Source organism: Balaenoptera musculus, chromosome 1 (genome assembly GCF_009873245.2).
Source record: "Balaenoptera musculus isolate JJ_BM4_2016_0621 chromosome 1, mBalMus1.pri.v3, whole genome shotgun sequence".
Lineage (NCBI taxonomy): Eukaryota > Metazoa > Chordata > Mammalia > Artiodactyla > Balaenopteridae > Balaenoptera > Balaenoptera musculus.
This window is the reverse complement of record NC_045785.1, coordinates 20,632,814-20,774,257: the sequence shown is the minus strand read 5'-3', so window position 1 is coordinate 20,774,257 and position 141,444 is coordinate 20,632,814. Positions and strand designations below refer to the sequence as shown.

The window sequence follows — 141,444 nt, the reverse complement described above, 5'->3', positions numbered from 1 at the left end:
CTGGGGGAGGAGGTGGGAGTCAGTTCCCGAGGGTGGGAGGGGCATGTGCTCCAGGGCCAGGCCAGCCCCTCCCAGTGTCCCACAGGCCCCTGTTAATCCCGCCTTGGTGGTTCTTCATGGTCATCAGTCCTGCCTCATCCATCAGACTGGAGGCTTCAGAGCTCAGGGGCTGGGCCCCCTAGAGGACCGGGGGGGCCATGAGTGCACTGTAGACACCCCTGCATGTCAGACTGGGGCTCCCTGGGAAGAGACACACATGGCATCTCCTGGCTCTGCCGCCCCAAGTCCCTGCCCATGGAACCTTGGCCTGGCAGCCTGGGTGGCTGTACCTTCACAGTCTGCAGGTCCTGGTGGGATAGCTGGCTCTGGGGGAGCTTGTCTTTCTGGGTGATCCACGGGTGCTGCAGCACCTGCTTAGCTGTGAGGCGCTGGTGCGGGTCCACATGCAGCATCTTGGATACCAGGTCCTGGGGGGACAGCAGGAAGGGGTTGGTGGGAAGGGCTAGCAGGGGCGCACACAGCTGTGTCTGTAAGGCAGCCATCTCCTGCCATCTCCCGCCTGGACCCTTACAGTGGCCCCTTCGATCCACTCTCCACACCACTCCACGGCCTCCCCGAGCACATGCCCTTCTTCAGGACTTCTTCCTGGAAGGCCGTTTCCTTTCTCTTTCACCTTCTAGAAGCCATGCAGGAAGGTGGGAAGAACCTAAGGCTGGGGTTGGGCAGGTTCAAAACCTGACTCCCCTGCTCACAACTGCATCTCCTGGGCAAGTTACTTTAACTCTCTGAGCCTCAGTTTCACCTCTGAGAAACGGGATAACAAAAATACCTGACTCATAAGGTTAATGCAAGGTGGTACTGTTCATTAAGGGCTCAACCTCTGTCTGACACAGAGGTTCCCATGACTGGAACCCATTGCTAACAGCGAAAGCTCAAACGTCCCCTCTGCTGAGAAGGCCTCTCTGCCCGGTGGCCCGGGGCTCTGCTCGTGTCTCCACTGCCTGTACCCCTGACCAGGAGGACCGGCCTCTCCGCACCTGGCATCTCTGTTCCTTGTGTGCGAGCCTGTCTCTCCCCTCACACTAAGTTTCCCCGAGGCAGGGGCTGTGGTGATGCAGCCCCGCTGTCCCCCTACAGGGCCCAGAACACGGGAAGGGCCAGTAAATGATCACCAAGTTGTTTCCAAACAAGGTGTGGGGGGCAGTCTGCCTGGGAATCTTCCACTTGGAGAAATATGGCAACAGAGATTTGTGGGACATTCCACTTGGAGAAATGAGGCTGCAGGTCACCTGTTCGGGAAATGCTAAAAAGCCCTGGGATGGGACCCTGCCTCCCCACCCCTAAATGAGCAGGGTCCAGGCCTTACAGACTCACCTTGGCTGTGTCTGAAACCGTGTTCCAATTTCCCCCACTGAGGGTGAACTTCCCACTGCCGATCCGGGTCAGGATTTCCTCTGGTGTGTCACTGGGTCCATTGGCAAATGGAGTGTATCTGGGGAAAAGTCCACCCAGTCTGGGTATAGCCTCTGGCCTCCATCCTGGGGCCAGGGGTGGGGAGGGGTGGGGGACTGTGTCTCCCCCTTCAGACGGGGTGCTCCCAAGGGTGGCACTTCCTCCTCAAGGTGGAGCTCCCGAAGGCAGGGCCATGTCCCTGTCTTCAGGCCTTCCTGAGGCAGGGCTGAGTCTCTCCCATCAGACAAGCACCACCCCAGCTACACTAGGGCTGGAGGAAGGGGCGGGGGGCCGAGGGGGGCAGGCCAGCGGGGTACTCACCCCGCCAGCATGGTGTACAGCAGAATGCCCAGGCTCCAGATGTCGCAGCCCTCATCATAGCCCTGGCGCTTCAGTACCTGGCAGGAAGGCAGGCAGGGGAGGGTGGTCAGTCCGAGGGGCAGTGGCGAGCGGCCCCATATGCTTGCCTGCTCCTCCCCAAAGGGTAGGACAAGGGTCCCAGGCCTGGGCTGATTCTCCCTTGGTACCTGGGCCAAGGCCACAGAGACGGGTTCTGGACAGCGTGGGGCCTCTGGAAGGGACACAAGGCTCCCCGTGCCAGGTCCCCTCACTCTTGCAGCTGAGGAGGCCAGGCCACTCACCTCAGGCGCCACAAAGTTGGCAGTGTAGCAAGGTGTCATGAGGAGCCCATTCTCAGCCCGCAGCTGCTTGGCAAAGCCGAAGTCGCAGATGCGCAGGCACTCAGGGTTCCCAGACTCGTCCACATACAGGATGTTGCTGGGCTTGAGGTCCCTGTGCACAACCTGGGGGCAGAGGGCCTGGGTCAGTTCTCCATATGGGCAGGCTGCCGGTGGCCCAGGTCAACTGCCAGGGATGGGAGAGTTAGAAGATGGGCCCAGAGAGGGGGCAGAAGGACCCAGAATCTGAGAGGGGAAGGGGCTACAAAGGGGCCTTAGTGCTGCTGGTATTGCCGACTTGAAACTTCTAGGTCAATGTCTGTGAGGCAGCTCTAACTTCACTGTCCACACGGAATTCCTCAAATCTGCCATCACACAATCTTACCTAATGGCAACTCCATCCTTCCCATTGCTTGGGTTGAAATCTTAAGAGTCATTCTCAATTCCTCTTTTTTTCTCGTATTCCTCAATCAATCCATTAGCAAACTCTGCTGGCTCTACCATTAAAATACATCCAGAGCCCAAGCACTTCTCAGCCCCTCTCCTGGCAGCACGCTGATCCCAGCCACTACCATCCCTCCCCTGGGTTACGGCAACAACCTCCTAACTGGTCTTCCTGCTTCTGACCTCACCCCCTACGGCCTGTTCTAAACAGAGCAGCCAAAGTGATCCTATTAAATGTAAGCCAGATCATGTCCTCTCCAAGGGTTCCACTCTCAAGAGGAAAAGTCTTTACGATGGCCTGATGGCCCCACCTCATCTCTCCCCTGCCCCCTACCCACATTGCTTGTGCTCTCTGGTCCTCTAGCACTCTCCTTGCTCAGTTGGCTTTGGCCACACCAGCCTCTTTGCTCTTCCTTCAACATGCCAAGCACACTCCTGCCTCAGGGCCTTTGCACTTGCTGTTCCCTCTTTCTGGAATACTCTTCCCTTAAGCATCTGCCTGGCTCATTCTCATTTCTTTCAGGTTTCAGCTCAAATGTCACCTTATCAGTGAGGCCTTCCCTAGACCATTCCATATAAAATAGCAATCATGGACCAGTACTCCTGTCTCCTCACCCTGCTTTATCTTTATCCACAGCATTTACCACCATTGGATATTTACTTAATTGTCTTCTGAACCCACCCACTGGAATGTAAGCTCCACAGGTGTTTTGCTCACTGCTGCATCCCAGCATTTAGAATAGCTCCCAGCACAGAGTAGGTATTCAATAAATAACTGCTGAATGAATGGATGAATGACACTTAACTACTGAGGCCTTAAGCAAACGACTTTCCTCTGGCCCCATTTGCTCATCTGTAACCTGAGGGGGCTGAACCACTCCACGTACTTTTCATCCACCCCCTCTCCCTTGGCATGGTTCTATTCATAGTCATTCCTCTAACCATCACCTAATTATCGACAACTCTCAGATCTCTGACACTAACCCATAGCTTTCCAGAGTCCAGGCTCATATAGCTGCTTACCAGATGGCAACCACTGAAGGTCCCATAGACCCTCAAACCCAACACATCCCAGACTAAACTCATTCTCACCCTCCTTCTCCTCCTCCCATGAGCTCATGGTACCTCCTTGAGCACTGTCAAAGACCTTCAATGGCTCCCTACTACTTGCAAGATAAAGCCTGAAGTCCCCATCCTGGTGTGGAAGGCTCAGCTGTCCGTTCCAGCCTTTGTCCACCACATCCCTCAAGCGCCCTGAGCTCAGGCCAGTGGGGGTTCCTTCAGCCATAAATAGCCGTATCTCTCTGTGGAACGCTGGCTCACCCCCAGCACCCAGCACAGGGACTCGCACAGAGCAAGTGCTACGTGAACTCTGTGCAATGAATGAATGAATCACACCTCTGAAACACACAGAGACCTTGCAGGTTAGATCAGCTGAGTCTCGCAGGTTAGTTGGCTTTATGAGATGGTCCTTGCATATTCCCCGTAGAGCCAGGCCAACAGGCTCAAGGGGCAGCTGCTGCTCACTCCAGCTGACAGTCATCATACAGCAACTTGGGCCCAGGTTTCAAAAGCAGCCAAATTACCAAACCAAACCAAATCCCAAACAAGAAAACACCCGCACTGTGGAGGCCAAATGCAGCCACCGAGTCAACAGGCTGTGGCTCTGGTAGAGTTGTGATTTCAGTCAGGAGGCGGATGGGCCAGAGTGGCTTTACCAGCAGTAGCTGTGTGATCTTGATGTGTCACTTAACCGCTTTAGTCCTTGGTTTTCTCACCTGTAAAATGGGGCTGATAAGAGTGCTCGGCCCCCAGGGTTACAGGAAGGAGCATATGAGTTATGTACCAGAAATATTTAGCACAGGGCTTGGAAAACGGCAGCTGCTGTCATAGTAACGCCAGCACTCCCTGGGGCTGAACCCCACCATCATGCTGGACATTAAGATACAGTGAGTGCTTGTTAAGAAGCCCTTAAAAATTAGAAGACAAGAAGGGTAGGAAAATGAAGGGACAGATGCTGTCCAAAGCAGCATCTGATCACACACAAGTTAGGGGCACAGACTCTGGGGCCAGTTTAGCGATGAAACTTTTACTTAAGCTCCCAGAGCCTCAGCTCCCTCACTTATAAAATGGGCAGAATAATACTAATACCTTCTTCATAGGTTCGTTGGAACAGTTCAGTGAGTTGATGTGCAAAGTGCTTAGACTCTGTCTGGCCTGTGGAAAGCGCTACGTGGTACAGCAGCAGCATGTCTGTCATCACCAGCACCATCGGAGGATGTGCATTAGGGCGCCTGTGACCAGCCACACACACACAAAAGGGTGAAGTTCTTCTACATAAATCATCGGGCTAAACAGAGAAGTCAAAGTGTGAAGCCCTGCTGAGTTCTCAGACAAGCTGTCCCCGGCACGCTGGGGCCCTTACAGAAACAATATGAGGGAAGCAAGAGACCTGAAAGGGCCCACTATTAAACAAAGAACTCTTGCAAAATAGATGAAAAAGGCAGACAACCCAATTTCTTTAAATGGACAAAAGACTTGAACAGACATTCCATAAAAGAGGCTGTCCAAATGGCAATAAACCCACGAAGAAGTGCTCAACTTCATCAGTCATCAGGAAAATGCAAATTAAAACCACTATGAGATACCATTCCTCATCTCCTAGAATGGCTGTGATTAAAAAGATGGAAAATACCAAGTGTTGGAGAGTACCAGAACTCTCACACGCTTCTGGGAGGAGTGTAAGTAGGTAAAACAACTTTGAAAAACTGGCAACATCTACTAAAGATGAATATACACTGCACTATGACCCAGCAATTCCACCGTTAGGTTTACACCCAGCGTTCAAATGGGCAAGTGTTCACGAAAGACAAGTGTAAGAATGTCACGGCAGCATTATTTGTCACAGTCAAAAAACTGGTAACAACTCCATGTCCATTAATGGTAGAAACGACAGTTAAATTGTGGTCTATTCATACAGTAGAAACCACACAGCAACGAGGAGTGAACTGCAGTCACACAACATCGCAGGTGAATCTCAGAGAGTGCTGAGTGGCAGAAGTGAGATATGAAAGAGTACGTTTATATAAAATTAGAAGTTCACTTAGAATGGTTATCCTTGGGGAGGGTGCAGGGACTGGAAAGGCTCGTGGCGGTTGGGGGGAACTGGAAATCCTTCAGTTCTTGATCTGGGTGCTCGGTTACGTGGGTGTATTCACTTTTTGAAGATTTATTGAATTATACATGATGATTTGTTTATGTGATATTTCAATAGGAAGATAACATTAAAACAAACAGGAGGTCCCAGTGGACCCTGCTCCTGGTCAGCCCCTGCCCATTCCTCGGCTGTTATGAGGTTCCCAGCTTCTAGACCACAGATGCCGCCAAAGTATAATCAGCCCCGAGAATCTCCCTCCAAATACCTCCAAGAGAGCTTCCCATTTCCTCATCATCTACCCCTGGTATTTGGAAAGGGCCAGAAACTTTAGAGCCCATAGATTCCAAAATCCCAAAGATTTTCTTTGGGCAAGAAACAATATTCTCCCATGACACCCCGCCGAGCAGACGTCTGTACTGGAGCTCACTACCCCTCACGGAGGGGCTCACGACCCCTCACGGAGGGGCTCACTACCCCTCACGGAGGGGCTCACTACTTTTGGAGGCAGCTCCCACTCTATAAAGCCCTTCCCTGCTCTGAGTTTAGGGGGCCCACTGGAAACTCACTGCTTCAGCTCTGTCTTCTAAACCTTCTTTGGGTAACATCAGCTAGTACTCACGTGAGAATAAAACAGGAAAAGGAAGCACATTTACTGTCTGACCTGACATGTTTCCGTATCAGTCTGTTTGCACTGGCCATTTCAAAAACAAAACCACTTCAAACACGACCATTAACAGTACATGTGGTAAACAAACTGAAGCTCTGGTTATGAGGTAAAGATCTTTTTCACAAAACTTTTACTTTATTTTTACAAACCCTAATGAAAGGATTGATTCAGGCCAAGGCCCTGAAAGGCTGAAACCATTGCATGAAGGGCTGGTGAGGACCTTTATGATACACCTCAGGCCCACCCACTGCCCGCCACCCATTCACGCATCCCCAGACTGTGACCACTGACACGACTGATGACTAACGGGGTCAACGAGATGCTGGCTCACGGACGTGATGCTTTGTGAAGTACACTGTGCCTCCCATGGAGTGTTTATTGACTCCTTGCTCCCAAAAAGAAGTTGAAGCTAAACCTAATTAAGACTTTGGAGCACCTTGCAGTTTACAGGAAATATAGGCAATAGAGAAACAATTAAAATGATGCCACGAGGAAGCAAACAGACACATTCAGAATGTGGGACAGGGACTTCCCTGGCGGTCCAGTGGTTAGGACTCCACGCTCTCACTGTCAAGGGCCCAGTTTCGATCCCTTGTCGGGGAACTAAGATCCCGCATGCCATGCAGCACAGCCAAAAAAAAAAACCAAAAAAGATTTGGTGAATCTTGGGACTTCCCTTGCAGTCCAGTGGTTAAGACTCCGTGCTTCCACTGCAGGGGGTGCAGGTTCAATCCCTGGTCAGGGAACTAAAATCCCCCATGCCATGTGGCTCGGCCAAAAAAAAAAACAAAAAGGATTTGATGAATCTTAAAGGGAAATGTTTTTCCTTGTACTATTCTCTTTTTTTTTTTTAAACTTTTTATTTCATATTGGCGTATAGTTGATTAACAATGTGTTAGTTTCAGGTGTTCAGCAAAGTGATTCAGTTATACATATACATGTATCTATTCTTTTTCAAATTCTTTTCCCATTTAGGTTTTTACATTATATTGAGCAGAGTTCCCTGTGCTATACAGTAGGTCCTTGTTGGTTATCCATTTTCAATATCGTGGTGTGTACATCCCTTGTACTATTCTTTTAACTTTTATATAGGTTTGAACTTTTTCCTCAATAAAAAGTGGGGAAAAATACTCCAGCAACAACAAAAAAGAAAGTAAGAAATTGAAAGAGGGAGAAGGAGGGAGAAGGAGAGGGAAGGAAGAAAAGAGGGAGGGAGTGGGGTAAAAATCTTGACAATTCTTGAATCTGGTTACCAGGGTGTTCATTATTCTATTCTTGTACTTGTTGTATATGTTTGAAATTTTTCAAACTAAAAAGTTAATGTTAAAAAAAAAGGCATAGCAATGATCTGTTCTTATTTCCCCGTAATGCTTATGTGGCCTTTTCCAGGGCCATGGTGCTTCCCCAGCACAGCACCTCACTTCATGCCTCATCCAACCAGTGAAGGGGCAGCTCTTACTGTCATGAGTTTGCAGATGAGGAAATGGCTCAGAGAGGTGGGAGGCTTTCCCAACCTAACACGCAGAACTGGACACAGCCAGTCTCATTCCAGAGCCTGCGTCCTTAACCCCCATACTGACTGACCAGAAGCACCCTAAAACATCATCTCGTCCAGAGAGAAACTCACGCTGACTCTGTTTTCAGCTTCGATACCCTATAAGGACCTTCTCTAGCTCCGCCTTGTGCAATGATAAGGACAAGTCCTACGGCTCGGACACACACTCTTCTGTAGCACCTGCTGTGTTTCCAGAAGCATTTCCTCTTGCATCCACTTCCTCTGTCCTAATAGCCGAACCCATGGCCGGATTCACCTCCCTGAAGCCTTGCAGCTCCCACAGTGATCCTGCTCCTTCCTAACTTAAAGCCCCACTCCCCATCTGTAGCCCTGCACCCAAATTCCTCAGTCAGACATTCTGGGTCCATTCTTCCTGGACTGTGTGACCTTGGGCAAGTGAGCTCACATCTCTGAGCCTCGGCCTTCTTACCTGTAAAGTGAGGCCAATAACAGCACCTACCTAACAGGGTTGTTGTGAAAATCAACTGAGATAATGTAAGAAAAGAACTCAACATGACGCCTGCTTAGGTCCTGAATAAATGTTCCTTTTCACAGTTCGGCCTCATCTCTCCCTCCCTCCCTTCCTTATGTCCATCCACTCGCTCCCTCACCCATCCCAAGTCTCCCCTCTGTCTGGCTGGTTGAAGACTGCCTGGGCCAGTCATGGTTCATACACTCTGTTTACGGTATGACCCTTGGCCGCCCCCCACGCCCACTTGGTGCCCCCTACCCAAGACTTACCCCCTGGGAGTGCAGATACTCCACGGTCTTGCCGATGGTGTGCAGGACGAAGCTGGCCTCACGCTCCGAGAAGAATTTCTGCCGTAGGATCTTATCCAGCAGCTCCCCTCCCCGCATCAGCTCTGTCACCAGGTACACGTGTTTGCCATCATCGTACACCTGCCAGAGACCTCACCATCAGCCCCCTCCCCTTGATGCCAGGCCTGGGCCCCTTGGCCACCAGCTCACCAGGACAGGAAGGAACGAATGACATGAGGCTTGGGTGTGTGTTCTGCTCTATGCTTCAGTCACCCTGGCAGGGCCTTCACCTATCTGGGCCCCTGGACAGGATGCTGGCTCTGTCCTGATGGGCAGGAAAGCTCTCAGAGACTACCTGGGTCTGAAGTGGAGGGCACTTGGGTGCAGCCGGATCAGAGGCACTAAGGGGTCCCCCCATCCATAAGCAGAGGAGGAGGATCAGAAGTCAAAAGAATGGCAGCCCCGAGACCGGTCCTAGAGTCGAGGGCCCCCGTCCCCAGCCCACTCTCAAGGACCCCCACTTACATCTTTCAGAGTGATGATGTTGGGGTGCTGCCCGTACCGCAGAAGAATCTCAATCTCTTCCGAGGGATCTCGCTTGCTCTTGTCGATGACCTGAGGAGAGGGGTGCGTGTGGTGGTGTCCGAGGGACCGACTCCAGACTCCCTTCCCGCCACAGAGCCCACGCTGCAGGGCGTGGAGTCTCAGCCGCACACCTTTCACCCATCCACAGAGCCTCAGGCACCAATCCTCCCCCACCAACGGGCCAGGGCTACATAGCCCCCCACCTCCACCCCGCCGAGCGGCCTCGGCCAAGGTTGAGAGGCCTACCTTGACAGCATACTCCATGGTGGTGGCCTTGTGGACACAGCGCTTGCACTCGGAGTAGGAGCCCACACCGATCGTCTCTTTTACCACATAGCCGTCGCTAAAAACCAGGTTCTTTCCGTGTAGTTGCTGCAGGAGACCAACAGGTGGGACTGACCCCGAGCTCTAGGATGCAGAGGTCATCCCCCCAGAACCCAAGGCCTTGGCACTGTGGAGATGGCACCGGGCAAGAGGCTGGAGGCCCGGGGTAGAAGGTTGGCTGTGTGACCTCGGGCAAGAATCTGCCCCTCTCTGGGCCTGTTTTCTACACTATATGATGGGCACACTCACTCTCTCCAGGGTGCCTGGCTGCAGTCTGTGGTGAGTGGGTGCTGGAGGGGGCAGGCAATAGGCCACAACACACATGGAGTGGTTTGAAGCTCTGGGAAGCCCAGGCAGGACTGAGAGGGGTGCAGGAGGCCTGAGCCAGGTTCCAGCCCTGCCACTTACGTGGCCTTCAGTGAGTTGCCTCCCCTTTCTGGGTGACACAGCCCACCTCAAGGGGTGTCTCGAGGCTCTGAGACATTAACAGTATCAGATGCTGCTATGGTGCTGAGAGTGTGGCAGGCACTATTCCGAGCACTTTTCACCAGGTGATCCACAGCCCGTGGACGGCCCTGGTTCATGTCTGTTGTCCTCACATCCAGTCTGGTTTAACGTTTGTCCACGACCAAGATATCCCAGGTGGATAATAAATTACATAGTCACCTTAACTTTACACACATTAACTCATATAATCCTCGAAACAATCCTTGGAGAAAGGTTTTATCATCGCCCCCATTTACAGATGAGGAAACTGAGGCACTGGGAAGGTGAATGTCCCCTCCACAGTCCCTGACCTTGGAAGCTCTGACCCAGGCAGGGAGCTCCAAAGTCTACATTCTTTTTTATTTTGTTTGTTTGTTGTTGTTGTCGTTTTTTTTTTTGTTTTGTTTTTGTTTGTTTTGTTGCTGTCATTTTGTGGCCGCATGGTGCAGCATGCAGGATTCTAGTTCCCCGACCAGGGATTAAACCCACAAACCCCTGCAGTGGAAGCATGGAGTCTCAACCCCTGAACCACCAGGGAAGTTCCTGAAGTTCACCTTCTTGCCTCTTGACTCTAAATTTCCTACAGAGCCGGGAAAGTGTGCAAATGGGGGACAAGTGGAAGGAGACGCGAGTGGCACGCCACCCACCCCCGTCAGGACCAGCCACTCCCCAGCAGCACCACCCTGGGCACTCCCTGGCATTTACCCAGGCCCTACAATGTCCTGGCCCTGTGTCAGGAACCTCATAACCGTGTTGTTATCCCTGTTTTACAAATGGGGAAACTGAGGCTCAAGGAGGCTGGAGGCCCAATGGGCTCCACCGTGGCATCAGGGTTTGAACCCAAACCTATCCAAGTCCAGAGCCTGTGTTCTCAGCCGTTCTGCCCGGTGGCTTCTAGGTGGAAAAGGACAACTGAGCCGCAGCCTCCTGCCCCTTACCTGTACCACCGAGTGCAGGGGCGCCTGCGTGGCCCGAGGCTTGCCGTCGTCCTCCATCAGGCCAGTGGCCACGAAGCTGAAGCCACGGAACAGCTGATGGGCACCAGCGCTGGGGGGGATGCCTGGGGAGTCTGCAGGGGCAGGAGAGGGATGTGAGCCAGAGGAGGTACCCTTGACCCGAGGCACCCCAGCAAAGTGGACCCCAGGGGCTTCCAGGCCTGCCTCAGCAGCTGGCCGTGGTGGCAGCCTGGGCAGGGCCCCTCATCCCCGGCCTTAGTTAGCCCATCTGCCCATGTGTGTTTAGAAGAGCCCAGCCCTGACACACAAGGAACAGAAAGACCCTCACCTCCACCACCCGCCCAGGCCAAGGCACTTTATCCCTTCCTGGAGGCCTCCCTGCCTCTGGTCTGCCCCTTCAGGTCCATCTTCTGTGCAGCAGCCAGAGGGATAGTTCCAACCACAAGTCTACCCCCTGCCTGTACCCTTCAAATGCCCCCCTCTGCCCTCAGGAGAGCCCAGCTCCTCAGCCTGGCACTGAGGTGCTTGTGAGCTTAGACTCCTCTCTCCCCACTCCACAGCTCAGCCACGCCAAGCTTCTCAGATCCTTAAGGAAGACTCTGAGCCCCTGCACATGCTGTTCCTGCTAACTACAATCCACTCCTTGTCCATCCTTTGAGGCTCAGCTTACACACTGTCCTCTGAGAAACCCGGCCTCATGCTGCTCCTGCAGCCCCTCGCCCCATTAAGCTGCACTTGTCGTGCTGCCCAGAGCTGTCCTCATGTCTCTTCCCCCGCTACAGCCTGAGCCATGTGAAGGCAGGGCCTGGGTCTGTCTTGTTCACCATCAATGCTCCCATGGCTGGCACACAGTAGGGACTTGGTACGTATTTGTCAGATCAACAAATAAAGATGGGACAGACTGCTTGGAGAAGTGCTAAGCTCGCTGACATCAGAGATGTGCAATCCTCAGTGAGAAAAGCACCCCCTCTGCTAAACCCGCCCCTCCAGGAGACCTTCCAGAACGAACACTCTTCCCCAATATCTGGCCAAAATGTTAGGATTTACCAAGTTCCCTCCCAGAAGCCCCCTACTTGGCTTCTAGCAGTAACCCCAGAGACTGAGTGGGTCTATGGCTGAGCCCATGTTTCAGATGAGTCACTGAAGCCCAGTGGTCAGAGTAGCCAAAGCCGATTCCCACACTCGCCCCTGACCTGTGGGCACTATCACTCCTGCTGCCAGACCGTCTCCACCTCATGTGTTTGCCGGGTCAGACACTTTAGCCCTGACGTGAGTGTGAGCCTGATGTGTCTCGTCTTTCCAGGGGGCTGAAGATGCCCGGGGTAGGGGTCCCGACTTCTCTGCTGTGGCCTTCACCCCCACCCCCCTCACCCAGGCACAAAGAGGCCCATAGAGTCCCGGAGTGGGACGACCAGGCAGAATGAGATGGAGACAAGGAGTCAGAGACCCATCCACCTGTCTGCCCACACACCTGGGCCTGCCGCAGCCCTGACCACCCCTGTGCCCCGAGGCCCCTGACTCCCTGCTTCCCTCCTGTACCAGTCCAAGACAAACCGGTCAAAGGGCGCACCCTTGGGCGTGCGGGATGTGAACTCAGTGTCAAAGTAGAAGGTGTCATCGGGTTGTGCCACAGCCGGCTTGAAGGGTGGCTTGATCTCGCGCCGGTACAGCTTCTGCAAGGCGGGGCGGGCACACTGGTCACCTCGGCACCTCCACAGCCTGCCAGTGGCCCCGTGCAGGAGTCAATGGCCTGGACGGAGCACAGGCTATGCAGACAGGGCATAACCACTTGCCCTTGGGAGGCCAGCCCATGCCTCCAAGGCCATGGTGTCACCTCTGCTTCTTATGGGATGCCCTAGGCAGTAGAAGCCCCCTCCGACCACAGGTGAATCCCTGACTGGGGCTCTGGGGTGGACAGACACACTCACATTCCAGTCAATGGTGGAGTAGAAGACATGCCGCTTGATTTCCTCTGCCCCATCAGGGCCGGAGCCTGAAAAAGCCCAGATAAGAGGTCTGCCCTGGGATGCTCCAACCCGCAGGCACCCGCCCTGTCCTCCGAGCAGCCTCGCCTCACTGTGGTCTGGGACCAGTGGCTGGCCTCACGCTGCCCCAAATCCATCCAGCCATCACCCTGAGGCCTACTGCCCACTCAGCATTTTCCACTGTCTGGAGCCCCTCTATGAACAAGCTCCAATGTACTGACAGGAGAAGGAAAGCCCAGAGAAGAGAGGCCAGGCAACTTGCCCAAGGCCAAAGTCAGGACAGGCCGAACCTGTTCCAAGATCTGCAGGGGGCCCCCACCTCCCTCCCAACTCAGGCCTCATCTCTGCTGCTTTTATCCCATTGCCCTTGTCAGCCACCAGACAGGCTCTCACTCCATTCAAGCCCAGGGACCTGGACGGGACCTTACAAAGCTGGTCATGATCCAGGTGAACCCAGGAGCCAAGGAGCCAACACACACTGAGCAGCTGCTCCAGGCACATTCGCGTGACTTCATTTAATCAACAGAGCTTGAGATCACTGTCCTCCATGGAGACGAGGACCTAGGGCTCTGGGGGGAGAAGTCAACTGCCTTGGGTCACTTCGCTCACAAATGGTACTCACTCGATCAACAAATATTTGTGGGGGGACCACTGTGTACCAAGCAGTGGGGTCCCGTCATGGGGCTGGGACTGGGACCTGAGCCTCTGGCGCCTGAGCTTGTGCTCCTCCCGTGCGGGGCCTCTGTCCTCATCCCCAGGGGGAGCAGAGATGACTCAGTTCCTGCCTTCTCCCTACACACAGGTCACCCCACTGCCCCAAACGCCACACATGGAGCCAGAAAGCAGGGTGGCCGGGGGCATTGTCTCCCCACACAAAGGACAACGGCCTCTTTCAGCCCCAGATGTGGCCCCGTGGCCTAGGCCGCAGCTGTACCCCGCTCCCCTCCCCTGAGCTGGGGCTGCTTACCGAGTCGGTTGGCAGGATTCCGCTTGAACAGGGACCGCAGGAGGCTCTGGGCTTCTGTGCTCAGAAACTGCGGCATGCCTAGCTTTGCCCTGAAATGGCCCCCGGGTCTCATCAGGGCAGAGCCCCACCCCAGAGGTCCCGTATCACCTCCCACCTCTGTCCACGTCTAGTTTCCAGCTCAGTCCAGACAAGCCATCCTCAAACTCCCCTCCCAAAGATTCAGGGATTCCCCTCCCACAGGCCCCTATGGGTGAAAAGGGAGCCCTAGGAAGCACAATGCTCAGCCCAGAGGAGTGTCTCACTAATGGGGAATCTGAGGCAGGTGCAGGGTGTTACTCTGGCCCCCAAACTGGGGCCAGGCGTGGAGGAGACCCTGAGGTGTCAGAGAGGGGCTGGAGCTTACTTCAGAATCAGTGTCATGGTCTCCTTCCGGTCCTTTCCCTGGAAGGGCAGGGAGCCCGTCAGCATCTCAAACTGCAGAGAACAAGGGTCTGTTCAGGCTCTGGTCCCATCTCCCATGCCCCCCCCCACCTCCTCCCACCCCGGCCACTCAGCTCCATGCCTAGGAGGTCCACCTGGATTAAGAACTGTGTCTGTCCCTCCCCGCTCTGTCAATCAGACCACGAGGAACAGTACTAGGGGTCCAAAGCTGGGGAGAGGCCCAGCACAGGGCTGGGGGCACCCCAGGTGGGGCTGAGCCTGGAATCCTTCCAAGGAAGGAAACTGCAGCTGGGTGGAGGGTGAGGCCAGCTTAGCTGTGAGAGGACAAGAGGAGAGCCTTAGAGACCATCATCCACCCCCTTACACAGATGGGGAAACTGAGGCCCAGGGCCTGGGCTGGATGCTTTATCCCTGCCTGGGCACTCACCATCAACACCCCATAGGACCACCAGTCTGCACTGTGGGTGTGGCCCTGGCGGTTGACGACCTCGGGGGCCATGTACTCCACCGTCCCACAGAAGGAATAGGCCTTCTTCTCGTGGTCAATGGCCTCCTTGCTCAAGCCGAAGTCTGTGGCAAGGAGGGCAAGAAGACACATCTTCAGGACCCCCTGCCTTCCTCGCTGCCACTCCCTGCACACCCATCCCTCTCGCCCAGAGGCCTGAGGGCATCACCCCCCATCACACTCGGGAGGAAGCTGAGGCTCAGGGAGGTTAGGTGACCTGCCCAAGGTTACACAGTGGGGAGCTGGGATTCAAACCCAGGGCCTTCCAGGTCTGGGGCCTGGGCTTTTGACCGCTTCCAAGTGCCTGGCATAGCCTCTCAGAGAAAGCGGATCCCCTGGCACTCAGCCCAGGCCCATCAAGAGCCCATCCTGCCCTCCCCTGAAACCGGAGGGGTCAGGTGCCCTCCACTCACCAGTGAGTTTGATGTGGCCTTCCTCATCCAGAAGGATGCTGCAATGGAGAGATGGGAGTCAGGGCCCCTCAGCTGTGGGCCCTCAGTGGGTTCAGGGGACACCACGGGGCCTGTGGGGGTCGGGTCCAGCCCAGAGAAGGGATCCACCCAGGGCCGCTCATCTGATGAATGGGCAGGTGGAGCGGGTGTTGGTGGTGCCCTGTAGGTGGGTTGCTTACCTTCTTGCTAATTCTTGAAACAACTGTGTGAGGTAGGTACTTTCATGGCCCCATTTTAACAATGGGGAAGCTAAGGCTCAGGGAGGTTAAATAACTCCCCCGGTTACAGAGCTAGTAGGTGGTAGAGACAAGATTTGAATTCGGGTCTGCCTGACTCTAAAGCCACATCTCATTCTACCTCAGCACCTGCCCCTGGCTCCCAAGTTACCACTTGAGGATATTCAGATGTTAAGGAAAATTCTAGAGAGGGCCATATCAAGGAATGACCTTCAATGGTGGCATCTCAGATGTCACACTGGATTAGCAAAAAAAGTAGGCAACACCCAGGCACAGAGGTACCTGGCCCTTGGTAATGGCAGTACTAGAGATCAGGCAGCCCCTCGGGTGAGCCTGCTGCCTCCACCACTCTGCTCCACCCACCCGTCCATGGGGCAGCCCGTCAGGCTGGCTCTGTCCCCCAGCGGGCTGGCTCTGTCCTAGAAGAGGCCCCAGGGCCTGCCTCTGAACACCCTAGGGAGGCCGGGCGCGGCTGGGCCTTCACTCACTTCTCAGGCTTCAGGTCTCTGTAAATGATGCCCAGGCTGTGCAGGTGGTCCAGGCCCAAAGCCAGCTCGGCCAGGTAAAATTTCACATCCTCCTCCGTGAACATAACCTGCAAGAGGCGGGAGAGGGCTGCAGCTGGGATCGCTTCTCGCTCAGGAGCTGGGGCACTGGGCAGTCAGCAGCTTCCCAGTCCTCCTTAGAGATTCCAGTGCCATACACCCTGCTCTGTATGAAGGGGTCTGAAGAATAAAATGACTAGCATCCAAGTCACTCATGGTAGCATTGAAATGCAAACAGCGAAAGGCTGGAAACAACCCAAGGGTCAAGCAGTAGACTAGGATAAACTCTCTCCCCCACATAACGGAGTGCTATGCAGCCATAAACTAGAACAAGGATTCCTCCACGTTCTGATATGGATCCAGCTCCAAGATACACTGCTGTGAAAAAAGCAAGATACAGAACAGCATATACAGAACAGTACTTTGTATGTAAGAAAGTAGGGGTCAGGATTCAGAACACACGATGAATTGGTTTGTATTTCCAAAGAAACGTGGGAAGCTTAGATAAAAACCAATAAAATGTTTATCTGTTGGGAGGGGTGGTAGAGGGGGCTGGAGTGGGAGGAAGACTTCTCAATGAATATTTTTCTTTTCAATCATGTATTATCTATTTAAACGTTAAAATAACATTTTAAAAATTTAAAAAGTTTGGTTCTCTTCTAAAGTTTAAGTTGTATTAATGGTCTCATTTTTATATTTGGCTCAAATTCTTTTTTTTTTAAATAAATAAATTTATTTATTTATTTATTTTTGGCTGCGTTGGGTTTTTGTTGCTGCATGCGGGCTTTCTCTAGCTGTGGCGAGCGGGGGCTACTCTTCGTTGCATTGCATGGGCTTATTGCAGTGGCTTCTCTTGTTGCAGAGCACAGGCTCTAGGCACACGGGCTTCAATAGTTGTGGCATGTGGGCTCAGTAGTTGTAGCTCGCGGGCTCTACAGCACAGGTTCAGTAGTTGTGGCGCCCGGGCTTAGATGCTCCACGGCATGTGGGATCTTCCCGGACCGGGGCTCGAACCCGTGTCCCCTGCATTGGCAGGCGGATTCTTAACCACTGCGCCACCAGGGAAGTCCTCAATTTCTTTTATGTGAGTTCAAAATCCTTTTGGTTAACTGGACATAATGTTAAAGCATCTAGCTTTCTAGGTGGATTTGGGCTTCTCTGCATCCCTCATAGCCCTGCCCAGAGAAGCCCTGAAAGAATGGAGGTGAAGAGGGGAGAGCCACCCTTAGCTTCCTGGAATCAGGGCAGCATCAGATCCAGAGCCTGATTCTCCTCAGACCATCTTGGGGGAAACTCTCAGAGGCTTTGCCAGGGAATGGCCTCTGTCCCAGGGTGGGTCAGGGACGGCTGGGTAGGTCTGAGGAGTCCCAGGTTGAGGTCTCACTGTCATGCCAGCTCCATCCTGGTGCCCTGGCAGTGGGGTGTCAGCTCACCTCTTTAGAGAGCCGTGTGAAGAGGTCCCCGCCACGCAGGAAGTCCAGAATAAGGTAGAGCTTGCCCTCGGTCTGGAAGGCTGGGGAGAGGGGAAAAGGCCATGGTGGAACCAGCTGGGCCCTGGGCCCTGCCCCTCTGATCCCAGCTCCCTTAGCCTGCTGGGTGGCAGACAGGGCAACATACAGGGAAGGCAACAGCCCACCAGCAAGGGCAAAGGCTGGCAGGTAGGGTAGAAGCTCAGGTAGGGTCTGTGGTCTCACCGTAGTGCAGCTTCACCACAAACGGGTGGTTTACATCAGCCAGGATGTCTCTCTCCATCTTGGTCCGAACGCGGTCACGCACTGGTCAGAGGAAGAAGGCGGTTACCAAGGGTCTGGCCACCCAACACAGCTACCTCCAGCCCTGGCTAAGAAGGACCCTCTTTTCTACTTGTTCCTCACGTCTCTCGACAGGGCCCAGAGCTGGCCCTTGGTGCCCTGCCCATCTCTCTAGCCCTGTCTCTTGCCATGCTCCAAGGAGGCCATTCAATCCAGCCAGTTTAAGCAACCTGTTCCTTGTGTGCCCTTAGCCTCTGCCCCCGTGGCTCCCCCTGGGATGCCTTCATCAGCCCCCTCTCCATCTGGCATAAAAATCCCCAATTCTAGTCCAGGGCAGATTCTCTGGGCCTGAAATTCAGACTCATGGGTCTCAGCAGGCATCCCACAAACACTTTTCTTTTTTTTTTAAAGAGTAAAAGTCCTGGGACTTCCCTTCCCTGGCGTTCCAGTGGTTAAGAATCCGCCTGCCAATGCAGGGGACACGGGTTCAAGCCCTGGTCCAGGAAGATCCCACATGCCACGGAGCAACTAAGCCCGTGCGCCACAACTACTGAGCCTGTGCTCTAGAGCCCTCAAGCCACAACTACTGAGTCCACGTGCCACAACTACTGAAGCCCACGTGCCTAGAGCCCGTGCTCTGCAACAAGAGAAGCCATTGCAATGAGAAGCCCACGCACCACAACGAAGAGCAGCCCCTGTTCGCCGCAACTAGAGGAAGCCCGCACGAGCAACAAAGACCCAACACAGCGAAAAATAAATAAATTAAATAAATAAATTAAAAAAAAAAAGGCCACTCCCATGTGAGCCCACACCCTGTGAGGCTACAACCCACGCTCTCCTGGGCTCCCTGGTCACAGCACCAACTGCACCGCGCTGCAGAGTCTGCTCAGCCTCTCCTGCCCCAGCCTGGGAGCCCTTCGCAGCATTTTTCTCCTCCCACCATCCCTCCTGGGGAAGGACTCCCATCCCTACCAGGCTGGCCTTGGGGTACCACAGCTGCATCACCCCACAGACAGCCCTTTGTGGCTCCATGACCCCAAGGCCAATACCTCCTGTTCTCCGCCGCCCCCCACCCCAGCCGGGGCCCGCTTCCCCTGGTCAGTGGCCACACTGGTTTCCAGGCTGGTCAAAGAGACACTACCCAGCCCAAAGCCCACTCCCAACCACACTCACGCCCTCTGCAAGTCCAGGGGTTCTAGACCTGGGCTCAGCTCCCTTCTCTGAGCCCATCCATCTCTGCGGCCTTGCCTTGACCCACCCTCTCCTACCCACCCAGCTGCCTCCTTTCTCGGGTTCCCTCCTCTCCTCTCACGCCCTTCTCCACCCCGAGACGTCTCCCTCTGACTCTCCTAGCATTGTGAAGCAACTCTGCTGACAGAACAAGGCCCCCCGCAAACACAGTGCACTCACCCCCTGCCTCCTTCCACTCACCTTCAGCTACAGTCAGCACCTGGCTTAAGGGGAGCGGGAAGGGGTGGGGTTAATCCCCAGAAGTCTGTTCTTCTGAATGGACCCTGTCTTTGCCATCAGGTGAGGTGGGGGATAAGGAGCGGCTGAGAATAGGCCTGTTTCTCTACCTTCAGACCAGGTACTCCTGGTGACAGAGCTATCTCCTCCATCAGACCCAAGGCCCTTGAGAGCTGGGCTGTCTCCTTCAATGTGTGCCCAGCCTGGGCTCCGCATGGGGGAAGTACCCCCCACTCACCTTTCAGTGTCGCCTTCTTTAGTACCTTCATGGCATACAGGTGCCCACTGTCAGGCCGGGTGACCTTCCGCACCAGGAAGACCTGAGAAGGCAGCGGGGGGGAAAGCAGGGGAGGAGCTGGGCGGGGGGCCGAACACATCAGCTCCCATGCTCCAGGTCCCAGGCTGACCTCCAACTTCCCTAAGCACCAAGTTGACCTTGTGTCCCCACTGGGTAGCACGGTGACCTCTCTCCTCCTCCCCTTAGACCCATCAACCCTTGCCCTCTGATCTTTTGAGCTCCAAGGTGACCCTCCCACTTGCCCTCTAACATGACCAGTGTTGCCCTTCCAGCTGTGGGCTCAGGACTCACTTTGCCAAAGGATCCCTGGCCCAGAACCTTGAGGAGCTCAAAATGGGATGGGTCGGCCTTCTCAGAACCAGCCTTGACATGGTGCGTGATGGAGATCTCCTTGAGGACGTCCTCATCCTGATGGAGGAACAGAGCTGGTGAGCACAGTGGGCCCCATTCAGGTCAGCATAGGGCATGTCCCCCCATCCAAGTCTACTCCCACCGGATCTCAGCAGACAGCGTCCTGCAGGCCCAACCAGCCAGCTACCCTGACAGGGCCTCCCAGTTCATCAATAGCAAAAGCCGGGGAGGGTCAAACTACCAAGGTGCCAGGTCAGGTGAGCTCCTATTCCTCCTGCTGCTCCAGGCTGCTCAGGCCCAGAGGGATGCCCAGGCTCGGCCAGGTGGAGGCAAGCCCAGGCTCGGCCAGGTGGAGGCAAGCCCAGGCTCTGGCTGAGGCCCACGAATCTGCCCCAGGTCCTCCCTGTGAGGCTCCCCTCCCCCTGCTGCAAAGGTTTTGGTTTTGCCACAATAGGAAGTAGGGTTTGTTCTCATACTGGGAAGGCACAACTGGGCTTTCGTTCCTGGTCAAGATGGAAGATGGGCTCTCTCTGGCTAGAAGGACAGGGCTGAGATACACAAGAACCCAAGAGTCACCTAAGACTCCCCCACCAACCGGGTAAGTGCCAGTCTGGGGTGGGTAGGAGCTAAGGCCAGAGACTCTATGCTCCACCCTCTGAAACTTCCTTCATACAAGTCTACTAGAAACCCCTTGCCATGTCCCAGTTGTTCTAGGACCCCTCTGCTCTCCCTCCAATCTGTCGATATGGCCCTGGAGCCCTGAAGTGCCTCCTCACTTCCCCAGGAAGCAAGTCTGGGCAGGGTCCAGTCACCCAGTAGGGACAGGCGTGGGCAAGGAGAGCCCAGAGCCAGCTGAGGCTAAACTGGCTTCCAAGGCACCTGCTCCAAGGGCCACAGTCAGGCCAGGCCCAGGCATCTGGGCACACTCACCGAGGCCTGCCTGGGGCCAGGGCCAGGGCCAGGGGCAGGAAGAGAAGTCTGGCTGATCCTGGGCCGCTGCTTCCTGGGCAGCCAGGGGAGCAGGGCCCAGAGCCGCAGACGGGGCAGCTTGGGATCCTGCTCCATCCGCCCGGGCCGGGCCGAGGCACCATGGCAGGAGCAGGCAGCGTCCGGGGCTGCTGCGGAGGTGGCCAGGCCCAAGGCGGATGTGCAGGGTGAAGGCGGGGGCTGGGCCCAGCCCAGGACTGCCAATCACTCAGGGCCTGTGGTTTCCCAGCTCCCTTACCACGCTCCCTTCCTCTCTCTTCCCCCTCCCCATTGCCTGAGGGCTGCCCTCTGGCCCTCCTCCCCATCCTCCCTGTGGGCCTTCAAAGGGAAAGCCCCACGCCAACCCAGCTACTGAGGAGTAGATAGGTACCCAACAGGGAGAGACAGGCAACTAACATGTAGAGGCAGATAAAGAGGGACACCCAACAGGCAGAGGCAGGCATCCTACAGGTGAAGACAGATGGGTACCTAGGAGTACCTAGGAGTAGACAGGTACCCAACAGGCAGAGGCAGGCATCCTACAGGTGAAGACAGATGAAGGCGGGCATCCAACAGATGGGTAGGAGAGTCCACATGCCCAACAGGCAGGGATGGATAGGGGCATGTGCCCAACAGGCAGAGGTAGGAAGAACATGCATCCAACAGGCAGAGACAGATGGGGACATGTACCCAACAAGCGGAGGCAGGAAGGGGCTCATACCTAATAGGCAGAAGTGGACAGAGACTCACACCTAACACGCAGAGGCAGATGGGGACACATATCCAACAGGCAAAGGTAGATGGGGACATGTACCCAACAGGCAGAGACAGATGGGGATCCAACAGGCAGAGGCAGATGGGGACATGTACTCAACAGGCAGAGACAGAAGGGGACACGACCCAACAGGCGCCCAGCACGTGACATGTACCCAACAGGTGAAGACAGACACTCATGAGGTGGAGACAGAGACAGGAGCTCAACAACAGAGGCAGGTGGGCAGCAGCCAGCATCGGTGAGGCCCAAAGAGACTGACAGATACCCCGGGCAGACACACAGGCAGGAGAGACACACAGACATCCCGAGAGTCAGACCCTGGGCTTAAGGGAAGACCTCCAGGTTCTTGCTGGTGTGCCTGGGGGCAGGAAAGCGGTGAGGGGACATCACCTGCAAACTCGCAGCGCTTGGGAGAGCAGTCTGGTATTTGTGGCAGACTCATCTCTGAGGAATTCCATTTCTTTGGAGTTTCCTTCCCATGCTATGGCCTGAGAGGCCCAGGATCAAGACACTGGAGACCGAGATGGATGTCTCCTGAGTGCAAACTGATGGCTTTGATCCAAATATCCCAAAGCTGTCATCCTCCACTTCAGGAACAAGAAACTGAGGCCCACAGGACAGTGACTCACCCAGGCTCAAAGTGAACAGGTGGCAGAGCCAGCTCAAACCCAAGTCCTTCCCCTGGTTACTGCCTGGCCTGGGGTCAGCAGACCTCAAGTACCAGGAAAGCGTGGGCAGGTAAGTCAGTCAGAGCCACGTCCTGCCTTTCCAATCCTGCCCGCTCCCTTAGTACCAGGACAGTCTGGGGACTTCCCATTCTAGATGTTGACCCTCAGAGACACAGCCCCATCTTCAGGGGACCCTGAACAGCCACAGAAGCTGCAGTCACAAAAAGCTGCAGGCTAATCAGGCCCCTGAGTGTAACCCAGTGGGTGGGACAGGCAGAAAGCCCAGCTCAGAGAGGGGCTGGGGAGGGCCAAGACCACAGAGCAACCTCTACCCACCCCGTCCTGAGGTCTGAATCTCCACCTGTCTGTCTGCCTCTGACTGAGAACACTCCCTGGGGACACAGGCAGTCACCCGGAAACCCCAGGGGACACAGCCACCCCCAAACCCATTCCTTGCCCAGAGTCATGACAGACCCCGCTGGAGGCAGGCCAACCCTCTGCTCACCTTTCTGGGACAGGGGAGTGAGTCTCTCTCAACTCTGGGGAAATCTGCTGGGGTCTGCATGGTGGGGCCCAAGCCGGCGGCCACAGGGCCCAGTTACTCCCCTTACTTCTGCTTTTTCAGCTTTCCTGGCCCAGAAGGCAGGGTCCCTGACCCCCTCCTTCTCACTTCCCCCTCTGCAGGGAGGAGGGACAGAAGATGGCTTAGGCTCCCCTGCTAAGGAGGGGACAGTGCAGACCCCAAACCCAGGGCTCCAGGGTGGGCCCAGAGAGACACCCCTCATCTCCTCTGATCCTAAGGAAAGGAGACTAGAACACAGACAGAAGTTACAAGGAGATGAGGCAGTGACACAGTGGGTACCCCACACCTGCCAACATCCCCTGGAGAGAATGGGGGGCAGAAGTCACCAAGGCCACCATCTCTGACCGTCCCGGTCCAGAGCATGGGCACTCCTTCCCCCGTAGTGACCTTCCCATGGCTGGGCCCACCCAAAATGGCAGCCCACAGAGCAGGCACCACCCTGCCCTAAGAAGCCTGCCAGCCCAGGGCCCTGGGACGGGCAAGGGGGCAGAAGGCCCTAGCATGGACCTCACAGAGGCCTGAGAGGAGGAGCAGGTAGCCATGGGGCAGGGGTTGACCAGGCCCAGCCCTTTGCCACATGGCCTCACCACATCACTCACACCATTACACCCACAGAAACTGACACACACAAATGCACACAGTCCGATGATCGGAAACCATTTCCACAGACATCCCCTATGTGGAAACGCTCCCACGTACACCGAACTTCCCCTTCCAGTCCCTACAGGGCCTCCAATAACTGTCTGATGACGGCCTGCTGGGTGTTGTGAAAGATGCTTCCTTAGACTGAGGCCTCTCACTGTACTCCAGCTTCTTCTGGAGCGTCTGGGGTCTGGAGGCTGGGGCAGTCCTGAGAGCCCCAAAGCTCTCTGGGCCAGTGCTGGCTGGGCCCCCCCAACCCTTGCATCCCTCAGAAGCAAAGGAAGACTCTCCATGGCTAGCAGGGTACAGGAAGGGACAACAGGAAGGAAACTATCTCGGAACTGCCTTCACTGAAGGGAATGTGCAGGGCCTGTGAGGCCGCTGGTGGCAGGAGTAGGGAGGACAGCACCAGACCCCACCCCCTGGTCCCTGCCCCATTCCCCCTATAGATACTTCCTCTTATTTACTTCCTCCCACAAGGCAGCTGGAGAGAAGCCCAGATCCCCCCCACCTGATCCCTGGCCCGTAGGGTCCCCACACTGGGCCTCCCTCCAGCAGCTGCACCCCAAGCCCACCTGCTGATCTCTGGCCCTAACGGACACCAACAGCCCCTCCCCCAGCTGGCATCATCTGCAGGGCCTCCCAGGACTGCCCCCTCTGGTGGGACAGATGTCCCCAGACGCCTCTCCCAGCATGCCTCTGGGCAGGTGAGGAGGGATCTACATTTCCCAGGCATCCTTGATAGGGGAGCTGGCTTTGGGCCCGAGGCCAGGACTGGCATGGAATGACAATGAGAATTGTGCCTATTAATTGAACATTTATTGCATGAAGTCATTCTTTCCCTCAACTTTTGCTGGTGTGGATTCTGCCAGGCCCTGTGTCCTAGCTCCAAGGGAAGTACTGTCATCCCATTTCAGAGAGGAGAAAACTAGACTCAGATAGAAAGTGACTTGCCCAAGGCCACATGGCCAGAAAGGGGGAGAGCTCAGGGCAAAATCAACCTGTTTACTTCCAAAGCCCACACTCTAAGCATTTCATTATCACCTTCCTTGCAAGGCCTGCCAGCCTGCCTCCCCTCTGGAAACCACTCACAGCTACTGGCCCGCTGCTCTGTCCTCAGACCAGGAACAGACACTAGGAGGCGCACATGTTAAGGCAGACTCTGGCCTTGTCCTCAGGCAGCTCCCCAAAATAAATACACAATAACAAAACACAACTATCCTGGGACAGAGTGCAGTCAAGGTGCTGTAGGTGCCCAGAGGCTCTAACTATCTGCCTGGGGTGAGGTCCAGGAAGACAGGGCAGTCCAGCTGGACCCTGAAGATGAACAGGAGTTGGCCAGGCAGAAAGGAGGAAAAATTTAGACACTCCGTGTAGGAAGAGACCAGCGTGGAAAAGAGGCTTGAGGCCAGGAGTACAGCGTGGGAAGTTAAGAACCATCTACTCACTAGCTGAGTATTCCCAGGCAAACCTCTTTCCCTGTCTGAGCCTCAGTTTCTTCTTCTATAAAATAGAGGTCAAAACTAGATTGTTCCACCCTCAAAAGGTTGTTTCTAGAAGCAAAATGGGCCACAGAAACAAAGGGACGTGGTAAACAGAACTCCCTGGATTACACGGGCACTCTTACTGCCGCAGGGTCTCCTCTGGGAAGGCTGAAGGGACAGAACCCAGCAGGTCTCAGGTGCTGGGAGGGTGGGCTAGGCTGCCCTGGCCAGTCCCAGGGAAGTTCCCCCCAACACCTGAAGCTCCCAAGGCTCCCCGAAGTCCACAGTCACATCCTGCCTGAGCTCCAGCCAGGGGGAGCGTGAGGGATCCGGGAGGGATCAGGGTTTCATAAACAGGAAGAGAGGAGGGGAGGGGGGAGACGCTCAGCTCTCAAAATAGACCTGCAGGAGCTTCAAAGGGGTCCAGCTCCGGAGATAGCCGGGGAGGGGGCCTGGGGCACCCAGTCCACCCCCAGGAAGGGAGGGAGGGTGAATGGAGCCCCAGCATGCCTGAGGGCACCAGGTGCACTCCAGGAGCTCTCACCCTAGACTGCAGTCCTCACTATGGCTGCTAAAACCCCAATCTCCCCTTCTGCCTGAAATGGATAAAATAAACAAGCATTAAACACCAATATTATGCCTCACACCCTGTTGGATTCTTCACTTTATACACATCACATTCCCTCCTCTGGGTGGCCCTGAGGGGTGGACTCTATTCTTTTACAGAAAAGACATCTGAGCCTCAGAGGGGCAAATCACTTGCCCAAGGTAACACAGCAAACAAGAAAGAGGGGCAGGATTCTGAACTCAGAGCGCCTGCCTCCGAAGTCCCTCTCCAAGTCAGGCCTCTCCTCCACCTGGAAGGCCCACTTCTCTCTCCAGCTGCCCAAATCCTGCCTTTTGAGGCCCAGCCAAATGCCAGCTCTGCAGGGAAGGTGACCTGGTGCCCCACGGCCCACCCCAACTCTTCCTCTTCTGCCACACAGAGCAGTGACTGTCCTTCTGGTCCACGCTCAGCCCTGAGTTCAGATGCCACTGGCTGGGTTCCCCGGGATGCGCTCATCTCATCATGCCCCCAAGAGACATGTAGGAAGGTGGTATATTTCACTGCCCACTATGAGGCCTGGCGCAGAATGGAGGTCTTAGGTGCCCACAGCCTGTTCTTCCCCATCACAGCGGCCTCCACACAGCTTTCCTGTTACTACCATTCCCCCAACACTGGGAACTCCCTGAGGGTGGGTGTTGAATTCATTTTGGGGTCCCCAGTGCTACAGCAGGGTGCACTGAAAGTCTGATGTTGCAAAAAATAAACCAGCCTGCTGCCAGCTTGTTCCACTGAACAAAGGGATGAGGTCCTGACCACAGGCTGAGCGCTCCCTGGTGTGTTGAGCCCAGAAGTGGGCACTGGGGATGCTAGGAGGTTCTGGAGCAATGGAGAAGGTGAATGAGCAGGTGCTGAGGAATGATGGAACTTGGGGTCACGGGGACCCAATGCTCCTCCTCTTCAGCACTCAGTGTGTTTCCTGGGCTGGGAGGAGTGTGGGTTCTCTGGTCAAGCAAGACCTGACCCTATCGCCCACCAGCTATTTGACCTTGGGCCTCAATTTTCTCATCTGTAAAATGGGGAGAGTTAACCTCCAGGGGTGTTATGAGAACCAAATGCAAAGCTCCTGTTATGGTGCTTTCTCTCCCTTAACATGGCATTCGAGGTTCTCCCTGACCCATCATGTCCAGCCACGTCTCCCTTCCCACCCCAGGATCTGCTCTAGAGCAAGAAGGAGTCACAGGCTTGGGATCAAATGTAGGTTGCCCGCCTGGGTAAGTTCCTGCCCTTTCCCAACCAGCCTCTCTAGCACTGAGGTGAGAAGCTGCACTCACCACCAGCTCCCTCAAAGCTGCAAGCACCTCTGCAACTCCCAGAACCATAGCCCCAAGATCTGAACATCCTGGGTCTTCACTGGAGACCTACAGCCCCTTCATTCTGTTACTAGGCAACCAGGGGCAGCTCCTTTGTGGGAAGAGATTCTCCAGACATGGGGCTGAGATAAGCCAAGGGGCCCAGTCCACACCACTTGGCCTCCTTTTGGTGGTCCAAGGTTGCCATAGTACCAAAAAAAGGAGGGGGTGGGAGCCTACTTCCGTCAGCCTGCCCTACCCCGGGTAGCTCAGCTCCCTTATCTTAGGAGGCTGAGTCAAGGCAAACATCAGGACCAGCTCTGGGTCTATCTCAAAGGTCGAGCTCATGGTCTGGTGCCCAGGCAGACCCAGGCCAGGAGGGTGTGGCCACTAACAGGCAGTGGAGCTGAGCAATACAGCAGGGCGTTCACGCTGCTGGTGCTGAGGTCACTGTGTGGCAGGCAGTTGCTACCTCATTTGTCCTTCATGTCACTCCTGAGAAGTAGGTTACTATTATTCCCAACTTACAGCTGAGGAAACTTTTGAGAAGCTTCTGGTCAAATGGTGATGGTGGAGCCAGGGCTCGAACTCAGGTTGGCTCTACTGCCAGAATCCACACTTTGTCCTGCCTGGCGGCTTCCAAAGCCCCTCCACAACCAGCAGCTCTGTGACCTCACAGCTCCTCGAGAATTGGAGGAGCTCAACATGGAGATGAGAAAGCCCAGGCCCAGAGGAAACAAACAACCCACCTAAGGTCACACAACTGTCACCCAGACCTGGCACTTGTGTCAACACACAAAACCAGTAACAGGAGCTGAGGGGCTGAAGGGAGGAACCCAGGGGAAGCAGAGAGAGCAGAGAAGAGGGAGCCAGCCTGGGGCTGGGAGGTGGGATCCCTGAGAAATGGCCTGTGTGCCACATGCCAGGCACTGGGCCCTGGTTAGATTTGAGGCCACCAGGTTCCCTCCAGCACCAGGTGCCCAGATGATTCCAGGCCCACATCAGGCCCAGCAGACCTGAGCCTCTCTCAGCACCCCTTCACCCTCTCAATACAGTCGGCCAAGCTGCCATGAGTAAATAAACTGAGGAAGTGTCCTGGTCTGGGTGATGGGTAACCAGAGTTCTAGCCTGGATTCTGACCCTGCCTGGGCCACAGTCCCCTCACCTGAGAAATAGGAAGGTTGGAGCAAGTAATCCTGACACACAGCGTTGCCTCGAGGATTAGGTGGGACCAGAGAAGGAAGGAAGGCTGAGCTGGGCCAAAGGGCCTCACACCCGGGGGGGAAGAGGGCAGGCCTCCCTCCTCTTCCACTCCATGCAAATGGTCCCCCCACCCCTGACAGTCCCTAGCTCTGGTGCTAGCCCTGGTCCTTACCATGGACGGCTGAAGTCCAGCTTCTTCCCCTGAGGCTTGTCCATTCTGGAAAAGAGAAGGGAGATGAGGGAACACTGTCAAACTTACTAGAGTGGCACAAAGCAAAGATAGACCCCATGGGGCACCCCCGCCCTTGGCTGCTCCCAGTAGCTAGGGGGCCATGGAGGTGAGGGCGGGAGTTCTGGCTGTGTCCTCTCTACCTCCACTCTCACAGGGAGGGCACAGGCATCAAGGCTCCTGCAACAGTCTCTCACAACTCAGACAGACCATTTCCCGGCATCTCTCCCTCAGGCTCTCTGCCTGGCAAATACCTCATCTTTGAAGGCTCAGCTCAAATGTCACCTTCTCCCAGTGAGAAGGAAAGGACTCCCAGCTCTGCCACAGACAAATTGTGCATGCCAATTAACCAACTCAAGAGGCCTCAGTTTCCTGATCTGTAGCAGGAGGGTATTTACATCACCTCCCAGGGTTGATGCAAGGGCTGAAGGAAACAAAGTCTGGAAGAGTGTCCAGCCCAGTGATGGTGGCTACCCTGGCCCTGCCTGCTCTGGGACCCCTCCCTGTCCTTGCAGAATCACTGCTGCTCCACTACGGTCCTGCGATCCTTCATTTTACCACTTATCACAACGCAGGGACTATTTACACACGGGCCTGCCCCTCCTAAAAGACGGGGAGCCCTGGGAGGGCAGAGATTAGGGCTTGGTGCTAACAGCTTTTCTCTTCCGAGCCCCTGCCACATGCCCGGCACTGGGCTCAGTGCCTCACACCTGTGGCACCATTAAACCCTCCTGACCTGGGAGGCAGGCCCTGGTCCCACTTGGCAAAGGAAGAAACTGAGGCGCAGATGGGCCTAGTGATGGCGCATAAGGTTACACCGCTGGTAAGTGGGGATTCAAAACTCGGTCTCTGACACCAGGAGGTGCTCAAAAGAGGACTGAGGAAAAGCAGCCCACTGCCCAGCTAGGGGAACTACCTGCAGAGAGGCAGGCACTGGAGCCCGCCCCTGGGCAGTCCTCCAGCCCCCAGACCTCACCCTCAGGTGGGTGCTACTCACCCTGGGGTACACCATCCCTTTCATGTGTGATATGAGGTGAGTAACCTACCCCATCTGGGCCTTGGGAAGCGGAAAGAAGCTGTCCCCACCCCTCCTGCACAGCGAGAGTGTGGAGAGGCCAGGAAGATCCAGGACTTTGGAGCCAGGGGCCGGGTCCACAGGGCAGCTGCGGCTTTGCTCGGCAGCAGCAGGCACAGCTGTGCTCTGCCCGTTACATAATCTCCCTGCCCCTGGAGCAGCCCTCCCCTTGTCGCTCCCAGGACATCCTGCCCCCTGAGCCCCTTTAATGCCCCTAATCCTCCCCAGGGGCCAGTGTTCTACAGGCCCCACCACGCACGCATGCACATACCTGTCATCTCTCAGAAGCCTGGGGAGAAGGACCAGGTCGACCAGGGCTGGGGGGAGGGGGAGGCACGATGCATTTTGTAGATGGAGTTCCACTTCACCCAGCATTCTAGACTCTTGACATAATTCCCCCAGATGGTAACAAAGGCCTATACACCAGCCTCCCCCATTCCAAATTCTCACCCTTCCTAAAACTCAACTGTAATCGTTACACTTGAGTGATCGACTCCCCTGGTCACTCACTCACTCCTTATTGAGAACCTTCTATGTGCCAGGCCCCAAACCCTTCCATGGCTTCCCACTGCCTGCAGGATAAAGTCCCAGCTCCTTGGCATGGCATTCAAAGCCGTCATCACCAACTGCCCAACATAGGTGATTAATGTGGGTTCTGGAACCTGACCTTGTGGGTTCAAATTCTGGCTTCTACCACCTGCATGACCCTGAGGTTACTTCATTTCTCAAGGCTTCAGTTTCCTCATCTGTGAAATGGGGATAAAAGTAATGTACCTCATTGGGTAGCTGTAAGAAGCAAGCAAAATAGTGTCTGTAAAATACATATACCTGGCATGTAACTGGCCCACAAACAATCCCCATTATTACTATCAGGCCCTATTATGGAGCTAAATTGAACAACCTGAGACCCTGAACAGACCAGCTTGTTTCACATCCCCACGCATTTGCACGGTGGCTCCTCCTACCAAGAAAACCTTTCCTGCCTGGTCACTTTGGCAAACCCCTGGTCTTCTTTCAGGACTCAGTTCTAATGTCATCTCCTCTGTCTACACAGTCTCAAGTCCTTTCCTCCCTCCTCTGGGCCTCACAGCACCGAGCAAACTGCAGATGAACTCAGGGAGGAGCCATGACTTGTCCAGCATCATCTCCTTGGCACCCAGATCAGGGTCCAGCATGTAGCCTGTCAAATGAAAGCTCAACCCAGCAAAGAGAGCAAGGAGGCCAGAGCAAGTTTTTTTTGTTTTTTGTTTTGCCACGCCATGCGGCATGCAGTATCTTAGTTCCCCGACCAGGGATCAAACCCATGCCCCCGGCAGTGGAAGTGTAGAGTCCTAACCACAAGACCGCCAGGGAATTCCCCAGAGAAAGTTCTATTACTCCCATATTTCAGACGAGGTTCAGAGAGTTGAGGGACTTACCTGTGGTCCCTAAGACATGGGGCCATGACCCAGAGTCATGTGGCTGCAAGCCTGAATCCCTGATGAGGGAGGGGAGGGGGTGGTGGGTGCACCCAGAGGTGTGCGCTTACAGAGCAGTATCTTGGAGGATTCAGGGGGCTCCACAGGCCCTATGTGGCTGCCTCCAGTCCAGGGGTCTCTGGCTTGGATGCCATCCTCATGGAACCCCATGTCTGTAAGAGCTGTTGCACAAGGTCTCTAGAGGGGAATGGGGAGCCCTGGAGAAAGGACTGGAAGTGCAAAGAGGACCACAGGTGAGCTTCCCCCCCTTAGAGCCAGGGTCCTGGGAAGCCAGGGCTCATTTGCCCCTCTGGCCTGACTGCTGCACAGATGGTGGAAAGAACACAGGTCTGCAGCCACAAAGACACAGCCACTAATGCTAGCTCTGCCAGCCTCTCACTCTGACCTCGTGTCTGTCACATTACTTCTCTGAGCCTCGGTTTCCTCATCTGTACTGTGAGGGCAGGCCCATCTTGTTCACAGCTGTACCCTGCTGCTTGGATTAGTACTTGTCACATGATAAGTGCTCAATAAATATTTGCTGAATGAATGAATGAATGAACGAAAGAGGACAATGATAGTGACCTTGCAGAATAGTGAATGAAAGACCTTGTCTAAAAAGTCTGGTACAGGAAAGGCCTTTTGGCCTCTTGGAGGATGGAGACCCACTCTCCTCCCTCTTCCTCAGAGAGCACTACTCATGGGGACAGCTGCGGAGGGCCTCCAGACCACTGTGCCCCTTCCCCAGAGGTCAGAGTTGGGTTTCACCAAGCATCCTTCCTTCCCACCCAACCAGATCTGTCTCGGGAAGAGGGGCCAGGGCAGCGTCTGGAGAGGCCGGGCAGCAGATGGACAAAGACAGCACGTGCCCCACAGGCAGGAAGCAGCCCCAGGAGTTGGGTTCAGAGCTCAGCACTGGCAGCCCTGCACGCTGCTGGAAGCTGGGGGCCAGGTGCCAGGGCCGGCTGGTACCACCAGCCCTCAGCAAAGGCTGGACAGGAGAGTCTGCCAACATCCGGAGCCTCTCTTGGAGTACCTTCCACCTGGGCCAGTTTGATCCCAGCTCTTCCCTGTCCTTAAGCCTCCCCCAACTAGGCTGGAGACAACAAGAGATCTGGGTTCCAATTCCGACTCTGACATTAACTCACAGGCCAGTTCTCCTCTCTGAGTTCAGCTGTTCCATATTAAAATGGGGGTAATAATCCCTACCTTGAGAAGTTGTTTTGAGAGTTGTTTTATTTTAATAAGGTAACAGCGGTGAAGTGGGGTGGGTGGCACATAATGAAGCTCTGTACACAGCGAGGCTGGGCCTGGGGTCAAGGTTACTGCTTTCAGCAAGGCCAGGGAAGGCCCAGGCAGAATCGTCAACCACACTTCTAATGGGTTTACTCCACCTGGGCCACACCCCAGCCTAGGCCCTGCCTCCCAGCAGCCCATTTTCGGCAGCGTCATGGGGAGGGCAGGGCAGTCCAGATCCCAGGCCTCTGCCAAATGCCCCCGCCAGCCCCTCTGCCTGCCTCCTTCCTGGCCAGGAGCCAGCGGCAGCGCCTGTACCTGCAGGTCAGGCTGCTGTATCACTTACATGTCACCTGGGCTAAGAACAGCGAGGCCCTGTTCTCCAGTGAAAACAACCCAACCCGTGCCCTGGCTGCCCCATGGCTCCTGTTACCCAAACAATAACACCCAGTCGCCTGGCACCTCCACGGAGTGGGGAGGAGGAAAATGGGCAGTGGTACTCGGGACTCTGTACCCTCTCAGGCCCAGAAAGCAGGGGCCAGAACCCAGCCCTGGCCATTGGAGAAACAGAGGCCCAGAGAGGCTAAAGACTGACTGAGGGTCACACAGTGTTTCCAAGGTGAAGCTCCTAAAGAAATCACAGCCCCCCTAATCCTAGGAAATAAGCCAGTCTCTTCCTCTCAGAGTTCAGCTGCAGCAGTACTAAAACTGAGTTGAGTTTCCTGTTTAAACCTGGCCCCTGCCCCAGGATTCCCCAAAGAGAAACAGGAAGTAGTGCCCTGGACTGGGAATTGAGCTCCTGGGTGTCTTTCTTCGCTACTAGTATAACCCATGGTAAGTCCTCAGATTAAATCTCTCCCTGGCCCCTCCCAGTCCGCCTTCCTCTAGGGAGGCCTAGGTCTCAAGGGTATGCCAAGGCAAAGGAATCCACCTCTGAGCACCTCCCCGACCCTCTGTGCCCCAGTCCTTGGGGGGTGGGCTGCGCTGGATAGGGGCTGCAGAGGGCAGTGTTCCTCACCTCAGAGGGTGAGTCAGCGAGAGAACTTCTGAACTGAGCAGGGCCCGTAAAAACCCCATGGCAGGGATCCCAGAGCAATTTACTCCAAATTGCGCCTTCAGGTTGGCTACCTAATCCTGCCATGCGCCCACCCTCCAATAGCCAGTGTCAGCCATGACCATCCCTTTAAAGGGGCAGCACACCCTGGGTTCTGGGGACCAGGGATCCTCACTCTGATCTCAACCTGTGGCCCTGAGAGGCAGGGCACTTGGTGGTTGCCCCAGTTAAGAGAGGGCAGAGGAGGGGATCTAAGCAGGGGCTCCGAGCCCAAGCCAGAAGAAAATCACCTTGGCTCCCAGGCTCACTGAGGTTTCCATACCCTCCCTGCATATCCCCACATCCCCTCTGGAAAGGCAATATCACCTACCTCCTTCCCAGAATGAAGCTGAGGGAAAAGTTTTTTTTCTCCATCTGCTGGCAGATGGGCTTGACCTTGACCCTGGGAGTCAAAGGGCACAGGAAGAGCTGGCCTTCTGCAAGCTTAGGGCCTAGCACCATAGAATCCTCAGAGGGCAGGAGGTGCTTCTGGGAGAGGCTAGGCAGGCAGAGGCCAAACTCTCCAGGGGTCCAGTCCTTCCTATGGGAGGGTGCAGGAACCAACGTCCTCCTCATCTCCAGGCATAATTTTCACAACGTCTAAGGGCTTTTCCCCATTCCCTTCTCCCCAGCCTGGAGCAGGTGACACAGGTGTCCTCTGACCCTAGGCTAGGGCAAAAAAAACCAAGAGTTTCAGCCCCAGACGGGCGGTGTCACCCCAAATTCCACAACTGCTAGGGTCAAGAGGGACAATCCTTCTAGGGTCAGAAGCCGAGAAGCGGGAGCTCTTGGGGTAGGGCGCTGGGAGACATCAAGGAGAAGTGGGGGGGTCCCATGATCCTTGTCTCTTGTAGAATCCGAGACATCTGACACCCCAGCCCTGGCCGTCTGCCCTAACGAAGGAAACTCCGACAGCTCCCGGTACAGGTCCTAGGTGTGTGGGGTGAGGCGGGGGTCAGATCTCAGCGCACCACGGGATCCCCTCTCCGGGCTAAGGGGTTTCTCGGCGCTGTGGCGGAATTGTCCCTCGCGCACACACACCCGGGGCAGAAGGGGGTGGAGCCGGAGAGGGGGCAAGAGATCGGAGGGCACTCGCGTCCTCGCGGGCGCCCGCAAGGCTACAGAGGCGCCGCGGGCCGCCCCGCCCCTGTGGGGACTCGGGCTCGCCGGCCGCCAGCGCCCGTCCCCCGCCCAGCTCACTCACCTCCGGGTCCAGCGGCACCAGCTCCATGAGCGGCCAGGGCTCCTTGAGCTGGGCGAGCGGCATCGCGCTGCCGCTGGGCGGCCCGCGCTCCACCGGCGGCCCGGGCCGCCTCGCCTCCCGGGTCCCGAGGTCCCCGGCTCCGCGCCCCCGCGCTCCCTCGTCCCCGCGCCCCCTAGCCCCCACGCCCCCGCCGAGACCCTCTCGCTCTGGCTGGGCCGTCCGCGCCGCCGCCGCCGCCGCCGCCGCCGCCGCGGCACTCGCACTTCGGCTCCCTCCGTCACCCGGCGCCGCCGCGCCCATTGGCTACCTGCGCGAAGGGCGGGGCCAACGAAGCCCCGCCCCGGCCCCCGCGGCGCGGCATTCCCAGCGCGGACCCCCCGCCCCCGCCGCGAAGAGAGTGCGGGCCCCGCCTTCACCGCGAGCTCTGGGCCCGCGCTCTGCTCAGCCCAGAAGAGGCCCTCCTGGCTCCTCCCTCCCAAACCTGGTCCCCGGAGAGGACCACGCCAGGGCCACCCATCTCCCCCACTCACCTCGTTTGGAATAGCTCCCCAGATGTTCCTTCTCCCCCCAGCGGGGGCTGTTTCCCCCTGCCACACACACACACACACACACACACACACACACACACTGAATGTCCTGGGCCTGACACACACACACACACACACACACACTGAATGTCCTGGGCCTGACACACACACACACACACACACACACACACACACACACACACACACACACACTGAATGTCCTGGGCCTGACCCAGGCAAAGGCTAGAAAGGAGCCTGGGCCCTACTCCCCCCATTACAAGGCCCTAGGACTCCCCAACCCCGCCCCGGAAGGCGACACTGGGATCTTCTGCGCCCCGGCTCCAGGTAGGGTACAAGTCTTTCGCCACCATCAGGACCCACAGTGCCTCCAAAGTGATGTCTTAATACGCATGTTTTGCTCTTTTCAAGCCGTCTCCCCCGAATCTCTCCCAACTGCAGGCCCAGCTCTGGGCTCATTTGGGCTTGTGCCCCCTCTGAGGAGACCAGGGACCAGGTTCCCAGGATTGACCGACACTTGGGCTGCACTTGGAGTGCAGGGAGGCCAGGGAGAGAGATTTCCCCCGGAGAGATTCAGCCTCCGTCTAAAGAGGTGTTAAGTGTTCAGGTGTGATGAGATTTATTCACGCGTAGGGGAGTGGAGAGATGGGCTTTCGGGTTCCATGGGTGGGGAAGGATGTCCATTTGCAAAGCTGCTCTAAAGCAGGATTGTGTATCAGAAGCCTTCTTCCGGTCAGGCTTCACCAATATGTGATCTCCTTGGATCCTGACCACCACCTAGTTTACGCATCATAAAACAGCCTCAGAAAGATAAGGCGACTTACCCAAGGTTACACAGCAGATGGGGAACAGACTAGGACTTAAAAAAATCAAAGTCAATGAGGATTTCTCCTAAATCCAGATGCTCCTGTTGTTCCATCACTTTCCAAGGGTAGCACCTCAGATGTTAAAGTGAATTTTTGAGTGGAAAAGACTTTGGAACCGAACAAATCTGGATTTGAATCCTAGCTCTGCCACCTCCTTAACATTGGAAAACTCATTTCATGTCTCTAAACCTGTTTCCTTATCTGTAAAAGGGGAATTATTAATACAATTCCAATCTTTCAGGTGTATCCTGAGGACTAGATTTAATTCAATAAATATTTATGGCTATATATTACAAGCCAGGCCCTCTTCTTGAGCATGCATTATAAACCAGCCCTGCTCCTTGTTCCTGTGGATATAGCAATGAACAAAAGAAAGTCCCTGTTCTCATGGAGTTTACATTCAGTCTGGTGTGATTAGATAAATTATTAGAGCTAACATTAACATAGCACTTACTATGGACCAGGCACTATTCTAAGCACTTTACCTGTAAACTCATTTAATCCTCACAACAACCTTATGAGGTAGGTGCTGTTATTATCTCCAGTGTATAGATGAGGAAACCAAGGACAGAGAAGTTAAGCATTTTATTTTCTGGGTCCCTCCAAGGTCACACAGCTGGAAAATGGCAGAGCTGAAAGACAACCCTGGTAGTCTAGGCCCAGTGTTCATTCCTTTTTTTTTTTTTTTTTTTTTTGGCTGCATTGGGTCTTCATTGCTGCGCACGGGCTTTCTCTAGTTGTGGCGAGTGGGAGCTACTCTTCATTGTGATGCGCCGGATTCTCATTGCGGTGGCTTCTCTTGTGGAGCACGGGCTCTAGGTGTGCAGGCTTCAGTACTTGCAGCACACGGGCTCAGTAGTTGCGGTGCGTGGGCTTCAGTAGTTGTGGTGCACGGGCTCTAGAGCGCAGGTTCAGTAGTTGTGGCGCATGGGCTTAGTTGCTCCGCGGCATGTGGTTGCTCCATGGCATGTGAGATCTCCCCGGGCCAGGGATCGAACCTGTGTCCCCTGCACTGGCAGGTGGATTCTTAACCAGTGCGCCACCAGGGAAGTCCCTAGAGTTCATTCTTTTGTTCACTCACTCTATTACCTCCTTAATGAGGGCTAAACTGGAGGCAACCTGGGCCAAAGTTGGCAGCTGTTATTGACATCAGTGTTAGTGTCAGTTGCCTGGAGCCAGTTTCCGATGCCCCAACCCCTGCTGATCACGGCTAGCGTTGTAATATTTAGACTAAAAATTAGACGAAAAAATGGTTGTTGTTTATCTGAATTCAAATTTAACTGGGTGTCCTGTTGATTTGCTAAATCTAGTCATCCTACTCAGGGCTCAGAACAGATTGCACACAGGTGCCAAATATCTGGCTGCAAGCTGGTTTAAGTTAAACTTGGGAAGAGACATTGAGACCTAGAGAATGAGGGCAAAGGACTGCTGGGTGAGGAAAATGAGGTGGATGGGTGGGAGGGGCATGGGTGAGGGGAAAACTGGAGTGATTCTACCTTCAGTCTGCCCCCTTCCTGGGGCTCCTGGTCTCTTCCTTCCCCTTCTTACAGGAAAGGATTCCATATCAAGTGCATCATCTCAATTTAAGGACCCAGTAGTGACTGTGCTTTCCTATGAATGTTTCACTTCCTGTGTCCTCTCTCCCAAGAGTATTGGGTTATGAGTGGGTTATGCTGGAAAAGGGGGTTGCCCAGAGGACACCTGGGCCCTGCCTGGGAGCTTGGGCAGGTCAGCTTGCCCATCACTGTTGAAGGGTTGTTGCAGTCACTCAGCAGAGAGCTATAGAGACCAATCATAGCCTACAATGTGCTGATCCTGCTGCAGCCTCAGCTCACAGTTTTCTCTGTTTCTCTCTAGGCTGCAGCCACACTGACTTTCCTTCAGTTCTACTGCCCCAGGGCCTTGCTCCTTGTTCTTTTTTTTTTTTTTTTAAACAGAAGTGACTCACTTCTGTGGTTTTTCTTTTTCTTTTTTTTAAAATTAATTAATTAATTTATTTATTTTTGGCTGTGTTGGGTCTTCATTTCTGTGCGAGGGCTTTCTCTAGTTGTGGCAAGCGGGGGCCACTCTTCATCGCGGTGTGCGGGCCTCTCACTATCGCGGCCTCTCTTGTTGCGGAGCACAGGCTCCAAACGTGCAGGCTCAGTAGTTGTGGCTCACGGGCCCAGTCGCTCTGCAGCATGTGGGACCTTCCCAGACCAGGGCTCGAACCCGTGTCCCCTGCATTAGCAGGCAGATTCTCAACCACTGCGCCACCAGGGAAGCCCTTGCTCCTTGTTCTTGAAACTGTCTTCCGTCTTCCTCAAGCCAGTTTATCTCCACAATCACTTCCTCCAGGACATCTTCCCTTACCTGTCTGTTATATACACTCATGGCAATGGATACTTCTTAGTGCTCCTCAAGGTGTACTTTTACATTTGTTTTTGTGATTACCTGATTAACATCTAGCTCTCCAATTAGACAGGAAGCTGTGAGAGGGCAGTAATCGGGTCTTCTTGGCTCTTCATTGTCTTCCTGGCACCTGACACACTGCCTGGCACATAGTAGATGCTCAAAGAGGCTAAGTGATATGTACAACATCATCTAGCTACAATACAGTAAATCTAGGACTCAGACCCAGGCAATCTATCCTCATGCTCTGAAATGCTACACTCTTGAGTCGTGGATAAATGCTAGCTATTATTATTATTCATAATGGGGTGAAAACAGGCTGTTCTGGGCAGTCACTTGAGGTGTTTGTTAAGGGAATGACTCATAAGTGTGAAAGGGCTCTGCTGGACACAGTGAGGTTCTTATTCTGTACCTTGTGGAAGAAGTTATTCTGGCATGAAGCAGGGGGCTGAGCTGACAGGGTGAGCGCTGGGTTTTAGGTCCTTCTACCGCAACCTGGGCATGTGCTTGCTATAATGTTCAAGAGCACAGGTCCTGGATGGGCCCTGCCCCACAGGAAGAGAGTCTGTCATTATTCTTTCTTGGCCATTCAGTAGAGGAGGGTCTTGGCACACGTGTCTCCTGGCAGCAGGTGGAACAGCATGAGGGGAACAATCATGATGGCAGTTTCCTTTAACAAGTGATTACAAAATGCCAGAACTTGGGTCAGCATGTAAATAGTAATCATCATCAACTATGACAGCTGATTGAGAGAGAACTATGTGACCTGCCTGGCACTGTGAGTGTTTTAGAGGCAAGAGCTCATCCAGTCACCCCAACAACACCATGAGACAGAAATTATTGTCCCCATTTTCCAGATGAGAAAACTGAGGCTCAGGAGTGATGAGATTGCCCATGGTCCAACAGCTAGTAAGTATTACAGCTAGGTTGGGAACCCAATTCTCTCAGACTCAAAATCCAGTGCTCTTATTCACTTCACTACACTGTCAGCCCAGAAGGGGCTTCACGGGTACTCAGTATGCAGAGGTGGGTAGTGGTGAACAAGTAAGGGGGTGGATTCTCTTGTCTGCCCCATCCAGGTCTGAGGGATGGAGGTGCTTGAAACCCTGCTGTAGCTCCCCCATCAAACAAACTTCAAACAAACTCCAAGGACTTTGCTGAGCCTGCAAAGTCCCACAGGATGTGGCCCCCTACTCCCCCTGCCCCCTCCTCTCCTACCACTCACTCACTCACTGCCCCCCTGCCACCAGGCTTGCTGCCTGCTCACTGACATGCCACATACACTCCCACCTCAGGCTTTGCTCCTGCTGTGCCCTCCACCTGGAACGTTTCTTTCTTCAGCTCTCAAGAGTTTGCTCCCTCACTTCATTCGCACCTCTGCTCAAATGTCACCTCTTCAGAGAGGACTGACCCTATCTAAGATAGCTCCCCATTGATAGTATCATCTTATGTTATCTTTTTTTCATGGCATGCCTCTCTACCAGGGATCATATTGTATATTTACCTGTTTGTCTATTGTTTGTTTCTCCCACTAGAACAAAGCTTCATGAGGTAGGACTTGTCTATTTTGTTTATTGCTATCTCGCTGGCTACAGCTGACATATGGCAAGCCTTCAAAATATGCTTGTGTGGGGACTTCCCTGGTGGTACAGTGGTAAAAAAATCCGCTTTCCAATGCAGGGAATGCGGGTTCGATCCCTGATCGGGGAATTAAGATCCCACATGCCACGGGGCAACTAGGCCCACGTGCTGCAACTACTGAGCCCACAGCGCAACAACTGGAGAGCCCACATGCCACAACTGCGAAGCCTGCGCGCTCTGGAGCCTGCACGCCACAACTAGAGAGACCACCCACTGTAACTACTGAGCCTGCGTGCTCTGAAGCCTGCTCGCTCACCAAAACTAGAGAGAATCCTGCACGCCGCAACGAAAGATCCCACATGCTGCAACTAAGACCCGACTCAGCCAAAAACAAATAAATGATAAATAAATAAATACTAGAAAAAAAAAGTTTCCTACTCAAAAAAAAAAAAAAGAATGAGGCCAAGGGAATTCCTTGGTGGTCCAGTGGTTAGGACTCCATGCTTCCACTGCAGGGGGTATGGGTTCAATCCCTGGTCAGGGACTAAGATCCTGCAAGCTGCGTGGCAAGGCCCAAAAAAAAATAAAAAAAGAATGAGGCCAAGAGCTAGGACAGCTACCTAAGGCTGTTGGTCAAGCTGTACAGGTTTCTGGCCAGACCAACCAACTCCTTCAGTCAAGTTGTGCTGAAGAGGTTGTTCGTGAGCTGCACCAACTGGTGGCCTCTATCCCTTTCCCAGATGATCCGGAAGATGAAGCTTCCTGGAGGGGAAGGCAAAACAGCTGTGGTTATAGGGACTAAAACTGATGATGTGCATGCCCAGTAGGTGCCCGAACTGAAGGTGTGTGCACTGCCCCCGGAGCCACATCCCCAAGGCCTGGGGCAAGATCCTCACCTTCGACCAACTGGCCCTGGACTCTCCCAAGGGCTGTGCCGCTGGCCTACTCTCTGGTAAAGGCCAAGAGGTGTACAGGCATCTCGGCAAGACCTCAGGAACACCAAACCCTACGTTCCAAGGGCTGGAAGTTCAAGAGCACCAGAGGCCGACAGGCCAGTTGCCACTACAAAAACCAACCCCAGATCCTGCCTTGTTATTAAAAAGATTTTGGATGCTGAAAAAAAAAAGAAGAAGAAGAAGAATGAGGCCAAAGATAGGGTAGTCAGAGAAGAAGAGGAAAAATGGGAGCATCCAGATGGGACAGTCCCAGGGCTACTGGAGAACTAGCTAGTGGGTTCCTCCACTGACCTGGAGACAGGGACAGGGGTGGGGGGAACAGAAGCTTGTTGCTGCTGGTTACAGAGAATGGGAGCTGGAAGTAGAGGTGGATATAGTAGCAGCAAGAGATGGGAATGGAATTGGAGGCAGAAGAGGAAGCAGCTGGTCATCAACAGATACTTATGGGCAGCTATGTGCCAGGCAGTGTTCTGGGCACTGTGGACACAGCAAAGGAATACACAGAGAGGGTCTCTGCCCTCTAGAATAAGGGTGGGTAAACTATGAACGGCCTGTGGTCCAAATCTGGCCTCTTTTTATGTGCCTATGAGCTAAGAATGGCTTTTACATCTTTAAATGATTGAAGAAATCAAAAGAATATTTCATAATGTGCAAAAATTATATGAAATTCAGATTTCAGTATCCATAAATAAAGTTTTATTGGAGCACAGCCACGCTCCGTTTACGTATGGTCTAGGGCTGCTTTCACACTACAACAGCAGAGTCGAGTAGTTGCAACAGAGACCATATGGCTGAGAAAGCCTAAAATGTTTACTAGCTGGCTCTTCAGAAAAAAATTTGTCAACCCGTGCTCTAGGAACTTACATTCTCTTTGGTTAAACAAGCAGGTAAGCTAATTTCAGAGTGCTTCTGAGGACAAGAGCCAGCTGGCATCAGTAGTTTCTCAAACCCTGCTTCTGCCTCAGCCACCTTCCCCTGGAAGCGAAGTGCTCCATCCAGCTGGGATGTAATACAGCAGCAGAGGAACTGGGGTCATTGTGATCAGCCCCCTGCTTCTGGGCCAAGAGGATCAAGACTTGTTCTGGAAGAAAAAAGTCATTGTCAGTGATTTGCAAAGTCCAGCACCCACTGGTTCCCCTTCCCCTAACCCAGATCCTCAATCTAGGAACAACTTGTTTATGACTTCAGAGGAACATCATCACCTTTGTCATCAAGGCCTGCCACCTGTGTTCCTGCCACTTGTGTGCAGTGCCTTCTTCTTTACAAAAAGTCTTCTTCCACACTACCTCATGGAGCCCTTATGGGGTAAGGCATGGCTTGGGGTTATTGTTCCCATTTCACAGATGAGGAAACTGAGACTTGGAGAAATGACCTGACTTACCCAGGGTCACATAGCTTGAAATAGCTTGCAAAGCCAGAATTAGAAAGTAATGCAATGTCAGCTTTGGAAGGGCCTTTGGGACTGTCTCATCCAGAGATAGGAAACTGATGGCCTGAGGTGGAGGTGAATCAGTTAAGGGTGGTGGCCAGTCCTCCATGTGCAAGAAATAAGGCATGCATTATCTGTAGAGAAGTTTAAAACATTAATGAAACTGGGTGGGTCTGCTTTTTTTATCACTGTGCCCTGGCAATTCTAAACAATGTCGTTGGTGATAAAATCCTCCCTCCTGAAGAGATCTTTCTTGGTCTAAGTTCTAAATAATTGCCGCGATTATTATGGGATATATATATATACTTCAAATTAGTACATTTTATCACCTAACCTTTAATAACATATTCTACATGGAAGCTAATTTGAAGAACTCTCAGTTACACAACTGGCGCCAACATATACCTTCAATTTGAGAGCTCATAGCAGGTCAGCATCATTGGCGCTCACACCAGGAGCGTTCATGTCCCCATGTCCCTGCATTTAAACAGCAGATTTGAAATCAATGGTGATAGCACAGTGATTGTAAAACTGTTACTGTAGTTCTGTCATTCTCTGTGCAAGTCATTCTCTGAACCTGCCAAGTTGCCTCTTTTAGAGGCATTTCTTCATGTGTGTGTGTATGTACCTTTTTGTTAAAAAAATACATTAATATAACCATAAACTATTAGTCCTTTACTTTTTTCCCATTTGTACTATAATTTTTATTTTATTTAAAAAATTTTATTGGTCTGAGTATATATATGAAGTTCAATAAAAGCAAGTTTTTACTGTCTCTGTTGCTTTTCTGCCATTATTGTTATTTGTTTTATTTCATGATTATTATTGAAGATAACTCTTGTCATGTTGGGATTAAAAAAATGATCTTTTCTACACAAACTACTATATATAAGATAGGTAACTAACAAGAACCTACTGTGTAGCAGTAGGGAACTCTACTCAATATTCTGTGATAACCTATATGAAAAAAGAATCTAAAAAAGAATTAATATATGTATAACTGAATCACGTTGCTGTACACCTGAAACTAACACAACATTGTAAATCAACTATACTCCAATACAAATAAAAATTTAAAAACATTTTTTTTACATTACCAGAAAATCTAAGAAGAAATTCAAGAAAAATAAAATTTGATAACTTGGAAAAAAAACCCACATTCTGGGTGTCAAACACACTAGGTTCACCATTGGCTTAAAGACAGAATAGGACCCACAATGACATCATTATCTTCTTAATTATAATCATCATTATTTTTTTATTGAGCACCTACTTGGTGCCAGGCACTGTTCTAAGGTTGGACATGTATCATCCCAATATTTTCCCCATTCAACAAATATTTATTAAGATCCAACCATGTGTGAGGCACCATTGTAGGTGCTGGTGATATGGCAGTGAACAAAGTCAAATGCCTTCTCTCTCTTACCCGTGAACCACTGGGCCTGGAGGTGGGATGGGTGTTCTCCTTGTGCACCATCCTATTTTAAGAATAAAGCCAGGACCCCACAGACCCAGGGTTAGGGTGAGGTGAGTTAAGGCCAAGTCACACAAGTGCAAGGTCATATCCTGTCTTTACTTAAAATGTTGCTATTTTGGTCATTATGGATTTTTTTTTTTTTGCATTACTTTTTTTTCTTTTTTTAAAATTTATTTATTTTTGGCTGTGTTGGGTCTTCGTTTCTGTGCGAGGGCTTTCTCTAGTTGCGGCAAGTGGGGGCCACTCTTCATTGCGGTGCACGGGCCTCTCACTATCGCGGCCTCTCTTGTTGCGGAGCACAGGCTAGAGACGCGCAGGCTCAGTAGTTGTGGCTCACGGGCCCAGTTGCTCCGTGGCATGTGGGATCTTCCCAGACCAGGGCTCGAACCTGTGTCCCCTGCATTGGCAGGCAGATTCTCAACCACTGCACCACCAGGGAAGCCCTTTGCATTACTTTTAACTTTTGAAAATATATCTTGATTGTTGAGTTTTTTTGGCACCCCCTTAAATTTTGCACCCAAGATGATTCCTCATTAACCTCATTCTGTTAACCTCTCCCTAGTCCTGTCCTTGCTCATGTGATCCTCACAACAATCACGTGAAGTAGGTGCAATAATTACCCCCATTTTACAGATAAGAAAAGTGAGGCACAGAGAAGATAAATGACTTGCTCAAGGACATACAGTTAATTAAGTGGTAAAGCTGGTGCATGAACTTCTCTTACTTTAGAATCCATGCTCTTAACCCTACTTTACATTTTGTTTAGTCCATACAGGCTGCTAAATATCTCAAATAACTTGCCATCACTTTAATTTAAAATTAAAAATACAGCACAGTGCAGTCCGCAGCCCCTCAGGACCGGGGTCGGGTTGGGAGACCCCTTGGTCCTGGGACACGGGGCGCAGCCAGAAAGGCAGCAGCCCCCTCACCTATCACACAGCACACATTGGTGGGGAACCTGGTGCTAAACCACTCATAGATGACCTGCTTCTGGGTCAGGGTTTCCTACATAACAGAGCAGCTCCCTCGCTGGGATCTATTGAAAGTCAGCCCTGGACAGAGGGTTTGTAAAAAGAAGGTATTAAAAAAAAAAAAAAGGAAGAAGAAAATTTAAAATACAGCTTTCCAGCCTCTTTAAAAGTCAGGCCAGGGACTTCCCTGGTGGCGCAGTGGTTAAGAATCCGCCTGCCAATGGAGGGGACACAGGTTTGATCTCTGGTCCGGCAAGATCCCACATACCGCGGAGCAACCAAGCCCATGCGCCACAACTACTGAGCCCACACGCCTAGAGCCCATGTTCCACAACAAGAGAAGCCACCACAATGAGAAGCCCACGCACCTCAATGAAGAGTAGCCCCCGCTCCCCGCAACTAGAGAAAGCCCGCGTGCAGCAAGGAAGACCCAATGCAGCCAAAAATAAATAAATAAATTTATTAAAAAAAAAAAAAAGGCCACCTGGGCTCACATTCCAGTTTTGTGACCAGCAGCAGAATGGAGTGGCAGCCTCTCTCAGATAAAGCAAGCTCATCAGATCACCACAGTCTCCACCACTATTATCTCACTGCCTCCCCCATTTCATTCACTTGCTACCTGTCTGCTCCTGGGGGCGTTTAGATTTGGACCCCTAATCTGGCCATCTCACAGATGGAAGAATCCAAGCCCCAGAGAGGAAGAGGTTTACCCAATTCACACAGCACTTGGAGCCTGGGCTCCAAGCCAGGCCTCACACATCCCTTCAGTGACAAGAGACACTTGTAACTTTACACCTGATGGGAGCTCAGAAAGGGAGTTCCCAGACAGATCAAGCTAACTCCTATTTGCTGAGCACCGCCCAATTTTTGCCTCCAAGGTGGGCATTTCCACATCAACATCTCAGGTGGCCCTCCCAACAACTCTGGCAGGTCAGCCTTGACAACCTCTATCTTACACGTGAGAAACTGTTGCTTGGGAGGTTAAGTGACTCTCCCAGGATCTCACTGCAAGCTTGTGGTAGGTCTAACTTCAGTTAACTAGCTCTTTTTTTTTTTTTTTTTTTTAAACATCTTTATTGAAAACTAGCTCTTGACATAAGACCAGAGGAATACACCTCCTGCTCTCTCCCCAAGACACCCTCTCTGACTCTTACTAGGATTTTCTTGGACTGAGGCTGGAGTCTCCGCTGGCCAAACTTACTCTCTTCCAGAAGGATTCTAACACAGGGCAGCCGGAGAGCCAAGCTGGAGTTGTCAGAAATACCGACTATAGGCCAAGCATATGCTAGATGCTTTTCACAAAGCTTATACATTCTTTGTGTTTATCTGCATCCTCTAAATTTTCCACAGTGACTATATTTTACTTCCTATACAAGGAATTGCTTGATCTAGGCCTGGAAATGATTCTACTGAAAGTTTGGGGAAGTTGAGGATATTGGTCCCCAGCTTGCAGTTAAGGAAACTGAGGCTCAGATGGATGGCCCAAGGTTACACAGGTAAGAAGTGATGGAATCAGGATTCTGTCTGAGTCCAAAGCCTGTGCTCTTTCTATTCCACAACTCTGCTTGCCCTTTTTTTTTTTTTTAACAACTTGTTCCACAAAGGAGTTCAGGCAATTTATAAAAATACATGAAAGAAATCAAGCATTTATCCTGTCTTTCTTATACAAACTATTTCAGGAAAATCAAATAATGAATGAGGAAAAGTTATTCTTTTATTTTTTCATTTAAGTTTTATTTTTAAATTATTTTTGTAATTTAATTTTATTTTTAAAAATAATTTTTATTGAAAAGTTGTTCTTTATGGAAGAATTCCAGCTAATGAATGCAAAAAGAATGATAGAGGGACTTCCCTGGTGGTCCAATGGTTACGACTCCGTGCTTCCACTGCAGGGGGCTCGGGTTCTATCCCTGGTCAGGGAACTAAGATCCCACATGCTGCTGGGCGCGGCCAAAAAAAAAAAAAGAATGACAGAATTAGAAAGTCATGGGGAATTCCCTGGCAGTCCAGGACTTGGCGCTTTCACTGCCAGGGCCCGGTCCCCATTTTGCAACACCTAATGAAATAATGGACCATCAGCAGATGCTAAAACCAACAGATAAAAGGTTGATGGGGAATTCTATAATGAAAAGAGCAGGCCAAGAGCCCTGAAACCATGGATCAATCAATAAAAATATTTCAACTAAATATGTGCCACTAGATGAGACATAATAATAAGTAGACAGCACCATCACCAATAAGGTATTCTTGCTAAAGACATTAAACCTGAATCTAATCAAGCTCTAGATCTAACTTTCAGTTTACTGGAAATACAAGAGACAGAAGAACAAGTTAAACTACACCATCAGGAAGCAATCAGCCAAATCTTCTGGGATATGGGAGCCTTTACAGGACAAATGCTCTGGTTTCCTTTACAAATAAATAGCATGAAAAAAGAAAGAAAAGTGAAACTGTTATAGATGAAAAGTTACTTATGACACATATCAACCAAATGAAATGTGTGAGCCTTATTTGAGTTCTTATTGGAACAAACCAACTATTAAAGAAATTTGAACATGAACTAGGTATTAAATGATTTTAGGGAATTTGTATTAATTTTGTTAGGTATGATAGTGGCATTGTAGTTATATTTGAAAAAGCCCTATCTTTTAAAGATATATGCTGAAATAATTCCAGTGAAATGATATGGTATCTGGGATTTGCTTTATAATACTTCAGAGGGAGGGAAAAGTGGGGAGGTAAGTGAAACAAGATTGGCAAAATGTTGATAATTATTGAGGATGGGTTACAGGTATATAACAGTTTATTACATTCTCTCTACTTTCATGTGTTTGAAATATTCCATAATAAAAAGTTTTTTTAAGGCTTAAAGTAAATAATTAAGAAAATTGGGACAAAGAGGAAATACAGATCCAGAAATAGAATAGTTCTGAGCTTCTTAGCAGCCAAAACAAAGAGGGAAACAAGAGTCATGATGGCCAAATGTTGAGAAAGACAGTCTCATGCCTGCAGTTTTTTGAACCTTACTCAATCATGTAAGAATGGGCCCTGGGCCTGGAACACTTCCTAACCAAGAGATAAAGAGCCCACACAGCCTGTGCTGGATTTATCACCTTGTGTGGGAGTATCTTTCCTTGTTTCAGGTGTCATGAGTACTCTTTTGTCTCTGCTTAAAGCATGTCGGTCATATGGCATCTAGCCAACCCCATGGTTATTATCTGTCCTCCTCTTGGAGGGGATAGGGTCCTTCCACTATGGCACAAGAAGGGTGAGCATAGATGAAATGCCCTGTGTTGATCACTGGGAGAGATCCCCCGGCAATGAGGGACCAACACCCACTACTGAAGCTGATCCTGCTCTGTCTCTTCTCTATGTGAGTAAAGCGTTGTTCCATCCAGTGCTTGACTGCATTGTGTCTTCCTTGACTACTCAGATACCAAGAGGAAATGGGTAGAAGTGTTTAGAGTCTTCCCCTGGGAATTATAACTGGTGCAAGGGTACTCCACTTGACACAAAGAGATTTCTAAAACCAACAAACCAGCACAGTTTCTTGTAATCAAAGAGATTCCGGTGGTGGCAAAATTCCTACTCAATATGGCCTATCAATAGGGGGCCAGTCATCTGTCCTGATTTGGGGTATAATGAAGGACTTGCAAAGAGCTAGGGCCAACAGAAGGAGGGGAAAGAGGTGGAGAGAGGTGGACCTTGGAGGATGAGGGAAATGGAGAAGGACATGGGAAAGGCAGGGCATTCTAGGGGGAGGGTACTGGGTGAGCAAAGGCAGAGAGGCTATTTCACTTTCATAAAAGAAAAAATACAAAAAATGTATGTGAACCTGAAGAAAGCTGGTCTTTTATTTGCTCCCTCTTCGCCAAAAGAAATCGATCCAATTCCAAAAAGCACTGACAGGAAACAAAAGTCTTTACCAAAGGTCTCTGGAGGACACTGCAAAGGGATTACATGGCACAGCTCACGGCAAGACATCCTTTCAGAATCCTCCTAAATCTCTCTTCCTCAAAGTTCCACACTATTACAACAGCTCCCCAAACCTCTTCCTTCTTTCTCTTTTTCCAAATTCCTGACCACCCAAACTCTGCCAGCTCCCTCACTCCCCTCCCTTCTCTCAGAAGCAGCTTTTCCTGATTGGGACTGGGAGGAAATTCCTCCAGGTCTCTCCACTCTTTTGCTTAGGTTTATTTCTTTCCCTCTGCCCTCCTTACAAAGGCTCCTAAGCCTGGGAAGGAGGAAAAGCAGTGCATATTTACATGTGAGTATTTTTGTCCCTTTGCCTGGAAAAAAAAAAAAGATTGGAAGGAAAGACACCCGAATGTTAACAGGAAGATGCCAGCAAAGCTTTGGAATCAGATAAAGTTGGGTCCAGGTCCTGGCTCTGCCACTTTCTAGCTGTGTGACCTTGGGCAAGCCTCACTGGAGACATTTCTCCAAACCTCAGATTGCTGTTACGTGAATGACTTAGCATGGTATCTGGCATATAGCAAACGTTCCATAAAGTGTAGCTTACAAAATAAAGGAGTTAGTTACCTGTAGATAGTTGGAATATGGTGAACTTTATTTTGTCTTTATCCATATTTTTTGCCTTTATCAGTATTTTATTTAAAAAATTTGACAATAAGTACATATTTGTAAAAATAAAACAAAATAAAGATCATTATAAACACAGGCGTAAGATTAAATGTTTATCAGTAGAAGATCAAATGAATTATGGGGTAAGGTTTGCTGGAGCAGAGAAGAGGGCAGGGGCAAGAGAAGGCCCTGGGGCCTGACGACCTTTCTAGATGTATGTGGCCTGTGACCCCCAAGACTTCCCCGCTCCCCCAATCTTGTTGAAACTGAAGATGTTGGGGGGGGGGCTCTGGAGGGACCGCAGGGCCTTGCCGGGTTCTCAGGGTGGGACCCGCCCGGTGGGACCCGCCCCGCAGCGTGTGGAGGGAGGAAGCTGCTGACCCCCAAACTCTTGGGGGACAAGCCTGAGCAGTTCCCGGAATGTGGGGGAAATGGGTGCCCTATCAGCCATCTCTGTAAAAACCACTTGGGGGCCCCTATCAGCCCTCTCTATAAAAACCATCGCCTACAGAAGATCAAGCCCCAAGATTGAGTCCCAGGATTTCCTGACTAGTTCCAAGAACCCAACCTGGAAAGTGGGCGGGGTTCCTGCCTCCTCTTCCCCTCCCCACTCAGGCCCCTCTCGCTTTGGGGCCCCAGTTCAGGCCCAACCCCACGGCCAGCCCATTCAGCTCCCAAGTCTAGTCTGCCCTGCGCTCCCTCAAACCACCCCCAGTGCCCGCCCCGCCCCCACTTCTGCGCCTCCCCCCACCCCATTTCCGCTTAGTTTGCACTCCCGGCACCCCGCGCGCGCCTCGGGTACCTCCTCGGCCCGCGGGAACCCAAGCCCCGAGGCCCCGCCCCTCTGATGCCCCGCCCCAAAGCCCCGCCCTGGCACGTGCCCGCGCTTAGCTTCTTTACCTCTCAGTGCCTGTAAGGGGACCCCTATACAGGACAATCCCTGACCATATTATCAGCCCTTGGGACCTGCATTCGAAGTGTTGGGAAGGGGGTTCGCGGCGTTCAGAGAAGTTAGGAGAAGATGCAGGCCCGGAAGCGGAAGCAGTGAATGGAGAGGGCCAGAGGTCGGGGCAGTGAGGACCACAAAGCTAGAGCGCACGCCCACCTCCTTCCCTCCGGGCCGGCGCACTTGGGAGTGGGATGAGACGCTCGGTCTGGGTCCGGCGGGCTCGAGCCTGAATCTGAGCAAGGGCTGGCCGTGTACCCGCCAGGTGTGCTGCGCAGGACTGGCGGCAGGGCGGGGTGGCCCCGGGAGCCATTGTCGGGGGTGGAGGGCAAGTCAAGTGAGCTGGGAGTGCCCGGCCTAGTATCGGGAATCGAGGGTGCAGCTGGAGGTATTGAGGTGAGGTGAGATTAGGCCCAACGGCTCTCTCGGCCTGGATGCCGTGACCTGTCCTGGCAAGGGTGGAGAGCAGGAGGCCCAACCGTTGGGGCTGTGCCTCATTAGCGCTTCCCAGGTGGGGCGCGGAGCTCGACTCTACGCCGCCACCGTGTGGCCGCAGGGAGCAGCGCCTGCCTGGACCCGGAGACTCCTCAGGGCTGGGGCGGGGGACCAGGTCCTGGAGACCTTGGGAGAGCCGCCCTTGGGGAGACTGACTTTCGATACCCTGCTCCTCCCGAGCTGGGTTCCAGGAATGGGGTTGAAGTTGCTATGGCGGCGGCGGAGCAGTCGCGGGGACTTCCTCCAGCCGCTGTGAATCCTCCTCAGGACAGCGTGGGATTGTGGTGTGGACACCCATTTTCCGCCAGCATCTTGTTGCTCACTGAATAAGGAGGTGTGGAGATGTGGATGAGAATGATCCCTCCCAAAGGCAGCAAGGCCTCCAACAACCAACCAGCTTTTCCTAAGCATCTACTATGTGAAAGGCGTACAAAGATGAATAATTAAAATAAGTAGGGAAAGCCCTCTCATATTTGTGGCTCCCCACTCTCATGAAAATAACAGGTAACTTTTAGGAAGGCTTACTGTATGCCAGACATTTACTGAGTACTTTTATATGCGTGATAACATTAAATTCTCACCACAATCCTCTAAGGGTAGGCACTATTATTCCTATCCAACAGATGAGGAAGTTTAGGTTCAGAGAAGTTAAGTAACTTGCCTAAAGTCACACAGCTAGATCGAATTTCTAAGCCTTGGCTTGACTTTTTTTCTTTTTTTGGCCGAGCCGTGGGGCTTGCAGTATCTGAGTTCCCCAACCAGGGATTGAACCTGGCCCCTGCAGTGAAAGCCCAGAATCCTAACCACTAGGCCACCGGGGAACCCCCTTGGCTTTTTTTTTTTTTTAATAGACTTTATTTTTTAGAGCATATTTAAGTTCACAGCAAAATCGAGCAAAGATGCAGTGTTTCCATATGCCTCCTGTGCCAACACACAACTTCCTCTATCAACATCTAACACCAGAGTGGTGCATTTGTTACAATTAGTGAACCTACACTGATACATCATTATCACCCAAAGTCCAAAATTTACGTTTGATAAGCCTTAGTTTTTAACCACTATGTCAATCTCCTACCCTAATTATAAGGCCACTTTCCTGAGCAGGGATTCAACTGGGACTTTGAAGGGTATGTAGAATTTCCAAAGAAGGGGGTAAGAAGGACATTTCAGGCAGAGAGTTGCATAGAGAAAGATGTAGAGGGATTTTCAGGGTACTTGGCAAGTTTGACTTGAGCAAGAGGCCCCAAGCTTTAGTCAATTGAGTATCAACCTCATGAAGTTTGTCCTAAGCAATAATAGCCATGAAATCATGGGTTTAGAATGCAAGTTTTATTTTTGAATCCCCATTGAAATAAATATGTTAATCTTTGAAAAATATTTGGTTATATGCCACTAAAATTATCCCTAGAGCCCCTGGTGATAGTCATGCCCCATTCTGGAAAACACTACCATAGGGAATTACTGGAGGTACCCTGGGGAGGTAGGATGAGGCCACTGCTTGCTGAGCAAGGGTCATCTGTGTCCCAGGTAAGCTGCTTGCTGCTGTTCATAATTCTCTGAGCCCCAGACCTACCAGCATATTTGATCTTATCTTTCCTGGCTGGCAACACTTTGGTGGCTCCTTATTCTCTTCTAGATAGAAGAGTAAATACCTTAACATAACCTACAAGGTCCTTGGGGATCCTGGGGTAGGCCCACCATGACCCCATCAAGCTGGTGAAGAGAGGGAGATAGGAGACAGGATCTCCTGGAGGAAGTGACAACTGAGCTGAAGTCTAACGGATTTATGGGAGAGAACTAGGTGATGGTGGTGAAGAGCTTTTTCAGGTAGAAGGAACAACAAGTGCAAATTTCCCGAGGCAGGAAGGAACAATGTGCATGTGAGCACCTGAAAGAGGCACTAGAGGAAGAGTCCGGGAGAGGAGTTTGCAGGGGCCAGACCCTGCCTGCAGTCCCTGGAGGCAACACAAGCATTGTGATCTTAATGCTGTGCCTTACGCGGAGCCATTTAGGGCCTCAAGAACGGTGACTTCAGTTACTTGAATAACATACTTTTTGAACACCTACTTCAGGTGGAGCACTGGGGATTTTAATAGAAGACTCTCGTGGTCCCTGCCATCAGGAAACTTACATTCTTTTACAAATAAAAGTTATACATATGCATGGTTTAAAGAAATAACCAGTATTATAAGGTTTTCTATGAAAACAGAAGGCAGTCCACTACCTTTTCCCCCATTTCCACTTTTGCAGAGGCATCTATTTTCAACTTTTTTAGCTGACTGTATTTTAGATTTATCTCCATTATCTCTAAGTAATTTTGGTTTGTTTGTTTGTTTTTTGAGATTTTGAATTTTATTTAATTTATTTTTTTATACAGCAGGTATGTATGTCAATCCCAATCTCCCAGTTCATCCCACCACCACTACCCCACCCCCCTGCCACTTTTCCCCCTTGGTGTCCATACGTTTGTTCTCTACATCTGTCTCTATTTCTGCCCTGCAAACCAGTTCATCTGTACCATTTTTCTAGGTTCCACATATATGCATTAATATACGATATTTGTTTTTCTCTTTCTGACTTACTTCACTCTGTATGACAGTCTCTAGATCCATCCACATCTCTACAAATGACCTAATTTCGTTCCTTTTTATGGCTGAGTTAATATTCCATTGTATATATGTACCACATCTTCTTTATCCATTCGTCTGTTGATGGGCATTTAGGTTGCTTCCATGACCTGGCTATTGTAAATAGTGCTGCAGTGAACATTGGGGTGCATGTGTCTTTTTGAATTATGGTTTTCTCTGGGTGTATGCCCAGTAGTGAGATTGCTGGGTCATATGGTAATTCTATTTTTAGTTTTTTAAGGAATCTCCATACTGTTCTCCATAGTGGCTGTATCAATTTACATTCCCACCAACAGTGCAAGAGGGTTCCCTTTTCTCCACACCCTCTCCAGCATTTGTTGTTCGTAGATTTTCTGATGATGCCCATTCTAACTGGTGTGAGGTGATACTCATTGTAGTTTTGATTTGCATTTCTCTAATAATTAGTGATGTTGAGCAGCTTTTCATGTGCTTCTTGGCCATCTGTATGTCTTCTTTGGAGAAATGTCTGTTTAGGTCTTCTGCCTATTTTTTGATTGGGTTTTTTTTTTTTTTAATATTGAGCTGCATGAGCTGCTTATATATTTTGGAGATCAATCCTTTGTCCATTGATTCGTTTGCAAATATTTTCTCCCATTCTGAGGGTTGTCTTTTCGTCTTGTTTGTAGTTTCCTTTGCTTTGCAAAAGCTTTTAAGTTTCATTAGGCCTCATTTGTTTATTTTTGTTTTTATTTCCATTACTCTAGGAGGTGGATCAAAAAAGATCTTGCTGTGATTTATGTCAAAGAGTGTTCTTCCTGTTTTCCTCTAAGAGTTTTCTAGTATCCAGTCTTACATTTAGGTCTCTAATCCATTTTGAGTTTATTTTTGTGTATGGTGTTAGGGAGTATTCTAATTTCATTCTTTTACATGTAGCTGTCCAGTTTTCCCAGCACCACTTATTGAAGAGACTGTCTTTTCTCCATTGTATATCCTTGCTTCCTTTGTCATAGATTAGTTGACCATAGGTGTGTGGGTTTATCTCTGGGCTTTCTATCCTGTTCCATTGATCTATGTTTCTGTTTTTGTGCCAGTACCATATTGTCTTGATTACTGTAGCTTTGTAGTATAGTCTGGAGTCAGGGAGTCTGATTCCTCCAGCTCCTTTTTTTCCCCTCAAGACTACTTTGGCTATTCGGGGTCTTTTGTGTGTCCATACAAATTTTAAGATTTTTTATTCTAGTTCTGTAAAAATTGCCACTGGTAATTTGATAGGGATTGCATTGAATCTGTAGATTGCTTTGGGTATTGTGCTCATTTTCACAATATTGATTCTTCCAATCCAAGAACATGGTATATCTCTCCATCTGTTTGTGTCATCTTTGATTTCTTTCATCAGTGTCTTATAGTTTTCTGAGTACAGGTGTTTTACCTCCTTAGGTAGGTTTATTCCTAGGTATTTTATTCTTTTTGTTGCAGTGGTGAATGGGATTGTTTCCTTAATTTCTCTTTCTGATCTTTCGTTGTTAGTATATAGGAATGCAAGAGATTTCTGTGCATTAATTTTGTATCCTGCAACTTTACCAAATTCATTGATGAGCTCTAGTAGTTTTCTGGTGGCATCTTTAGGATTCTCTATGTATAGTATCATGTCATCTGCAAACAGTGACAGTTTTACTTCTTCTTTTCCAATTTGTATTCCTTTCATTTTTTTTTTCTTCTCTGATCGCCGTGGTTAGGACTTCCAAAACTATGTTGAATAATAGTGGTGAGAGTGGGCAACCTTGTCTTGTTCCTGATCTTAGAGGAAATGCTTTCAGTTTTTCACCATTGAGAATGATGTTTGCTGTGGGTTTGTCGTATATGGCCTTTATTATGTTGAGGTAGGTTCCCTCTATGCCCACTTTCTGGAGAGTTTTTATCATAAATAGGTGTTGAATTTTGTCAAAAGCTCTTTCTACATCTATTGAGATGATCATATGGTTTCTATTCTTCAGTGTGTTAATATGGTATATCATATTGATTGATTTGTGTATATTGAAGAATCCTTGCACCCCTGGGATAAATCCCACTTGATCATGGTGTATGATCCTTTTAATGTGTTGTTGGATTCTGTTTGCTAGTATTTTGTTGAGGATTTTTGCATCTATATTCATCAGTGATATTGGTCTGTAATTTTCTTTTTTTGTAGTATCTTTGTCTGGTTTTGGTATCAGGGTGATGGTGGCCTCATAGAATGAGTTTGAGAGTGTTCCTTCCTCTGCAGTTTTTTGGAAGAGTTTGAGAAGGATGGGTGTTAGTTCTTCTCTAAATGTTTGATAGAATTCACCTGTGAAGCCATCTGGTCCTGGACTTTTGTTTGTTGGAAGATTTTTAATCACAGTTTCAATTTCATTACTTGTGATTGGTCTGTTCATATTTTCTATTTCTTCCTGGTTCAGTCTTGGAAGGTTATACCTTTCTAAGAATTTGTCCATTTCTTCCAGGTTGTCCATTTTATTGGCATAGAGTTGCTTGTAGTAGTCTTTTTTTTTTTTTTAATTTATTATTTATTTTTGGTTGCATTGGGTCGGTTGCTGTGCGTGGGCTTTCTCCAGCTGCGGTGAGCAGGGGCTACTCTTCTTTGCAGTGTGTGGGCATCTCATTGTGGTGGCCTCTCCCGTTGTGGAGCATGGGCTCCAGGCACACAGGCTTCAGTAGTTGTGGCTCGCGGGCTCTAGAGCACAGGCTCAGTAATTGTGGCTCATGGGCTTAGTTGCTCCATGGCATGTGGGATCCTCCTGGACCAGGGCTCAAACCCGTGTCCCCTGCATTGGCAGGCAGGTTCCTAACCACTGCACCACCAGGGAAGCCCATGTAGTAGTCTCTTATGCTGCTTTGTATTTCTTTCTGCAGTGTCTGTGGTAACTTCTCCTTTTTCATTTCTAATTTTATTGATTTGAGTCCTCTCCCTCTTTTTCTTGATGAGTCTGGCTAAAGGCTTATCAATTTTGTTTATCTTCTCAAAGAACTAGCTTTTAGTTTTATTGATCTTTGCTATTGTTTTCTTTGTTTCTATTTCATTTATTTCTTCTCTGATCTTTATGATTTCTTCCTTCTACTAACTTTGGGTTTTGTTTGTTCTTCTTTCTCTAGTTCCTTTAGATGTAAGGTTAAATTGTTTATTTGAGATTTTTCTTGTTTCTTTTTTTTTTTTAATAAATTTATTTATTTATTTTTGGCTGTGTTGGGTCTTCTTTGCTGTGCGCAGGCTTTCTCTAGTTGCGGTGAGCGGGGGCTACTCTTCGTTGCGGTGCGTGGGCTTCTCATTGTGGTGGCTTCTCTTGTTGCAGAGCACAGGCTCTAGGTGCGCAGGCTTCAGTAGTTGTGGCACATGGGCTCAGCAGTTGTGGCTCACGGGCTCCAGAGCTCAGGCTCAGTAGTTGTGGCGCTTGGGCTTAGTTGCTCCGCGGCATGTGGGATCTTCCCAGGTCAGGGCTTGAACCCCTGCCCCTGCATTGGCAGGTGGATTCTTTTTTTTTTTTTTTTTTTTTTTTTTTTTAACATTGCTTTTTTTATTTTATTTTATTTATTTATTTAGTTAGTTATGGCTGTGTTGGATCTTCGTTTCTGTGCGAGGGCTTCCTCTAGTTGTGGCAAGCGGGGGCCACTCTTCATCGCGGTGCGTGGGCCTCTCACTATCGCGGCCTCTCTTGTTGTGGAGCACAGGCTCCAGACGCGCAGGCTCAGTAATTGTGGCTCACGGGCCCATTTGCTCCGCGGCATGTGGGATCTTCCCAGACCAGGGCTCGAACCCGTGTCCCCTGCATTGGCAGGCAGATTCTCAACCACTGCGCCACCAGGGAAGCCCGGCAGGTGGATTCTTAACCATTGTGCTACCAGGGAAGCCCAAGATTTTTCTTGTTTCTTGAGGCAGGCTTGTATTGCTATAAACTTCCCTCTTAGAACTGCTTTTGCTGCATCCCATAGGTTTTGGATCGTCGTGTTTTCATTGTAATTTGTCTCTAGGTATTTTTTGATTTCCTCTTTGATTTCTTCAGTGATCTCTTGGTTATTTAGTAATGTATTGTTTAGTCTCCATGTGTTTGTGTTTTTTACGTTTTTTTCTCTGTAATTGATTTCTAATCTCATAGTGTTGTGGTCGGAAAAGATGCTTGATATGATTTCAGTTTTCTTAAATTTACCGAGGCTTGATTTGTGACCCAAGATGTGATCTCTCCTGGAGAATGTTCCGTGCGCACTTGAGAAGAAAGTGTAATCTGCTGTTTTTGGATGGAATGTCCTATAAATATCAATTAAATCTATCTGGTCTATTGTATCCTTTAAAGCTTGTGTTTCCTTATTACTTTTCTGTTTGGATGATCTGTCCATTGATGTAAGTGAGGTGTCAAAGTCCCCCACTATTATTGTGTTACTGTAGATTTCCTCTTTTGTAGCTGTTAGCAGTTGCCTTATGTATTGAGGTGCTCCTATGTTGGGTGCATATATATTTATAATTGTTATATCTTCTTCTTGGATTGATCCCTTGATCATTATGTAGTGTCCTTCCTTGTCTCTTGTAACATTCTTTAAAGTCTATTTTATCTGATATGAGTATTGCTACTCCAGCTTTCTTTTGATTTCCGTTTGCATGGAATATCTTTTTCCATGCCCTCACTTTCAGTCTGTATGTGTCCCTAGGTCTGAAATGGGTCTCTTGTAGACAGCATATATATGGGTCTTGTTTTTGTATCCATTCAGTGAGCCTGTGTCTTTTGGTTGGAGCATTTAATCCATTCACGTTTAAGGTAATTGTCGATATGTATATACCTATTACCATTTTCTTAATTGTTATGGGTTTATTTTGTAGGTCCTTTTCTTCTCTTGTGTTTCCCACTTAGAGAAGTTCCTTTAGCATTTGTTGTAGAGCTGGTTTGGTGGTGGTGAATTCTCTTAGCTTTTGCTTGTCTGTAAAGCTTTTGATTTCTCCATCGAATCTGAATGAGATCCTTGCTGGGTAGAGTAATCTTAGTTGTAGGTTCTTCCCTTTCATCACTTTAAGTATATCATGCCACTCCCTTCTGGCTTGTAGAGTTTCTGCTGAGAAATCAGCTGTTATTTGTCAAATATAATCAAATGTTATTTGTCATTTTTCCCTTGTTGCTTTCAATAATTTTTCTTTGTCTTTAATTTTTGTCAGTTTGATTACTATGTGTCTCGGAGTGTTTCTCCTTGGGTTTATCCTGTGTGGGACTATTTGTGCTTTCTGGACTTGGGTAACTATTTCCTTTCCCCTGTTAGGGAAGTTTTCGACTATAATCTCTTCAAATATTTTCTTGGGTCCTTTCTCTCTCTCTTCTCCTTCTGGGACCCCTATAATGCAAATGTTGCTGAGTTTAATGTTGTCCCAGAGGTCTCTTAGGCTGTCTTCATTTCTTTTCATTTTTTTTTCTTTATTCTGTTCCGTGGCAGTGAATTCCACCATTCTGTCTTCCAGGTCACTTATCCGTTCTTCTGCCTCAGTTATTCTGCTATTGATTCCTTCAAGTGTATTTTTCATTTCAGTTATTGTATTGTTCATCTCTGTTTGTTTGTTCTTTAATTCTTCTAGGTGTTCTTTTTTCTTTTTAATTTATTTAATTTATTTACTTTTGGCTGCATTGGGTCTTCGTTCTATGCATGGGCTTTCTCTAGTTGTGGCAAGTGGGGACTACTCTTCGTTGTGGCATGCGGGCTTCAGTAGTTGTAGCACGTGGGCTCAGTAGTTGTGGCTTGCGTGCTCTAGAGCGCAGGCTGAGTAGTTGTGGCGCACAGGCTTAGTTGCTCCGCAGCATGTGGGATCTTCCTGGACCAGGGCTTGAACCTGTGTCCCCTGCACTGGCAGGCGGATTCTTAATCACTGAGCCACCAGGGAAGCCCCTAGGTGTGGTGTTTGTTCTTTAATTCTTCTAGGTCTTTGTTAAACATTTCTTGCATCTTCTCAGATCTTTGCCTCCATTCTTTTTCCGAGGTCCTGGATCATCTTCACTATCATTATTCTGAATTCTTTTTCTGGAAGGTTGCCTATCTCCACTTCATTTAGTTGTTTTTCTGAGGTTTTATCTTGTTCCTTCATCTGGTACAAAGTCCTCTGCCTTTTCATCTTGTCTATCTTTCTGTGAATGTGGTTTTCCTTCCACAGACTGCAGGATTGTAGTTCTTCTTGCTTCTGCTGTCTGCCCTCTGGTGGATGAGGCTATCTAAGAGGCTTGTGGAGGCTTCCTGATGGGAGGGACTGGTGGTGGATAGAGCTGGGTGTTTCTCTGTTGTCAGAGCTCAGTGAAACTTTAATCCGCATGTCTGCTGATGGGTGGGCCTGGGTTACCTCCCTGTTAGTTGTTTGGCCTGAGGCGACCCAGCACTGGAGCCTACCCGGCTCTTTGGTGGGGCTAATGGCCGACTCTGGGAGGGCTCACACCAAGGAGTACTTCCCAGAACTTCTGCTGCCAGTGTCCTTGTCCCTGCGGTGAGCCACAGCCACCCCCCGCCTCTGCAGGAGACCCTCCAACACTAGCAGGTAGGTCTGGTTCAGTCTCCTATGGGGTCACTGCTCCTTCCCCTGGGTCCCGATGTGCACACTACTTTGTGTGTGCCCTCCAAGAGTGGAGTCTCTGTTTCCCCCAGTCCTGTCGAATTCCTGCAATCGAATCCCACTAGCCTTCAAAGTCTGATTCTCTAGGAAGTCCTCCTCCCGTTGCCAGACCCCCAGGTTGGGAACCTGACGTGGGGCTCAGAACCTTCACTCCAGTGGGTGGACTTCTGTGGTATAATTGTTATCCAGTTTGTGAGTCACCCACTCAGCAGTTATGGGATTTGATTTTATTGTGATTGTGCCCCTCCTACCGTCTCATTGCGGCTTCTCCTTTGTCTTTGGATGTAGAGTATCTTTTTTGGTCAGATCCAGTGTCTTCCTGTCGATGATTATTCAGCAGTTAGTTGTGATTCCGGTGCTGTCGCAAGAGGGAGTGAGCACACATCCTTCTACTCCGCCATCTTGAACCAATCTCCTAATAATCTTGTTTTGCCACTTCTAGACATTTCAGTTTTAAACACTATCTCTTGACTTTCTACTATGGAAGATAAAGTTTTAATTGTCTTTCCCCATCACCTGCCCCACCATACACATAATCCCCACATCCTCAAATTGCCAACATAATTTTGGTTCGTTCAGTAGTCTTTGTTTACATTATTATATGTAAGCTATGATTACTTTTCCTTTCCTGTGCAACTTTTTGTTTTCCCCAGAGTCAACAATTGTCATGTTGTGTCACTTGCTTAGTTTCTATGTATTCCACCCTCCACCAGTTATCTAAATCTCTTCTCAAGAGGTTCCTACATATCAGGTGTCTCAGATTGGTGTCTCTGGAAGCAGAGGTGGAGATAGAGATGTTTACTAGGGATCAACACCTATGAAAGGAAGTGGGCGGAAGCAGGATTGGGCAGAGGCAGAGGAACGGCACTGAGACCTGGAAAACCTCCGCCCACGTGGCAGGGAGCCCTGGAGCAAGTATGGCCCATCATGAGTGTCCTGAGCCCTGCTGAAATGGCCAGGCCTTTATACCCTGCCTGGTTCAGTCCTGCCTATGGGCTACCCCAGGAAGGATCTGATCTTCGGCGAGGTAGGTCTCTGCATCGGAGACCGATCCTGAAGGAGCTGACAGCTGGAGGTGGTCTGCTGCCCAAACTCCCCACAGCTGGGCCACAAGCCCTTCCTTGAAGGGGACTCTGGGAGGCAAACTCCATGACTACCACATCATGTGTTCTGTCAATTCCATCTTCTTTTTTTTTTTAGTGTGGATCATTTTAAAAGTTTTTATTGAATTTACAGTATTGCTTCTGTTTTATGTTTTGGTTTTTTGGCCGCGCGGCATGTGGGATCTTAGCTCCCTCTGCACTGGAAGGTGAAGTCCCAACCACTGGACCACCAGGGAAGTCCCTGTCAATTCCATCTTCTTGAGGAAACTTTTCTTCTGCTCCAGTCTGGAGCATTTGCCCTTTATATCTGGTGAACAGCTATTATTCTGGGCAGGGAAAGATCCAGACTTTGTAGGGTTTAAAGTTTATACAATCTGGGGGCCCTTTAAAAAAAGGAATACAAAGTTAGCTGTAATTTATTTGGATTGATAAATCAATAAATTCCTGGAGCTTGAGATCCCTTAGAGACCCAGGACCTTTTCTTCTGAGCTCTCATTGAGCAATCTAGCAACAGTGCTCTCTGATTGGTTTCTCCCACCTGCCTAGAGAACCCTCTACAACTCCCAGCACTCCCAGCAGCCCCCGGAATGTGCAGGAAGCAGAAGCTTAGGCTTCTAGGGGAGCCCGCCTCTGATCCTGGGGTCTTCATGAGCATCTGTCACCTCGCTCCTGTGTTGGATTTCCCTGGGACTGCTGCTTTCTTTACTCTCTCCTTTTGGTGGAGCACCTACTCCAACATTTTCTTGGGAAAGAGAGTGTGTGAGGTGACATTTTTAAGACCTTGCAAGTCTGCAAATACCTTCATTCTACCTTCCCCTTAATAATGTGGTTCGGTACAGGATATATGAAAACTCTTAGAATGGTGCCTGGCACGTAAGAAGTTCTATAGGTGTTTTGCCATCATTATTATAAAAAACTCTCATTGGAGGGACTTCCCTGGTGGTCCAGTGGGTAAGACTCCGTGCTCCCAATGCAGGTGGCCTGGGTTTGATCCCTGGTCAGGGAACTAGATCCTGCACGCATGTCACAACGAAGGATCCCACGTGCCGCAATGAAGAGCCGGCACAGCCTAAATAAAAAAAAAGACAAAAAAACAACTCTTTTTGGAGATTATTTTCTTTTAGTGTTACTATTGAGAAGTCCAAAGCATCCTGATTCCTGGTGCTTTGTGTGTAGTCCCTTTTCTACTTTGGAAGCTACAGGGTCTTCTCTTTGTGTCCCCCTCCACACCTCCCTGACCACCATGGTTCTGACATCTCACGTTGGTACCTCTGGGACAGGTCTGTTGCTACCCATGGCACTGAGCACTTGGAGATGCCTTTCAACATGGAACCGTATGTCCTTCAGTTCCATTTTTAATTGATGACTCCTCTCTGTTCTGCTTTCTCTTTCTGTAATATCCATTATTCAGATGTTGAGTGTCCCAGACCAGTACTCTAGTTTTCTTTTCTTTTCTTTTCTTTTTTTCTCTCTGCTTTTCTATCTCTTTTTCTCTTTGTTTTACTTTCTGGAAGATTTCCTCAAATTTATCTTCCAACCTTTCCATTGAATTTTTAATTGCAAGGGCTTTTTGTTGTTGATGTTTGTTTCTTTTTTTTTTCTTTCTTTTTTTATTTTTTTAACTGTGCTGGGTCTTAGTTGCGGCACGCGGGATCTTCCTTGCGGCGTGTGGGATTTTTAGCTGTGGCATGCAGGCTCTTAGTTGTGGCATGCGGGATCCAGTTCCCTGACCAGGGATTGAACCCGGGCCCCCTGCATTTGGAGCTCGGAGTCTTAACCTCTGGACCACCAGGGAAGTCCCTTGTTAGTTTCTTTTTAAAATAACATCCTGGGGCTTCCCTGGTGCGCAGTGGTTAAGAATCCGCCTGCCAATGCAGGGGACACGGGTTCGATCCCTGGACCGGGAAGATCCCACATGCCACGGAGCAACTAAGCCCGTGTGCCACAACTAGTGAAGCCAGCGAGCCACAACTACTGAAGCCAGCGAGCCACAACTACTGAAGCCAGCGAGCCACAACTACTGAAGCCTGCGCCTAGAGCCCGTGCTCTGCAACAAGAGAAGCCACCACAATGAGAAGCCCGCGCGCAGCAACAAAGACCCAATGCAGCCAAAAATAAATCAATAAATAAATTTATTTTTTAAAAAATAAAATAACATCCTGTTCTTGCATCCTGGATGCACTATGTTTTCTTACCTCTCTGAAGATGTGACCATACGTCCTTCCTCTCAGCCTGGTCAGATTAGCTTTGAGAGAAATTTTTCTGATCCTCTTGCCCAGAGAGCAAAGCCATGGGTGCCAGCTTTCTGGGAGGAAACAGGTTGGGGGGTGTCTCAGCCATCACAGTGTATATGGTCACTTCATCGCCTGATTTGGGAAAGATACCTCCGACCTCCACTGTGCCTGCAGTTTCCCATCCCACTGATTGTTTAATTCTCTTTAGAGATTAAACCTCCAGTGTCCTGCCAGGATTGGGGAAGGGACGTAGGGACCTAAAAATTCTGATCCCGGAACATCTTCCAACCTCTTCTCCTTATTTAATACTCCCACCCCCGTTTAAACAGGTACCTGAGCCTTTTGGGGGAGTCTGTGATCTAAATTGGGTTGGCTCTCCTTTCCCACGTCCAGGTTAGGCAGTAGTTTCCTTGGGTTTGCTGTGTAGTTACCACCCAACCATCTGTTTTCCAGCTTCCCTCATTCTCCTCGTCTCAGTGGGTTTGTGCTTTTTTTAAAAAATTTTATTTATTTCTATTTATTTACTTTTGGCTGTGTTGAGTCTTCGTTGCTGCCCGCAGGCTTTCTCTAATTGCGGCGAGCGGGGGCTACTCTTCGTTGTGGTGCACAGGCTTCTCATTGTGGTGGCTTCTCTTGTTGCGGAGCACAAGCTCTAGGTGCGTGGGCTTCAGTAGTTGTGGCACATGGGCTCAGTAGTTGTGGCTCGCGGGCTTAGTTGCTCCGCGACATGTGGGATCTTCCCGGACCAGGGCTCGAACCCATGTCCCCTGCATTGGGAGGCGGATTCTTAACCACTGTGCCACCAGGGAAGCCCTCTTTCTGTAGTTTTAGTGGAGTTTGGGGAGGGACTGAAATTAGATGCATATGTTCAATTTGTCATAATTTTCAGAGCTTCAATTTTTACCTAAACCAGTAAACAGATTAATAATTACAGACTGTGAGAGCTACAGAGGAAACAAACATGAGGCCAAGACAAGAACAATGGCAAGACGACTCAGACTTAAGAAATGCAGAGCTGTATCTTTAAAATATGCACCTTGCCTCAGTGTAGAGGGACTTCCCTGGCAGTTCAGTGGGTAAGACTCCGTGCTCCCACTGCAGGGGGCCCAGGTTCAAACACTGGTCAGGGAACTAGATCCCGCATTCATGCCGCAACTAAGACCCATCGCAGCCAAAATAAATAATAAAATAAATAAATAAATATTAAAAAGAAAATTAAGACATATCTTGCGTCTACTTTAAAAAAATAATAAAATATGCACCTTGCTTCAGTGTAGAGAAGACACATGAGGAACATTCATGGAGTCGGAGACAGTGAGGAAGCTACTGGAGATCAAGGTGAATGCTGGCTGGATTGGAAAGGTGATGGCTGTAGAGCTGGAAGGAACCATGTAGAACGTAGACAGACTGTAACCTGCAAAGGGCAGGCACCATGTCCATTTTGTTGCCTGCTGTATATAAACCCAGATATGCGTATTGTGTATATATGCCCAGCTGTCTGGTTACCAGAGACATTTGATAAATGTTTGTGTGTGGACGTGGGTGGGTGAAGAGGGGAGAGGAGATGAGAATGACCTTTCTCCCTCTAGTGTAGACCTCAGAGGCCAACTAAGGGCCGTGGAATGTGTGGCCAAAGGGAGCCACAGAAGGTCTGGGAGTAAGGGAATGACCAGCAGGTGAGAGCAGGTCTTCACCTGCACACAGGACCTGTATCACATGACCCCTCACCCTCCAGCCTGTCTTCCATCCATCACACTCCACTCTGGCCCCTCCAGCAGTTTCCTCTGCCTGACGTGTCTTCTCCCCAGCCTCAGCCCCTCACCTGGCCCCTCCACACTCCCATACTGGCCTCAGGAGGCCACAGTCTGATTTTTTTTTTTTTGTTTTGTATTAATCATGCTTTTCTATTCTATTTTTAAAATAATTTTTATTGGAGTATAGTTAATTACAATGTTGTGTTAGTTTCAGGTGTACAGCAAAGTGAGTCAGTTAAACATATACATATCTCCACTCTTTCTTAGATTCTTTTCCCATATAGGTCATTACAGAGTACTGAGTAGAGTTCCCTGTGCCATACAGTAGGTCCTTATTAGTTATCTATTTTATATATAGTAGTGTGTATATGTCCATCCCAATCTTTCAGTTTATCCCTCCCCCACCCACAGTCTGAGTCTTAAACCATATTCTTTTTCTGCAGGCCTCTTACATCAGTTTGCAGTTGTATGGCCATTGAGGGGCTTCTGGATTTAACGTCAGACTCCCCCATAGAATATGAGCTCTGTGAGGGATGGAACCTGGCTGTTTTATTTGCTATTGTATCCCTAGCACCTGGGACCAAGCCTAGCCTGCAGAAGGGGGCTTGATAAATTTTTTTAAATGATTTATTTTTATTGAGATATAATCCACATATAACCTTGTATTAGTTTTATTTGATTCAATATTTGTATATACTGGCAAATCATTACCACAATAAGTTTTGTTAACATCCATCAGCACACAGTTACAACGATTTTTTTCCCTGCGATGAGGACTTTTACCATCTACCCTCTTGGCAACTTTCAAATATATAATACAGTATTGTTACCTATAGTCATTTACTGTACCAATAATTGTTGAAGGAACCAAATGAAAGTAGGTGTCATCTCGCCGAGATGGTGGGATGGAGAAGAGTTTGAAGGAGAGACCACGGAGGAGGTATGGCAGTGACTTGGGAGGGAGAGGGTACAGCCGGAGCACAGGCAAGGGGCAGAAGTCCTGAGAGAGGAAGTGACAGGTCTCAGTGCCTGCTGGGCTCTAGTTGAGTGAAACGAGCCCTGAGCCTTTGTTTGGTGCTGGGCCTGGGCCTGCCCCTGGGCTCTGCAGACTCAGGTGAATGTGAATGCCTGTAACTCCAGGCTTGGTGAGATAAGCTATGAACTATGCTGGTGAGGGCATCAGGGAAGGCTTCCTGGAGAAGGATGCCCTGGAGATGGACTTTGAAAGCTGAGGGAGACATGGCCAGGAGGAGGGGAGTGATTCAAAGGTCTCTAAGGTTCTGAGCCTGGCTGAATGGCTGAAGAGTGGGGCCACAGCCAGAGGCAGGGGACTTGGGCTTTAGATACACTGATCAGTGACCAGGATCTTGGAGGATGGCTAGGGACCTGTGAGGGGGCCCAGGGTGAGGGACGGAGTATGGCATGCGTCTCAGGCTCACTCCTGCCACTGCAGAGCCCTCAGCCAGCCCTGCCATCCCACCACTGCACACCCTAGCCTGGGTTCCAGGCCACTGAGACCAGGCTGTCCTGGCTCCATGCCTCGCCTCACTCCCTGCCTTCATGCAGCCTCCCCCCAGCCGAGCCTGCCCGCCTTTTCCACTCAGGAACCTCTTTTCCTCCCTTCAGCTCCCCCAGGAAGTCCTCTAGGATTTTTTGTGCTGGGTACTTTTACAGACCTCTCCTTTACCACCTTGTGTTTGGTCGTGTACCCCATATTTTAAAGACGGGAAACTGAGGCTCACAGAGGCAAAGTGCCCATAGTCATGATCAGGGAATTAAATCTGGGTCTGCCGACTCAAGCCCACTCTCCTCACTGCACCCTAAAGGCTGAGCAGGCAGACAGAGAGCCTGGGGGATCAAGGCTGCTTCTCTTAGCCAAAGCTCTCTTCTGGGTGCCCTGGGGTTGGTCATATTGTACTAACAGGAGAGATGCAATAGAGCACAATGGTTAGAAGCATAGATCTAAGAGTGCTTGGGTTCAAGTCAGCTCTGCTGCCTCCTCCTATACCTCAATTTTCACTTCCGCAAAATGGGATGATAATAGTACTTACCTTATAGGGTTACTGTGGGATTAAGTGAGGCACATAGAGAACACTGTTACTGTTATTATATATATATCTCACATCTTTATCCATTCATCTGTCGATGGACATTTAGACATTTAGGTTGTTTCCATGGTTTCCATGGTTGAAACCAGCCATGGTTTCTTGGCTATTGTGAATAGTGCTGCTATGAACATAGGGGTGCATGTATCTCTTTGAATTATAGTTTTGTCTGGATATATGTCCAAGAGTGGGATTGCTGGATCAATCCAGCAACTCTGGCAACTCTATTTTCATTATTTTGAGGAACCTCCATACTGTTTTCCAAAGTGGCAGCACCAACTTACATTCCCACCAACAGTGTACGAGGGTTCCCTTTTCTTCGCACCCTCTCCAGGATTTGTTATTTGTAGATTTTTAATGATGTCCATTCTGACCAGTGGGAGGTGATACCTCATTGTAGTTTTGATTTGCATTTCTCTGATAATGAGTGATATTGAGCATTTTTCTGAACATGTCCCTCATTGTCTCATCTCTGGCCTTGCTTATGATCTCAGACCTGAAGCTTGTCTCTTTTCAACATCTTATATTTGCCCTCACCCACAGTTTACTTGTTCTCATAACATTTATTGTTTCGGTCCTGTATACAGGACAGTAGAGGCCTGGTTGGATAAATTATAATACATTAATACTGTATAATACCGGATATCCATGGTTGCACAGCAGTTTCAAAATTAACCTCAATGGACTCAGAATGCTTGAATTCAAATCCCAGCTCAACCATTCATTAGCTTTGTGACTTTGGGGAAATTATTTAACTTTTCTGTGCCTCAGTTTCCTCATCTATAAAATGGGCTAACAATAGTATCTACCTGGTATAGTTATTGTAAATAATTTGCAATCTAGAATGGAAGCTCTGTAAGGGCAGGATTTTGGTCTGTTTTATTCATTGCTGTATCCTCAGTGCCGAGCCTAGTGCTGGCACAAAGAAGCTATTCAATAAATATTTGTTGAACAAATCTGTGGAATAATGAGGTAATGTATATAAAGCAGCACTGTCCAACTGAAATATAATACAACCCACATATATAATTTTAAGATTTCTAGTAGCCATGTTAAAAAAGTAAAAAGAAACAGGTAGAATTAATTTTAATAATATATATTTGAACATAATACTGTATATCCAAAATATCATTGTAACATGAAATCAATATAAAAATTATTGAGATACTTTCCATTCTTTTTCTCCTACTAAGTCTTTGAAATCTGGTATTTTACACCTATAGCACATTTTAGCTATACAACAATATCTTAAGCAATGTAATAAAGTAAAACATAGTCCTACCAAAAAATAAAGTTGTATTTAGCAGACAAATATTTTTAAATTTAATTAAAATTAAATAAAAATTTAAACTTAGTTCCTCAGTAGCACCAGCCACAGTTCAAGAGCTGAGTAGCCACATGTGGCTAGTGGCTATCAGGTTGGGACAGCAAAGATCTAAAGTGCCCAGCACAAGCTAAGTTCTTAAGAAGTGCAGCCATTATTACTGGTGATCTGGAAGATGTCTGTGCTTTAGGTTGAGTGAAACCAGCCAGTCGCTGACCACTGGATACAACATGATTTCACTTGTGCAAACAAAACAAAACCCCACCTCCAAACTATTGATATATGTTAAATATGTAACCCAGATGTAAGCAGAAGCCTCCTAATGAGAGCTCCAATCCCAATCCATGAGAGCAGCAGGAAAAAATGAAACGTACAACCACAGATGCCTGCTGAGGAGGGTGGGCCCAGGACAATGGAAGGCCTTTGTGTTGGCTCCACAAGGAGCTGGGGAGCTGAACTGCTTGGGTAAGGGAAGGAGGAGAATTTGAATTTCCCGAGTCAGGGAAGGATGGGCGAGGGGCAAGATGGTGGGATGTATGGGGCAAAGGACCAGGCAGGGGGTATTTCTTATTGGCAGGGGTGGCTGAAAGGACTTTGAACCCATCACAGAGATGATGCTTAAAATTGGTTGCCGCATGGGGTACAATGTGAACCCTTCAAGGAACCCCCGAACCCTTTGTGAAGTCTACTTGGCTGACCGACCAATGTTCTGGGTGCATGAGTTTCAGGGTAGAATCCAGAAAGGGGTTGAGCTTCTCACCTGGGTCAGAGAAAAGAGACGGCAAGGGTAGAACCAAGGGCTGGAGACGGAGGAGACTGGAGACTGGACACATTCGGGCCCACCTCTTTCCCCCCATGCCTTTCTTGGGGCTCAAGGGCTCCACACCAACATGGTGGCAGCTGCCTCTGGGAGGACAGTGGGTTTGGGGAGGTGACGGGGGTTTTCACGGTTCCTCTATGTTTCTAATACTTGAATTGTTTCAAAGAATATTTCTATAGTGAGCAGGCAATACATTTATGTTTAGAAGGCAAAGAAAACACTCCCCTCACACCTCCCTCCCAGCCCATTCAAGGAATACATGGGCTGCGTGGAAAATTTAGAACATACGGGCAGGCAGGTAAGAATAAGAAACAAAAGTCATTGCTGACTCCACTGCCCAGCAGTGACCACTGTGTCCTCAACTGCTAAAACTCTCTGGGGAAGCATCCAGCCTCTGGCTGGTCCCCTGCCACGCAGGCTCTGTTGGGGCCCCACCATTTCCCCCAGCTCCAGAGCAGCCAAAGGTCAGAGTAGCCAAAAAGTTCCTTTTGGGCCCAGGGACTGAGAGGGATCTGGGCCCCTGTGCTGGGAGTGGAAATGGGGCCCTTGCTTTGGCATGGTGCCTGCTGGGCTCGACTGGGGCTATGCCAGGAGCATGGGAGCAGTGCCCACCTGCGGCACCACGGACACTGCCTTCTCCCAGCACAGAGGTCAGGAGTTTGGACAACTTACTAACTGCTCTGGGCTTCAGTGTTCTTTTTTGTAAAATACTGTTGTGAGGGTTTGAGATAATGTATGTCGTACATTTAGCACAAAGTGATCTTAGTAAGAATAAAAACATTCCAGAAACCAGTCTTTGCTCAGCTAAACCTCCAGCCCTGGTAAAGGAAGTGAGAGGGGGTAAAGTTTTTTTCTGTTAAACATAGTGGGTAAGAGATGGGGTCCCAAGGGCCAGTTTTGTCTGATAGCAGCAGCAGGAGACAGAGTTACTGGAGACCCCGTGTTGGGTGGTGGCACCAGCAGGGAAGCTGGATACATTCAGAGGTTCAGTGGTAGAAAAATGGTGGGTGGTGGGGTGGGAGTTGGCAGCTTTAAGGGCTGGGGCATATCATGCGGACTAGACCAGTGAAGGCAGGTGTAGATTCTGGTCTTCACTCTGCCATCAGTGTGGCCCAGGGAGAGCTCCTGGGGACTCAGAATAGTGTGGAGGTTTCTAATGCAGCCTTCTGGCTCAGACCACCCAAGTTCAAGTCAGATTTAGTCACTTGCCAATTATGCAATTTTGGGCAAGTTACTTAACTCTCCTGTGCCTCAATTCTCCCATCCGTAAAATGGGAACAATGATGTTACTAGGTTGTAAGAATTAAATAATTCAAATAAAGAATTTAGAAGAGTATCAGGCTTATAGAGGCCTCAGTAAGGATGCAGAGTTGTTGCTATTTCCTGTATGCATCATCAAGAGTGGAAGGTGATCCTTGGGGTTCTTTCTGATTCTTTCAAGTGTTTGACCCAGACTTCTCAGGTGATTTAAGATCCGTCCCTCCTGTTCAGTTCTACCTGTGGCCCTGAAGAAGATAAAGTTTTTGAATAACTCAGAAAAACGTTCTCTACTCCCTGCATTTTTGTGGGAAAATGAAGAGGACGTTTCTGCTGTAGTCAGTCAATAATGCTTCAGCCTTCCCGTCTAGAGCTCAGTCCAGGCTGATAGTTTACATTCACATTTCCAAGCTCAACTCGTTCATTCACACTGCAGATTAAATGTTGTCTGAGCCAGTTTGCAGGACAGAGCCATGGTTTGGGATACAGGGGCTCTGGAGCCAGATGGGCCTGTGCTGGACTCCTGGCTGTGCCACTATAGCACGTGTGACCTCATAAGGCCTCAACTTCTCCGAGACCCAGTTTCTTCACCTATAAAGTTGAGAAATTAATTCCCACTTCTCATTAATGTGAGGATAAAATGAAACAATATATGGAATCAGAGCTGTTTTCAGCTGCAAGTAACAGATTACCCGACAAAAATAAAGGCGTCTCATTATCTCACAGAAGTATCTGGAGTTTAGTAGCTCTAAAATGAGCTCACCAGCTCAGTGCTGTCCCAGGCTTTCTGCTCTGTCATCCCCTGTGTATTGGCAACATTTGGCTTTATGGTCACAAACTAGTTGCTGCAACTCCAAGATTCACATTGTCATAGGCCACCACCCAAGCAGGGAGTAAGCAGAGGGAAGACAGCAACAAGTTTTTCTCCTTTAGAAACTTTCTTCCTCAAACTTTAGTGGACACGAGAATCACCTGAAGAGATTTTAAAATCACAGAGTCCTGAGCCCCTTCTCCAGCAATCTGAGTCTGTGGGTCTGGGGTAGGACTCCAGACCTGCACTGCTCACAAGTTCACAGGTATTCTGAGGCACTGCCCCATAGAGTGTTAATAGTGGCTTGGACTGGGGTTGTGTCTTACCCTGGCATTAACCTTCCTTGAGAAAGAAAAGGCTGAGGAAAGGATTAAAGTGCTGATCCTTTACTTGGGAGATGCAAGACCAGGGTGACGAGGGTGAGGAAAAGGAAAGATGCAGAGCCATGAAATGGGATGCGTTACACACTGGCTACTGCTTCCCAACAAGCCCCAGTGACACAGCAGGCCATTCAGAGGGTGTATCTGCTTGGCACAAGAGCCTTTCCTGGAAGAGCTGAAAGGAGGAAACTTGGAGGCAGACAGAGGTGTTTACCAGCCCAGTTCCCTCCCCTTTCATCGCCTGTTTGCTATCTTTCAACTTCTGCCTCTGGGGAGCTAATGACTCCACAGTTCTGGACCAAATCAACCAGCCACTTGGCTGCCTTTTAGGAAGCCAGATCTCATGGCCCAGGAGTGGTCTTTCATCCAAGTCTGCAAGTGGAGGGCTGGCTTGGTGCACATGGGATCCAAATGAGAGCTGAAGAGGCAGCTGAGGAACCTCATAGAGTCTGCATCCACTGTAGGTAGGATGATGCAAACTGGTTGGGTCCAAAACAGATTTTAAAAATTGAGCCAATAGAATTTATCAATGGATTGATCATGAATGGACTAATGGACTGGGAGAGAGAAATTGTTTTGGTGGATGATGGTGCCACTTACTTAGATGGGGAAAGCTTGAGGGAAAGATTCTTTGTTAGGAAAATTAATAAATTTTTGTTAGATTGGTGAAGTCTATTAAGTGGTCTAAGTCTGGATCTGAGGGGAGAGGTTCTGTCTGGAGATAAGAATTTGAGTCACTGTCACGGTAGATGGTACTTAAAATCAGAACACTGGTTGTGGACACCTAAGAAAAGAGGTTGGTTGAGAGGAAAAAGGAGATGAGGGAGAATTTTTGACTCTGGCAAGATGAACACCACTGTGGCCTGTTTAACAGGTGGGGGAGAGGCAAAAGCCTCCTTACTGAAGTGGGTTGAGGAAAGACTGTGGGGAGAGGAAGTGGTGATGGAGAAATCAGACAACTTCCTTGAGTAGTTCTGCTGTAAAGGGGAGCAGAAAAATGGGGTGGTGGCTCAAGAGGGCCAAGGGAAGATGCTTTTGAGGCTTGGTGTTTGTCCACAGGAATAATCCAGTAGAGGAGAAATGGATAAGGCAAGAGAGAAAGGGGACACCTGCATGGGTTTAGTCTTAGAGGAGCTGAGAGGGATGGATCTGGATGACAAGTTGAAGGCTTGGACTTAGAAGAGAGGTCTACCCCCTTAAGAGGAGGGGATGCAGGTGGTAGGGGAGGAGGTGGGAAGATGAGGGGGCTCCTCTTGACTGCATCTTCCATGACTATGAAGCTTGAGGGGAAGTCACTGATGAAGACGGAGATGGGGTGTTGCAGAGGGGAGATGAGGGAAAGGTGTGGAACAGGTTATCTGAGAGGAAAGGTGAATCTTTTAGGGAAATGTAAGGGGGAATATAACATTATTTATCTGTTAAATTTTTTTTTTAAAGGAAAGATTAAATCCAACAAAAAGGCCCATCAATGAGAAGGGAGGGCATAAGGCAGAGAATGATACAGGAACAGAAACTAGACTTCTCTGAATACATCTTGTTTTGTAGATTAGACCTGGAACTATGTAATTACTTTACATAAGCAAAATTAAACTAGGGAATTCCCTGGCAGTCCAGTGGTTAGGACTCCATGCTTCCACTGCAGGGGGCATGGGTTCAATCCCTGGTCAAGAAACTAAGATCCTGTAAGCCACACAGTGCAGGAAAAAAAAAAAATTAAACTAAAAAATTCTTAAAGAATGGAAAAATAAAACAGGTTAATAATATAAATGTGTATCCAGCTAGGAGCAAGCCACACAGAGAGGAAGTATACTAAGTAAGTTTAAAAACAATTGCAATATGAGACCCTGTTTGGATTCTCAAACAAAAAAATTACTTTAAGAAAAAAAAAAAGGGGCTTCCCTGGTGGTGCAGTGGTTGAGAATCCGCCTGCCAACGCAGGGGATACAGGTTCGATCCCTGGTCCGGGAAGATCCCACATGCCACGGAGCAACTAAGCCCATGCGCCACAACTACTGAGCCTGTGCTCTGGAGCTCGTGAGCCACAACTACTGAGCCCGTGTGCCACAACTACTGAAGCCCACGCACCTAGAGCCCGTGCTCCCCAATGAGAGAAGCCACTGCAATGAGAAGCCCGCCTGCTGCAACAAAGACCCAACACAGCCAAAAATAAATTAAATAAATAAATTTATTTTAAAAAAAGACACTTAGAAATTTAAGAACTTGAGTATTTCATATTAAGGATTAATGTTTTTGATATGCTAATGTATTGTATTTTAAAAAGTCCATATCCTTTAAAGATATATACTGAGGTATTTATGGATGAAATATGATGTCAGGTTATGGTAAGAGGAATAAGCAGACAGTGGTATTAAATAAAACAAGACTGGCCACGAGTTGATAATTACTGAAGCTATGTGATAGGTACATGGGGGTTTGTTACATTATTCTACTTTTGCACATATTTAAAATTTTCCATGACAAAAAAAATGAAACAAAATTTTCCCAAAGTTCACCATGATTTAGGCACTCACTGGAAATGAGTGATGATGGGGAGGGAGGTGGGTAGCTGGGCTAACTTTCAGGATGATTGCTTGAGGGATGCTTTTACCAGATGTGGGACCAGCAGGGGAGGTCAGTTTGTGAAGAACAAGATGAGTTCCATTTTGGTCACGCTGAATTTGGGGTCCTGTGGTATGTCTAGGTGGGACTGCACAGGAAGTCGGTGGAAATACTCAACTCAAGACAGATGTGGGGGCTTCCCTGATGGCGCAGTGGTTAAGAATCCGCCTGCCAATGCAGGGGACACGGGTTCGAGCCCTGGTCCGGGAAGATCCCACATGCTGCAAAGCAACTAAGCCCGCGAGCCGCAACTACTGAGCCCGAGTGCCACAACTACTGAGACCACGCTCTAGAGCTCGTGTGTCACAACTACCGAACCTGTGTGCCACAACTACTGAAGCCCGCGCACCTAGAGCCCGTGCTCTGCAACAAGGGAAGCCACCGCAATGAGAAGCCCACACAAGACCCAATGCAACCAAAAATAAAAATTAACAATAAATTTATAAAAAAAAAAAGAGATGTGGGTGGAAGATGAACATGTGAGTCACTGGATGACATCACTATGAGAAACTGTAGAAAAGGGGGTCTCAAAGGGGTCTGAGTGGTCATAAGGCAAAGACCAGGACAAACGGTGTCTTAGAAAATAGAAGGCCCAGAAAGAGGTCTAGAACAGTTTTTAAAAGGAGGGAATGCTTGGACCTCACACCATATACAAAAATTAACTCAAAATGGTTCAAAAACCTAAATTTAAGAGCTAAAATTACTTAAAACTCTTAGAAGACGTAAGTGTAAATCTTTATGACCTTGGACTAGGCAATGGTGGATTTAGATATGACACCAAAGGACAAGCAACCGAAAATTAAATAGGCTAAGATTCCATGCTCCCAATGCAGGGGGCCCAGGTTCAACCCCTGGTCAGGGAACTAGATCCCACATGCTGCAACTAAAGATCCTGCATGTTGCAACTAAGACCCGATGCAACCAAATAAATAAATAATTTTTTTTAAAATGGGCAAAGGATTTCAATAAACATTTCTCAAAAAAAAAAAAAAAAAAAAAAAAGGAATTCCCTGGCGGTCTGGTGGTTAGGACTCCATGCTTCCACTGCAGGTTTGATCCCTGGTCAGGGAACTAGGATCCCACATGCCATGCGGCAAAAAAAACAAAAAAAACAAAAATAAATGGCCAATAAGCACCTGAAAAGATGCTCAACATCCTAGTCATTAGGGAAATGCAAATCAATACCACAATGAAATATCACTTCATACCCACCAGGATGCCTATAATAAAACAGGAAAGTATGTGTTGACGAGGATGTGGGGAAATTGGAACCCTCACACATCGCTGGTAGGAATGTAAAATGGCACGGCTGCTTTGGAAAACTGTTGGTTCCTCAAAAAGTTAAACGTAAGAGATACCATGTGACCTGGCAATTCCACTCCTATGTATATACCCCAAAGATCTGGAAACATGTCCACACAGAAATTTGTACACAGTACTCATAGCAGTACTCATAATAGCCAAAAAGTGGAAACAACCTGAACGTCCAACTCATCAATGGATAAAATATGGTATATCATCCATATAAGGGACATTTGGCAATAAAATGAAGTACATGCTACAACACGGATGAACCCTGGAAACATCCTAAGTGAAATCAGCCAGTTGCAAGACTACCTACCCTAAGATTTCATTTAGATGTAATGTCTAGAATAGGCCAACCTAAAGACAACGTGGAGGGCTTCCCTCATGGCGCAGTGGTTAAGAATCCGCCTGCCAAGGCAAGGGACACGGGTTCAAGCCCTGGTCTGGGAAGATCCCACATGCTACAACTAAGTCCGTGTGCCACAACTGCTGAGCATGCACTCTAGAGCCCGTGCTCCGCAACAACAGAAGCCACCGAAATGAGAAGCCTGCGCACAGCAGTGAAGAGTAGCCCCCGCTCACCGCAACTAGAGAAAGCCTGCGCGTAGCAACGAAGACCCAACACAGCAAAAAAAAAAAAAAAATTAAAAAAATTAAACAATCGACAATGTGGCTTAGTGGTTGCCTAGGGCTGGGGGGAGGGGGAATGGGGAATGACTGCTAATAGGTATGAGGTTTCTTTTTGGAGTGCTAAGAATATTCTGGAATTATTGGTAATTGTTGCACAACCTTGTATTCTAAAAACCACTTAACTACAGGCTTTAAAATGGTGAATTTCATGGTGTGTGAATTATTTCTCAACTTAAAATAAAGGTGGGGCGGGGGGGCTTGTGCTCAGCAGCGTCAAATACTGCAGTGTCAAGCCGTGCAAGGTGAGGCTTGGAGACATCACAGGATCTGAGTGTAGCAGTAATTGTCCACTCAACCCTTCTTCTGTCATCATCTATCCCTCCCCTATTTAATTTCAATAATCCTGGCTGAATCCTAAACAGATTCTGTGGTTCCATCCCTCTTGCCATGATTGGTTTAAGACTGGGCAGGTGACCTACTGCTGCCCAATTAGACACAAGCTACTAAGGCACTTCTGGGAAATAATTCATTATTCTTTTTTTGGCCACGCCAAGCAGCACGCGGGATCTCAGTTCCCCGGCCAGGGATCACCAGGGAAGTCCTGTATAATTCACTCTTCTTAAGGAGAAAAAAAGAAACAATCTTCTGCCTCTGGAGACTGGTGTCAAGTTGAGGTCTGGAGCAGCTGACTTGGAGGCTGAGGTGGGTGGACAATGTTCTGAGGGCAGCAGAGCAGCAAAGTTGGAAAGAACCACCCGGGTCCTTAGAACCACTCTACCTCAGGACTTCTCTTAGGAAGATAAATCCTCCTGTTTTAGCCATTTGACTTTTTTTAAATTTAAAGAGCCAAAGCAGCCTAATGCAGGTTACTGGCGACTCTTCCCAAATGGGCTTGGAGACAGGACTAAGGGGAAGGGAATCCATTTTTATATTATCTCTGATTATTTTTAGTTCAGGTCAGGACTGCCACTGATCAAGCTATTATGGCTGTCTTAAATGTCCTCACCAGGTTTTCACATTTGGTTTCTTGATTTTTAAGCCCAGGCACTCTCATGGTCCACAGCCAGTCAAATCAGCAAATATTTTCTGGGAAGGAAAAAAAAGTTCAAGTTCACTCTCCTCATCCTAATTTCTAGGTAACAAAAAAAATGGTTACTACTGAGTATAACCCAAATCAGTCACTTCATATCTGAGTCTGTTTCTTAGCTATCAAATGGGGGTAATACCTACACAGGATTGATCCAAAGATTAAAGGAGAGCATCTGGCCAAACTTCTAGCATGGTCCATGGCTCAACACGTCTTGACAACCTGAACCCTTAACAAATACTGATGAGATAACCCCAACTGTGGCTTTCCTCAAATCCTGCAACTTCTGTGCAAGTAACAGGTTGCCATACCCCTACTCCTAACAGCTGTATCAGGCTCCACTCTGGAAGATGACACCATCCCTGAATAAAAATTAACAACCTACATCCTAGAATTATTTCAGCAATAATGGAAGCAAATGCCTGGAAACTGCCTAAGTGGGCAAACTTTACTTTATCTAAAAGGTGCCCCTTAAAAGTCGAACTCAGAAATTATTCTTGACTAAAGTTGGGGGTTTGAACCAGGACTTTGCTACTCATTAGATGTACTCATAACCACTTCTCTTTAGATGTACACATAACCTTGAACAAGTCTCTTCATCTGAGCCGTTTCCTCATCAGTAAAAAGGGTGTTAAACACTTTACACAACTGCATTACACAACATTACACAACTGCATTACACAAAACTCAAAGTTTTGTCTCAAAACTGAAGATCAGCGATAATACACAGAAAACTTATCAATGAAGAGCTTAACTGATATGAAAGCTCTACCGTTTTGACTAAAGGCATAAACAAAGCAACGTAAGATTTTTTTTTAAAATAGCCTCCAATTTACTTTATACCTCTCAAACAACAGAGGTGACCCATGAAAGCAAATTCAAATTGCAAGCATCAATTTATTACAAGTTCTATTTCCTAACAGATAACTTCTTGCTATTTCCCTAGAGGAAAGGGGTTCTCTGCAGCGTCTCCAGAATAAGGCAATCAGCAAAGTCCCCATTAACATCTTTGCTTTTGGAGCTAGAGCAGTTTACCAGCAAGGACAAGAATTTAATCAATTCACAGAAGACTTGCAGGTCTGCTCAACAGCAGGATGCCATCTGCCTTACACATCTTATGGCCAACTGTGTAGACACAGAGGCATTTTCTTCTCGCACAAGGACTATATAGCCATATCTATTAACTTGCTAATTTTACAGAGATTTTAAATGTGAATGAAGTGGAAAGGCTCTTTTACTATCAGCTGCCAGGCCAAAACCTCAGATCTACCAAATACCTGCATTTAAAAATACACTTCAGGTAGTGCTACACAACCAAGTACAGAAACCACTTCTCTGCTCCCAGCCTCTCACCAGTCTACTCCTGGGATCTTTCCCAATAGCACTGTGTTCTACAGATGGACCATAAAGACTGACTGTGCACGGAACCTCTACACCTCACACCAGAATGCACCCTGTCCCAAGAGACTTGGAGAAACCAGGCTCCCCCACTCCTGGGAAAAGATTAGAGGCAGCATTCCAAGTCAAACTGTATCCAGCTTTATTAAAGATACTTTTCATAAACAATCATGGTATTTCAGGCAGGACATGGGCAGACAATCGTTAACAGTATACAACAACTTTCAAACTCCCTTTTGCAATGGACTACCAAAATCAGAAAGCCACTATAAAACCCAATGAAGTCTTCATGTGATGCTCTGAACAGGGAAAGTTTAGAGTGAGGGCTGACATTTCACATTTAGTATGTTGTTTAACAACTTTTCACAAGCCGACCCTGACTTTCAGAAAATGGAAATGAAAATGGCAAAAGTATCAATCTGAAGATCCACAATCTAAAAAAGGAACCGCTGCTCTTTTGAGGGACGCCATCTCATTGGTGACAATGCAAAGTCCAGATTGCCTGACATACTGGTAACCAATTTTGGGGGGTCAGGTTCCAACAGGTCTCTGGGTTTAAGGGAGTCAAGTCTATGCTGAAGGTGGAGAGGGAGAAGAGGACATAAAAACTAATTTTAGTTTTTCCACACCACAAGGCGTTTGTGCCAAGGTGGCTACTGTGTGTCAACACCAAGGAACCCCTCCTTCCTGGGAACCACGAGGAAGTCTCTCAAAACCAGAAGGGAAAGGTGTTTTTTTCCCACATCAATCCAGCTTCAGAGACAATCTATTAGTGACATGTGCTCTTCCCCCAAAAAACAACAATGAAGTGTTCTGTATGCTAACAACATAGCTTAAAAAAAAAAAAAGTAAAACAAAATTCTGCATTTTTATAAAACTTGATAAAAAATAGTATTTCAAACTGTACAGTCACCAGAAGTACACAGTTATCAAAAATGCACACTTCACTTGGCATCTCCAGCACCTTCAGCTTTCTGTGCCTAGAAGAAAAACAGACAGATGAATACAATATGTAGACGTGAAAACTATCTTCATTCATATTTCATTTATACCATTTCTTTGCTCCCAGGCCAAAGTTCAGGTTTTAGGTACTTTGACACTGAGACTCAGTACTTCTTTCGAAAATGACTTGGCAGGTAACTTTGCTAAGTCACTTCCCCTCTGGACTTTACTGTAAAATTGGGGAAGGGGGCACACCAGTATTACAAGATCTGAGGTTATTCCCAACTTGAAAACCATGGTGTAGCATGAGTGCAACACCTAAGGACAGGACAAGGCTCATACCACAGCTCTCTTTATTGGACAGCAGAGACTTCAAGAATCCAGATTAAACTCACAGAAAAAAAAACACACAAGCAAACTCCAGACTAAAAGGCACACTTGGAGTGATACAGATGCAAGAAAAAGGCCATAAAAGCTTTTGGGATCATTAACTGATTGAATGCGCAGACTTAACATAAAGTGAAAATAGTTGTACCTGGTCTGTTTTGGCATCTCCGTTTTCTGCAGGGTTATTCCCATCCTTGCCAGCATCAGCTTTCCCCTTTTTCCCTTTGGGTACCTTCTCTCCCTTCTAAAATGGGGAGATGGGGGGAAAAAAGCTGTTTCTCCTCATTTCATATCATCGGGATACAAGTCTACAAAGCTCTGCACAAGTAGGATTGTTTATCAAATATAAGATACACACATAAACTATATACCCTCCCCCATTCACAAAAACAAGGCCAAATTGTGGTCTTCAATACACGGAATTCTTTATCTGAGTGTAAACAATAGAATAAGACAGCTTAAACGCTTGCACTTGTTTAATACCCAAGTGTACAGTTTACTGTAAATTGAAGACAGAGTTCTTGGTTAAAGACCAGTCCTATTAACTTTGTCAAATCTCAACTTTGTGTCAACAGATAAAGTTGTTATATAGCAGGTCTCCCTGTCAGCAACATGGGAAACTGTTCAGGCTTTTATGTAAATCCTAGACGCATGTTTGTCTCACTGTCCTACTCACCTTTGCAGGGGCCTTTTTAGGCTTGGGCTCTGGCTTTGGAGGAGCAGGTTTCTTTTATTTGGGGGAGAAAAGGGAAGCAGAGAACATTAGTACAATGGACCAAAGAAAACAACCCACAACCAAACCACAGCACCACTGGCATAGAAGTTTCTCCTACTTTGTAAAGTTTGTGGCGGGCTTTCCATTAGAACTTCATATCTTCAGAAACCCACTCAAGTAACACTTGGAAGTGTCCCACTTTGGCTACAGCCATCACAATTTCAGAACCAGCAAATTCCAAATGGGCAAGAGTCCATAGCAGAGTAAGTCATTCAATACCAGCCACTGACCATAATTCATGGGAAGCAAAGGGAATCGTTTTTCAATGCTTTTTAGTTTCAGGGAATAATATGAAAATTTAAAAGCACACACACTTACAGCAGATAACCTGGCAGATCTTCTCTGTGGCTATTTAAAAAAAAAAGAAAGAAAGTTACAAATAGGACAGTTGAACCACTTAAAAACAAAAAAGTTTTGGAGCTAAACTCTTCTAGACTATAGGAAGTAAAAAGAGCTTACTGAGGCAAATTCAGGACTATGAATATGGCTAATTACCACTAAAGGAGCCCAAGGCTTTGTGAGACTCCAAAAGCAGTGAGAATAAGACTTACTTCATCCTTCACCTTGGTTTTATCTCCTTTAGCATCCCCTTCAGCCTATAAAAAACAAGCAAAGGCTAAGAAAGTTGCAGCTCCTGAAGCAGTTAATGATTCAGTAAACTTAACAAAGTCCTAAAGGGGGGAAAAAAAAATCGAAGGGAATCTTGTACACAACTTTCCTAGGACATACAAATCCTCAGTTTGTGGCATTCCCAGCTCCTATGCAAATCCCCGAAGTGCTCAGAAAGCTCTAGGAACGCTCTTAAGTGTCAGCTTCACACCCGGTGTGGCTCATAGCGCGCAGGGACGGCGGGGCCCCGCGAAGCGCGCGCAAAGCTGGAGCGAGGCGCGCGAAGTGCAGCCCGCGCCGCCGCGCCAGGCAGAAGCAACAGCTGCACAAGGAGCAAACAAACCCCTCCGGAGGCGGGGCCCGAGCGCCGTTGCCATGGCAGCCGTCGAGGGCGGGAGACGGGAGGTGCACGCAGCCGGGGGAACTCGTGGGCGGCAGCGGCGCGCACCGGGGCGAGTCTCGTGCGCGGGGGCCGTGGGCGGCGCGCGGTGGAGGTGGGGCCACACTACGAAGTCCCGCCCCCAGGGAAGAGGGCCCCGCCCCCTCACGGCGGCGGTTTTTGGCGGCAGCGCGTTCCCCCGCCCGCCAACCCCGAATGCCGCCTTCCCGCCCTTTCGGGTTTGAATTGCCCGCCCGCGGGGAAAGGGGGGGGGGGGGCCTAGCGATGGGGGGAGGGGGCGCGGGGCGGGCACGTCGAGCCCAAGGGGAGCGGGATAAACAGCCGCCAACATGGCTCCTCCCGCCGCGGCCGCCGCTCCTCCAATATGGCCTCTGGCGCCCGCGGGCAGCCAAGCCGCGCAGGGTTAGCCCGGGGCCGCCTGACACCGCCTCGAGCTACCGCGCCGGGGGGCTGAGCCTGCTCCAGCTCGCCGCTGATTCGCGCTTCCCAAAGCCGGGGAAGCGGCGGCGGCTGCTGCATTGGTGGTGGTGGTGGTGGTGGTGGTGGTGGTGGCGGTGGTGGTGGCGGCGGCGGCGGCCCAGCGCCTGGGGCCCTCGCGCCACGTACCTTTCTCTTGGGCATGGTGGCGACGGCGGCGGGACGTAGGCGCTGGACACGGGGATGCAGTGGCGCGCGGCTTTGGCCAGTCCAGGGGTCGCTCTCGCCTCTTCCTCACACTGCTCGGGCTCCGGGGGGTTTATAAAGTTTTTATAGCGCTGGGAGCCCCGGACCGGTTAGAACCGGATTTCACCTCCCGCCGCCGCTCATTGGCCCAGCTGGGGTCACGTGGGCGGGGTTTAAACTCACCTCCTCTGGAGGGAGTGAGGAGGGGGGTATGGGGGGGAGGGCGCGGGAGACGGCGGCGCGCCTAGGGGGTGGGGGCGCAGTGGGGGAGGCGCGCGTCGAGGGCAATAAATGAGGGAGGGTGGTGCGACTCGGCGGGCTCTGGGTTTCGGCTCCCGCCAAGAGCTGGCTTTTGCAAACTACCAAGTTCCTTCCACCTTATGCAACCGAGCTACCCACTTCTCCAAGCCATGCGACACTTAGGGCGCATCTCAGCCGCTTTCCTTCCTGTTCCCGCTGGGGGCCCCAGAAGAAGGGTTTGCTAGGCCTGGCCGCACTGCCCTTCTCCGCCGGAGGCGGGAGGAAGCGCGCGGCTTGGAGGCACAGGCTGCAGTTCCCAGGGCCAAGGCTGACGCTGAAGTGGGGAAAGAGCGGGGAAGCCAGCTCGGTGCAGCCGGACGTGCATCCTCCCAGGCTGCCACTCGGAGGACGCCTCTCGGGCACCTCACCTGGAAGGCGGTCCACTCGAGGTGGGGTAGGGGTTCCAGGGGTAGACTTTACACGCAGAGGTGCCTTTCGGGTGCAGTGGGGCAGGTAGGAGCTGTCCTTTCAGCACCCGTTGCTCAGCCGCCTCCCCAAACACCAACGAAGCCCCCCCAAAGCCTGTCGGGTGGCTGGCTCTCTTAGGTCCTTGTATTCCTGGACCTCAGAACCCCGCCACCGAATGACAGAGAGTGGCGCCAAGAAGGCCTACTAGCACTCCCCTCCCTCTAAGCTTTACCCGCTTCGGAGACATGAAGCTCAGCTGCCCCCACCCGATGCAGCCACCAACCCTGGGCGCTGCAGACGCAGCTGGCGAAATCCCTCCTTCCTCACTGGCAGGCTGGCTGGCTTCCTTTCACTTGCGCGAGGGAAAAGGAGGGTGGAGGAAAGCGTCCGGGCATTAGGAAACAAGTAGAGGTACAGGTGTTGCAATGGAAAAAGGGCTCTTCAAGTGGCTCCCCCCTCCCCGCCCCCAAAGCTAGGGATCCTGGAGGTAGCCAAGTGCACCTGAGGGGGGTAGACAATTGCTGCAGCAAAACATGATCTTCTGTTGCACTGTTCGCAAACAAGTGTTACATCTAAAAGAATTTTAAAAATTCTATTTGACACCCTAGAGAACTCAACACGATAAATATCCTCAACTGGGGGGGTTGGCTCACAGGTGGGAGGACATTTAAATAGGTCTCACCGAGTTTCTTGAGGCAAGGGTTGAGCTGGTTTGTACAAATCACACCGGTAGAAAGCAATCACTGAGAGTTCATATCAACTATTTGCAGCTCTTGTTCCTGAGCAGCAGCGATCCCTCGGCCTCCTCTTTCCACCCCTTATACTGCCTCCTGAGGCAGCCACTCCTCACCCCTCCCCACTGTGTACCTTTCCCAGAATACAGGACCTCAGGCCAAAGATATCAGCCCCATTAATCACCTCTGCTGTACCCCAATCATAGTTAGGGAAAGTCAGACCCAGAAAGGAGGCAGGACTCAACAACCATGCTCACAGGGCAGATTCCATTTGCTGCTTCCAGCCCCTCATTCCCCGCCTTAATTGCAGGCTCTGCATTATAGGCCGCATAATTCATGCCTCCCTAATTAAGGCTGTCAACAGCCCCATTGTAAAGCTGGAAAATGTACAGCACCTGCTCTCCGGGAACCCTGTGCCAGGGATTGGTAGTGGGGAGTGCCAGGTGTGTGAGTGGGGGACTTGCCAAAGGGTGCATTGATTGGCTTCTCAATCGCAGTGCCGGGCATTTATGCTTGATTCTGGGAGCAGGGATGATGGCCAAAGGGTCTCTTGTGCCAGGTATCCAGGCACAGAAAGGGGAGGAGACTGGAGTATAGGGAAGTTAGAGGTTTTAAAGAATATGCTCTTAGCACTGCTTGCAAGATCCTACCTCTCCCCTAGAGGGAGGTGCTGGGAAACAGTGTGCAGAAAGTAAAACGGGAAGACTAAACAGAGTAGCCTTTGGTTGGTATTACCCGCTGGTGCTTGCTGCTCTGGGGCACCTGAAGCACAGAGCGGCTCAGACAGCTCTTCAAAGGCACTAATCCTCTCAGCAGCTCTGCAGCGAGGCCTGGCAGGGAGAGGTAAGGAAAAGGACACAGCCCTTGACTCGGCCCTCTTCTCCCTGCTGGGCAACCTTGGCCCTCACAAACTGAGACTCTGCCATGCTGGGAATAAATCGTCTCACGGTCTACTTAGGGGGCCAGGTCAAAAGCTGAGAAAAGCCTCAAAGGCTGTAGAGGTGGGAAGCAGAGTCCGAGATGCTGAGGGCAGGAGGCAGTCAGTTGGGAGAAGTGCTTGTTTCTGTGCTCTTGGTCCTGATGTGATCCAGGGAAGGTGGCCTGTGCTGGATTAGATTCACCAGGGCCTATATGTCTTCTGTTACCCTGTAGCCATGGAGGGGACCGGTCTCACTGGGGAGTGGAGCCTGGCCCCATGCCCTGTAAGAGGAGGAGAAAAGCTTGTGTGGGCTGAGTCAACAATAGGTAATTGGATTGTAATCACCCGCCTGGCTTCCGTGCACCACTGGGGGCGCTGCTTTCAGTGAGCAGTCAGCACTGTGTAGTGGGAGGGGGTAGAGATTCAATAGCAAATCCCAGGTGGAGAGCCAAGGGGGAGGAGCAGCAGATGGGCAAATTTTCTTTCTGTCTCTCCCTCCCCTTCCTTGCCTAAATAACGCTGGCTGCCTATTAGCTATTTACCAGCAGATCCAAGGTGGGTCCACATCTTTTGTGAAGACTAAGATGGATGGGTAAAGGGCTAAGGTTCTGGGGAGACCTCTTCCCCGAAATTCTTTGTGTTGAAGGATGTGCTGGTGGAAAAAGAAAGTGCACCTGGGAGTACAGGTAGAGGTGGCAAAGATGGAAGGGCTGGGGCCCTCTGTTCTCCGAACCTATTCGTGATCAGAGTTTGACCTGGATCAGAGTTTGGGTTTAGTGTACTTGTGAGAGACTCTCACCCTCAACCCTCACCAGGGGCACTGTCCCAGGCAGCCCAAAGATATCTATGGCCAGCAAACCTGGCCTCTGGGGCTCCCTTGCCAAGCAAAGGAAACACAATTCATCATCAGGAGGGAGGTACCTTTCACCAAGAAAAGAAAGGGGAGTGGAGCCCTAGAGGCAGAGGGCAGGGCAAAGTGGCAGGAGGCCAGCCTCACTCAGGCTGATGCAGTGCCCAGACGTGCCAGCCAGTCAGCCCGCTTGAGTTCTAAGGCCTGCAGGAAGCCTTGGACCCGCTCTTCTCGTCTGGCTGAGAGTTTGTGCAAGCGTGTCCGTCGGAGCTGGGCGTCCCCACTGGCCTGGAGCCCCTCTTGCAGCAGCTGTTCTGTCACTGCAGCCTGGTCCCTCTCCAGCTGCTGCCTCTTCCGATCCTCTGCATACATGTCTCGGGCCTTCTGCTAGAGAAAAGTGGGGATTGGGGTGGGGAGATCATTTTTAGGCGTGGGTGGAATTGGGATGGAGGAGGTAGGGGTGGGGCACAGGACAGGCCAAGTTAAGTGGAACAGTGGGAAGTCTGTAGCAGATTTGGAAAGATCTGGGAGTAGGTGTGCAATGGGTGGTGCCCATGTTGTATAGGCAGGGCAGTGGCAGTTCTGGATCCATCTTGGTTTGTTTTGGGTGGGAGTTTCTATATTTCTTGAAATTCTTCTCAGGTTTGCACTTGGAAGGGAACAAGACAAATGTGGGTGTGACTTCTGGTTCCCCCACCACCTAGCTTTGTGGCTTTGGGCAAATCCTCTCCTAACCTCACTTCTTCATCTGTAAAGCGGGGGTTGTGCCTACCTTGAAGAGTGGTTTTAAGGATTAGAGATAATATATGCAAAACCCCTCCAGCATATTAGCAGGCTCTCAAACAGAAACAGCAATTTTACAAGTTATTACTGCCTATTCTCTGATGCAAGGAAGGTTCTATTCCTGCCTGGGGCATATCCAGTGGGTCATTTCTTTGGTTTCCCAGGTCACGCTAAGGGTGCCATCCTCCCAACTCCCTAAAGTTATCTTTCAGACTTTGGATCCAGAACTGCCTCTCATATGGAGACCAGGCTGACTCGCCCAGCAAATGACCCTCCTGTGAACATTATGAGAACCAGGTTCAGCTTTCTTAAGCCACTTACTTCATCCTGCCTCTAGAATAGGCACTAGTGTCCATAGTCCACATTTTCTGTTAGAAAAATGAACCCCTGAAGGCTCAGTGGAGCCCTCAGGCTCCTGGAACCAGTTCTGACACCAGGTAAGTGATTACATTCCTTGGCAGCACTTCTCATACCCTGTGTGTCTTCAGACAAACCATAAACTCCTAGAGGACAGAGACTGTGGCTTTTCCTTTCTGGCACTTGGGGCACCCTGTACGTGTGAAGTGCTCAGTACACTGACCGTATGATCCCAGGAGGACACGGAGGATGCTCCTGGCACAGAAGGGGAAAACCCTTTTGGAGCAGAACCAAGGCCTTGCTGTGCCTCACTGATGCTCTCTGCTCCTGCCACTCTAACAGGCTGCAGAACCTTAGCACCAGAGTCCCTCCTGCCAAGCCTATTCCATGTGTGAGAAACTCCCATTTTGCTGCCGATTTGGTATCCTATACCCTTTGTGACCCTTACCATATTCTACCTTGTACTGTGGTATCTGGGTACCTGTCTGTGTCCTACTCAGCCTGTGAACACCTGGATTGCTTTGTTTTAATCCTTTAAGGAATATCTTACATGTACACAAGCACTTCATCTATTGTCTCACTTGACCCTCCCAAAAGAGCTAGGGAGGTACTTTCTATCTGCTGGAGACAGACATGGAGGTTCAGTGTAGGGAAGTGATTTGCTAGGGTCTCTCAGCAATAAAGACTTACTGCATGAATAAAGATGACAAAAGAAAAATCTGGAAAATCCCCCCTCCAGGCTGTTGAAAGATCCAAGGCATTCAAGGGTACTCTTCTGCTATGATAACGAACTCCCATATGGAGCTATGAAGACTAAAACAAGCTTAAAAAGTTGCTGCTAAGGGTCTTCATCTTGTTAGAAGGGCTTCTTCCTGGCCTTAGTCAGGAGGAACCCTGGGTCCTACATACAAGACTTTATTGGGGGTATGGAAATGCACAGGACGTAGTCACCGCGATCCATGTGCTTACAGGCTGAGTAGGACACAGAGATGCACCCAAATACCATAATACAAGGTGGAATGTGGTAAGGATCATCATGGAGGTAAGAGAAAGGGCCATGCAGTTCAGAGGAAAGAAACTGTGGTTGATGAAGTTCAAGGGGACAGTGAAATCTCATGGGCAGGCAGAATCTGAGCTGAGCTTTAACCAATGGGGAAGATTCAGATAAAGGTAGAGTGTATGAGGGGAGGAGAATATCAGGCGGGGGAATAATGGGCAAAGACTCAGGAAATCAAAGAGCGTGATCAGGCCAGTGTGAGTCTGCCTGGAATAATGGGGTTTGAGAAATTTCTGTCCAGAGGACTCCCTCACCTCTCCAAGCCTATTTCTTCATCTGCAAAATGGGGATGATAGTGTCCATCTCACTGGGTGGTTTGAGGAAAAATGAGATAAGTGCCCAATCTGGTGCCTGGCTATTAACAGTTAGCCCTTCTTCTGTCACCACTGCTTGTGGCTAGGGCTAAGCAGGCTAAGTCCTGGCTGAACAGAAAGGACGAGGGCACCGAGCCACAGAAGGAGGAAATGCGGAGCGGGTTAAAATTGCTCCATGAGGCTCAGGATTTTTCCAAATGGCAGCCCTAGACTGAGTGCTGAGCAGGGAGGCTGCAGCCAAGCAGATCCTGGCCCCTAATTTGCCAGGAATCAGCGATTCACTGTTAGGACGACAGAGTCAGGGGAGCTCGTAAAGACCATCAGCTCTAGGCTTCTCATTGTACAGACAAGGACACCAAGGCTGAGGTGCGGAGGGGCTTGGCCTAGGTCGCACAGTGGGTTGAAGTTCCCTTGGTTTCTCCACTAAGATAACTTCTTGAAAGATCTTTGGGAAATGTGTTTCGTGCCTCTGGATAAGCTGTACTTTCTAGGGGTGGAGTGGGGAACCAGTGGCCTGCATCTGGGCACCTCTGGGCAACCTCCACATGGTCTGGATCTACCTCCCTATCTCAAAGGTGTTGTAAGTTCTTCTCAGGTACTCAGCCTCTGAAAATCTAGGCTAATGGAAGTCCTAATAGTCAATTTCTCTCTCCCTGACCATACTGTCTACTCTCCCTGTATAATGACCAATCAGGGGAGAGGGCGTTAATAATTACCTTAGACACTTCTTATGCAGACCTTATGTGGTCTTGGTGTAAGGGCTCCAAGGAGCTCGTTTTGAGAAATGGGGCCCTAACCTATTAATATAAATCTCTCCTGGGCATTAAGCCTCTCTGCTCTTGTTCTCTCCTCAGCCGAATTAGGGAACAAGATGTAATAGCCCCCCCCAAAAAAAAAGTAATAGCCCCTCCAGTATATAAACAACCCTCAAGTCCTCTGACCTCACTGGGGCATGGAGAGGATTCAGGTCTTGGGTTTCAAAACATTCATTAGTTAATGACAAGTCTTCCCATAAGTTCCCATTTGCCACAATCAATATGCCCAGGTCAGTAGCATGGGGGGTGCATTTCTGAGGGTTGTTAGAGACAGTACCTCTTGCTGGAAACATGATGTTTTGACGAGCACCCAGAGTCTCCCTGCTAAGGGAACTGTACTGGTGATGGGATGAGCGGGGTGCTAAGTGTCCGTGGTTTTTCTGGAGACAGATGAAGTCTGAAGAGCCCAGAGACATACATGGTGAACGATATAGGCCACCAGTCTCTGAAAATGAACTCTGTTCCAGCGCTTTTAGTGTATTAGCTTACTGAAGACTTATCACAAACCTGTGAGGCAGGTATTATTATTATCATTACTCCTCTCATTTTACAGATGAGAAAAGTGATTCTCTGAAGGGTTAAGTAATTGCCCAGTCAGTCACACAGCTAGAAGGCAGTGCCATGACTCAAAGTCAGGAATGTCTGAGACAACAGCTGAAGTTTTAAACTTCTCTTGAAAAGAAGATAGTGACTACCTGAAGAGCACTAGAAATAAAATGGATGACTGTTCCACCCTGGCGTTTAACCTCTGACAAATGCATCAAAGTAAGTTTAGTGGGAATATGTATATTCTCCCTCTATATCATTACAGATTAAGTGGACCGAACACTTATTCCTCATCTCTGTCAATGATCCCCCCATGGACCTACCATCCATGCAGCTTGTAACTGAGGATCAGTGGCTCTGTACTGCTGCCCACCCCTTCCTTGCCCTGATTTTGTATCTGTCCTACTGTGTCATAGTCAAGATTTCTTCCATTTGCCAGCCCCCATTCTGTAAGACTGATGGGTGACCACCTGGAAACTGCCATGGTCCCTTCAGATACCAAGGTCTAGCCTCCAACAATTTGTAGCTGAGTCCCTGTTTCCATTAGCATCCATCAGCTGCCTTCATCCCAGTGAGCTACTATAGATCAAGAACCCAACTCCCTGCCCTGGCTTCCTGTAGGGAATGGGGACATACTGGGCTGGGCTTAGAGACAGAGCAGCTCAGAATTTAACAATGGGAATTTGGGAGATGGGGCAAGAACGCAGATGTGGAGGCAGAATACCAAAGGGTATGGGAACAAGGAACTGTGAAGAGTCCAATTTGGTGATGATACAGGATACATACAAGGGAGATATTAGAAAGATCAGCTCTCTGGTCTGAGGCCAAACTGGCCAGGATGTTGTCAGTCTGGATTGTACGCTTAGTGCTTCTGCTGAGGTGCTAAGATTTCTAGAAACAGAGTTTGAGGGCTCCTGGGTAGAGGAAATCTGGCCAAAACCCCTATGAGGTCTGCTGAAAAAAGGTTCAGGGCAGTCAATATCTCTGTTATTACTTTGGTTTCCTCACTCTAAAAATGGGGGCAATTAATAATAGTATGTACCTTATAGAACTACATAGAATCTAAGTAAAAGGATGCCTGACACGTAAGAATGCAATAAATGTTTGAAATTATGATTCTCAGGTACCAAATGAAACTCTTAATGGCTGTCCTCAAACACGCTCCACCCCATCCTAGGAAACAGCAGAGCCATCTACCCAGCTGCCCAGGCCAAAACCTAAATGTTTTGGTTCCTAATAACATTAACATTTGTATTCATTTGCTTTATCCTACGAGATGCATAAAAGAGTTTCAGAGTTACATCATCAACATTACCACTAATAAACCTCTTAAGTAATGTTTAAGTTAGCTTTCCAGTTTGTATTATCCTTAGAATATATCCCACTAAAAATGTATAGTCAGAGAACTATGTTCAGGTAACTGGAATTAATCCCTTTCTCTGGGGGTTATATTATCAACTTAGTTTCATTTGTTTCTGTTTTAACTTTTGTTTTGCCTCCATCTCAGTCCACTCAGCCCTCCCCTTCTCTACAGCTGCCACCCCACCTCGAGGCACATTCTCCCACCTGGACTACTGTAGAAGTTTGGTCTCTGACTCCTGCCCTCTGAAAATCCTGAGTGATTTTTACAAAATGTAAATCAGATCCTGTCACTCCCCTGATCAGAAGTCTTCAGATGTGCCATCATGGCCTACAAGGCCCTCAGTGATCAGAGGCCTGACTCCTACCCAGCCTCATCCCACATCCTTCTCCCTCATGCGTGCTGGCCTCTTTCTTTGTTCTTCCAAGACCTAAACTTTATAACTTTAGTATCCTTGCCCTTGCTGCTCCCTCTGCAGAGAATAATTCTTTCCCCCTGGATTTTTACCCGTCTGGCTCCTTCTCATCTTTAATATAATGGCTTAAAAAAGACCTCCTGGGCTTCCCTGGTGGCGCAGTGGTTGAGAATCTGCCTGCCAATGCAAGGAACACGGGTTCGAGCCCTGGTCTGGGAAGATCCCACATGCCGCGGAGCAACTGGGCCCGTGAGCCACAGCTACTGAGCCTGCGCGTCTGGAGCCTGTGCTCCGCAACAAGAGAGGCCGCGACAGTGAGAAGCCCGCGCACCGCGATGAAGAGTGGCCCCCGCTTGCCACAACTAGAGAAAGCCCTCGCACAGAAATGAAGACCCAACACAGCCATAAATAAAATAAATGAATAAATTAAAGAAAAAAAAAAAAAAGAGGAAAATGTTTAAAAAAAAAAAAAAAAAAGACCTCCTTAGAGAGGCCTTCCTTGACTGCTTTATTCAGCACCTCCTGCTCTCTTCATTACTTTCTAGCATATCACCCTGTTTTCTTCATTGCCTTATTACAATCTGAAATTATTGTATATACCTGTTTACTTATTATCTGTCTCCTCAAGTAAAAATATAAGCTCCATGAAGGTACGGATCTTGTCTGGCCAACTAACTGCTTGACTCTCTTGTGCCTAATACTAACATAGTGCCTGACTCAGACCAGGTACTCAGTAATAGACATTTATGAAATGAGTGAAACTTGAGGTAATTCCTCCGATAGCCATGTGGGAAAGTATCTGAGAAACCTGAAATTACTAAAAGACTTCTGAGCAGCCAACTTAGAGACAAGAATATCCATACACAAAAGCTCGTGCACCAAGATCCTCTGGGCTTCATGCAAGGCCAGTTTACTCTCACTTTACAGACATAACTCTAACAAGCTTGGTTGCCTGGTTTCCTTGCCTGTAGCTGATTTAAAACTAGAAATAGGAAGAGAAGGGAAGAAGGGATGCTGTGAAAATTAGCCATTGACCATATACAAGAAATCCCAAAGCCAAGTATTTTGAGACAATCTAGCTTAGAGAAAGAGTCCCACCCTTCAAGGCCATCCTGCACAGTGAAGTTACTTCAAGATGGCAGTTACTAACAATATTATCGTTATCAGCATCATTAGAATGTGATTATTCTAATCATCATCATTATTAGCAAGTGCCTGGTATACAGAAGGTGTTAATGAATTATGCACAAGACCTGTTTCAGAAAGTTTTCTATCAAAATAGGATTAAAAAATGTTTTAGTTCTTAAAGGGAGACTTGGTCATGCGGAAAAATCTGATATTCATTCCTGACAGTGGACAATTGAGACTTTGCTGTTTTTCCTTTTACTTGAACTCAACTTCCTTTTTCAATTTCCTCCTATTCTGAGACTAGATGATCAAGCACATGACCAAACCGTCATGATTTGATTGACTTATTCCAGGAGTTCTGGACTTGGGATTCATGGAACGATTTCGGGAGTTATGTGAACCCCCAGAAGTAGTTTATGTGTTTCAGGGATTAATGTAATTCTATGCAAAATGCCATGTGTTAGAGTGATCTTTGCAATTTTTCTAGGGAAATGGTCTACGGCTTTCGTTAGCTTCTCCAAGGAGTCTGCGATGCCAAGGGGACCGAAAAGCCCTGACTTACATCATTATTTCCTCCTGGCCATTATCTCTCCAGACTCAAGAAGCAGCACCAGCTTTGGTTTTAAAATTCTGTGACCTTGGGACAGTTACCCTGCCCCTCTGTTGCCATATCTGAAAAACAAGGACACCAAGCCTGCTGGATTGCTGCAAGGGTTAAATAAGAAAACTTACATGAAAACACCAAAGTGCCTTAGTAGACCCTCAATACGTTAGCTGCCACCACCACACACACTGCCATTATTATTAAGAGTCCTAATCAGACGTAGGTGACTCTGCCTCCTAATGAAACCTGTTTCAAGATCTGGTGATCAAAACTGAAAGCAGAACTTCAGGTCTTGGTAGAACACGGTTTCATACAACAGAAAGACAGTGCTATTTCATTTTTAATCCCTCTGGAAGCGTCTTGGATTTTGTATACTTCCACTTCTACAATCTTTTATTAGGCTAATTCCTTCAGGGAATAATGGCCAATCTCTCTGAGAAGCCTTTCCTGGGTTTCCATAGTAAAGAGATTAAAGATTTATAACTTGAATCCCAGTTCCGTCTTTTATTGGTTATGTGTCCTTAGCTAAATAATTTTGATTTACTCATTTGCACAAATGGGGCTAATACTACCTAGCTCATTGGGTTCTTGGGAACATTGAATGAGATAGTGCACATAAACTGTTCACAGTGCCTGTCACATAGTAAATACTCAGTAAGTGGTAGCTACTCATCATTATCATTAACATGATTATTAGCAAGTGCCTGACATATATAGCCGTGGGTGGTCAATCAATGCTAACCTTTTCTTCCATTCCATCCAGTCAGGCCAGCCCTGAACTCTTACCTGAAGCATGCTATGGTTCATCTGGAACTGCAGGATGGCCTCACAGAGGTTCCAAAACGTGTATTCTGGCCACAGAACAGGCTGGAACACCAAGCAGGAGTGGGAGGTCTGGGAAAGGTGGGGAAGGAAGAGAGTATGGTTTAATAACGTTACTGGAACATATCCCTGGTCAGGCTCCAAAGAAAGAGCAGGCTGATCACACCCAGAGATGAGGTTGGACAGGCATCCTGAGCTGCAGCTGCTGCTGCCAGCCCGGATTCACTCACTAATAGGGGGACGGGTCATCTGAGGCAGTAAAATCACCTGCCTGTAGCAAGGCAGAACTAAAGCGAGACTAGATCAACATTTCCACCAGGATTTTTCTAAGCCAATTTTAGGACTATGAAATAACATCTAGATTATGTTATTGGCTCTTGGCCCTTAGAGGTCATCTGGGAGACACAGTGTCTGATAAAAGTCAGCAATGAACAAATGGTAGCTGCCACTGTTATTTTTAAGTAGCAGAGTGTGGGACAATGGTTAAGAGCATGGGCTCTGGGGCCAGACTGCCTGGCTTTGAATTCTGGCTCCACTGTTTACCATCTAGTTGACCTCAGGCAAGTTGCTTAACTTCTCTGGGCCTCAGTGTCCTCAACTGTAAAACTGGGTGATAAGAATAACTAGTTTTTAAGGTACTGTGAAAATTTAACAAGATAACATACATAAAGCAGAGCACAGAGCTGGGTGAACTTTTAACAATAATCACTGATATAAGACTCCCTTTTGGAACATTCTTGACAGCCACTGCTTGACACCTTTAGTGGTGAGGAATTCAGTGCCTCAAGGGGGATAACTTTAGCTGTCAGATAGCTCATTAAGTTAAACCAATGTCACCTACCAAGGTCTCAGGTCTTTTCTCTGGAACAACTTTATTTCTTCTTCAAAGTGACATTCTTTCAAATATTTGAAGGCTAGCTTAGAGCTGCCTGTTATCTGTTCCCAAGGTTGTAATGACTTGTTCAGTTTGTCTTTTCCAACAAACTCTAAGTTTTAAAATAGTAGGGATCGGGTTTCCCTGGTGGCGCAGTGGTTAAGAATCCGCCTGCCAATGCAGGAGACACGGGTTCGAGCCCTGGTCCGGGAAGATCCCACATGCCTCGGAGCAACTAAGCCCATGAGCCCGTGCTCCGCAACAAGAGAAGCCACCACAATGAGAAGCCCACACACTGCAACAAAGAGTAGCCCCTGCTTGCGGCAACTAGAGAAAGCCCACGCACAGCAACGAAGACCCAACGCAGCCATAAATAAGTAAGTAAATAAATAAATAAATGATAGTAGGGATTATTTCTAACTTGGTTACTGCCATATTCCCGGCACAAAGGAGGAACTCAATATTTTTTTCCCAAGAGAATAAACTATCACCATTCTTCTCTTTTCCAGACCATTATTCTTCACTCATTCCTTATAGCAGCGGTCCCCAACCTTTTTGGTGCCAGGGACCGGTTTCGTGGAAGACAATTTTTCCATGGACAGCGTGGGGTGGGGGGATGGATGGATGGTTCAGGCGGGAATGCGAGCGATGGGGAGTGGCAGATGAAGCTCCGCTTGCTCACCCGCTGCTCACCTCCTGCTGTGCGGCCCGGTTTCTAACAGGCCGCAGGCTGGTAGTGGTCCGCGGCCCAGGGGTTGGGGACCCCTGCCTTATAGGACATGAGCTTCAGACTCCTTGCCATCCAGGTTGGCCTCTTCTGCTAAGTCCTCTAGTTTACCAGTGCAATCTCTTAAAACTCAGTACCCAGAAGTAAACTCTCCAGACGTAATCTGACCAGCAGAATGGGCCATAAAACCACAAGCTGCACATTATACTGCTTTCAATATAGCCAAAGACTAAAAGTATCTTCAGTAGCTAAATCTTGTTAGTTCACTCTTAAGACTATGGTCCATTAAAATTTCCAGAACTTTACCATGTGAACTGCTTCCAAGCCGAGTTTCTCCCTTCAGCCTCTCCTTGAACAAGATTTCCCCCAGCCAAGTGCTACCCAGGGGCCAAGTTAACAGATGATGGAGATTTTCAAGCAAAGACAAACTTATTTGGATATGGGCTTTTAGAGAACTACCTACACTGGGATAACTGAGCTGAGAGGCAATGGCAGGCCCCGAAGAAAGAGTTTGCATACAGTTTATATCTCCTGTGGCCTGTGCTTGTGTAGATGCAGCCCTTTATTCTAAAGGCGAGAAATTAGTAAACGCAAGGCAAGGTTCTAGCCCAGAGGTGCTGGGTGACATGGCAGGTTACCAGGGCAGGAGTTTATGCTCAGGGACCTAAGGCAGAAGTCCAGTTCCTTGAAGAGAGGTACAAGTAAAGCTTTCACCACAGCTGGATAGCCTTGATTTTTCCCCTGGGCACTTTAGACAGCAAGAACTACACAGGCTCACAAAGCCAGGGACAGATGAGGAAGGGACAACAAAAGTTACCAGGCACAGCCTGGAGACATTTCTCTGGATTTTAGCTGACCCTCCAATCTGTTTTGTGGGTGCAGTCACAGTTTTCAGTTTCGACACAAACAGAACAATGGTTGGAAACGACCTACCTGCCAGAGGAGAAAGTCGCTGAGCCTCACTTCCCCAGAAGTCCGTATCAAGATGTCAGGATGAGGAGAGTGGTTGGTATAGAGGCACTTATCCAGCAGAGACTCAGAGACATCGCTAAGGTGAGTGGGGAAGAGACAAAGATAAGTCCACATCTCTTTTTGGATTATTCTCATGGTGAACTTCCTTACATAAAGCTTCCCAGTTTATAGAACACCATCAAATACATTAGCCAATACTACCTGGTATGTAGAAGGCCCTCAGCAAATGCTTGATAAATTAATGAATGGTTTCAATCCTCACAACTACATTAGGTACTTCTATCCTCACTTTATAGATAAGGAAACTGAGGCTCAGAGAAGATGAAAAATTTGCCCAAAGCCATTTAGTTGCAGCCTAAAACCAGATGCACCCACCAGAATATGTGTTGTCCTTCACTTAAAACATCTTGTTTTTAAAATGGATACACCTTATGACCCTGCAATTTGATGAAATACTATGCAACTGTTTTTAATAAAGATAAATCTAACTGCATTGATTTGGAAAGATGTCTAAGATGTAATATTAGATGAAAAAAAGCACGTTTCAGAAAAAATACAGTGTGGAAAATACACACACACACTCACTCACACGTGTGAATACATGTATATATAAACAAAGAACAAAATCTAGAAAGGCATACACCATTCTATTAATGGTGATTACCTCTGGAAGGCTGGATAAGAAGGAAATACTATCTCTTTTTACTTTATATACTTCTGTTATTCTTTGAATTTATTATAGAGAACATTTTTAAAACCTTAAATTTAAGTCATATGGACCCTGAAACACTTCAAAAAATCCACTTTACTTAGGATTTGAAAAAACAGCAAAATGATGAGCCCTCTTGTGTTTGATAAGAGCTACTTTCCCAAGCAGACAGACACTCAGAAAGGAGACGGAATGAAGGAAGAATGGGCACTGGCAGCATTTATCTTAAGTTAAACTCTCCTGTCCATGGAAAGAGGGTATTTGCAAGACTGGTGTGTGGTGGTTCCAAGAATACTGTTTACCTATCCTGCCAAGTACCCAGAGGCAGGATTCAGAATCTCCAGGTGGTAACAGCTGCATCTTAGGAAGGGTCTAGAAGACAAAATTTCTGGGTGGGAACATTTTTCTGGGAGCATAGTCGAAAAAAAGCAGAGACCTGGGCTGAGTGTTCAGAACAAGGATCTACACTTACTAGCTGTGTGCCTTTGGGTAAGTTACTCCATCTCTCAGTCATCTTTTTGCAAACCACAGAGGGAGCTTTATTTTCTGTACCATCATATGGTAAATAATATTCACTTATGACTGGGCAATAGGAAGGGCTCTGGTTCAGATTTCCCTGATAATTTCCCTGAGTCTTGTCTTGACAGCATGATCTTAATTCTTTAATTAAGAATGTGAAACCTGGGAGATCCCTGGTGGTCTAGTGGTTAGGATTTGGCACTTTCACTGCCATGGCCTGGGTTCAATCCCTGGTCAGGGAATTGAGATCCTACAGGCCACATGGAGCAGCCCAAAAAAAAAAAAAAAGTGAAACCCTGTGCAATCAACAATTTCTCAGCTCTCTTATTTTTGAAATGGCACATTTGTCCTATCTACTTATAGGTTATTGTGAGAGTCAAATCGAATGAAATAACAGATTTGAGTGTACCTTGGGAACTATAAAGCACTACATAAATAAGAGGAATAAAGGTTATTTCCAGACACACTACCCTGATGTGGGACTTTGGATCCCCACATAACCCCTCTGAATCCCCACATAACCCCTCTGAATTTCAAATGTGTCTGCATTTTTTTTTTTTTGCCTGCGCTGCGCAGCATCGGAATGACATACAGATTTCAATTCCCCAACCAGGGATCAAACCTGCACCCCCTGCAGTGCAAGTGTGGAGTCTTAACCACTGGAGCACCAGGGAAGCCTGTCAACTAAACTTTTTAAACCTTGGTTACCTGGTCTTATAAAATAAGACAAATAATAGTCACTACCTTATATGAAAACTAGATGAGAATATGCATGATAAACTCCTACTAGTCTCGTGTCTGCCTCATAATAAGATCTGATGACTATTATTTATTTATTTATTTTTAGTATATTTTTTTGATGTGGACCATTTTTTTTAAAGTCTTTATTGAATTTGTTATAATATTGCTTCTGTTCTATGTTTTGGTTTTTTGGCCACGAGGCATGTGGGATCTTAGCTCCTGACTAGGGATCAAACCCACACCCCCTGCATTGGAAGGCGAAATCTTAACCACTGGACAGTCACGGAAGTCCCTGGTAACTATTAGTTATTAATTTTTATTTTATTTTATTTTTTTTTTTAAAAGGTGTAAAGGAGATGTGTGTTGGCTATAGAAATTTGTGTGACGTGCATTTTAATGGAAGATTTTTTTTTTTTTTTTTTTTTTTTTTTTTTTTATTCTATTCCCATTCAATTGTGTACTTTTATTTATTTATTTATTTTTTGGCTGTGCTGGGTCTTCGGTTCGTGCGAGGACTTTCTCTAGTTGCGGCAAGTGGGGGCCACTCTTCATCGCGGTGCGGGGACCGCTCTTCATCGCGGTGCGCGGGCCTTTCACTATCGCGGCCCCTCCTGTTGCGGGGCACAGGCTCCAGACGCGCAGGCTCAGTAGTTGTGGCTCACGGGCCCAGCTGCTCCGTGGCATGTGGGATCTTCCCAGACCAGGGCTCGAACCCGTGTCCCCTGCATTAGCAGGCAGATTCTCAACCACTGCGCCACCAGGGAAGCCCCAATTTTTATTTTTATACTGTGTTTTTGTTCATTTCAACCTTCCTATAAGGCAGTCAGTATGCCAGAGTGAAAGAGAACACAGGCTCTGGAGCCAGGCTGGAAATCCTGGTCAACTGTGTGAACTTGGACAAGTTATTTAACCTCACAGCAAGGTTCAATTTATAAAAACAGTATCTACCTCAAAGGGTCTAAGGATTAAATGAAATAATGTACGTGGAATACTTAGCAAGTGCTGGGCACAGAGTAAATGCTTAGTAAACATTAGCAATTATTATTAACACTATTGTTTTAAGAGGAAGACAGAGGCCTACAGATGGTCAAGACCTGCTCAAGAGAGTTTATTAACTATCATTTATGCTAAACCTAATTCCTTCTGTAATTTGAGATTCAAAAAACAATCTATTAAAATGACTGCTAGAAAAAAATATATTACTCTGGAAGAAAGGAAAATGAGGAGTTGGATGGTGGTGATGAGAGAACAGAAAAATTCCAGTTATGGGAAGGGTAGAGCCTGACTGTAATTAACTCATTGACTCTCTGTTATAAATATGGATTTGTCTAAAGCTGAATAATGTAAAGAGCACTGCCTCAGGCCCTGATCAGCCCAGTCTGAGTTGAACATCAAGCTTCCTGAGCTGATGGGTTGAGACATCAGCCTCCTTACCCTAGTAACCCGCCCAGCCCACGCCATGTCTGCCTGACTAACCCACACAGGCAAGTTACTAAACCATGCAGGGCAGAGAAAACGGATATGAGAAAACTAGCTGGGCAAGAAGCAGGGGGTCAGTGGCTATTGCAATGTGTTATCAGTATAAATCACGCTGCACTAGGAGGCAAGATTAGAGTTCTAGTTCCAGGCATGAATGCATGTTAAATCTGCTTGCTAAATAGCTTTTTTTCTTTTTAGCATAAACATTTGTCCCTTATTTTTTAAAAATATGTTAATTTATACAAAAAATTATATAAAACATTAATCGTAAAGCACTAAGAATATAATGAACTATGAATTCATTCCCCAAGCCAAGAATCAGAAAATTATCAATAACTTTCATCTACTTATATATCCCTCATCTACTTATATCTCATCTTCCTGCCCAGCCCCCATACTGCCAACTTAACCAATATCTTAATGTTTTTTCCCCAACAGCTAATTTTCAATCCACGTATTAATTGACCTCTCTACAGCATCTGACACTGTTGCTCCCACCAATGCACACCCGCCACCCCACCTGCACTAACAAACACCCTCTTTTCTTGGCTTCTGTAATACTGGCAGCCCTTTTGTTTCTACCTTTCTGGTTGTTGATTCTCTTTTTTCTTAAGGCTCATTTTCCTCTACCCAGCCAGTAAAACTTATGAGTTTCTCAAAACTCCATCGTAGGCCCTCTCTTCTTCTCACTCTAGACTCTCCTTAGATTCCTCATGCTCTCTCTTTGCTTCAGTTACCATACTGCTATCTCCGGTCCCCACTTCTATCTACTGTCAACCTGATATCTGTGTTCAACATCTACAATATATCCCAAACCAAACTCCTGACCTTCTTCCTCAAACTGCAGCCTCTCAGGGTTCTCAGCACAGCGAAGGGCAACACTATCCACTGTTTTATACGTCAAAAACCCTGGAGTCACCCATAACACATCCTTATCCCAGAGTCAATCCATCAAGTCCTCTCGATTTTTTTCCTCTCTCAATAATATTTTTTCTTTTTTTTTCTTTTTTGAATTTTATGTTTTTTAACACAGCAGGTTCTTATTAGTTATCTATTTTATACATATTAGTGTATATATGTCAATCCCAATCTCCCAATTCATCCCACCACTCCCCCACCAAGTCCTCTCTATTTGATCTGCTTCATAGCTCTTAATGCAGTCTGTTTGGTCTATTCCACCATCACCACCATAATCCAAGCTCCCTTCCAAGTACTCTCTACTTGAATTATTCCAACAGTATTTGTGCAACCAACAAGCTCTTCATAATACTGCCACTTTCCCCAGTTACTGCTTATCCTCTCACCCCCTTCTTAGGTCACTTATCATTTCCTCTGGGGAGCCTTCCCTACCAGGTCCATTCCTCTTATTATAAATTCTTGTTGAACCATGCACCAATGCCTTTATCATGCTTATCATCATTATAAATTTATGCTAATTTGTATAATGTTGATAATGTTTGTTTCCCTTACCAGAGAGCCATGAAAGCAGGAAATATGTGTTTTTTATTTTTACCACTGTATCCCCTATATACAGCAATGTGTCTGGCCTTTAGTTGGCACTTAAAAAATATTTGTTACACGAATGAATGATTGATTGAATGAATAAACTATGTGGCACAGAAAGATCACTCAGCTGTTGGAGAGGAGAGGGATTCATAAAATAGCCTTAAAAACTGTCTCCTCTTCTTCTTATCTAATTTCATTCTCACTGAGAAACTTCTTCATTTTTAATTTAGTTTCCCAGGAAAATCGAATTACACCCAAGAAGGGAGTCAGAAAAACTCCTGGGTCCCACAATCCCATATATAATAAAGGTAAGGACAAAAACTCTAGAATCAGACAGTTTTTGATAGGAGTCCCAGCTCTGGCACTTACTAGCAGAATGACCTTGGGACAGTCATTTCAATGTGAGCTCAGTTTTCTCATCTATAAAATGGAGAAAAGACTCAAATCTCTTAAACATGAGAATATTAACTTAATCAAATAAACAGAGCATAACACATTGCCTGGCTTGTTTTTTGCTACTATTATTTTACTACTGCTGTTGTTAGTTTACTAATATTATTACCAAAGGTTACAATAATAATAACAGGAGAGGGACTGAGCAGATAGATGGCTTCTAAAGTCTCTCCCAGCTCTGATAACCCTACCGTGTTGCTAATGATGAACAACTTTCTTTTTGAAAATACCTGGATCTTGCATGAAACTGGAACATGAGAGGCCTAAAGGCCAATACCCCCAACAAGCTGCATTCCTGAAAAATCATTCTTAGAAAAACTCCGCCAAAGGGCCAGGAGGGCATCATGTTTTATTGAATGCCACAGTGTTGCTACAAGCCATGCCATTTTTTCTGGAGCTTCTTGGTTTGTGGTGAACACAGAGAAATTCTGAAGCAGGCTATAATAAGTCATTCCAAAGCTCTAAGTGCGGGGGACCACCCCTCTCAAATCTTTCCACATACATTCCCGATTTGACTTCTGGCCCAAGTACATGACTTAGGAGGGATTTTATGGTTCGGTGCATGCCTGTTTTCCCTATCATGCTGAACAACTGCGCTACCTGGGATCCAGCAGGCCTTGCTCCACTCCCCAGGCCATCTCTCTCACAGCATTGCTGATCTCATGACGGGATGTGTAAGCAAAACAGACGTTCAGGAAACACCTGAGAAGGGAAGAACAGAATAATTTACCAAAGGGGGGCGGCGGCTAAGGAGTGGAGTCACTTATTACAGAGCACCCCTTCTGTGGTAGAACAAACACACACCAAATGTTAACCATGGATACCTCTGAAAAGCGAGATTATTAATTTTTTGAGTTTTCCAAGTTTTCTTGGGAAAAAAACATATTAGTTTTGTAATAAGAAAAATACTAACTGACCCTTATTATTCTCCTAATCTTCTTCCCTTCTGCTAACACCCAGCTTTCAGAGGATGTGAATTCACTGTGATATTAGAACAAGCAAAGAATAGGAAGGAAATCTGATGTGAAACAAATCCACTGCCAAATATGCATTATATTCCAAAGCCACACATAATGAAGTCTAGATTATTAAACTCTGTTCCCCTCTGCATCTGCATGCCCTCCCAAGGTCATCCCCTCTATTGGTTAAAGCAGTGGGACAGAAAGAGAATTTCTTGAAGGATCTGTCTTCAGAGACAGGGATAAGGCATGCTACATTCCCACCCCATTCCCTGTCAATTAAACACACACACACACACACACACATATATATTTATATATATATAAAAATACATATGTATATGGGGGGCAAGGCACATGAAGGAGGAAGATAAGAAACTGTATGTGTGAGTATACACACATATAACAAGGTGCTGCAGAACCATCTCTGGTCTGCCTTGCAGATGGAGGAAGAAGTCTCAAGCATCCAAAACCAACTCCTCATTACCTCTTTTTTTTTTTTTTTTTTTTTTAACAGCTAACATTATTTATTTATATATTTATTTATGGCTGTGTTGGGTCTTCGTTTCTGTGCGAAAGCTTTCTCTAGTTGTGGCAAGCGGGGACCACTCTTCATTGCGGTGCGCGGGCCTCTCTTGCTGCAGAGCACAGGCTCCAGACGCGCAAGCTCGGCAATTGTGGCTCACGGGCCCAGCCGCTCTGCGGCATGTGGGATCTTCCCAGACCAGGGCTCGAACCCAGACCAGGGCTCGAACCCAGACCAGGGCTCGAACCCGTGTGCCCTGCATTGGCAGGCAGATTCTCAACCACTGCGCCACCAGGGAAGCCCCTCATTACCTCTTGTACCAAATGCAGGCTAAGGAAGGCCCAGGACATCTCCCTAAAGTTAGCAGGGAGTCATAGATTGATACAGGTCCCTAAGGGGAAATCTGAAAACTTACTTGTTGTAGTTCTTGGTGGCCTGCACAGCCTGTGCGATCAGCTCCTGGAGATCCAAGGGCAACAAATGCAGATCACCCAGGACCCGGATACATACCCCATGCTTCTGCAGTTTCTCCCTGATCAGGGGGGAAAGGAGGCAGGTTTGGGAGGTGGGACAGAGCACCTGCTGAGCTGGAGAAAGCAAAGTGCTTAGCTGATACTCAATTACCAGTTTTTGAGTGCCTTCCTGTGTGTCAGGCACTGATCTACAAGTATTATTTCACTGAATGCCCTCAACAACTCTGAAGGGAGTTTACTACATTCCCTGTTCTACAGCGGGAAACTGAGGCTCAGATAGAATAGTTAGATAGGGATTGCCCAAGGTCATACAGCCATTAAGTGCTGTGTCGGGACCGAATCCCAGGTTTGCCTGATTTGAGAACCCAAACCTCTTTACCACGCATTACACCGCCTTGTGTGTCCTTGTCGACAAGTTGCATTTCACGTATTCTGTGCTGTTTGTCCCATTTTGATGGGTGAATAAACTCTTCAACAGCAGGAGTTGTATTATTGGTTACTTTTGCAACATCTAACATTAATTATATGTTTACTAAGTGCCAGACATTGGGCTAAGTGTTTTACATGCATTCCATCCTTACATCAGCCTTTGAGGCAGACACCATTCTCATTCCCCTTTTACAGACGAAGAAACTGAGGCACAGGGAGGTTAAGTAATTTGTTCAAGATCAGACAGCTGGTGAGTAGAAAGCCAGAAATCGAACTTAGGGAGTCTGGTTCCAGAGCCTGTCTTTTTAATCACAACATTACACTGCCTCCATATGGTAACTCCCAAACCCCGCACAGTGAGCACAAACTCACTGTTCCCCAGCCAGCTTCTCACACTTGGGAATGCTATGGAGGAACTGAACAACTAATGTTTGGAAAATGGGAGCTTCATAACAAGAAGTACACTGTGGGGCAAGGGTATCTGGCAACGTCCTGGAGAACCCTGATCCAGAGCTGAAGGCTACACCCACAGCCTATCCACCCTATAACCCTCAACCACATTTCTTCAAGAGTGAAGCAAGATCTAATCACCTAGCTTTGAGAACCCACTTGAGTTAGAGTAGACAAATGTATATTCAAATTAAGGCAACATTTGAATAAGAATACCTAGATTCAGGAATTCCACGGTTCCTCCGTGGTTCCACTGCAGGGGACATGGGTTTCATCCCTGGTCGGGGAACTAAGACCTCGCATGCTGTGTGGTGCAGCCAAAAAAAAAAAAGAATACCTAGATTCAAGCCCTAGTGCCTAGTGCCACCGATTACTATCTGACCTTGCATAACCACCCCTGCCATACTGTGGAAAGTGCTTATTCTCAGACATCAAGCACATGACCTGAGTAAGAAGGTGTAAAAGCCCTGGCGAGGAGCCAGGAGATCTGGGTTCCCAGCCTGGCTCTGCCACTAGCTAGCTGCGTGACCATGGGCAAACCTTTCTCTTCTCTTCACCAGGATTAGTTTCCCAACTGATGAAACTGAACTAGGCCAGTGGTTTTCCAAACTTCTTTTAGCCAAACAAGTCTTTCTTCAAATCAAATCTTAAACGGAAGCCCAATATACAAAATAGATAAATGCAAACAAGCACCGTTTACCCCATTCCCTCTGGGTCATTGCATGCCCGCTCCTCACAACTACGGGGTTCTGTGGCACCTTGTTGGAAAACCACTACTAAGGTTTCTTCTTGCTCTGTCTAGGACTTCATAACCTAAGACCATCTTCTCTACTCGTGACTGATTAGAACAATCTCAGGAGCACCTCTACTGCCATGCATTTTGATCTTGTAAGAAGTGTTAAGACTGCTTCCTGTCTCTACAGCAGACAACAGCTCAGCTCTAGAGTCAGAAAGACCCTGTGTGTTTTGGCTCTGCCTGTCTGATAGCTGCGTGACCCAGGATATACCCCTAAACTTCTCTGGTTTTTACTTTCCTCCGCTCTACAACTGGGATAATAATATCTTTCTCACAGGATAATATGAATTTTAAATGAGAGTACATGTTAGGCTCAGGGCCTGACACATAGTATAAGCACTTAAAAAAGGTAAGATTAGTGTGAAGTACAGAAGAATTTGAAGAATTTGAACACCTGGAATGTGTCCCCATTACCTCTGTCCCCAGCCCCTCGGGTGTGAATTCTGAGCCACATGGGAAGGAGTAATGTCTGTGGCCCAGAGACTCACTAATATGGACAGAGAGAAGCCTGGCTATGCTCCCCGCACCCTGACCCACACAGGGATGGAAATGACAGAATTGTCCTAGGCCCAGCTCCACTAGAGCTCTAAGCTCTCTGTTCTCTCATCTTCCTGGTCCTGGTGTCGGGAGGAGCTGGGCAGAGAATGGTTGTAATGAAGACTTTGGGGCAGTCCTGGCTGGAGAGGGTTCCACACTTTGAAACAAATAATCTCCACCAAACTTCCACTTTGCCCCATTCTGGCTTTGCTCCCTAAGTTAAGCTTAAACATAGTGATAGCAAGAATAGTACTGACTCATCCCCATAAAGGCCTTTTATGCATCATCCTGTCTCATCCAAGGGTATATGCAGGGAAGTACAGTAACTTTTTAGGGATGACTTGCACAGCAGAAAATGGCTTTTTCAAGGTCTCTCTCACTCTACTTCCCTGGTCACAGTTCACTGGTCCTGGGGTAGAAATTTGAACTAAGGTGGACCAATTAAGGGTTTTAATTCATTCTGAGCTGCTCTCTTGAAGCAGACAAAGTTAGTCTGCGGAGCAAAGGAAGTAAATGTTCGAGGAGGCTCTACCTAATGGATTTCAATTCCTGGCTTCGGTTTTGCCTGAGGCTGGCTATCCTTGTCCTTGAATTCTGTGAAATACCTCTATACCCTCAAATAAATGTCCCCTTTAAAAAAAAAGAAAGAAAGAAAGAAAGAAAGAAAGAAAGAAAGAAAGAAAAAAAGAAAGAAAGACAGAAAAACTAGCTTGCCATATTTGCCACTGAAGAGGTCTGACTAACAGTAGAAGGGTTTAGAGTTCCGTAACTAGCCTCAGAAAAGAGAGTTGAGGGTTAGGTAAGGCTGGAGGTGGTAGAAGAACACAGGCTCCCCCTCTGACAGCATCTTACTTTTCTTCCATCAAGCGGCTGAACTTCTGCCGGGCCAGATCCATTAGCCCATCTACCTCACTCTTGGAGCGTTTGAAGTTCTCAATGCTGAATGCGTAGACCGTCACCTCTAGGACGCCCAGGTTCAAACACCAACGCAGAGTCTGAGAGGGGAGAAGGCAAGGAGCTAGGGTACAAGGAAAGAGCAGGAAGGGAAACAGGAGATGCCTCAGCCCTGACTCAATGAAGAGACAGACTTTTCTCCTCCCCAAACTGGGTAAAGCTAGGATAATACCAATGCTTCTGTCAGAATAATGAACCAAATAAGCAGAAAGCCACCACCTGAGAGACTGAAAAATGTGAACTTAATGAGTACTATTATGCTGATGCTATTGTGGTTTACTGGAAAGAGCTTTTCACTGAGAGAGTAAAGATCTAGGTTCTAGTCTCTCACTCCATCAAGCACTTGCTATGTGACTGCAGGCATATCACTTAACCTCTCAGGGCCTAAGTCTCCTTATCTGTAAAATAGGATCACAATCCATCCCTCACAAGGTGGCTAAAGATACATAAAAACACAAGGTATTATTACTCACAGCATAACATCATTATTCCAATAGACTGAGAGGCTGATGAGTTATAAGAATAAAAGCAACAATTGCACAGCTGTGTAGCATTTAAGTCTGCAAAGGGTTTTCACATACATTATTTTCATTTGATTCTTCAAGCAACCCCTTGAGAAAGGAATTATTGTTTTCATGCCTACTTTATAGATGATAAAATTGAGGCTCAGAAAGTTGAAGGCGAGTCAAAAGTCCACAGCTCTACCATATGAATCCATTATATGAGGTTCTAGAACAGCAAAAACTCATCTAGAGTGATAGAAATCAGAAGAGGAGGGGGAAGGGGAGGAGAAGAGGAGGGAAGACAGGGTTTGACTGGGAAGGGGCACAAAGGAACTTGCTAGAGAGATGGAAATGTTCTATATCTTGACAGGGGTGTGGATTAGACAGATGAATGCAACTGTCAAAACCCCAAATCTGTGCATTTCCCTGTATGAAATTATACCTCAACGAAAAAAGAAGTGAAACTCAAATTTAAACTCAGTCCTTTGGTACTGCTCTAACCCAGTGCCACTAGAGGCGGAGAACAAACTGGAGATGAGAATAACAGTGTTGAGATGGGGAGCCTGGAGGTTAAAGGTAAGGGACAGAAAACATTCAAACAGAACTGAAGAAATAAAGCTGAAGAGCTACCTTTCTAATCCCTTATCAGACATACAAACCCATTCACTGCCACCTTAGGAAAATTACCAGTGCAAACCTGACACTTGAATAGGCTTGGGCCCTGAAGATCTTACCAGGCAGCGAACTTGGTGGGTACACCTGGGTCGGAACCCACCACTGACCTCAGTCAATATAGGCTAATAACAACAGCTTCAATTTTTTGAGCACATCCTTTATGCCAGGTCTTGTGCCACATGCTTTTCATTGTGCCATCTTGTTTAATCCTCATGTAATCTCCCCATTTTACAGATGAAGGAACTGAGCCAAAGGGAAGCTATGTAACTTGCAGCAGGTCACAGAGCCAGGAAGTGGCAGAGCAGGGGTGCCAATGAGTTCTGAGTGACTAAAGAGCTTAAGCTCCTAAGCACTAGGCAAAAACTGCCTCTTAGTCACAAAAGAGAACTGAGATCAACAAACCTGAAGACCTCAGTGTTGGAGAGAACCCCACAACCACTCATTCAAGGCAAAAAGTATCACTGCCCTGGCTTCAGGACGTGTTCTTGTGCCAGGAAGCTGGGATCCGTGGGCTACAGAGTTTCACAAAGATCGACATATTCCATTGTTATTGTTAAATTTACTGTTTCCCAATTTGCAGTGGGCATTAAAACCATAAAATGTTGATGACATTTGGTTGGAGTGATGTCCTGGTTTGTCTGGCACTTTTCCTAGTTTAAGCACTTAAAGGCCTGTGTCCTGAGAAACACCTCAACCTCAGGATGGGTAGTCACCCTCTACCTTTGCTATGGAAATGTCACTTCTAAGAATTTATTGTAAACTAGTACCATTTATAATGTCCAATAATAGTGGAGCAGCTAAACAAACTATGTTAGATCCTCAGGAAAAATGTTCCACAGTCATTAAAACATATAGGTAGAAAGCTATAGATCAACCTAGAAAAATACTTGCCAAAATGTCAAGAAAAAAATAAGGTTATCAAAGCTATAGATGTAATTTTATAAATGTTAAGTCATGTTGAACATATTACAAGGATTGGGATGAGGCACAGAAAAACATAAATTGTTGATTAAAGTGGTAAGAGGAGACAATTTTGTTCTTATTTCTAATATTTTGCGATGATTCACTGGATGACTTAATTTTCTGTTAATGTTGATATGAGATCTATGGCTAGCAAGCAAGCAATAAAACAGACAAACAGCTATAAAAAAACACTCTCAAACCACAGCAAACTCAGGGCCTGGTCTTCTAGCTATAATCCAATTCTCCACAGACCATTCACCTTGGGTTCTGCCACGTGCACCCACCTCAGCCAGTTTGTTGAAGCCCTGTGAGTGGCCCTCTTGCCTCTCCACTTGGCACTTCTTGGCATAGCGACGGTTCCCATCCATTATGAACGCAATATGTTTGGGCATTGGGCCTGCCTGTGAAGTAAGAAGACAAATGAACACATCACATACTCCTCAGAGATAAAGGGAGACAATATCCCAAGCTGACAGGCTTGAGCTATATGATAAAAGCCCTGAGGAAAAGAACTGGGTATTCTGTACTTTTAGCTCAATACATAAGCATTAAGCACTTTTATTCATTTTTATTTATATGTTTATTGAGCCCTTACTACATGCCAAGTACTATGCTGAGCTTTTCAAATTTCATCTTAATTTTTTATCATACAAACATATGAAGTAAATAGTGTTATCTTCATTTTATAGGTGAAAAAACTGAGGCTCAGAGAGGTCAAGTGACTTGCATAAGTCACACAGCCAAGACAAGACAAAGTGGGGATTCAAACTTAGGTCTATGTGCTTTCAGAGTTCATCTCCTAACTATATGCCCTTAACCACCACCTTGGTTTCATCAGCCTTCAACTGGAAGGCACAGGAAGGATATTGATGGGTATGGCCCAATGTAAAGGCCATCCTCCACATAAAAGAGGCATACACTTCTCAGTTTTATCCGAGTCCTGTCACACAGGAATGGGGGCCTCATATTGTTGGATCTTCTTATTTTACAAGAGAAGCCAATCAAGATTTTTATAAAAATTTAAATGTAAGGAGCCATTTGAAAACAAACAAAAAAGACATTTTGGGGGCAAACAAAACAAAACAAACAAAACTTCTGGCCTAGAGCAGACTTTTGTTGTCTATCATAGCAAAAATTCACTCCTTGGGTTATTTTTCCTCACTGGAGGGGCTCTTCATAGACCACTTCCCCTGCATCTCCCAACATTTTCTACTTTTGTCCCCCATATATAGCCATAAAAAAAAAAAAAAATCCAGTAAAGTCATGCAGCTTGTTCTTCCCAACACGTGACCGCAGTGGCTCCTTGAGGAGATGCTTTTCTATTTCCTGGACTGCCTGAGATCACCTGGCATTTGTGTGTGAGTGTATGTGTGGGTACAAGGCTTACTTACTCATAAATTCACTGCTACTTGCTGCTTGACAGCCTATGGCTGAAAAATAAAACCAAGCTGACTGGCTCCAATATCAAACCTTTCATATGAGGAGGATTATAACATTGCTGTGATTCCTAGAGAAAAAGCTGAGGGAAGATCTAGGGAACCAAGTGGAGTGTAGGAAACAGAGTGATTGTAGTCTTCAAATGGTTGAAAGACAGCCCCAATAATAGTAATTAAAAACTGCTAGACACTGTGCTGAGTGTTTTCTATGTAGTTTCATTTAATCCTCAAAACCACCATATAAAGTCACATGGTTAATAAATGATAGAATAGGACTTTCATTCATGTCTGCCTCCAGAGCCCTCTTAACCCTTATGCTCGACTGTCACATCAAAGAAAGATCAGTTATTTTATCTAAACCCAGAGGTCAGGGACTTCCCTGGTGGCGCAGTGGTTAAGAATCTGCCTGCCAATGCAAGGTTCGATCCCTGGTCCGGGAAGATCCCACATGCCGCAGAGCGACTAAGCCCGTGTGCCACAACTACTGAGCCTGAGCTCTAGAGCCCGCAAGCCACAACTACTGAGCCCGCATGCCACAGCTACTGAAGCCAGCACACCTAGAGCCCATGCTCCACAACAAAGAGAAGCCAGCACAGTGAGAAGCCCACACACTGCAACGAAGAGTAGCCCCCACTCACCGCAGCTAGAGAAAGCCCGCACACAACAACGAAGACCCAACGCAGCCAAAAATAAATTAAAAATACAAAACAAAACAAAACAAAGCCCAGAGGACAGTACTAGGAATAACAGATCAAAGTTCTAGGGAAACAAATTTCAGGAAGATCTAACAGTCTATGCTGCCCAATGATATTGGGAGGTCTCAGGCTTCCTGAAAATGTAAGAGTTAGGACAATAATCTACCAGAAATGTAGACCTGGAAGTTACCTGCAATTCTAAGACTCTTTGATACCATTGCTAAATTCTACTACAAATCCATAAACATCATGGGTTACCCAGTTTTAATAACAGGTTTTGATATAAGATTACCCAACGAACCAAAAGGCCAACTGGTGCTTTGGGCCACTGCTCACCTTTATGATGTTGGCACAGAACCGCTCCCAAAACGACAGCTCTCCTTCCTTGATCCATGACATAGTTCTTCCCTCAGCAGAAGAAGCACAGAACAATTAGACACCAACCAGGTAACCTTGTATAAACAAGACAGAGAATTAGAAGTCACCACACCTGCAAACAACTATGGCTGACTTGCAGGGATTCACCAAAACGGTAGAGAGAGCAGCCCAGCATTAGAATCCAAAAACACTGGCCCTGGACTTCCCTGGTGGTCCAGTGGCTAAGACTCTGCGCTCCCAATGCATGGGACCCGGGTTTGATCTCTGGTTAGGGAACTAGATCCCACATGCCACAACTAAGAGTTCGCATGCTGCAACTTAAGATCCCGTGTGCCGCAACTAAGACCCGGCACAGCCAAAAAAAAAAAAAAAAAAAAAAAAAAAGATACTGTCCTAAGCCTCTAGTCTTTCACCACCCAGAATTTATAAGCCAATAGGACCTTTGGGGCAGAGGCCTTTCCTTGGTTCTATGGGCTTGGTGGACCTTGCTCCCATCCCCTTTTTTCTCAGAGTCTGCACTGCCTTTTTCTGAACATGTAAGTCTGCTTCCTGTCACATCGTAGTGCCTACATCCTTATCCTTCCCCCTTCTTCCTTCTCCATCTTCCACCAGGCTGTTTCCCACTCTCGGGGCTCCGGGTCACTAACCCCTTCAGTTGTTGCACCCGTTACCTCCTACCCCAGAGACTTCCCAATTATTTACTCCCTCACTTGTATCTTCCACTGTCCCCTTTGTCTCTCCCACAGCTGCCTCCCGCTCAGTCATCTCTCTCCTCTTCTCCTCTAATGCCCCCCCCCTGAATCCAGCACCTTGACAGGCTCCGCCGGCACCTTTCAACCGCCCGAGGGGACCGACACTTCCTCACGACGTGGCGCTGGAAGAACACGTCATCGTTGGGCGCTGGGACACGCTTCTGCCGTCACCTGATGGGCGGGGCCCTGGCCTGCGCCTGCGCGCTCGGAGGAGGAGCGGAGCTGAGCGAGAGTTCTCGGCTGTTCGCCCTCCTGGGGCGGGGCGTGGTGGGGTGAAGGGGAGAGCCATGCGGGCTACCCGGCTCCGGGCCACGTGCGGGGGACCCGGCTGGGGAAGGCGGGGTTCAGTCCACCTGGGAGAGCCGAGGAGTCTGTAGACAGTCAGGCGGGCTAGGTTCGGGGCAAGAATTAGGAGAGCCCCACCTCAGAAATGCAGGGACTTCTTAGCCACTGGTGGCAGTTTGGACTGTTGAGAAAAGGGGTAAGGCAGCGTCCTGCTAGCTGGAAAGCCGCAGCACTGGCTTTAGAGCTCTGGTACAAGTGTTTTTTGTTTGTTTTTTTTGGTACAAGTCTTAAAAATCCTGTTTTTATACTCTTTTGTCTTATTTAGTGAATTTATCGTTTGCGAAGTTCCTAGCCGTAGTTAGCCTCACAGGGCACTTAATATCAGTCCATTTTGTGCTGATTTAAGGCACTCAAGATTTTAGGATTTGCATTCTCAGGACCTACCCAAAGAACTCAAAAAAGGGTTAAGGCCAGAAAGAACTCTAAGAATGACTTCTAAAGTTTAAGAAAGGCCATCAACTAACCCTGACAGAAAAATCAAGGGCATTCATTCTGTACCAAACCTTTAAAGAAAAAGGTTGCAGGAATTTGAGGCACTAACTCACAAAAGATATTGGGAGTTTAGTTTTCTCAAAATTAGAGAAGGGAAAAAAAAAAAAAACTTTACCATTTTCAGAGAAACTTCTTGTAGTTTCTTACTTTGGGTTGCAGTGTCAAGGAAACAAGGCAAGGAAGATACTGCAGTCACGACTCCCGATTCATTACGTTTGTCTTCCACTCTTTCTGATGAAAGGGTTATTTTTAACAGAGTGAAATGATCAAAGCAAGCCCTCCAGAGATGAGTAACCCACCCGTGAATAGTCTCTTAAGCTTTTCCATCCTTCCTGCTTTGCATGTAGGTTAGTAAGTTTCTGCCTAGCTGATTACTTCAATTTTGCAGGAAAACCATTTATTTAAGTCCAGTAGTAGTTTGCTACTTTTAACATCTTCCGAGGTCAGCTTTGACTTTTGGTAGGAAGTCCCTAGAGGGATATATGAAACTTCTTACCCTTGTTCTGTTAAAGTTTCCTTGTACCTTGTGTGATAGTTGGTATGCCTCCAATCAAGTCTTTCTTTTCTAAACCCTCCTTCCCTTAGGGGGAGCTAGATGTTTAAAAATACCGTGTTCATCAGAAGGCTAGTGAACTTGTTAACATGTGTTTATAGCTGGTCAGTGTATCTCCTCTGGCCTCAATTTCTCCAGTTCCCGTATTGCCATCCCTGGGTTGTGAAGGGGGTTATTAATTAAGATTTGTAAAGGGCTTTGAGGAGCAAGGGACAAAGTATTATTAGGGTCTCATGCCCCAAGCCATGGCCCATCCTTTCATCCCAGTCAGTGGCACAGGCAACCCCATTCTTATGCATGCCAAGCCTTTAATCCCCTCTTGATGTGGCAGCTTCCAAGGAAAGGACAAGAGGCCTTAACTAGAAACAAAAATCCACTGTAATGAGGTGCGAAGAGACTGAACTTTCAAGATTCACTCCTAACAAAATGGCTGAACAGAAAACTTAATGGTTTCTTCTTGTGACTTCCGAGTCCCAATCCAAGAAAGTGGGAAATAATGGTAGGAAGAAAGCACCTTAAATATCAACCAAGGAGATGACAGTTTCGGTACCAATAAGTCTTTATTCATTGTATTTTCCCAAGGAAAAGAAGGGGAAGGGAAAAGGTCAGCATGTGTGTTACAAAATGATATAGCAATGGGAAAGGAAGTACCCTGGCACAGCAAAATCAACCAACAAATAAACACTGCCCAGATGGGGGTCGCCAAAGCCCAAGGGGGCTTAGTCTCCTGCAAGTTCAGTAATGAGGGGAAGGGATGAAGAACAGGTACATGCTTTTCTACCCTCCCTCCCTCCCCATAAATTCAAGATTTCACACAAAGCTTTGGTTTCTAGCAGTAAACATGGAGTTACATTCGTCCGTCTCCTATTAAACAATCTTGTGGCCACTTTGACATAAGTTTCTTGCACCTGCATAAACGTTCCTGAGTGACTTGGCTATACATTCATCTTTCCTTTCGTGGTCTCCCAACCCCACCTTCTACATGGAAGGCCCCCTCGTTGCTCCTCTCTACCCTAGGATTAGAGATTAAAGGAGGTTTTAATCCATCCAAAGACAGCAGTCTGTTTGGCATGAATCAAATCAAGGAATGGTCATGACTCAGGAGATTGAGAACAAGGGATGGTGAGTTCTTAGCTTCTTCAGGATTTTTGCACAAGTCATTTAATCACAGACACCCCACAAATTAAACATATAGGTGTATGGACTATTTCGGGGGGGCACGAAGGGGGAAAAGAAGAGGGGGGGTAGGAATACAGTTTTTAGGACAGAAGATCTTGTTCAAAATAGGAAACAGGGGAGGGCGAACACAAAAGAAAGTGTAGTTAAGACCTCCCACTCTCAAGAAGCGGGGCCCCCCAATGTTTTATGTTTCAGATTCTTTTTGGCTGGTGCAGACCTTTTGTCAAAGATGCTTTGGCTATTTTTCTCAATATAAAAAAGAAGTTTGTAAACAATAAAACCCCAAAAGAACATGGAGAAGACCAAACACATTATATTTACACAAACTAGGCCACCTAGCAATCACCAAATCAGCTACTTGTAAGTCCCTACGAAGCCCAGACAAATACAATAACTAGAGGGGGGCAGCAATTGGGGGAGGACAAGAACCCAGGATCAGACACACATCACCCAATGCGTTCTATTGCATTTGCCCCCGTTACAACACAGTGAGGTAGGTTTGCAGTGATCTCACAGCATGTAAACGAAACCCCCTTTTCTCCTTAGCTACCATGACACTAATTACTGCTGCAGCAGGGCAGGACACTGGCTCTGGGAACCACAAAGAAGCCATCACTGATGGTCTCTCTGGAAACCAAGGAGGAAAAGTCAGAATTGTTAAAGATTAAGGATCTTGTCCTTGCTTCATATATCCATCCCTGGGCAGCTCAAGATGGGTACAGAGATATCATTCTTAAAACCTGTCCTTACCAACTCACAGTTTTTTACAAAAACACATACAATACACCCTGTTGTGTATGTTAGGCCTAGCCCAATCCAGTGAAGGATGGACCTGGTATGTAAAGCGAGTTCTATGCCCTGGGATTAGAGGTCTGGAAACAGGAATCCTTTATCACACATACAGATGACCTCTGCCTAATCTTGGCTTCCCCTCTCTGCACCTTTTACCTGGCCCCAGCCTCTCCTAACCTCTCTGTACCACCTTTTCCTGTTCAGACCAATTTCCAATCTTTCAGTAGAAGGAGACCAAGTCATGGGGCAACCCAGTTAAAACCTAGTCTCCCATGAACATTGAAGATGGAGGGGTTTCAAGAGGACACTGTGGCAGAAAAGCCAGCTCTAATTGGCAAAAATGAGGTAGTTCAATAGGCTATACGCTCCAACTAGTTGTTCTCTCTGGTGATAGAGCAACAAAAAGTATTCCGCTGTGCAGACCGGAGCTGCTGCCGACTTATCCCTGAGATTGCTCACGTACCTGAGAACACAGTGCAGGAATGAGGGCCTTAGATTAAAATACATAAAAATACAAAACCAGAATATTTATATTATGAAAAAAAAAGTTAAAATGCACAAGATACGTCATTCGCACACAGCTAGTGCACTTGGCATCCTGGAGAAAGTGGGACCCAAGGTACAGTCATCCAAGGGAGCAAATAAATAAAATTGTATTGGCCCAGAATGGGGTGGGAGTGAGCTTAGAAGCAGCAGGTCTGCAGCTGTTCCCTCAACCCCCCTTTTGCCTATCATCACAACCCACTGCTTGGGACAGTTCTGTCAGCACTCTATCCCAGGAGGAGGTTGTGAGGAGACAAGATGTGGAAAACCCTGCCTTACCCCTGAGATATTTCCTCCCACAGAATGTAGTGGCTTGTGGGTTGGGTCCATCAATCTGGTCTCATGCTTAATCTTTTCACTCTGGCACAGGAAATATTATTCCATATCCTTCTTGAAGAGTAAAACAACTTCCCTATCCAGGCCACTTTCAAAAGCTGGAGATTCTGGGGGTGGAGACTCAGATAAAGCATGCAGGAAGGGTTACCCCCCAAAGCCCTCACGTGCATTTGGATAGAGCATGATTGGAGTTTCTTTGCCTCACCCCTTCCCCCCACCAAGAGGGAAGAGGGGGTGACGCTTTGGCCCCCGGCCTGAGATATATGGCAGTGCCAGCTGCCCCTACCCACCCTGCCCCCACTTTCTCCGCTCTGCCGATTGATTCCTGTTCCTCAAAACTTTCTGATCACAAACGGATAGCCCCCACCCACTGTGGCTCAATTCTGGGCCTCTGGGAGCATGGCAGGGCTATGGATCTCTTCTTCCTCCTCCCGAAAGTAGGCTGGCTTTCCCTGTGAGCTGGGAGCTTGCTGGGCCTTCAGTGGACACGAGGCTACCATATGGTTGATGCTCTGGCAGAAGTGGCACTTCTTGGGCTGGGGTGGCAGTTTGCATTCCTTGGCATGATGGTCTAGACCTCCACAGTTGTAGCACCTAGCACCAAGCAAGATGGTAAAGTTGAGAGAAAGGAGTGAGAAGAGACCACAAGCCTTCCTCTGTCTGAGAGAGGACACCTGGGCTCTGGTTCAAGTTGTTACTATACCCACTTCCCTTCCTAGAGACCAATTTCCCCACTTAGAAAAGGAGGAATAGGACTAGATGACTCTGAGTCCTTCCCAGATACATAATTGTCTAGATGATATCTTCAGATTCATGTCAACTTGAAAATACCAAGAACAGAAATCCTGGACCCCAGTTGGGAACTACCATACCCTTAAAAAGAGTACCTGTCATTCATTAAAAATATAGAAGAAATTAAAGGAGCCAGAATATGTGATCTGTTTGAGCACAGAACTAAGATGGAAGAAACCAGCCATTTGGAGACGTGGTGAAGAAGTAACAGGTACAGATACACCATCTTGTCCTGACCACATACACTTTCACATCCATGGTCTCTTTTAGTTCTAAAATAATCATGTGAGGTTAGTATCGTGATCCCCATTTAGCAATCGAGGCTAGAGCTAACAGAACGTAATTACTTGTCAAGTAGAAGAGCTGGGTCATGAAGTACCCTCCTCACATACTGCCCTCTCTTCACCTCCCACATCCAGGGGCCACAGGCTTCCTTTTACCTTTGGCAATCTGGTCCAAGAAAGGGGCAAAATTAGGAGAGTTTTCCTCATCCTCAGCATGTCCCTCCCAACCCACACAAGCTGCCTTGCAATCCATACCTGTCTCCCTTTGATCTGCGTTTCTGCATGTTCTTCCCTTTGGGCCGCCTCTCACTCCCAATACAGAACACCCCACCAGGGCCGGTGACTCGGATAGATTCCAGGCCCTTAGCAGACTTCTTAAAGGTGAACTCTACGGCCTCACCTTCCTTCAGGCTCCGGAAGCCCTCCATGTGCAGCTTACTCTGGGGGAGGGAAGCATGGTAGATTTTAATGTTAGTCTCCATTATTACACCAAAACCAAAAAAACCTGCATGCACATGTTCCTCTAAGGTTGGAAGAACACTTACATTTTATCGGTAAAGAAACTGTGACTCAAAGAGTCATCACAATTAAGAACAAAATATCTACATCACATTAGGAACAATCATTAGATAAACAGATGCCATAGCATTTTTTGCAGCTATTCTCAAAGTTCTACGAAAAATAAAACAGAAGAAAAATTCTTGAACATAGCATTTATAAGAAATCAACCAATGTAAAATTGTAAAATATAAAGTAACAGGCCTGGGGCTTCCCTGGTGGTGAAGTGGTTAAGAATCCGCCTGCCAATGCAGGGGACACGGGTTCGAGCCCTGGTCCGGGAAGATCCCACATGCCGCGGAGCAACTAAGCCCGTGCGCCACAACTACTGACCCTGTGCTCTAGAGCCCGTGAACCACAACTACTGAGCCTGTGCTCTAGAGCCAGTGAGTGACAACTACTGAGCCCGCATGCATAGAATCCGTGCTCCGCAACAAGAGAAGCCACCTCAATGAGAAGCCCGAGCACCACAAGGAAGAGTAGCCCTGCTCGCTGCAACTAGAGAAAGCCCGCATGCAGCAGCGAAGACCCAAATGCAGCCAAAATTAAATAAAAATAAATAAATATAAATAAAAATAAAAAACAAATAAAGTAACAGGCCTATACACTTAAAAAATGTCAGTCATGAAAGACAAACCCCAGAGAAGTAAAGAAACTGAATGCAACACATGATTCTGGACTGGATCTTAGAACAGGAAAAAATATTAGAACAACTGACAAAATTTGCATATGGAATGTAGATAAATGTTTCAATGTTAAGTTCCCCAATTTTGATCATTGTACTGAGATTAGGTAAGAGAATGGCCCTATTTTAGAAAAAAACACACTGAAATATTTAGTTAAAGATGCTTGATATCTGTCTGTCTATCTGTACAAAGAAAAAGAATAATAAAGCAAATGGGACAAAATATTAAGGACTGATAACTCTGGGTAAAGGTTATATGGGAGTTTTTAGTACTATTCTCGCAACCTTTTCCCAAGTTTGAAATTATATCAAAACAATGTTTCTGAAAGTTGAAGGGAAAAGACAGTATGACCCAAGCAGACAGATCAGTGGATTAGAAGGAAAGTCTACTGGAGATCCAAGATTAAGTGGAGAAATCAACAGGTGAGGAAAACAATTCCATAAATACTATTGAGAAAACAGTTATCCATTTGAAAATGACGCCAGAAATCTACATTTTGCATCATATGTATGCAAAACATATTTCGGAAGAATTAAATATCTCAGTGTTAAGAGGAAAAAACTTTTGAGACAGTTTTTTAAAAAATCAACTACAAAAAAGCTACATAAGTCAGTAGAAAAAAGAATCACAGAACAGAATATAAGCAGGTAATTTGCAGGAGGACTTAGCATGACACATATGTTCAGTATCTCACTCGTTCAAAAAAACAACAGGAAACAAAAATACCATGAAGCCATTAAAAAGAATGTAAAGTGTAAAGTCCCTGTTTTTGTTCGCTGCTGCATTTTGACACCTAAATAATGCCTAGCACATTTTGGATGAATGAACAAGGAGGTAGGTTTTAATTATTTAACTTGGGAAGATGAGCAAATTGTTAAAGGAAAGGACTTCGAATAATGTGTGGAACAATCTCACTAAAACACTGCATATTTGAACCAAAAAAAAAGGAGTTATTCACACAGCTGGTTGAGTGGCAAAACCAGGATCAGAAGAACCCAGGGTTTCCGATTTGAAGCTAACAGTCCATTTCACCTTGCCACTTACTGCGTCAACAACACATTAGTGGAGTGACAGCCTCTCCCAGACCCTGCCCAGAATAGGCTTCATTATAGATAGCTTCCAAAACAACCAAAGAGCATGTCAAATATGTCAACAAGGTGCAGTCCTCATTGAAAATGCGGTTCAGAAGCAAAAGGGATCATCGTGCACCCAGTCCTGGCTTGAGGCATGTTATGCTGCTGGTGGTAGTGACGGGGCAGGGTGGATATTTCAAACTGGGACTTAGGTGAAACATGCTCTTTTGCCAGATGCGATCCCCAATTCCTCAGCCATTTACATTTTTGTTTTAATTTAGATGGTACTGCTTAAGACAAAACTTCCGTTGAGGTAATTGGTTAAGAGCATAGGCTCAGGTGCCAGACGCAACCTGGTTCATGAAATGCTGTTTCTACCAATTTCCAGCATCATGTGTGACCTTGGTCAGTCACTCACCTCTGGGCCTCAGAGCCTTCAGAGAACAGGATAAAAACCTACCTTAGGGTTTTTTTTTTTTTTTTTTTTTTGGTTGCACTGGGTCCTAGTTGTGGCAGGCGGGCTCCTCAGTTGTGGCCCGCCGGCTCCCCAGTTGCAGCACCGCGCGGGCTCCCCAGTAGCGGCAGGCAGGCCCCCTTGGCTGCGGCTCCAGGGTTCCTTAGCTGTGGCATGCGAACTCTCAGTTGCAGCATGCATGTGGGATCTAGTTCTGAGACCAGGGATCGAAGCTGGTCCTATTGCACTGGGAGCGTGGAGTCCCATCCACTGCGCCACAGGGAAGTCCCTACCTAAGATTTTCATGAAGATTACATGGGTAGGGAAACATCAAGAATATATGCTCAATAAATATCAGTGAAATATTCCAAAGGTTGAGGATCCTTTCTTCTTATTCCCACAGGAACAGCCAGAATTGTGATGACTCCCTCCACCAATCTTGATGTGGAGCATTAAAGCAGAAAATAAAAACATTGCAGAAAGGTGAAATCTCTTTCCCTCTCCCTGTTGTATAACAACCACACTGAATTTGATGTTAAATCTGACTTGTCTCTTATTGAGCTGGGACAAGCCAGTGAGTCAGGAAGTGCTGGAGGAGCCAGACCAAGAGCATTCTTGACCCAGGCAAACCCAGCTTTTCCCATTTGCCTAGTGGGCTCTTAGGCTGGAACACTCCCAGTCCTCACTGTGATTCAGCAGATAGATAAGTGACTAAGAGCCAGGGTTTAGAGTCTGACAGCCTGTCCCCGCTTTCTGTGCTACCCTACAAAATGGAGTAAATAATAATTTTATGGTGGTGCTGTGAGGGTTTATGCATGAACCGTAGTTAACACATAGCCTGCCACACATAAATCCTGAGTGGCAATTATCATCAACCTCTTCAGACTGGATGAGGGTGTGGTAACAGTGAGAAAGAAGTGTCAAGAGACTGGGAATTTTAACTCTAGTTTTTATCACTAACTGGCAGTGGAAACTCAGAAAAACATCCTCTCTCTGAGCTCCAGTTTACTGAGGACAACACTCTCCGCCATCCACACCTCCTAGACTTACTATGAGAACCAGAGGATAATATAAATGGGGACATATGAAATTGACCAGCCCTCTCAGCTCACCCACTCCATCACTGGAGGATTTGAGGTCTGCTTAAGACTTTAAAAGAGTGAAAAAAAAACAAAAACAAAACCAAAAAACCCCCAACCCTGCAGGCACCTCACCATAACCGGTCAAGATTTAGACTGGTGGTCTCCAGGGGTGGCTCCCGGGGGGGTGGGTGGGTGGGGGCCTACCCCGCCCCTTTCTAAAACACATAGTTTGAATTCCTCTCTTATCAGGTAGGTAATCAGCGTGCAGCCCCACGGAGCCTGCCTCACAGGGCCTGCATCGGAAAGGAGCCTGAAATTCTTGCTATCACCGCACCCCACCCCCAGCCACACACAAAGCGGGGCCCTGGCCCCGCCCCTCTCTCCATCCCCTCCAAAAAGAAAAGACCTGGGGGGGAGGGGCAAGGCTTGAGCTCCCCCAATAGAGCCCAGCTCCGGGGAAACAAAGAGTTGACACTGGCTGGTTCTGGTGGTCAGATTCCTGGAGTTCCAGAGGCTGCAGATTCCCCCCTGACTCCCCCCCACCCCACATTCACCGCATTCATCAGTTCCTTCCTTCCTCTCCACATAGGGGTTATGGTCACGGTGAGAGAAACGGATACAGAGACACCTTTCTTCCCCAGTCAAGCTTGCTGGTCTGCCAAAGTCACCGCCGCCAACAGCCATCTTTCCTTCTGACCTGCCCTCCCACCCTTCCAGGGCCTTCAGTCAAACCTTTTACTCAGGGACCTAATTAGGGTTATTTATTCAGATAAATTATATTAAAGGTGGGAGGGAGGCAGGCCTCCCATCTTCCTTTCCCAATTTGTTAGAGGTAGGAGGGTGGGCAGCCTATAGTGGGGAGAGAGGGGAAGATGGCAGTTAATCAGACAGAAAACAGTTACAGGAGGCATTTCTCTTTTTTTGGATTGCAGGGAAGGACTTGGGCCAGTTACAGTACTTAGGCCTCCTGCTCCCCTAATACCTCACCACTGCCTACGCTAAGCTTCCCCCACATCAAGTATTATGCCTTTATAACTTAGAGATAGAAGGGACCTTAGGGGTCACTCAGGGCACGTGGAGTAAAAAGCTCACAGGAACCCGAGTTTCCCTCAACTTGCTCTATGAAATTTGGATAAATAAGTTCTGGTTTCTATAATCATCTGTAAAAGCAGGGGATCAGACTTGATCAAAGCTTGGGTTTCTGGCTTTTCTGCAATACCCAGGGCCATTCCAGCTCAAGACTACCTAGTGCATGTTTATACCCTCAGTTCTAGGTGCCTAGCAGTGCACAAACATTTGTAGAAGAAACTAAGTTCTCTACTATCTAAAATGACTAATATTTAATTTTATTATAAATATTTACTATAGGCTAAGCAGTGTTTTAAGCACTTTACATGTTGTAACACATGTGACCCTCATACCAAGCCTGTGAGGTAGACCTTATCATGCCCCCTGTGTTACAGGTGAGGTCACAGAGGCAGAGGGGTGAAGCACCTTGCCCACATTTATAGTGAGAGCCCCGAGCTGATTGCAACTAGCCTCACTCTATATCCAGCACTATGCAATATAATGCAAGACGCACAGCCGTTTAAAAACTTTCTAACAGCCACAATGAAAAAGTAAAAAGCAGTAGGTGAAAGTAATTTTAATGACTTGGTCCCAAGGTGTCCTCGCAGTTCAACCCAAGCGTCATTCCTGACGGTAGGGTTTGGAAGGAGCTAGGAAACCAATGGGTTCTATTAGAAGCAGTTTATTTTGATGATGTGTGTGTCAGGGAGGGTCGGGGAAAGAGATCCGTGCAGAACCAAAGGCTGCGAGCATACAACCCCACACACATCACCTCTGCTCAGACACACGGCCAGGACCACCAGCTCCAGCCTGGAGTTCTCCACCAGATGGTGCTGCTCATCAGCCAGTCTGCACAAAGGCAGCCAGAGGGAGACCAGAGCAGAAGAGAGGAAGGAGCTGCGCGGTTCTCAACTCTGCACACAAGTGTTCACCTAGATTGATCTTCCCAGCTCCTTAGGGTGGGCATCTTCTCCTTGGTCCTTAGGAAAATGGAGTCGCAAGGAGACTGAATTCTGATGAGGACCCATCCCAGGGAAGGTCCCCACCCCACCTCCTACCCACCTACCCATGGAGTGAAGAAAGGGTCCGGGAGTTTCAAACCAGTAACCCAGTTGTTGTTCTGCTCTGTTGACAAAAGCCATTTACCCTCCTTTCCAGTCTGAATTAAGTTAACTCCAAGCTGCCTCTGTACTAAGTGCGTACCATTCTTGAAAGTTTTCTCCTCCTCCCCCCCACCTCCTTTGACCTCCCAGATTTAACACTGATAGTAATTGCTATTCTTGCCTGCAGGAAGAAAGGAGGGGTGATTTGCCTAGGGCTGTTTCTCAGAAAAAAAAAAAAAAAGCACCAGCAAATTCCAATAGGCTAAGGAGTATGATAGTTTGATTAGGAATGTTCCAGAAACAACCTTGCCCTGGAGAAAATCACTGAAAACCACTTGTATGGCAAGCTTGTGGTGTCACCAACCACAAGCTTTGCTCATGATGGTGGCACAGCCTTTACTTGGGACACTGTCTAGAAAGCCTGTCTCTTCAGAAAGAGAAGGACCCAAGAAGATCCCATAATGCTCAAACCAACTCATGTGCTTCTCTGCCAACTTCCTCAAAAAATCCACTCATTTAAAAAATAGTTTCCTATTAAGATGGAAATGAAATAACTAATTAATGAATGACCCATCACACCCGTGCCTCCAATATCCTATCGGGAGCTCAACTGCGATCCATTGACATTCACTCTACAAGCTTTCATGGTGTTTCTACTGAGTGCCAGGCCCTAATCAGGCCCTAGTCCAGAAAGAGACAGCAACTATCAGTTAACATTCCCTCCCTACCTCCAGCCTTTTTTGTCTGGAGGAAGACTTCTGCTGACAAGCACCCCCCAACTGTTAGTGTACTCCTGATTCCTCAGGGGACCCATATTCATTTCTTCAGCCCACCAAGTGCGTACTAGAAAACTAACCAGACTGCTAGTCTCTCTCTTCAAAGAGTTTACAGGTTAGAGGAGGGGTTAAGATAAGTACATCAAAAAACGAAACATAAGGTGGGTAATCAGACGCACTAGCAAGGTTATAAACCAGGTGGGAAAGATCTCTTTACATCCTCCCTGCCCCCAAACCCAAGAGCCCTACTCTAGACAGGCCTGCGGTTGCTCTCACCACCGCCCCCACCTCGCCAACCCCCACCCCCCTCCGCTCATCCTTTTCAGAAAAAGCAGGCCACGTGGCTTCAGCAGTTTCTTGGTATTGGAAATTTCTTCTCCTAACCCAAACTTGGTCCCTCGGTCAAATTTGGGCTCTTCTTTTGCCTCCAAGCCTTGTAATACAGCATTTTAGCCAGAAAGCCATTTTAAACAGACTTGGGTTCCAAAGAGCTGTGGGAGAAAGCAGGGGACCTTTTCCTCATTTTCAAATTTCTACAAATCTAGGGGGTTTGGGAGTTGAGCCACAGGAAAACATGAGGTAAGCCAAAACTCTTAAAATGGCCACAGAGAATTGAGAATTCTTGGTGAACCTCAGGAAACCAGGAGACAGTAGTTAGCTCTTTCTTGTTCCACCTTGCGATGTATAACTGTTTTTCAACTGGGGGTGAGTTTGCCTCCCAGGGGGCATTTGGCAATATCTGGAGACATTTTTGGTTGTCGCAACTGAGGGATGCCCGTAATGAGAAATTATCCTGCTCAAAACATGTCAATAGTGCTGAGGTTGAGAAACCTTGATTTAAGGGCTGGCCACCTGTCATTATTATGATTCTTAAATTCCCCCAAATTCAGGGACAGGAAGAGAGTTCTAGCATAAGACCTGCGGCTGAGTAAAAGGGTTGTTACAGAAGTCTCTTTGCTTTATGGGTTTTATTTACTCATTTTTTTAAAAAGCTAAAGGTAGGTTTTCTTTCCCACTCATCCACCCCTGTGGGGCACTTTGTGTTTGACAGGGAGTGTAAGAATAGTGAACAGTGTGTTGGGAACCAAATAGGCCCAACCTTGGAAGGGAAAAGAAAATGTTTAATTGCTCCCCCCTCCTCTTTCCTTAGGAAAGGAGCTCCCTGATCCCCTCCCTTAGCAGATGTTATCTTAGGACAATTATCCTGCTCACCACCCACCCCGCAATTCTAAGGTACCCACCACCAGCAGCCAAAGGAGAGGTTTTCTTGTTAAAGAGAAATGTCTTACTCTCTCTCCACTTTGGGAACACTCCCCTCCCCCAGGAGGATTTTTAAGGATTGTCCTGCATCTACCTAATTCCTCTATATTAGATCCCCAGGGAGAGATTTCAAATTTCTCAAGTGCAGGACTGCAATCACTAGTCTAACTGCTATGGTAGGGTTTGAGGATCAACCTAAGCCCCAGCAGTGCACAATCTAAAGACAGAGCTACCAGGTAAGGCTCAGGGAATTTCCACCATTGTCCTCTGTGACTGTTAGTAGGGGGTGTTAGGGAGACAAATTCTTGATTCCTTATCTCAGCTCAACTCCTTCTGATAACTTATTCAACTGTGGAATGTCCCTGTACATTCCAAGACCCCAAAGTCCAGTTATCTCCCAGCAAACCCACCTGAAATAACGTGGTATGGGCTCCACTCCCCAAACCAGAAGGTCCCTGCTTTCCTTTATGCCCTCCAATATTTCCCAGCTGCTTTCGATCCTAAGGGTAAGTGGGCTGAGGCACAGATCCATTTGCTCAGGAAAACCTTCCTTGGGAGTTGGATATCACCAAAGAACCTCAGAGGGGCTACATTCCCCTCCGTCCTTCCCTATTCAACAGCCTTTGGAAGGGAGGCAAGAAAACGTTGGGTTTGACTCTTTTATTCCAAGCCTTCCAAAGTTGGGGAAGCTGTCCAGTCATCTCCAGACCAGGAGAGATTTTAATCTCTTTGTGATCAGATAAATGGGAGAGTGGGGGAGCTGGCCACCCCGCTGAGGAGGGCCATTCAAAGCTGGTTCCTGTAATAAAGTGATTTAATAGATCTAAAGAGGCCAATTCCCTTCTTTCTCCCACAATTACTTCCTGTGGGTTATCATTCACATATGTAAATGAGACAGGGAAGGGGGCAAAGCCACCAGCCAGAATTAGTTGTCTGATGGGGAGGGGGTAAAGTTGGGGGTGGAGGAACTGGGTGAAGCAAGGGGGTAGCCAAGCATTCTGCTGCCGACCCTTCTGGAAAGATGTTCTAGTAGCCCAGTGACCCCAACATTAACTGGTGGGCCCCCATCTCCCCATATCCTCTATCTCTCCTGTTCCCCCCATTCTGTGTCCTCGTTGAGGGCCATGCTCAGAGACTTCCCTGCTGCCTCCAACTACTCCACCCAGCATCTCCACCCCTCCCCCTCCAGAATACCATCCCTCAGGCTCCAACCCTTAATCCCCACATCCTCCTTTCCCCTCCCCCACTGCTCCTAAAGCCAACCTCTCCGAAGTAACCCCTCCATGCCCGGCCTGGGTGTCAACCTACTGTGCCTGGGATTAGCAATTTCTTCTCAGGTCCAGCCCCAAACCTCCAAAGGTGGAGGGAACACAAGCAACAACTTCCTTTACGTGGTTGTTATGTGTGGCTTGTGCCCAGGACCACAGAAATGCTTCTAAGATATTCAGGAAGGGGTGGCCTGGGAGGAGGGAAACCTGAAGTCTCTGGTTCCTTGTTTGAGGCTGGGAATGTTAGGACAGCAATCAATGGCTGTCTGGGGCCATAAATGCCAAGCTGAGGAGAATAGGTCCAGAGGCTAGCCTCCCTCCACCCTCTGCCCTGCGACACTGAATTTCACCCCCACTGTGCTGCCTTGCTTTAACTGAGAACTTGGGGTTGCAACCTAACTCCCTCCGAGCCTGGCCCAGGAATCTAAGAACTGGGCTCCTTGGGTTTTCTTTCCTGATAGGAAATGAACAGCAAAAGCCCAGCTAGTGAACCATGTGCCTGAGACTGTGTTCTTGAGGAACTTTCAAGCCCCCAGAGAGATCCTTCAAGGATTTGCCAAACCCACCCAGGCCCCAGAGCTTGAGTTTTGGGTGACCACCTGGGTGAGGAGACCCCGCTGACTTCTCAGCTTTACTCCGTTGGGTCCCAAAGTGGTTTCCTTCCCTCTCTCCAGGCCGGGAGCTCCATTCACACCATAGTGAAAGGCGCGGGCGCTCAGGGCTCTGCTCTGACCGGGCATGTGCTTCCCTGGCCCGCCTGCTCGCCCTCCCCCCACTGGCAAGCACAATACAACCTTAGTTCTGCCACATGGGGTCATCTCCCTGCCCCCTGCCCCCTGCCCAGGGGAAAGAGGTAACAGACACGTGGTAAAACCGGAGGGGTTCCCGGAGGGGGGTAGGGGTGCTGATACTCGGCTCTGCCCCCAGCTCTCGTCCCGCTGGAGTTAAAGGGGACTCAGAACTGGGGTGCCACGGCAAAGATGGGAGCGCACAATGAGGGCCCTTGATCTCCCTCAACCCAACAGCCGAGGCCGTCCGCCCACCCTTGGATCCGCGCGCCAACATCCCCTTCCCGCGGCAAAGTTACCGGGATCGGTCTCACCTGGTGCACAAAGACATCCACCGGGGGGTCGAGTGCGACCCCGGCGCGGGCAGTCATGGACAGGAAGCCGAATCCCATGCGCACGTTGAACCACTTACAGATGCCGGCGCCGTGCAGCAGCTGCGGCTCCTCGGCCGCCCGGGCCGCGTCCTCCTGCGCCTCCTCCGGCGCCTTGGCGCCGCCACCTGGAGATTGGGAGGGCGCTCAGCTGGGGGGCCACGGAATTGGAGGACCCCACCAGAGACCCGGCAAGGAGACCCGAGTGTGCAGCCCGCGGGTGGACACCCAGGGCGCTGCAGCTACCAAGCTGCCGGCGAGAAAATACCTGTCCCGGCTGCCTCCCGCGCTCCCCAAGCTTAAACTGAAGCCAGTGGTGCCCCGAAAGTTTTGCTCATCTTCCCACAACACGTTGCCCGGGGACAGACGGCCAGACAGGCCCCTCCTCTTCTCTCCCCCGCCCCCGTAGCTTCAGCTTGCACGCCACTGGGACACCAGGGTTCCTTGCTCCAGAGATCGCCCCCTGAAACAGGAGGCCGCAGACTTGGGGTCCTTCGGCTAGCCTGGGGGACACTTCCCCCACCTCCCTTTTATGTGGCTTCTGGGCGCCCCTGCAGCCTAAGTTGTCCCCAGTAAGTCCCGAGGTCGAACCTGCAAACTGCTGGTTTGACACAGAGCCCATGGTAGTCGGCTGAGCCCGCGGCCCCGGGCCCCAGGTCGGCCGGCTGCTGGCCCCAGAGAAGTCCGGAGGCAAAGGGGTGGCTCGGAGAAGAGGCTGCTACATCTTCCCCAGCACAATAGCGGTGGGAGGGCCCACGGCTTTTCAAAGGCTCCCAAATTCTAAAAGACAATGACCCAACCCCCCGCGGGCAGCCCCCCTCCCCTCCCCTCCCTCTCCTCTCCCCTCCCTTTCCCTCCGGCTCCAGCTCCGGCCCCCACCCCCCACCCCCGCCCCATCGGTCTCTGACACCTCTGGGGTGTCCCTTCTCAGAACCTTGAGGTTTGACACCCCCCCGCCCACCCCCCACATCTGGAGATTGGGGCCGTCAGTCCTAGAAGTCTTGAGTATCCGGGAATTGGGGATCCTGCGCTTTAAGGACTCATTGGGGGTCCCCAAAGCAGCATACAGGTGGGGGGCCTGTGTGTGGGGGGGTAGTTTTAAAGCCACGTGACTGCTCCCACACACACTCCCACACCACCCCCACCCCCCTTGCAGATAATTATACATTCCAGAGAGTTGGGGGAGGGAGGTGTGAGCCTGGCAGCGCTGGCCAATCAGAGACACAAACCACCTGTCAAGGGAGAAATGGATGAGCCCTCCCCCTCCCCCAGCCCTTGGGCGCCCCTCCCCCTCCCTTCCCCTTCAGGCCTCAGAGCTGACCCGGCAGCTCAGCGCTGACCCGCTCTCACCCCCACCCCCGTGTGCTTAGATAGACCTGGAGTTCAGGACACTAGGAAGCCTAGGATGGGGAAGCAGGGGGGAGGTTGGAGACCCAACAGGGCTGATCTCCACTCCTGACCTAGGTGCAGCCTCTCAAAGTCTGTCTCTGACCAACTGAATGTCTCTGCCTCCCTGCGTTTCCGACTGAGTTTTTCTGGATCTCTCAAAGCGCTCCTAAATTGATTCTGTGTAAAGAATCCTTCCTTGTTTCCTGTGTCTAAAACTGACCCCACGTGGAGTTCCCTGAGAGAACAGGAGGAACCCAAAGAGGCTTGAAGGGTGTTCCTCTCTCCACCAGCTGCCCTCATCCTGCCCCCATTCCCATCCCATGCCTATCCGTTGCTGGGATCCCGACACTCTCAGGTTCCAGACCCTCCTCGTTTGAGCCCCATCCTGAAGTGCGCTCTCTTCCCCATCGTGAGGTTGGTGGGGGAACTGGAGTAGGGGCTCTCCTCATTTGAAGAGTTAGCCTCCCCTTCTAGAAGATAAAGAGGGTTGGCCAGGGGGGTGGCTAGTGCCCTGGTCGGAGATGGACAATGGCCCGGGGCTCAGTGCACGGCCCTGGCCCTGCCCCTTCACTTCCGGTGCTCAGTTCAAACTGGACAATGCCAGCTCCGGCCAGTTCCCTTCCCCCACTGCTACAACCCATTTAAAGGGACAGAGCCTGCTTTCGGGGGCATCCGCTCGCTCGGAATTCAGTCATCTCCACTAAGTGTGCAGGAAGCTCTCGTGCTTCTCACCCTGCGCCCGCGCGCGCGCACGTGTGTGTGGGGGTGTGCGCGCGCGCGCGCACGTGTATACTTGAGAAACGGAGAACGGGGATGAGTGGGGGTAGGGAACGGGAAGATGGGGAGGAGAGCAAGGGGCTGAGAAGAGATTATTTCTCTCTCTTTCCTGCCAGGAGTGTTCTCCAAGAGACTAAAACTTCAGTATGAGATGGGGGATAGGACTTTGGGATAAAAAGGACAACAGTGGCCCTTTGCTACTCAGCCTAAAAAAATACAAATCATTAAAAAATATCACTAACAATGCCACACTCCCATCTGAGGACCCTGATTTAGATCTTCCAAGAGTTGTGAGAGTACATCAGCCAAAGTCATTTTTTATATATATAATACTTCTCACCCAAGTCTTATCTCCTCCCGTTACCAGCCCCCTGAAAATATACTCACTCTCTGTACCCCTGTTCCTAAGATTCAGGAGCAAGTGACTGAGGTCTCGCTGAAGAAAAGAGAGAATAAGGGAATTTAGCGCTCTGCTTTCCCTTGGTCTGCTCTCAAGTCACACTTGTTCCCGGCAGGCTCGACCAGCTTCTCTGTCCAGGGTCCTGAAGGCGCCCGGAGCTCTGTCCACGGTGCTGAATAGAGACCCTCTCTCCTGGCTCCCAGCTCCCAGCTTTGAGAATGCCTTCTTGAGTTCTCACCTCCAAGTCCTTCCCAGAAAGCCTAGTTCGTCTCAACTCCCCAGTGACCCTGACACTTTTGAGACGAAGGAACAGACTTTTCTGAACGCTAAAGAGAGGGCATTTCCAGACGTACATGATTCTGTGAGAGCAGTGCAAGTATCTCAAGCTCCCCTTCAGAAAAATGGGTATAACTATGCAAGTAGCCATAGAGAGTGAGGAAAGAGGAAATAATTGTTTTTAATTAATTAATTTATTTATTTTAGCTGTGTTGGGTCTTCATTTCTGTGCGAGGGCTTTCTCTAGTTGCGGCAAGCAGGGGTCACTCTTCATTGCGGTGCGCGGGCCTCTCACTATCGCGGCCTCTCCTGTTGCGGAGCACAGGCTCCAGACGCGCAGGCTCAGTAGTTGTGGCTCACGGGCCCAGTTGCTCCGCGGCATGTGGGATCTTCCCAGACCAGGGCTCGAACCCGTGTCCCCTGCATTGGCAGGCAGATTCTCAACCACTGCGCCACCAGGGAAGCCCGGAAATAATATTTTTGATTCAAATAAAATGAGACTAGAAGAGAGACTAATCTTTTTTTTCAAATTATTTCTCTAATTATTAACACTTTTCATGGGAACACAGACGTTGGAATCAGATTGTCTATGTTTGAATCTATCTATCTATTTAATCTATCTATTTATAGCTCTGACACCTGGGGCAACTTCTCTATCTTTTTTATGCCTCAGTTTCCTCCTCTGCCCAATGGGGATAATGAGGATTTAACTCTCAGAGTTATTATGAGGATAAAGTTAGATCATCTAAGTAAAGCTTTTAAAATTGTGCCTGACATATAGTTAGTTCTTAACAATGAAAATTATTACTATTATTATAGCTATTGTGCACCAGCTTCTGTGATCTAGAACTCGCTGGACCATTTGCTCCCTGAGGATTTGGACCATCCATGTGTTATTTCTTTCTGCATCTTCTCTCACATCCTTACCAGTATTTAGCACAGTGGCTGGCCCACAGAAGACACCCAAGAAGAGTTTCCTGAACAGGTTTTTTTTTTAATTTATTTTTTATTGAAATATAGTTGAATTACAATGTCATGTTAATTACTGCTGTACAGCAAAGTGACTCAGTTATACATATACATACATTCTTTTTCATATTCTTTTCCATTATGGTTTATCACAGGATATTGAATATAGTTCCCTGTTCTATACAGTAGGACCTTGTTGTTTATGCATTCTATATATACCAGTCTGAATAGGTTTTGATTGAAATAATGAATGTTGTTACAACAGTCATAATACTTATTCTTCTAGGCTGCCTCTCTCAAGTCTAAGCAATACAAACCCAGGAAGGCTCAGGACCCCATAAAGTGGCACACGTGGAGGCAGAGGATGATTTAGGAAGGAACACATGGCTCCCAACATAACTGATTCCTCATCCGCATTGGGTTGTTTCCACGTGGGAGATGGAGGCTCCTGACTAAACTTTCTCCCTTTCTTGGGTCCCCATCTCAGTGAAAACTTATTAGGTAGCTACTATGATCCAGTCATTGTGCTAGCTCACACGTTTGGTGGAGGAATCAGATACATAATATGCACTAAGTAGTGTAATGACCAAAAATGTACCCCCAAAAGTAAAGAAGAAACATTTCCTGCCATGCAAGAAGTTACAGTCTAGTTAGGGGGACAAGACAGGATATAGCTAAGTATTGCAAATTTCTTGTGTATTGGTTTCTGGGAATAATATTATCTAGGTAAAAGGAAGAAAAGGGAGCTCTTTAGAAAAGGCAAAGTTGTCTAGTATCAACACAAAGAACATCTCCCCTTTAAAGTACTTTGCTAAGTTTCTCTTGTGTAGGCTCATATCTCCATAAAAGGAAGAGTTGAAAGAGGTCTTACTAACAATAATAACTCATCAACATTAAAAAATATATATATTTATTGAGCACTTCCTCTGTGGCAGTCATTGTTCCAAGTGTTGGGAGTAAACAATGCAAACAAAAATCCCACCTTTGTGGAGCTTATATTCTGATAGGTAATAATAATAACAGCTATTATTTATCAAGAATACAGGCAATTTTCTTATCTCATTCAAGTCTGTCAATAACTCTAAGTAATAGGTATTAATGTTTCTACCTTACAGGGGAGGAAACAAGCCTAATGAATCAATACAGCTTGGCTAATGTAACTCAGCTAATACCTGGCAGAGACATATTTGAACCCATATGTTTGACTCCAAAACTCACATTCTTTCCACAGTCCCAGTATGTTGTTATCATGACCGGTACTGTCCCCATTTTACCAATGAGGAACAAGATATGTGCAAACAAAATGGCTGTGAGGGGAGACTATATGTTCTATATAATTAGTAAATAGGATCCAAGCTTGTGACTCCTCTTCCCTGGGCCAGAGCTCTAGTCTGCCATTTCTATTGATCACCCTCCCCCAAACTCCTTGACTTTCTAAATCAAAGAGCTGACAAGAGCCAAAACAGGTCCTCTTTTGGGCAATCATCCACATCCAGCTCACATTTCTGAAGTGTTTTGAGAACCCTGTGGTGAGGTCCAGGGTGGTTGCTTGGAATTAAAACCTTGACCATATGCTAATATGAGTGATGGTGTGCATTTGAAAAAAGTATTTTCTGCAATGTGTCCCTCAGGATACTAGTTCCATGGGATCATTAATACATCTTACCATTTTAAAAAAGTCTCTATAGTGAAATCATTTGAAAAATGGTATGTTAAGTAGGTTTCTTATACAGGACTTTGTAAAGCCTTTAGTATGGTAACATGCTCTGTGATTCATGAGGAAGGGAATACGATGTGTGCAGTGTTTCCATTCATTCATCGGTTCATTCACTAAGTCATCTAACAAATATTTATTGAGCATCTATTATGAGTCAGGTGGCACTGTTTGCAACCCTGGGGATACATCAGTAAACAAAACAGATGAAGTTCCTGCCCTCATAGAGCTTACATTCTAGAGAAGAGGGACAGATAATAAACAAATAATTAAGTAAAACGTATAATATATATAGTTCCAGCTTGTTCATTTGTCCTGTGATCTCAAGAAAGACACCTAAGTTTATGCTTTAAGGGTAAAATGAGGGAGTTGGGTTAGCTCTTAGACAAATGTTTCTTCCGTTTCTGACATTCTAAAGTGATATGATGTGTGTGTTTGTGTGTGCGTGTGTGTGTGAGAGAGAGAGAGAAAGAGAGAGAGAGAGACCCCATTCTTAACTGCTCTGAGAAACAATCTGTTTTCACCCCATGCTGTCATCTTCATCCCTCTCCAAGGACCAGGGCTTCCTACATCAAGCAGGACTGTGCACCTCTCACTTCTTAGGCCTGTTGAATTGGCAGAAGGAGGATGAGCCAAGGGAGTCCCCTTCCTTCTTTCAGTCCTGCTCCCCATGTGGGCCTTGCTTCACAGAGCAAGACGCCAGGCACTTGCTTTCACCAATAATGGCTTCATTACTTTGAAAGGAGACTAGAGTGACCTCAGTGAAATAGACTTCCTGACCCCAGCTGACCTCTGACCCTCACCCTGACAGCCTCTAAATGTTTTCCTTCTGACACATCCCCCACAAAGTACAAGCAAGAGGAGGAAATGATGAGCCTCCTATAGCCCACTGTCCAGAGACTGTAACTCACCAGGTGTCCTCTTGCAGTGGAACTTGCCAAGCCAAACTGTAATTTCCCTCATGGCTGCTGATCTTTTCAATGTTCCTCACTGTGACTCTACTCTGGCCTGTGAGTCACAACTCATCCAGCTGTCTTTCACCTGGTGTCCATTTGTATGTGTCCAATGATTGTCATGTACCATGGAGGCAAAAGGCAGGGTATCTCACCAAAAGCTGTCATTTCCCCAAAACTACTTTAGCCTAGTCCTTAACTTATTCTTCCCTGATGCTGCAGTTACTGTTTGAGAGCTGATTATATACCAGGTATGGGCTGAATGCTTTATGTATATTGTCTCTTTCTCTCCTCAACCATCCTACTATGATCCCATTTTACTGGAGAGGGAACTGAGACTCAGTGGAGTTAAGCGACTCACAAGTCACAAAGGGTGCATCTCAGATCTAGCTCACTCCAATATTCTTCCTCTTCTTCTTTTTTTTTTTTAGCAGTTAAAGTAATTAATGCATGTGGTTAAAAAAATCAATTAGTATTGAAAGAATTATAATGAAAAACAATAGTACCCTGACTACCCTACCCCCTCCACTCCCACAAGTCATTTCTTCTGGAGGATATTTCCATGTCTCTAAATAATATGCATGTACCTCTGTTCCTTGATTTATCAATTTTAGATATTATCTATTGATTTCCTGTTATGGTGGATGAGGACTTAACTTGTGTACAGGGCCTACCTCTCCTTTCCTCTTCTTCCCAGTACAGTTAAATCACCATTTTCAACTAGATTGATGACCAGTGTTTACATTGTCATGATTATGGAAATGTTCACTGCATTGCCAAGTAGTATACTAGGACAACGTTTCTTTTCTTATACTCTGTTTTATTTTCCCTGGACTCTCTAACCTCCTCTCTCTCTCCACAATATTTGTCATTGAAATATCCTCAACTGTTTTCAAGGGCTCCATCATATTATCTTTTCCTCTAAGCCCCTTCCTGAAGCCCTCCCTCCTGGTTGCTCTCTGGACTTGCTTCACAGCTGTCACCTTCACAACCTCTCACTACAGTGGATACAGCCACTCTTTCCTGGATCTTTTTTCTTGCTTCACACTTGATGAGCATCCTCAAGTAACCGCCTAAGAAAGGCTGCATGGGGGAATTCCCTGGCGAGCAAGTGTTTAGGACTCTGCTTCCACTGCCAGGGGCCTGGGTTCGATCCCTGGTCAGGGAACTAAGATCCTGCAAGCTGCACAGCGTGGCCAAAAAGAAAGAAAAGGAAAAAAAGAAAGGAGGCACGGGAGGGGGATTTTTTTGACCTTATAAGTCTGAGCCTACTGCTTTTTTTTTTTTTTTTAATTATTTATTTATTTGGCTATGTCGGGTCTTAGTTGCGGCACGAGGGATCTTTTGTTGTGGCGTGCGGGCTTAGTTGCCCTGCGGCATGTGGGATCTTAGTTCCCCGACCAGGGATCAAACCAGCATCACTGCACTGGAAGGCAGATTCTTAACCACTGGACCGCCAGGGAAGTCCCAAGCCTACTGCTTTTTAACATTACTTTTTTGATGGTTTCAAAGCCATACTCTTTACCACTCTGCTCTGCTGACCCCTAGCAAAATGAAGAAAGACACTTGGCTTGCTTTGAGGATATCGAAGTTGGAGATGTCTTTTCTAGATGCTGAGGTTGTGAACCCAGAGGTATCAATGGGATAAAAATTACAACTGTTAACGCTTTTCGAAGGTTCTCCACGTGCCAGGGACTGTGCTGAGTGCTTTACATAAATTAGCTCATTTATTTCTCACACCAAATTTACGAGATAGACATGGTTATTGTTCCCATCTTACAGATGAAGCTGAGCACAGAGGGGCTGAGTAACTCCCTGAAGGTCACGGAGTAAGTGATAGAGTCAGGATTAAAACACTGGTAGGTTGACTCTGGAATTAGCATTCAGATTCAATAATCTACACTTCAGTTCTTCTATTAGAAGAGGCTTATAAGTTAGTATCTTCAGACTTTATCTTCTCCCAGCCTACTTTGTAAATGTGGAAACAAGACCTAAAATCCAAGTGACTTGTTCAAGTTCCATAGCTAGTTAATAATAAGAACTAGAAACTCAGGTTTCCTAGTATTCCCCTTTTCAGTCAGGGAATGGGGCTTCAAATTCAGGATTGGTTTCCCTACCTTGGTTTCCCTGTCTGTTTAGTGGGGAGAAAACTAGTGGAAAGGACATGTAAAAGATATACTGGGTTGGCCAAGAAGTTTGTTCGGAAAACCCAAATGAACTTTTTGGCCAAACTAATATATCCCATCAGATTATGGCTGGCACATATAATAGAGACATATGTAATGCACTGTGGAAACAATGAAAGCTGACTCATTTTATATGTTATGGAAGGCTTCCCGGGGGGAGGTGGCATTGCAGTGGACCTTGCATAGGAGTTTGAAAGCCAGGGAAGGGCAGGGCATTACAGAGAAAAGGAACAGCAGAAATGAAAACAAGGAGGCTTGAAAGTGAACAGCCACAGAGTTTGGTTCCCACATTAGCAAGTCCTCCACGTCCGTGTGAAGACATCCAGAGAGACCTGTACTCCCTTCATTCAATCTTCAATCACACATTCATTCCACATTTTGTCAATAATAGAGATAGAATTGTATGGTAAGAAAGTTCTGGCTCTAGTCCTAGCTCTATCACTAACTCACTGTGCGACCTTGAGCAAATCTCTTCCTCTCTGGGCCTCAGTTTCCCCATCTATCAAATGGGAGTGCAGATTTATGATTTCTAAGGCCTTTTCGTACTTGCTGCATCTGTGATAATTACAGAGCAAGAATAGGACAAAAGGTGTCGAGGTATCTTTGACTCCCCTCCATTAGAGGAAGGAAGGAAATAACATCTGTTAACTTCTGCTGTGTGCCGAGCATAGCCCCCTCCAACCACCCTATGAGGTAGATGTTATCTCCTCACTTAACAGAAGAGAAAAATGAAGCTCTGACTGTTTGAATAACTTCCTCAAATTCTCCCAGCAAGTAACAACAACAAAATAAGGGCTAAAATGTTTGAGTGTTTACCACATGCCAGACACTGTGTCAAGACCCTACATTAGCTCATGTAATCCCCCAACAACCTCCATTTTTAAAAAATTTTATTGAAGTGTAGTTGATTTACAATCTTGTGTTAATTTCTGCTGTATTGTGAAGTGATTCAGTTATACATATATATATTTTTTTCATATTCTTTTCCATTATGGTTTATCACAGGATATTGAATATAGTTCCCTGTGCTATACAGTAGGACCTTGTTTATACATCTTATAGATAATAGTCTGCATCTTCTAATCCCAAACTCCCAATCCTTCCCTCCCCCATGCCCCACTCCCCCTTGGCAACCACAAATCTGTTCTCTATGTCTGTGAGTCTGTTTCTGTTTCATAGATATGTTTATTTGTATCGTATTTTTAGATTTCACATATAAGTGATATCATATGATATTTGTCTTTCTCTTTCTGACTATCTTCATTTTCAAATGGGGTAACAGGAAGTGTCTGATGCTGTAGGCTATGCTCCTAATTACTAAGCCACACTTCATCTCAGTGATGACGTCTGAGACAGCACCAAACTCCATATAAGCTACTCTGGAGTCAAAGCCTCCAGATAACAGGGGACCACCTCTTCCCTCTCCTCACCGCTGGGCTCCTGTGGTTTGGCCATGGTGGAAGAAGGGCGAGAGAAGGACAGACGCATGGAAGCTGTCCCTTCTCTCCTCCAGCCTCTCGTGAATGCAAGCTGCACTTTGAGGTTTCTGCGAAGAGATGCCCCCACTGCTGTTCTGTTAAAGGATGGGGTGTGGGACAAAGAGAAAGGAGACCCAGGATCCATGAGTCCATGTCTCTCAGAGCCAAAAGTGACCTTACAGATGGGCTGACTCCCTGCCAGATCCCAAGCTTGATATCAACCATTTTCTAGACTCAGCTTACAAACCTCCAGCAACAGAGAGTTTACTGCTTTTGGAAGCCTTCTCCATCCCCTGATAGTTAGGACTCTTAGAAAGTTCTTTCTTCCGTTGAATTGAAGCTGATGTCGATAGCCTTTACCCACTGGGGTCTTTAGAATAAGTTCCTTACCTCTTGGGCAGACTCTGGGGTCAAGCTTTCTGTTCAAACCCCAGTCCCACCCCTCCCCAGTTGTGTGACCTTGGACAAATTTACTGGAGGCTCAATGCCTCAATTTTGGTTAATTTCCCACTGTTCCTGTGGAAGTTAGCCTAAAGCCAGATTTACCTAGCTTGATCCTCAGTGATCCATAGCTCCTTTCCATTGTCTGTGCATTACTTTGCACAATGCTTTTCCAACCACAAAGTGTTTTCCCATGCATTATCTCACCAGACCCTGGAAAACAGGGCTGCTGGAAAGGAGGGAGGCATGACTGGCATGTGGTTATCTCAGTTTTGCAGGTGAGGCAGGTCTCTGACCCCAATACCAGACTTACCTCCAAACTTACGCTCCTCACGCCTCTCACAGTTAGCATTCCAGGGCCTCCGAATGCCTTGCTCTCTCCTCCCTAGCGTTTCCCATGCTTACCTTCTGCCAGCAGCACCATTTCTCCTACCTCACTTTGCTGATCACTATTCATTCTTTAGGCTTCAAAGATGTCACACTTTGTCCAGGGATCTCCTTGCTTCCACCCACTCACTTACCCAACACCACTCTCATGTGTTCTTTTTTTTTTTTTAAAGACCCAAACTCTCCGATGGCTTTTGGGGGAAGGGTTTTTATTTTTTATTTTATTTATTTATTTTTTGGCTGCGTTGGGTCTTTGTTGCTGCGTATGGACTTTCTCTAGTTGCGGCAAGTGGGGGCTACTCTTCCTTGTGGTGCGTGGGCTTCTCATTGCCGTGGCTTCTCTTGTTGCAGAGCGCAGGCTCTAGATGCACTGGCTTCAGTAGTTGTGGCACGTGGGCTCAGTAGTTGTGGCTCGCGGGCTCAGTAGTTGTGGCTTGCGGTCTCTAGAGCGCAGGCTCAGTGGTTGTGGCGCACAGGCTTATTTGCTCTGCGGCATGTGGGATCTTCCCGGACCAGGGATCGAACCTGTGCCCCCTGCATTGGCAGGCGGATTCTTAACCACTGCGCCACTAGGGAAGTCCCTCATGTGTTCTTATAGTACCCTGCACTTCTTTAACAGACTGTTTGCCCCCACTTTGTTATATTTTTTAATTTATCTTTCTTTCACACTGGCTACTAGAATGTAAACTCCATGAGGACTATGTCTGTCTTATTCTTGTGTGGCCAGCATACAGCACAAAACTTGGAATAGAGTAATTGCTTATTAAATGTTTGTTGACTGAATAAATGAATGACTTGCCCAGTATTCCATAGTTAATAATGGCTTAAATTAGAATCCAGGTTTTATTTCTAAGTCCAAGAATTCGTTTTACCATCTTCTGAACCTAACCTAATTCCTACCCTAACCCTTACTGTCCCTGTTCCCACTTAATTCCTTAGAATCGTAGATTGTTTATTTGGAAGGAATGCTAGCGCTCATCTGATTAAACCCCTTCATTTTATACATCAGAAAACTAAGATCCATAGAGGTTAAGTGGTTTGCCTGAGGCCACACTGCAAATTGTGGCCATCCTTCCTGACTACCAGACTGGTGCTTTCCCACTGAGTTCACCGATGCGTTCATGGACTCCTAGGGCTTTGTCTTGGGGGTGGGATTAGCAGTAAATAATTCCATCCAAATCCCTGCTTTATACTCTCTAGTTATTCCAAAATCCAAACACAAAAAGTCTGAGGCATCTCAGAGGCAGAAGTGTCAGACAGGACTGGATGGAGAAGGTATGAGTGTGTGTGTGTGTGTGTGTGTGTGTGTGTGTGTGTGTGTGTTTGGGGGGATCATGGGAAGCCAAGGATGCAGACATGGAAACCAGGCTGTGCAGCACAGCCCCACTGTTGCGGGGTCTCTGGAGGCTCCCACTGTGGCCACACCACTCCCTCTGTCCCTGAAGCTGACCTTTGGGGTCAGAGATCAATAACCCAAGCTTTGGCTTCAGCCCCCTTTAGCCCTCCAGTGACCACAGGATGCTTAGAAGAGCAAGTGGGACTCAGGGTCATTAAGTAACTGTCACTCTTCCCCAGCCCCACTTGGGGCACTGCTGGGGGAGGGGCCAGGGATGGGAACCGTTATGGAGAGACACAGGTGTGGTCGGTTCTCCCCTCCCCACCAGAGGAAGAACGAGACCTCTATCTCTCCTTGACCCCCACCCTCTTCCCCTTCTTACCATCACCCAAGATTTCCTCCTGCCCTCTCCGTCTCCTCCCATATTTTTAGCACTGAGCCCTGACTCCCCTCACTGAACCCCTAAACTCCTATCTGAGCCTCCATCTTGGTTGCTGAGCCCCATTCCTCCCTCAATGAAACCCTATATTTCTCCTAGCCCAAACTCTTTCTATGATTCCCTCCCCGCCCCCCCGTGCTGTATAATCTGGAACAAGTTTTTTTTTTTTTTGGCTGTGCCCCGCAGGATCTTAGTTCCCCAACCAGGGATTGAACCTACAGCTCCTGCGTTGGAGTGCGGAGTCCGAACCACTGGACCGCCAGGGAAGTCCCAATGTGGAACAATTTTATGCTTTTTCAGTCAAGGCAGTCGATGGGAATTCCTCATTCATCATTTCCTAAATATCTCGTCCCAGGTACCTTCTCATC

At 48.0% G+C, this 141,444-nt stretch overlaps 3 protein-coding genes, 1 long non-coding RNA gene and 1 pseudogene across 16 annotated transcripts in view; 1 reads left to right on the top strand and 4 right to left on the bottom strand.

The window, feature by feature from the left end:
* Positions 1-34,742, bottom strand: part of RPS6KA1 (ribosomal protein S6 kinase A1) — a 35,693-nt gene extending 951 nt beyond the window's left edge. The window contains exons 1-23 of one of the 6 annotated variants that reach the window (XM_036859743.1): positions 34,572-34,707; positions 30,249-30,327; positions 29,853-29,898; positions 28,450-28,494; positions 20,001-20,117; positions 19,650-19,731; positions 17,888-17,968; positions 17,627-17,706; positions 16,137-16,243; positions 15,374-15,411; positions 14,883-15,025; positions 14,418-14,488; positions 14,015-14,103; positions 12,991-13,055; positions 12,633-12,735; positions 11,045-11,175; positions 9,543-9,668; positions 9,237-9,326; positions 8,694-8,852; positions 2,094-2,255; positions 1,774-1,850; positions 1,375-1,492; positions 330-467 (exon numbers count right to left, since the gene is read on the bottom strand). In XM_036859743.1, coding sequence (XP_036715638.1) covers positions 330-467; positions 1,375-1,492; positions 1,774-1,850; positions 2,094-2,255; positions 8,694-8,852; positions 9,237-9,326; positions 9,543-9,668; positions 11,045-11,175; positions 12,633-12,735; positions 12,991-13,055; positions 14,015-14,103; positions 14,418-14,488; positions 14,883-15,025; positions 15,374-15,411; positions 16,137-16,243; positions 17,627-17,706; positions 17,888-17,968; positions 19,650-19,731; positions 20,001-20,117; positions 28,450-28,452 — 1,980 coding nt within the window. In that variant the 5' untranslated portion in view covers positions 28,453-28,494; positions 29,853-29,898; positions 30,249-30,327; positions 34,572-34,707. Of the gene's footprint in view, positions 1-329; positions 468-1,374; positions 1,493-1,773; positions 1,851-2,093; positions 2,256-8,693; positions 8,853-9,236; positions 9,327-9,542; positions 9,669-11,044; positions 11,176-12,632; positions 12,736-12,990; positions 13,056-14,014; positions 14,104-14,417; positions 14,489-14,882; positions 15,026-15,373; positions 15,412-16,136; positions 16,244-17,626; positions 17,707-17,887; positions 17,969-19,649; positions 19,732-20,000; positions 20,118-20,990; positions 21,141-28,449; positions 28,495-29,852; positions 29,965-30,248; positions 30,328-33,698; positions 34,037-34,571 lie in introns of those variants that run through there. The other 5 variants (XM_036859733.1, XM_036859751.1, XM_036859759.1 and 2 more) reach the window with 5 other exon arrangements.
* Positions 34,743-40,538: 5,796 nt separating this feature from the next.
* Positions 40,539-41,053, top strand: LOC118883570 (annotated as a pseudogene).
* Positions 41,054-41,591: 538 nt separating this feature from the next.
* Positions 41,592-50,390, bottom strand: LOC118881060. The gene is made up of 3 exons (XR_005016429.1): positions 50,272-50,390; positions 42,745-42,816; positions 41,592-41,991 (listed from the first exon to the last, which is right to left on the bottom strand). It is a non-coding gene; the product is annotated as an uncharacterized LOC118881060 (long non-coding RNA).
* A 28,562-nt stretch (positions 50,391-78,952) lies between these two features.
* On the bottom strand, positions 78,953-112,662 carry DHDDS (dehydrodolichyl diphosphate synthase subunit). 8 transcript variants are annotated; one of them, XM_036857062.1, is made up of 13 exons: positions 112,586-112,662; positions 111,735-111,850; positions 109,552-109,668; positions 107,025-107,167; positions 103,903-104,019; positions 102,603-102,704; positions 96,557-96,671; positions 93,987-94,094; positions 82,554-86,208; positions 81,490-81,534; positions 80,840-81,286; positions 80,312-80,407; positions 78,953-79,814 (listed from the first exon to the last, which is right to left on the bottom strand). In XM_036857062.1, exons 2-9 carry the CDS (start codon positions 111,795-111,797, stop codon positions 85,969-85,971), a joined length of 1,005 nt encoding a protein of 334 aa, XP_036712957.1. In that variant the 5' UTR covers positions 111,798-111,850; positions 112,586-112,662; the 3' UTR covers positions 78,953-79,814; positions 80,312-80,407; positions 80,840-81,286; positions 81,490-81,534; positions 82,554-85,968. The 8 variants fall into 8 exon arrangements, with proteins under 8 accessions (XP_036712957.1, XP_036713005.1, XP_036712977.1 ...); XM_036857110.1 differs by having other exon boundaries at positions 82,554-86,205; XM_036857082.1 differs by having other exon boundaries at positions 111,735-111,801; positions 112,586-112,638.
* A 4,404-nt stretch (positions 112,663-117,066) lies between these two features.
* On the bottom strand, positions 117,067-129,025 carry LIN28A (lin-28 homolog A). The gene is made up of 4 exons (XM_036869803.1): positions 128,923-129,025; positions 128,275-128,459; positions 118,100-118,284; positions 117,067-117,362 (listed from the first exon to the last, which is right to left on the bottom strand). Exons 1-4 carry the CDS (start codon positions 128,951-128,953, stop codon positions 117,146-117,148), a joined length of 618 nt encoding a protein of 205 aa, XP_036725698.1. The 5' UTR covers positions 128,954-129,025; the 3' UTR covers positions 117,067-117,145.
* Between the last annotated feature and the right edge of the window lie 12,419 nt (positions 129,026-141,444).

Bases quoted from the DNA above. Each gene is read 5' to 3' on its own strand.
- DHDDS (XM_036857062.1), bottom strand. From the start codon at position 111,797: ATGTCATGGATCAAGGAAGGAGAGCTGTCGTTTTGGGAGCGGTTCTGT. The intron at 107,168-109,551 runs GTGGGTGCACGT...CTCCCCTCTCAG, and splicing joins GCTTCAACAAACTGGCTGAG to ACTCTGCGTTGGTGTTTGAA. The intron at 86,209-93,986 runs GTAAGAGTTCAG...ACTTTTCTCTAG, and splicing joins TGAACCATAGCATGCTTCAG to CAGAAGGCCCGAGACATGTA.
- LIN28A (XM_036869803.1), bottom strand. From the start codon at position 128,953: ATGGGCTCTGTGTCAAACCAGCAGTTTGCAG. The intron at 128,460-128,922 runs GTTCGACCTCGG...CCCAATCTCCAG, and splicing joins GTCAAACCAGCAGTTTGCAG to GTGGCGGCGCCAAGGCGCCG. The intron at 118,285-128,274 runs GTGAGACCGATC...TCCCTCCCCCAG, and splicing joins TGGATGTCTTTGTGCACCAG to AGTAAGCTGCACATGGAGGG.